The 110,616-nt window shown below is 42.8% G+C and overlaps 4 protein-coding genes across 56 annotated transcripts; 2 read left to right on the top strand and 2 right to left on the bottom strand.

Annotated features, from left to right (window-relative positions):
• The first annotated feature begins 12,922 nt into the window (after positions 1-12,922).
• On the top strand, positions 12,923-34,173 carry nr1h3 (nuclear receptor subfamily 1, group H, member 3). 3 transcript variants are annotated; one of them, XM_027004793.2, is made up of 12 exons: positions 12,923-13,005; positions 19,677-19,729; positions 19,860-19,999; positions 22,374-22,456; positions 24,272-24,451; positions 25,949-26,215; positions 26,603-26,808; positions 27,476-27,655; positions 27,914-28,016; positions 28,634-28,747; positions 29,335-29,429; positions 30,660-34,173. In XM_027004793.2, the coding sequence occupies exons 4-12, from the start codon at positions 22,414-22,416 to the stop codon at positions 30,804-30,806; spliced, it is 1,335 nt and encodes a 444-aa protein (XP_026860594.1). In that variant the 5' UTR covers positions 12,923-13,005; positions 19,677-19,729; positions 19,860-19,999; positions 22,374-22,413; the 3' UTR covers positions 30,807-34,173. The 3 variants fall into 3 exon arrangements, with proteins under 3 accessions (XP_026860594.1, XP_026860596.1, XP_026860595.1); XM_027004794.2 differs by lacking the exon at positions 12,923-13,005 and adding an exon at positions 19,085-19,233; XM_027004795.2 differs by lacking the exon at positions 19,677-19,729 and having other exon boundaries at positions 12,938-13,005.
• Positions 34,174-34,604: 431 nt separating this feature from the next.
• madd (MAP-kinase activating death domain) lies at positions 34,605-77,152 on the top strand. 50 transcript variants are annotated; one of them, XM_035521018.1, is made up of 40 exons: positions 34,605-34,722; positions 42,823-43,035; positions 44,075-44,352; positions 44,518-44,824; positions 49,059-49,368; positions 50,595-50,726; positions 50,886-50,999; positions 51,168-51,248; positions 51,576-51,584; positions 52,592-52,648; positions 53,572-53,744; positions 53,894-54,129; positions 54,262-54,421; positions 54,602-54,693; positions 55,124-55,323; positions 55,856-56,109; positions 56,427-56,566; positions 56,713-56,814; positions 59,012-59,071; positions 61,790-61,898; positions 62,366-62,552; positions 62,687-62,837; positions 63,119-63,322; positions 64,600-64,656; positions 66,404-66,504; positions 66,686-66,769; positions 67,332-67,490; positions 67,693-67,813; positions 68,406-68,468; positions 69,537-69,657; positions 69,942-70,047; positions 70,149-70,259; positions 70,342-70,449; positions 70,561-70,725; positions 70,886-70,958; positions 71,184-71,290; positions 73,112-73,120; positions 73,765-73,834; positions 75,106-75,152; positions 75,268-77,152. In XM_035521018.1, exons 2-40 carry the CDS (start codon positions 42,977-42,979, stop codon positions 75,379-75,381), a joined length of 5,031 nt encoding a protein of 1,676 aa, XP_035376911.1. In that variant the 5' UTR covers positions 34,605-34,722; positions 42,823-42,976; the 3' UTR covers positions 75,382-77,152. The 50 variants fall into 50 exon arrangements, with proteins under 50 accessions (XP_035376911.1, XP_035376907.1, XP_035376903.1 ...); XM_035521014.1 differs by having other exon boundaries at positions 54,602-54,705; positions 66,686-66,766; XM_035521010.1 differs by having other exon boundaries at positions 54,602-54,705.
• A 148-nt stretch (positions 77,153-77,300) lies between these two features.
• bbox1 (butyrobetaine (gamma), 2-oxoglutarate dioxygenase (gamma-butyrobetaine hydroxylase) 1) lies at positions 77,301-92,364 on the bottom strand. Of its 2 annotated transcripts, none has more exons than XM_027004775.2 (8): positions 92,284-92,364; positions 90,648-91,059; positions 90,382-90,496; positions 83,026-83,224; positions 81,385-81,490; positions 80,523-80,719; positions 79,783-79,949; positions 77,301-79,499 (listed from the first exon to the last, which is right to left on the bottom strand). In XM_027004775.2, the coding sequence occupies exons 2-8, from the start codon at positions 91,005-91,007 to the stop codon at positions 79,339-79,341; spliced, it is 1,305 nt and encodes a 434-aa protein (XP_026860576.1). In that variant the 5' UTR covers positions 91,008-91,059; positions 92,284-92,364; the 3' UTR covers positions 77,301-79,338. The 2 variants fall into 2 exon arrangements, with proteins under 2 accessions (XP_026860576.1, XP_026860577.1); XM_027004776.2 differs by lacking the exon at positions 92,284-92,364 and adding an exon at positions 91,824-91,896.
• A 1,487-nt stretch (positions 92,365-93,851) lies between these two features.
• Positions 93,852-96,247, bottom strand: fibinb (fin bud initiation factor b). Its single transcript, XM_027004777.2, has one exon. The coding sequence runs from the start codon at positions 95,884-95,886 to the stop codon at positions 95,260-95,262; it is 627 nt and encodes a 208-aa protein (XP_026860578.1). The 5' UTR covers positions 95,887-96,247; the 3' UTR covers positions 93,852-95,259.
• Between the last annotated feature and the right edge of the window lie 14,369 nt (positions 96,248-110,616).

Below are 110,616 nucleotides of genomic sequence, written 5' to 3'. Positions count from 1 at the left end.
GACCCTCCCTCTCCTGGACTCCCATGCCGAGCTGTCCTCCGATTCCTCTGCTAGTTTTTGCTTCCATTTTCTCAACCGATTTGCATGAATTCAAGCCTTTAGCAGTACGTCAGCTATATTCTCTGCTCCCACAGGTCTGTCGTCATGGAACACACATATGCTAATGATAACAGGACGGCCCGACAACTTGAAATAGTATCTTCTGCGCCATTATGTTAGTGGTGGGCCTCGACCACCTTTTCTTTGAAACCAATTTTCTTGCAAGAATCTCCTTTAGTCCTTATAGGCCAGTCCAAATCACCTTTAAGCTTCCCTTCAAACAGTCAAAATTAAATGTTATCATCCAAAGGTCACATATTAATTCCTGTTTCTTAGTACATTTTTATTCATGACACCATGGGCCTGCCAGATCGCAGTCTCCTTGTAATCAGATATGGACCTCTCATTAAAAATAAAAAGGCTCTGAGACTGCCACCAAATGCTAAGGCCACATCTTGTTTCCTTCTAAAGGACATTCCTCCAAATCGCAGCTCGCCGTCGGCACGCAGAGCGCGGCGATGCAAGCCGGCACACAGGTGTTTTAAATGAACCAACACACAGCAGGCGTGCCTGTTGACCCTATTTTCCGTTCCTATATTGACTAGTCATGAACACTCACTCTATATATACTCCCTCCAGGGAGAACTGTCAACAGTGGGCGGGACACGAACCGGAATAGGCGGGGCCAACACTGGATTACGAGTTTTGAGACTCTAAAAGCCAGAAGGCTCCCCTCATGACAGCACAGTCCCACTCCTGGCCCACGGCTGGGAAACAACCTTCGGAGTGGACAGGTACCGTCCCACCCTTGCGGTGAGAACAATAAGAGTGGTGGAGGCAGGCGGACGAGGGGTGCTGGGGGTGGGGGGGGGTTAATTAATACAAAGCATTTTTAAAAAGAGAGCCCAACGCCTCCCCGCTCAGCAGCAGCAGCGCCTCATCAAACACGCGAGGAGAGGGGCTTCTCATCTGCTCGCCTCTCAGATTAATAGCGCCTCAGGTCGGCGAGGCCTCCCGCTGTGGCGTGCCGCTCCGCAGGCCGATCATTCGCCGACACGGTGTCACGGCGGATAATTGGGGCGCGTCGCCGAGCCGCGCTCACCTGTCGGCGCACAGGTGCACGGGTGTCAGAGCCGCAGGGTGGAGGGAGGGAGGGAGAGAGGGAGGGGGGAGAGAGAGAGAGAGAGACTTCAATAGTCTGCTCTCTATCTCTCACTCGCACATAAATACCTTGGTGTGAGGCTGGTGTCAGGAGGAGGGCAGGAGAGGTGGAAGATCCTGCAGCAGCGATGGGAGAGGAGGCCCCGGCGGGATTCCCTGCACATCCTGTTATCTGAGTCCAGCGCAAGTGCTCCTACCACCACGCTGAGATCTGGGACAACTTACGCAGCTTGTCATGGAAACATGAGAGATGCTGGAGCCTGCATGCGAAAGTTGCCAACAGTAAAGGCTAAGACATAAGACAATCATATCCAGAATCTCCGTTGTTCTAAGTTCTGTGGCATAGCATGTCTGATGGTAGATAACTCAGATGCTTACGCGATGTACTACTTGAATATTTGGATATAAATCAAATCAGCACAACCCCATAGAGGACCTATTCTAAACATATCCCAGCAGATTCCTATGGTGATATAGTCACTACAGTAACGTTCTCTACTCTGCACTTTCACAGACCAAGATCCACTGATGTTTCAGTGAAACACAGAAGCCCATGTCAAATTATTATTGATTACAAAACATTTTATATTGTGTGTACAATGTGTGTGTGTGTGTGTGTGTGTGTGTATGAATATGAGAGAGAGAAAGAGAGAGAGAGCAGAGATATTCAAAATTGTAGTGAAGTACGAAAAGATTCCACAGAAACAGGACATTTCAGACAGAGTTCCTTAATCAGCAAGCATATATACGTCCTGTTTCTCTGGAATCATTGTGTACTTCACTACAATTTTGAAGATCTCTTCATCTCTCTTGCTCTGCTCTCAGTCTTTCTCTCGCTCTCATATATATATATATATAGACACATACACACACTCAGAGATATCAGAGATAAAACCCTATGGCCAATAAAGCGGCATAAATGGTATAAAGATGGAATAAGGTGGAATTTCACTTTAAGGAGTAGTTAGCAGCGTGCAACATCAAGGGGGACATGAAGGGAATCGGAGAGGAGAAGAGTGACCACGACAAAAGCAAATAGAGCTTTGTTTTAATTGTCCAGGAGCCGGAATAGTTCTGGGATGACTGAAGGCTGATGAGGGTGGAGGATGTCACTTGTTGTCTGGGTGGAGGTCAGGAGCAGGTCGGTTCTAATGGTGTCGCCCCGGCGTGCACACGATCCTCCGCTCATTACACTGTTCACAATTACGGCCACCTATTTTCCCGAGAGGGCCGGGCCACCCATTATCACGGTGACTCAAATGAAGTGGGTAATTGTGTCTCTCTGCGGCACATCAGCAAACGAGAGAGAGGGGGAGTCGACGTGCACGCGTGAGCACGAGACGGACAAGCAGACGGACAGGGAGACAGGGAGACAGACAGGGAGATGGCCCAAGAGGCACGGGAAAAGAGCTCCGGAGCCGCACCATTCGGAACATGGAGAACAGGCTTCGGGTCAGAATGACTGAGAATACGCTTTCACTTAACAGTGCTTCAAACAGTGGCAAACCATGCTGTAGCCTTGCAGAACTGAACACAGACCCTAGATGAACCATGACCTCCTTCTAGCCTTCGGAGTGAATTCCTCCAAAGCCAAACTGAATATATATATAAGGGCAGAAAATACACTGTGCTGCTAACGCTTAAGTCGTTGGAGAGAGGAAGTGTTCAGGGGAGATGGCCAAAAATAGAGGCGTGTGTTGTCATGTCTTATTTATGACAAATAGAGGATACTGATCTGCAGCCCCGACTGTCTGACTGTGATTCTACACAGGCTTGTCAAACTATGTACTATTACTATCCTTTGTCTTAGCGTGCTTGTCATGTAAGGCTTGTACCCGAATGAAATATTAATCCTGCATAATAACTTTCAAAGGGGAATAAAGTATGGAATTAATTATTAATCATATGTATATTCAAATCTTTTCTGCTTTTCTTTTTTGGGAGTGCGAGATATTCCCAGACAGTTTCATTCCGATGAGAGAAACCTCGATTCATTCCCTCAGGGAACAGAGATGTATAAGCACAGTCACAGGTCCTGGTCCTTCAAAGCCAACTAGTGCACAGGTGTCAGAAGTAGTGTTATTTGTAACATAGATTACACGCTTCATTTAGTGGTTACTACTTTCTAGTTCGGTGGAACAAAGCAACATTTGTTGGTGGGGGGGGGGGGGGTACAAGAGTCAAGGTCGTGTCATTAACAGACGTCATAAACTCCCATCAACTGGGAGTGAGGAAATAAAGCTCACTGATGAGAGGAAATGCGATCCAAGACAATAGATATCTCATTTACTGCATTCTGTCCCATTTCGACACAATTTGCCGTGAGCCAGTTAATATGCAAGTTATCCGTTGGAGAGGGCGCGAGACGGACCATTTCAGTGTCAATTTACAGCAAAAAGAGAGGACTGGAGCACTCTTTGTTCTTTAGAGCTCTTTAGCCTAATTCAATTGTACCTTTCAATACCTTATGATATGCAGGAAGTGGTTGGCTCCCTCGATCACATTAGGAGATGGGATAAAATAGTAAAACTCTTTTTTAAATGCTGGAAGTATGCACTGGGAGAAAAGCAGATAAAAAGGGAAGCTTACTTTTGCCATGTCTGAGGGCTGAGGAGTGGATGTAAGTGCTTTAGACTGAGCACTAAATGCGAGATATCCATCATCGAGCTAGTACAAACAGTAATGGAAGATGCTCCTATATTGACCATTTTTCAGGTCTTTCGCACTATCCCTGCCTTTCAAAGCATGAAAGCCCAGAATGGCAAAGTCTGGAATGGTCAGAAAGTCAACCAAAACGTCCTTGTTTCATTCTCAAATACCTGAATAAAAGCCTTTAAAATATGTAAAAAAAATTAAATTAAATTTAAAAATTAAAGATTCTAAAATGGAAGTCATTATAGGGAGGTAGTCATTGTAAAAAAAAATCTTGACTGTTTTGGTGATAAATATAAGATCATAAATCGCATAATACGATACATAATAAAGCACCATACCGAGCTAGTGCATGGACAGCAGCATTGAAGGGGAGGCAAAGTGTTACATGAGGCACATAAAACAATGAATCAGAAAGGAAGGGGGAATGAGAGATTTCTTTCCTGATACTTTCAAATTAAGCCCTTTGTGCCTTTACAAAGGTCCAGGGTGTCCAATTCAAGAAAGGAATGCATTCACACTTAAGAGAGAAGCTTCTTAATGGAAACTTGAAATGATTCTTACCCTAAGCTGCTGGCAGGCATATTTCAGAGCATTAATATTTACAGCACATCATGCTGTAGTTGAAAGAATACAATTTGAAGATGCATGCTTGGATACATTTAAAATGCATGCATAAAGAAAGACAGCAGTTATGAAATCAAGTGGCCTGATCTGCTGAATTGCATCAAGGTGCCCAAAAATATCCACGAACCAGCCAGCCAGCCCACCAACCAACCCACCCACCCACCCACCAACCAACCAACAACCAATACATTTAGGCTCTAGATGATCACATTTAACATAAATGCAGTAAATTAAGCTGTGATGCCAGGTTGCTTTGAAATCTTCATCTCTGGACATTGCTTGCCTGTTTTTGGCTGTTAGTTTGCTCATACACATTAGGCCTTCATTAACTTAAAAATGTTATGGACATGTTTCCAGTACTCTAAACATCAGCAATGTTGGGATATAACCATCCATCGAGACAGAACAATATATTGACTGTATTAGATTGTAAGTAAACATTTTAAAAGCAGTTCGGCTTTTCCCAACATATTACGTTGCGTCCAATTTACCCTCTCTGAAGCTTTGAATAAAGTATAGCAGAAGTGTTCCTCTTGAGGTACGGGTCATTGAACATGATGAGCCTTTCAAGCAACTGAAAATAGCAACTGCTGAAGCAACCCAATTATGATCCGATCCTTTCCATTTTATTTGTTTTCTCCTTTTACCTTGCGAACAATAGGTCAGACGTGATCGACCGGACCCCGGCGCTTCAAAACGGACAGCTCGGCCTCTATTTGAGGATCAATAGCAGCGGCTAACCGCCTCCGTCCATATTCAAATAGAACGTGCCGGGGCTGCGGCGCGCATCATCTCCTCAAAGTCATGTACGATTAGGCACACCCGCTTCAGCGAGCCAGGAAAGCAGCCGGAGTGGGAAATATATTAAACTAATGAACAGGGGCCTTGCCAGGGCTCTGTGTCACGATATTAAACACTTTAGCCGCATACATCCAAATGAGACAGGTACGTATATTGCAATAAAAAGACTACGGAGGCGGTCCTCCTAAAGAAAGCAAAAAGTGAATAAGACCACATGAAACACCGTGTAGTTGAAGACGTCTTGCTCTGTGCGCGGCAACGTAGCCCGAGGCGTTACCTTTGTCTCCATCGTGGCACTGACTTGCACCGTGTATTGTGGCTCGACAGCCCTGATTTCATGCAATATGGAGGATTACGGAATTGAATCGAACGCTAGGCATTTTTGTTCAGATTTCTAAATTAGGATTTTCTGTCTGCATAATGACAGAAGTCTCTTTTTTCGCCAAATCAATAGCAGCTATTTATATGAGCGGTAATCCCTCTCACAACACTGAACTGCCAGTAAAAGTGACGGTTTAGAGTCTAATGGCTAAATAAAATAAAAAAAAATTTAAAACTTACTAAATTAATGCAAATCGCTTTCATTCCATTTAAGCTAAGACTGCGTTTCATCGTAAGAGACCTCTCCACTACTAGGAGAAAAAAATGAGACTACGCAAAGCTTTATGCATGTAATGAAGGGGAAAGGCTGCGCCTCCTCGGCTCGAAAGAGAGCGCGCACAGACCGGCGGAAACGCGACAGCTCGCGGGTCCCGGACTCTCGTCAGCGCGAGCAAGGCCGACAAGTAGGCTATCAGCCAAGAGATCATTAAGCTGGGGCTGGAGAGCCATCGCCGGTGTGCGGGGGATGTCATGGCAACAAGGGTTCGCCCTGCTTGAGAGACGAGATAAAAACACAATGAGAGGCAGGGTGCAGGGGCCGCGCAACGATCGCCCCTGATCGATGCGTCTCGCTCGCCCTCTTTTTCTCTGTACACTTCTCTTCAGAGATGGAGGAATAAAGCAAGTATCGTTTAGCTTTTGTGGCTAGTGGTGCTTGCTAGTAGTGACGCGAAAGGTGGGGGGGGTCTTTAAATATACTGAACAAAGAAGGAAACCGCTGGGGGGGAAAAAAAAACACAATCAAAACAGTTGCCAGGGCTACTGTGAAAGAGTGAGATATTTACTCTCATATAATTGTTGACCCCCTGAAAAGTTTTGGAAAAGAATCTTTTTTTTTCCACGTTTCATGCAGGGCGGTTTACTAACTAGAAACGCCCTGCTGACATAATGAGTGTCTGAATGGGATCCGCAGGGGAAAGTCAGTCCGCTAATACCTGCGCACTCGGGTGTCACGGTAGCTTTTATCGTGCAAGCAGAACCAGGGCTGACGGACGAAGTGCAAACAGACTGCAGGTGAACTTCCAGCTGGACTAATTTGTGCCTCTCTCTCCATTACGCTCCCGCGGACGCTCCACGCGCTCTCGCTCGCTGAATGCTCTGCAAAACCACTCGGGGTTTTTTTGGGGGTGGGGGGTTGTTTTGGGGTTAGTTTTTTTGGGGGTTGGTGCCTGCGCGCGCGCACACGGCAGAAAGTTCGCCAACATGTGCTAATCAATGCAGTGAAAGCAATCTGTCAGGAAATCTTTAGCATTAAGACTCTCTCCCTCAATGGGGATCAGGCCCGTTCACAGGGGTGGGGTACGGCTCGATTTTAGGAATCTGTCTTTACGCATCCCTCTATGTCAATACAGATTACGAGCGCATCTTTTATCTTTTCAGCCACACAGACCAGTTACCAGTTACTCATTTGAATGGATTGAATAGATGAGGGTGTTTTTACCTTTTTTAATAAATAAAAAAAATACTCCTATGAATACATTCAAATCCTTCCCTAATTCAAATTCTGATGCCATATGCAAACTATGAAATCTAATCATTCTTTTTAATCCAAGCAATTCACTGAAGGCATTTTTTTTTTTTTTACCTTACTTCTTTTAATACATGAGAGGATAAACACAGCCTACCTATTGTGGACGGCAAAGCACTTTTCTTTGAAACTTAAGACCAAGAATTTGCTTCAGGATTGACTGTTTGGCAGCCGTCGGCACATGCATGCAAAGTAACTGGGTTATATTTACGCGGCGTGTTTTATTTCATTTTTAGTGAAATATCTGATTTGCGACCTCGCAAAGTGCAGCTCAATTACAAAGAACTGTATTTACTGGTATTACAATGGCGGCAAAAATAGGCCTTTTCATATCAATGCCATCGAATATAAAAGGAGCTCATAAAACGTGTGAAGAAGAGGAGCGATGATGAGCAAATAAAAGCAAATTTTGACATTTCACATTCAGAGCTTCTCTTTATAGGTCAGAGGCAACCCTGGCCGACCCCTGTATTGTTTCTAAATGCCATTTTGTTAAAGAGGATCGCAGGAATTAATTAATGCACGGGTAGCTGCCGCCGTCAAGAGGCGCACATTAAAATCAATGATTAATAAATTCAAAACACACAACAAACTCAGAGGGGAGATGAAACTAGTATTGTGCTTCCCAGGAAGCAGCCCCAGTGCGGTCCTCCCACCAGCGAGGCGGCCACTTGGACGCCTAATGGAAAGTCGCTGGTGCCAGCTGTGTGCCTGTGAATAAAATCACTTTAATTAAAGGCATTACAATGGGAAGGGAATGGAGCAGAATTGACGGGAAACGGCCTCTCTACTTGACATACACACATTGACAAGGCAAAGGAACAGAGGTCTCCAATGATCCTATCGCGAATGATCCAAATCCCCCTCCTTCTTAAGTAATATTTAGCACCTTACATCAATCGCGGCATAAAACATGCAAACACATCATGTGCCTGTCTTAATGTTCTTTGCGGGCAAGATAATGCCATCTTCTGCCATCTGTAAAAGCATTAGCACAATGCATTGAAAAAAATCTTATCCGTGACTAGACATCGTGTTACTAATTATCACGCAAGGTTTCGTCAGATTTTAAAATATAAACTAATCAGTTTTTTTTCCTTAAACATAAAACAAGGCACCCGGCAAAATTTAGGATGAATTTATTATGAAACGTATTTCTTAGCTAAAACGTGTGAACCAGTAGATATGCGATTGTCTAGGCTTCTAAATATTGTGCTGTTTCGCTGGCAAACAAACCAGTAAAAGAACCGTCCACCCACATAGAAGGGAGGAAGGGGCCCTCATAATCTGATACAAAACAAAGATGAGCCCTGATTACATTCACCCCCTCCTCCTGTTTTAAATAGACTGGGATCAGTGCCCAGAGCCAGCTGGGGTAAGCACAGCATGATGGATACGACAAGATCAGTGTATCTTATTATCAATCACAAGGGGGCGACAAACACACTTCTAAGTCTAAGTCTACATATACTCTAGGGGGTAGACATTTTTATTTACAAAGGTGGCTTGGCTGCATTTTTTTTTCGCAACTAAGTATGGGTACAACCAATGAAAGCAATCAGCTATTGTAATACTGAAACCAACTGAGTTCCTTAAAAGCAGATACAGACCTTTAAAATGTTTTTCGAGTTTTTAGACGATTCTCAATATGCCTCTATCAGTAAAGAACTGATTTTAAAGCCCACTACAGTTTAGTCTTCATCTTCATCTTACTACAATACTTTGTTCAAAGAGATTGTTTTAGACCGTTCTATTTTGCAGTCTTATTGTGATTTATTGTCTGTGTTAGATGTGGCATTTAATAATATTATTATTATTATTATTATTATTATTATTATTATTATTATTATTATTACAGATACATTTTAGTTGTATTTTGAACTACAGTTTTTGAACTAGCTACACCATAATTTATCTAGTGCCTACTAAACTCATGTTGCTTGCACTTTTGAGCTCAATCAGTATATGGTTCAGTATAAATTGAACCCCCCCCCCCCCCCCCCCCCCCCAGCAGCCTCCATCAGGTGGCATTGGCGTCCACGTGGGTGTTTGTTTGCGCTTTGTGCTTTCGTTACACGTGCTTGTGTGTTTCAGCTCGCTGCCACGCCCCACTCAGGTGGTGTGCACCTTGCCTCATTCTGAACGCCACCTACTTTGTTATGTTATTATTTTGTGACCCTTTTTCAGTCCTTGAATGTTGCATCAGCTTCTTTTGTTACCATTAGTGCATTTTCTTGCTAATTTTTATTCATTTCTTTAAATGCTTCAGTTGGGGACTGGCTCTTGCTTGCTCCTTTTTTCCCTATACATTCTTTGCCCGTGACAAGTGTCTTCTAACTGCTTCAAATGTAAACGTGTTTGGCAACCAGCTTGTCTCATTTGGAGCCATTTTCATTAACATCTCTTTTCGTTCAGCACATATAAAACAAGCACCAATGAGGTAACTTGTCTACTTGTGCACTGAATCAGCATATAACATATATAACATATGAATCAACATATAACATATGTTTAAAAATAATAATAACAACAGTGTACCCAAAGGTATGACTGAGTCCAGTCACCCTATGAGCTTTGAGCCTCTGACTCTCCACTAGAACATGAGGACTACCAAATCCACCTCCAGACTTTTGTTAACCTGCCGGACACTTTTATAAACAGTAACTTCATACATGTTTTTGATTTAATTACTATAGTTTTTCTTAGCAACATAAAATGTTGCATGTGTGTGTTAGTATGTGGGTTTCATTTGAAGGTGCAAATTGTTCTTTCGTTGTTGAGGTTTTTAGTTTTGTGTTTGGATTTGTGCTTTCTTTCTCTCTCTTTGTTGTTGTCCGTTGCTTTGTCCATGCAGAGATCCAGTGCAACTTTTGCTGGATTCAAGACTCTGTGGAGATTAAGTATTTCACTTTCTTAACTAAATCAGTGGATATCTGACTTCTTAGTCTGACGATGCCGTTAGAGACATTAAGATACACACCACCAAACCTGGACAGGGCAGTACACTAAGACGACTCATCAAATGGATGTGTGTGAAATGAGCTACCCTGTACCACAGACGACAAAGGGGAAAATATTGATGGTGTTCAGCCCTTCGCATCACTCCCAGATGAGCTTAACATTGCTTATGTTCAGTCTGATGCAGACAACGCAGCACCATGCAGCCACATGTGGGCAGGGGGGCTACTGCATTGACCCTAGAAACAGCCAACATAAGGCAAAAGGGTCGACCTCCACAAAGTCACCACCTCAAGTTATCCGTCATTGTCCCTGTGCCAAATGAATAAGTAGTCTACTGTCTAAATGACTATCACCCTGTCACACCGACCTCAGTCATTATGAAGTGCTTTGAGTGATTAAGCAAATCCCACACCTGATCCTCCCTTTCTGATACCTTAGACCCTTTTCAGTTTGCATATATACCAAACAGGTCTACGGACGGTGTCATCGCCATGGTAACATATACTGCACTTACCCACGTGGACAGAGGGAGTACATATTTCTGAATCTCCTTCATCGATTACAGCTTGGCATTCAATACTATCATTCTTTCAAAAGTCTTCTCTAAGCTCACTGATCTCAGACCGGATATCTCTATCTGCGGCTGGATATCTGACTTATTTGACTGCAGCTGGATATTTGGCCCAAGGTGGTGAGAACTGGCAGAGATACATTTTCCATGTTGATCCTCACTAGGGGCACGCATCAGGGCTGTGTGCTCTGATCTATATGCCTTGTTCGCTTACAACTGTCCTGCCAAACATAGCTTTAATATCATCATTAAGTTGGCTGCTGATATGACTGTCCTGGGCCTCATGATGACATGATGACAACAATGATAAAAAAAAGAGACACCCTACAGAGAGGAGGTGAAGGAACTAACCAGCTGTTGCCAGGACAGCCATCTAGCTCTCAATGTCAGTAAACCTAAATAGATTATTCTGGGCTACAGGAGGCAGCAGGTGGGTTGACACTGCCCTGTCTATATTTGCGATGATGATGCTGAAAGAGTTAGCAGCTTCAAGTTTCTTGGTGTGTACATCACTGAAGACCATACTGGACACTACAACCAGACACCATTGTCAAGAAAGCTTTTCAGAAGCTTTATTTCCTGAGGAGACTGAGCACATTTGGCATGATCACCAGCATTCTCAAGAAACTCTACAGGTGTGCTATTGAACTTGAGAGCTTGCTGATGGGTTGTGCCATGGTCTGGTCACAGTTACAGATCACTACAGAAAGTGCTGGAGGTAGCACAGCACATTACTGGCAACAGACTCCCGGCCATTCAGGCTATCTTCCACACAGCGTCATCATGGCCCACAGTCATCCAGCAGGCAGGCTGTTCTCCTCGTTACCATCTGGCACACGATACAGGAGCATGGCTGCATGTACCATCAGGCTTAAGAACAGTTACCAGAACCAGGCTTTTCAACTCATAATCCAATGCTTATGTGCACTGACTTTTTGCTCCGGGCACTGTCACTGCACTGTTTCCATAAATGTATCAATCCATTGAACTGTCGACAAGAATTGCTGCAACTCACCAGAACTGCTACTTACAATATGCAGTACAGCTGCTCTATCCTTTTTATTGCCTCATTAGGCTACGATTCATGCAGGGTTTTGAGGAATAAGTTGTCTATAAACCACAAACATTCATTACATATATCTTACATGTCCACTATCAATAAAAGTGTATAACTGTAGATCAGGGCGTGGGTGTGATTGAGGGTTATACAGTTTGTCCTCCAAAATTCTAGCTGACCAAGAGACATTTAAGGTGTATAACTGTGCTTTCTTTAAGCCCACCCATCCATAAACATCAAAGGATGTATTCCAGAAGCAAAATATGCAGCAAAATAAAGAAACAAACAAATAAATAAACAAAACAGACAGGCAAAATCATAGCAAAAGGAGAATCATCTGATTACGGTGATTAAATGTTACTTTGTACATTTAATAATTTGCAATTTTGTATAATATGTTTGAAGCAAATTTAACTTCCTAGGCTTTTATAATTAGTGAGCTGTTAAGCTGTAGGCTACAACTGATAATAAAGAGAATATTTTAAGCAGTTGCCAGCAGGATTGCATATATTTAATTTATTCTATCATATTTTATTATATATTGAATTTTATTTATGTTTCAGTAAAACTGTGTCGTGGTCAAGGCATAAAAGAATATGAATGTAATAATGGAACATTGCATGACTCGCCTACTCGAATAACCTAGTAACATGACTAGAAAACATGGCCTCCAAGGACCCAGACTGACTGATAGGTGTGTTTCCAGCGTTGACCATTTGGAGGTAGTAGAGCGTTCTACAAAAGTTTAGGCACGTAATTTTTCTTTTTTAATTTAACTTTTTAGCTAAAACGATTGTGAAGTCCCACAAGAATCCTTGATTGTGTTACCTCGTAAAATGTTAAATTAACGTCTACAAAATAGAGTTTTATCAATGTAAAAACTCGAAAAACAGCGACAGTCAAAAGGCTGTGTTAAATCAGATCGTGAGCAAGAGCCATTAGAAATAAGCCTAGGAGACCCAATTACATACATGTCGATTTACCTCGAATAATTACCAACATATATACGTTATTTAAAATACACCATTTTCAAACTGGTTTTTATCAACATATTTTAGTGACCAACTCGTTTAAGCGTTTTAAGCTTTTATTTTGGAAACAAAAACGTCTTTTTAGGTGGGCATCTTGGACATTACGCCGCCGTCCGACACTGGTTTCTGCTTCACACATTGCGCTGTTTGGAAAGTTCGCTGTTCTGAGAGATCTTGTTAGCTTCTTCAGCGTGAGGTAACTATTACTTACACTGTGTAACCAGTGATACCATTTTATTTGCATACAGCTGTCCCAGCTTCAATTTACAGCTTTCAAAGTACGGCGGAATGAACACGGTGAAAGCTGTCTGGATACACTGTCTGTTAGGTTTGTTTAGCTAGCTAAGATGGCTAACTAGCCATCTTAGCTAGCACGTATATGCGGATAACTAGCGTTATCTTAGCAACAGCTCTGACAGTCCCGGCAGGTGAACTTGGCCGTAGCCAGCTGGTCTTTGCTTCCTTGACTGAAATCATTCGCGCAGTTGGTCTGCTCGCCAGCTATGTTTTAGCCGCTCGGTTTGGAGTGTTTGTTTCTGAACATGTTAAGTTAGCTAATATGTTTTTCTAGTTGTGTTTGGTACTCTTAACCCAGCTAACCCCACACAGCTTGATAACGTAGCGGGGTAGCGTACAGGGTAGCGAGATAAGTTAGCCAACGAAGTCGTTTTGTGACTTGTCCTTTTAAGACTGTTGGCTATGACATGATGTACCCCACGTTGTAAACATCTGATTGTTCAAATGGCTAGCCATAATAAAGACAGACGATTAAAATTGCTTAGCTAACGCTACGTTGCTCTAGCCGTTCTATCTTAAACAAGCTAGTTGATTAGGTTAGCTAGCTTGTTTACTAAGATCTTGTTTACTAAGGCCATCTCGGTGGTATTTTATACATTTCTTGGACGACAATAACGTTAAAAACCTCTGCGAGGTTTATATTTGCTAGTCTGAAGATCAACTTTAGTAGCGTTTGTTGACCGACTAAAGTCAATCCAGATGGGTGAAACCTGCCCTCAGGTGTCCTCGTGGTTTGAGGATGAGGTGTAGGATACTCGTCTGTTAGCTTAGATCTGTTTGTTAAGCTTTTACGATGTGATGGGAAAGTTGTAGGAAACAGTTTATCGCGATAGTTTAATTCACTGCTAATAGATTCATGTCAATATGCTGGTTGAAGCCATGAAAATATACCTCATCAAAACCATAATACAAGTAATGTGTGTTTAAAAATTGTTATATTAAATACGTTAGCTTGCATAATAAGCTGAACATAATTTTACCAAAGAATCTATTTGGTTTGCTGAATGTAGTGTAGTAGTAGTAGTAGTAGTAGTAGTACATTGATGATAGGGACTCAGTAATACGTCTTGAGATTATTGCTTACCGAGTGTGGATGCTTCAACAAGGAGTTTCATTACAATTTGCAGTTCCCTGTTTGCCTGTTTTGTTTTTGCTAAAGTGATAAGAAAGCAAACAGGAACACGCACACCCATTCAAACTTATTCACATAAGTGAACAATGTTAATAGGTTAATTTGCATCCACTACATTATGAAGCATTACAACCAACAGTGCTGTGACAAGTTTGCTATCTAGCAAGATTACTAACAACGCCCTAGCATTGCTGGTATGTTGGCCGCATGTGCATTGTTTCCACCTTCAGCTCAACCCCCTCCCAAAGCACTTTTTTTCCACTCTCTTTTGAGGAAACACTGGACACCATTAACATTGTCATCATGAAGTCATGAAATTGATTTATGTTGCTCGCAATATTATGCTGTAGGTGTGTAGTATGTAGTCCTTCCGCTTAACTCTCATGACAGACCGTCAGGATGTGAGGAACAAATAAAAATAGTCCACTTCCTAAAACACTCGGTGGTGGAGTTTATACCATGTTTTGTCATTCTTGTACTTTTTGTGGCAAATTAATTCCTTGTACATTTTGGAATGATGTGAAAGGAAAAAAGAATATGTACTATTATTTATGCTTCATCTTCAAATAGCAGAGCCGAATATTAGAGGGATAATGCGGACAATATAGGGGGTTGGGGGACTTTTGTTTTGATTGCACCACTGTTGGAGGGAGTTAGCTTGTCGTTTGCTGGAGTTTTGTGGAGTTGTTGTGGCTGTCTTGCATTGTTTGGGCTGGCCAGCTGACTGTGTGGATGACTACTATAGTTGGGGTGTGTGTGTGTGTGTGTGTGTAGATATGTTTGTTATGGTGGGGTGGTGGGAGTTTGGGTTCGGGGCGTGTGCCTATTTGTTTTGTTTGTCGGGTTGGGGGTTGGGGGAGTTGTAGTTTTGGTTCATGTTGTTGGAGCATGTGGTTTTCTGGGTAGAGGGGGGAGTATAAGGTTGTGGTTGATGGCTCTGTGTTTGGGTATGGCTGTGGTTGTTTTGGTTGGGATGGTGGGAGGATGTTTTGATTGGTGGCCTTTGTTTGGAATTGTAGGGGAGGGATATTGTGGGTTTGATGGATTGGGCGTCTGGAGTGGTTTGGTCTGGGGGGCGAGGATTGAGTGTGGGGAGTGGCATTGGGGTGCGGGCGGGGGGGCGCGTTGATTGAATGCCATAATTGGGAGGACGTTAAGTTGCCTTATTTTGGGTTAATTTTTGTTGGTGTGGATGACTGGATTTATTTATTTCTCTTTGGGTTTTTTTGGAATTAATTTTTTTTGTTGTTGGTTTATGGCATCATGCTCCTGTCACTGGACTTTTGAGGAAAATAAATCTCCCTTATTGGCATAATTACTATGGGAATCACCCTCTGTTTGCTCTCCCCCCGCTATCCTGGTACAGTGATGAAGTCACAGGTATGCTAACCAACAAGTGCAATGCAGCAGAAGTAGTTGTCATGCACAAATGAGGGTGACGGACATAAATGTTAAATGTACAGTACAAATGAACTTTATATGGAGGTCAATGAAAAGGGAGTTACAGTAATCAACGAGACATGACATAAAGAAATGAACCAGAGTTTGTGCATCGTTGTCAGTCAAGAAGGGGTGAAGACAAGCCATGTTACATAAGTGAAAGGAGGAATCTAGCAAGGGACTTGATTATGTAGATCAAAATTCCTAACGACAGGAGCAGGCTTGACAAGTATTCTGTCATTACAAAAAGGGTAACGGGACAGATCGAGAAGATTTAGGGCCAACCAATAAAACTTAACTTTCTCATGCTAAATACTGATAAACGTTATCATGCATCCAAAGCTTTAAATCAGCAATGCAACCAGTTAGTTTATTGGGAAGTCTAAGGGGAGTATGTCTTGAGGTATAACTGGATATCTGCATAAAGTTTAATTTAGCTATATCATTTCAAGAATAGCAAGCAGCTCTCTTTAAACTCACAAGAAGCTCTAACTTTGAACAAGATCCAAACATAACCTCCTTATAGTTCAGTCAAGTAACGTAAAGGAAAAAGCATTGTCTGCTCTTTTTATAGCTAATTGACTACAAACATCCCGAGATGAGTATATTTAATGCAACAGAGAGTCCACTGAAATCTGTCTTAAAGGTTTCACAGCTAAAGTTGGCTAGCCAACCATGCCTTGAGCTCCAGAGCTTTAAATGTTAGCTGTTTTTAGTGGGAACTTTGCTGTCAAAGGGCCGCTAACATTAGTGTTTTCATTCCATTGTTTCACACATTTAAGTGTTTGCGTCACAAGTGCTGGAACAATATTGTTGTGCTGCTGCTTTTGGTTGAAACTGATCTTTGATGCAACTGCTGACTTCAAATCTGTACCAAAGATCATATAAGTGAAGTATTGTTTCCGCCTTCCTTTGCTGCAAGCTCATTACTCTGAGAAGTGCTGCCTGTCTACATCTTGTGTTTTTTAGTGTAAATGTGTGACTGCGTTAAGCTAGTATATGGATATGTGGAGAGACTGCATTTAAGTTAAGATGGCTATATTTTTTGGTTGTAATGCTTGACAAATGAAATTTAACAATAAAATGTGTATGTAAACATGTACAATCTCATTTACCACATTTGAAAATTGTTAAATCAGTAATTCGAATTAACTAAATTTAATCATGAAAATCATCCAGCAATAGAACAACATTACAAAAAAAATCAAGTGTTTTATATATGGGTAGGGCCTATATATTACTCCTACTACTACAGCCATCAGTAGTACTAGTAAATGGTGATATTTGGTAAATGGTTATGTTTCTTTTTTTTTATGGTAGTTATGCTATGAAACATTTTTTCTATTGTTAAACTGTAATTGACTTAGGTAGAACATTTGAACATTCTCTGCAAGTAAAAATACTCTTTAATAGCCTACAAAGACTATACAACTAGTAAGTCTCTCTGAGAGCCCCGTACACCTTTCTGATAGCTCAGCACAGCATTTTCCACACCACCTGTTGTACAGAAAAGTCCCAGCTGTTAATATTTGTAAAACAATAGCCTGCCTTGTTATACCTTTTTTAATAAACAAATGTATAGAGATTTGCCAGGAGGTCTTGGAGATCTTGCAATAAACATACTGCAGACTATCTTAGTACTATTGTCACATCTATTTCAATGTGTTGCTTCCAAAGGAATGGAGCAGCCATGGCTACGATAGACGTCTTGTACACTGAACACTTCTGAATCAGTGTTCTAATCTTGTGCTGAACAGGCCAGCTCCTGAACATGCTGGAGGTTACTGACCTGGTGTCTTGGCAATATGCATGACAACACCTTAGGAGAACTGACAAATGCGGGATCATGTCAAATTGTCTCCATACTCCATGTATGCAGAACAGTACTTTGAACTTGCAAATAGGTTACTTAAGGGAAATATGGAACATTTTAATTTCAGCTGAACAATGTGGCATCGGGGAACAACGTAAATGCCGTTTTACATGTTAAGGTACAAGTTAATGGCAATTTGTTTACCACATGTTGCTGGAATAGCAATCTTAGTTGGGCTTCCAGTGTTAAAGCAGATTTTCTGGACACAAACCAAAATGATTTTCAGTACGAACAGCGATTGAGTAAACTATTTGAAGGCTAGGGTTACCTGTGTTTAAAGGCTGACTACAACCTCCTTAGAGTCTGCATGCTGCAGTGAAAAATGTGCTCTAGCAAATCATAAGCCCTGTTCATAAACTAGCCTAATAAAATCAAAGATTTGGCTTCATATGAAGGCTTTTTGATATGTAATATACAGTGAAAAGAATGAGAATTCATGAGTTACTCATCTGCTGTATATTTGCTGACTAATCTGGTAAGTGTAGTGTTTCTTGAGAACAAAGGCCTTGCTATTGTTTAACCAAGGCAGAACTAGAAAATCTGATCGTTGTAAAATGAGAGGCTAAATTTACGTTTCCAATTTTATATTTTTTTTATTGAAAATATATTTTAATGTTCTCTTAATTTGGTTTTTGAAGTAGGTGAACTACTTTAACACTTTGTAGGTGAAGTAGCTTTAAAATGAGAATTTAGAACCCTCTAATGTCTTGACATGTGGATAAACCTAAAGCTGTTGTGTTCAGTGGTTCTGCTCCTTTGCTCTGCAGTGCTCTCAGGTATTACAGGACTAGATGACATATTTCTGGATCATTTACAGCCAAAATGCACTTCATGTGATGCTTCTCCTCCTGGCTATGAATTACTCATCTAAGTTAATAGATTGGGTTTGGTTTTTCACTCTGACATCCAGAATCATACGTTTTCATTCAGTCACTTAAATGTTGATTCCAGCCTCAATATGTGTGGCAATGTATGACCCGTGTTTGGATGGGCCAGATGTAGTTTATTGGGCAAAGGTAACTATTCACTGATAAGTTTTTTAGGACATTGGACTTGGAGGTGTAGTGGGGTTATTTTAGGTCAGTTTCCGCATGTGTGGATGCATAGGTCTAATCGATTCAGATTATCAGCTTTGTGTCTTTGTTGGAGGAAGTGTGTGATTTTAAAGATTGTGTTTTATGCTGTTGTCCTACTGTCCTTGTACAGTAGCTTGCTATTGATTTTATTACTCATTATGATGATTATTCTTGAACATTTATAGTGTCTCAACACTTAGATTCAAATTGCTTTAAAACTGTCCAAGTGTCAAAAATGTATTTTCAGTGTGTGGCCCTGCAAAAATTCAGGTGTCTCAAATTAGGTAAAATAGTCATGTGTCTTTAATGTCTTTTGAGTTCATTAAAAACTTCTAATGCAAAGTGTTCCAGTTTAAATTGTAATGATGTGTCATCTGCTATGCATGATGCCTTCAGACAAGGGCATGATCTGGACTTTGACCACTTCGTGGCTTGTTGTGGAGACATTTGGCGTGTGAAGCGAGACCTGTCACAGCTGGGAAGTGGAGTAAATGGCAGAAGAGATCAGAACAGACAGATTGGGAGAGCAGCCTTAGAATAAGCATTTACTTTCTCTCTTCTCCCTGCATTCCCTGTTAGACATGGTGTCATGAGACTTCCTGAAAGGTGAGGGGGGATCCTAAGTTTGCAGTTATTTTTTTCCTTAGTTATTTTGAAATGTAATGCTGCTACACTTGTAGTTGGCTTGTGCCTCTTCATTATATTATATACTCTTCATATATAAAACCTTTTAATAAGCCTATAGGTGCAAAAGTTGATCTCCAAACTTACTGAAATCCTGTACACGTTTAGTGAAGTACTGAAAGTTATTCATAACTTAGTTCTTTTTTTTTCTTTTTTTGGAAAAAGGCTGATTTGTGTTTTTAACTGGTTTTGTCATCTGGGAGATGTGTGTGAGAGGTGGTTGTAGTCACTCTTTCAGGAAGAGATGGTTCAGGCTGAGGGCTCTACAGGGACTTCACTGCCATGCAAACGACCGATAATAACCTCCCTCTCCCCCTCGCTGTCTCCCACTTTTTTTTTGCCCTTTCTCTCTTTCTCTCTTCTAGTATCCTTCTGAAGCTCTGCTCTGGTGCATGACCCACACAAACAAACAGAAAAGGTGATATTTTTCTCCTCTTTACCTGCCTTGTCACTCCTTCCTCATTTGTATTTTTTTGTGTGTGTGGTTTTTTTTTTCTGGGTATTCCTGTCTTGGACTGTCTCTCTCTGTCTCTCTCTGTCCACACTAGGCAGAACAGGGGAAAAAAAAAAGCTTCAAGAGTGCAGTTTCCTCTGACGGTGTCCAGAGTGGTGGAGAGGATAAACATCATGGCCTGCTAGCAACACGCAGAGCAAGATGGACAGGCAATAGCAGAGAGTTTCTCCAGGGGTATGTCTCTGTCTTGCTCATAATGCTATTGAGTATCAAGTCACACAGAGAGACCTGCACTCCAGTTTAACTGAACTGTAGCACTTAATCTACCTCATTCTTGTTCATACATATACAGATGAGTTTAAACCACAAGGTTAACACGCTAATTTCTTTAATTACCCACTTTTCCATTCAGACCCTATCGCTTGTACAGATGTAGGCCGAATAGAAAAAGAACCTAAAATGTGCAATGCTGCCTCTAGAATCAGGCTTTCAAGTTGCTGTTCAGGATTTTTCCTGATGCTGCAAAAAGCCGAACTTTTTATTCTAGAGCAATACCCCTTATGCTGCAGGTCTTTGTGGTGCTGGTTTGTGTTGGTACACTCTGTTGCACCTGTTCAGTGTTAACTTTGTACCTTACTGTGCAGGCGTACTTTGTTCTATGCACTTGCATATGTATAACAGTATAATTAAAATAGCTTAAATTGAATCAAAACAAAATTAAACATGTATGTAAAAATGGCCCAGGATTCACAGGCCCAATTAGAACTGTTGAGTATTGTCATCTTTACATCCCAACTCTGGAGCAGCAAAAAACATGATTGTCCAGAACTGGTTTTGTGAAATCAGACTTCACCAACCCTGGTGTAATCTTTCATATCATATTCAAAACTAATTTAGTTTTTCTATGTAGCTCTGCATTCTACCTTGTTCCTTGTATTTAGCAAGATTGCCAGAGTTTTGGTGTTTAACATTACACCAGCTATGCCGTCCATCCTGTTAAACCGAAAAACGGCAGATAAACAGGGCTCAGGCCTTAAGATTTTTACATCAAGTTAGAAAAGTTGCAAACCCGATGAATGCACAATAGCAACTGATATGTTAAAGGTTTTGTTAAAGAGATGAGCTAATTAGATCCCAGATGGTCATGTCTTTAGGTGGAATCTTCATGCTTATGTTCACAGAAATGGTGCTGTGTACATTTATCCACCTTGTATCAGACTGGTGAACATCGCCAACCTGCATTTCTTACCTTACAGAGGCTCCATTGTTGTCACCGGATATCCTCTTTGCATCAGTACTAAGGGTCACTCACTTACAACGATTCCTGTGTGAGGCTTTAAACAGACAAAAAACAAACTAGCAATAGGGATTAATGCAAGTTCCGTGTTTGAATCATTTAGCTATTGGTTTGTTAGGCATGTAACAGTATTTGAACTGCAGTATGATACATGTCTGTGCATGTTGAGCTGTCATAGTACTCCAAGTGAAAAGAAAAGAGGCAAAGACACTTACCAGGCACAGTGATTTATTAAAAACAAATAACAAATCAGTTTAAGGATTGCATAAATCTAATTTACCACTTAGACAAATGATTTGTGCTGTATGTATCATTGGTTTCATTAAACACAAGCTGCAGGATGGATTTTTAAGTATCCAGGCTCTGCCACGGCACCATCTAGTTCTATGTAACTGTCCTTGGAAGCAAATTTACTGTCTTACATTATTAAGCACATCTCTTCAAAAGAACTTTTGTAGAACATTGCTTAAGGATTTACTGTCCATATTTCTTTATTTTTCTCTCATCAGTTTTTCTCCCTCATGTTCTGAATCATCAAATTCTAGATTTCTTCGTTGGTGTACTTTCCCTGATCAATTTGCTATCGTATTTAAAGGAATAGCAATTCTGTAGTCAGCAAAAAAAATATTAACATGTTAATATTTTAGCTTTCATTTCCCATTTACCCACAGGGCGTTAGTATGGCAGGCTGACTTAGTTGAAAATGTGCTGTCTCATTGACATCTTTAAATATGTAGGGAGGGTTTTGCTTGCTACCATGTAGTTGTTTATAGATTCCCACGGTAAAGAAAGGGTGACTGTGTAGCAAGGGTCCTTTTTTCAATTAAAAGTTACTCGTGTTTATTGAACCATAGTCTCACTGGTCATTAGTTTTGCTTTCTCGTGGTGGCTCTCTTGGTCTTCAGTCAGTGGCATAGCTGGGTTGTAGAATCTTTTGCTACAGAATGTGGTTGCATTTCTGGGCCATGTTGACAATTTTGAGTTTGTAGGTTTGCTTCAGCAAATCGATGATGTTCCATTATTGCTACATTTCGATATTTTAGCCTTTGGAGTTGCAGAATTGGTTGGCTTTTTGTGCTGAGTTTGTGCTAAAATGAAAGGTTTATCCATTATATCTGAGATTTTAGATTGCTATAAAGATTTGTCACAACAAACAATGCTCCTTTTTGGACTTAACCATTACTTTAATACTTGTATGTAGGTTTAAATTTTACTATTAAGGTAAACATAAATCCCCCAGACATGCATAATGTTCTAGTCCCAGTTTTGTGAAGTGATCTGTAGATAAGTGGCCCTCTCTGTATTTACCAGGCACAGTGTTGGTCCGTTATGACAAGCTGCCGTGCAGAAGATGACCACATTTTCTGCGACTGATATCAGTGATGTTGGTCATGGTAAGAGTTTCGATTGCTTTAACTGGAGCAACAGTTTGGTGTAAATGAAGAGTGTGTCTGGGTGTGAGTATGTGCAGTGCCTCCCAGTAGTGTTCAACCTCCTGCTGAATTTGCAAATTCAAATTCAAGTTGCAAATAATTTAGAGCCTTTAAACTTTGAGCAAGAGTAGCATTTATTAACAGATGCCTAAATATTACAAACAAAAAGTACAAGTTGCTCAATTAAATTATAATAAAAATTAGGGGCAATTATTATTCAACTCCTAGGTTTAATATTTTGTGGAATAACCCTTGTTTGCAATTACAGCTATTAATAATTTTTTATAAGACCTGATCAGGCCGGCACAGGTCTCTGGAGTAATCTTGGCCCACTCCTCTATGCAGATCTCCAAGTTGTCTAGGTTCTTTGGGCATCTCTTGTGGAAGGAGCTCAAGATCAAAGTCCACAAGTTTTCAATTGTGTTAAGGTCAGGAGAATGACTAGGCCACTGCAACACTTTGATCTTTTCCCTCTTGAACTAGGCCTTGGTTTTCTTGGCCATGTGCTTGGGGTCATTGATCTGTTGGAAGATGAAATTATGACCCATCTTAAGATCCATGGTGAAGGAGCACAGGTTTTTGGCCAAAATCTCCAGGTAGGCTGTGCTATCCATCTTCCTGTGGATGCCGACCAGATGGCCAGGCTCTTGGCTGAAAAGCAGCCCCACAGCATGATGTTGCCACCACCATGCTTGACTGTAGGGATGGTATTCTTGGGGTCATATGCAGTTCCATCCTCTGGCCAAACGCCCAGGGTGTGGTCGCCACCAAAGACCTCAATCTTGGTCTCATCAGACCAGAGAACCTTGAACCAGTCTGCCTCAGAGTCAACCAAGTGATCAAGAGCAAACTTGAGACAAGCCTTGACATGACGCTTTGAAGTAAAGCTGCCTTACGGGCTCGCCTGGAACAGAGACCAGTGCGGTGGAGTACGTTACTTATGGTATTTATTGAAACCAATGTCCCCACCGCCATGAGATCTTCCTGGAGCTCCCTCCTTGTTGTCCTTGGGTCAGCTTTGACCATTTGGACAAGCCTGGCCTCAGCATGGGAGGAAACTTTGAAAGGCTGCCCAGGCCATGGAATGTTAACAGTAGTTCCATAAGCCTTCCACTTCCGGATGATGCTCCCAACAGTGAAGACAGGTAGGCCCAAGTCCTTGGAAAGGGTTTTGTACCCCTTGCCAGCCTTGTGACCCTCCACAATTTTGTCTCTGATGGCCTTGGAATGCTCCTTAGTCTTTCCCATGTCGACCATGTATGAGTGCTGTTCACTTGATAGGAGAGGGGCTTTTATAGTCAGAAAAGGCAAGAAAAAACAGATCATTAATCCAAACATGTGAAGCTCATTGTTCTTAATACCTCAATTACTTCTTTATACTTGAGAGAACCAAACAGAATTCTGGTGGTTTGAGGGGTTGAATAATAATTGACCCTCTGGTAAACTTTGTAAAATTAAAATAAATAAATAAACAAACAGAGAAATAAGATTCTTTTTTGCTGCAGTGCTTTTCACATGTCCAGGCCCATCTACAGTCCAAATTTCACAAAGCTAGAGTAACTCTAAATGTGTAAACCTGCAAAATCTGCAGGGTGTTGAATACTACTTTGAGGTACTGTATTTCTTGGTTGTGACCATGACTCTGTCAGGGTGTGTGAATTTGTTGTTGTTGTTGTTTTTTGTTTGTTTATTTTTTCATTTTCTGGGTTGAGGCTAACATGTATGCAAGTACAGGGTGTTGCATTTGTGTGTGTGTGTGTGTGTGTGTGTGTGTAGGGGAGAGTCTGGGCTGTGTCAGTGAGGAGGGCTCTTCTGCAGCAGAAGTGAAACATGAGGTTCATGCTTCTCCCAGTCAGCCAGCTTCATTCTCCAGTTCTCCTAATGAACTGAGTGACTCGCTGCCCATGGAACCCAACGACATCAAGCTGGATCCTTCCACCCACACACCTGCTCCAGGTATGCTGGGCTGTGGGTTTTTGGCTGAAGCTCCTGGGTGCTTGTTGCTATTTTGGGAATATACAAGATGTAACAATGTTCTTGGTGCCACATGGGGGAAATGGTGTTTGTGGTTGTGGCTGGTTAAAGGATATGTGGGTCATAAACTGAGGAATGATCTCTTAAAATGAGAGAACTGGCTTTTTTAGTTCTGCGTTTAGCATGTGTCTATATTAGGTGTGTGTGCGTGTGTTTTAAACTATACTTACTGGCTCATAACTGGGTACGCCCATCCCATAAATGCATATTAAAGTGTATCGGTGGGCATACAAAATTTATTACCCAACCATCTTGTTTGTCATTGATCAGTTTCTGATCACAGCACCAATCCTGTTTGGATATTATTTTGGCAGGGGGACCATTGCGTGCATCATATTGGCTCTAGCAGGATTGTGCTGCGATTGCCATGGCCCCTTATGTTCTGGGGCTTTGTGGCTATTTTGGCTTTGCAAAGAATGAATCTTGACAAGGCAAAGCCATTCTCTGTATCTTTACACTATGTAAGATTGTACATGTACAAGTTCCAGCGAGGCTTTCCATGCTATCCAGACCATAAAGAACGTATAACACTGCTGATTTTTAACACTGCTTACCATTTTGAACTTCAAATTTATCGAGCAGTATAGTGTCCTTAACTTATTACCTTAAAGCCAAACCAGCCACTGTTCAAAGCACAAAAGTTACTCGACAGTTGAAATGTCGACTCTGAGAACTAAAGTGCGGTCAACAGCAGCACATTTTGCATTTAGGTGGAAGATGCCATATATATATATATATATATATATATATATATATATATATATATATATCACACACACACACAAATAAAAACTAAGACAGAACTTCTGCCACACATGCAGTCATTTCCTGTGTTCTTGTTACCAGCAGTGAGAACTTTGCACTGACTGGATCCATCTGGCCAGTATTGTTTTTCTCCGTTTTATATCGTATTGACCCCTGTAAATGACTGAATATGCTGATGAAGTAGTTTATTTCCTTTTTTTTTTTTTTTTTTTACCTAAGGTATTTATCATGATTTAAAAATGAACCATTTAATACGTCTCATGTTTCTTTTTTTGCTTATTGCTTTCTTTTCAAATTTGTATAGGTCCTCTTTAGAGTTATAAATAAGACATAGAAACAGAAAGTCAGTATCTCTTATTCAATACTGTAGTAATATTGACTGACTCAAGCACACGAACACCAGCTCTGGTCAATACATTTTCTGTGGTTGCACCACAAACACTACTTTCACAGATCTGCTCTTCAGCATCAACAAACAGCCAGAGAGAACCAAGCGGTACTTTCCAGAGAAATGCTGCTAACACATGAGCTTTTAACATCTCGTGGACGAAAAAATTTTCTTAGATGCTGCACAAGAATCATTAACCTGAAGGAAAGGGGATAATCCGATTGGCTCTTGACCATGTGTGTGCATTTTGTGTGTCTGCCCTACAGAAGGCCAGCCAGTGAAGAGGAAGAAAGGCCCCGCCCCCAAGATGCTGGGGAACGAGGTGTGCAGCGTGTGTGGAGACAAGGCCTCCGGCTTCCACTACAACGTGCTGAGCTGCGAAGGCTGCAAGGGCTTCTTCCGCCGCAGCGTGATCAAGGGCGCGCAGTACATGTGCAAGAGCTCGGGTCGCTGCGAGATGGACATGTACATGCGCCGCAAGTGCCAGCAGTGCCGCCTGCGCAAGTGCCGCGAGGCGGGCATGCTGGAGCAGTGTGAGTGGAGCCTCTCCCCCTACCTGCCCCTGAGTCAGGCACCTCGGGGTGCGGGGGGGGGGTCAGACTGCCTTTACCATAGGACGAATCAAATTTGAAGAGAGCAGCAGTTGGCTGTGAAAGTGTTTAGTGTGTTCTTAATTAGCAGATTTTTAATATGGTTAGTACAGTGTAATTTGGCCTTTTGACCAAAATACATTTGTAATGTCCACTATGCACAGATGTGCCCATTTCAAAATGCTCACGCGCGCTCTCTCTCTCTCTCTCTCTCGCTCTCGCTCTCGCTCTCGCTCTCGCTCTCGCTCTCGCTCTCGCTCTCTCTCGCTCTCTCTCTCTCTCACTCACTCACTCACACACACACACACACACACACACACACACACACAGGTGTCCTCTCGGAGGAGCAGATCCGGCTAAAGAAGATGAAGAAGCAGCACGAGGAAGAGGTGGCTCGTAGCTCATCGGTGGCCACCCCCAGCCCAGTGCCTGAAGCCGCCCCACTGGCCCCTGAGCAGCAGGAGATGATCGAGAAGCTTGTGGCCATGCAGAAGCAGTGCAACAAACGCTCCTTCATTGACCGCCTTAAAGTCACTGTGAGTGGCCTGACTATTCCGCTGGGTCGTGTTGTTTACATTATTCATGCCATAGTACATAAAGATGTTACTTGGAGCTAGAGCTCTCAGTTCCTCAAGGACCTCTGGCCTGTCCAAGTGTCGCTTTTGTTCTCATGTTCTCTTCTGTCTCAGCATACACGTGAACCTGGTAATCAAGGGCTTCGTTACCAGGCTGTCAAGAGCTTAACCAGAGCAAAATCCTGGACTGGCTGGGGATCCCTAATGATTAGACTGAGAACCTCTGATTTAACACAGAGCTGATGTTTTATGCATGAGAGGCCTCTAAAACATGCTCTATAACATTTTAATTATTAAAACTAAACCATGCTATAAATTATCTGTCAGATAAACTTTGCATTCTCCATTTGCTCAGTCAACTCTGACTGCTATGAGCTGGCTAATTTTCAGCTTGTTAGCTGGAACCCCCTTCACTACAGCAACACTGATTCAATGCATCACTGTTTGACTCTGTGTTATCACAGAGAAAGGAAAAGATAACAACACACAATTCTTTGCTCCTTTACTAGCTAAAGTTTCTCATTTATGTTCAGTGTTGTTTACGAGATACAAAGCAATGACCTGTTGGGAAGTGTTGTGTTGTAGAAACTGAAACCCTAGTTTATTACATAATCTATATGGCCCTCAGCCGTGGCCCCAGAGCCAGGACCCGATGAACCGCGAGGTGCGGCAGCAACGCTTTGCCCACTTCACCGAGCTGGCCATCATGTCGGTGCAGGAGATTGTCGACTTTGCCAAGCAGCTGCCTGGGTTCTTAGAGCTGACCCGTGAGGACCAGATTGCCCTGCTGAAGACCTCCACCATAGAGGTGGGTTCCCCCAGTGCTACAACCCCACCCCCACTTCAGATCATAAGCAGGGTCATGTAAAAATGGGCTAGTGTGGTTTGCTGCACTTCTCTATGCTGTGTCTGTTTGTAACCACTCTGAAATATATCCATTATATTAGTTGGGCATGTTCTGCCTCCTAGTTCTGCCTCCTAGTGGTGTTAAAGGGTCAGTGTGATATCGACCTCCCTTTTGTACTGTGCTGCATAGTTACATTTTTGTTTTCTTTTACTTTGGTAGATCATGCTGCTAGAAACGTCTCGGCGGTACAACCCATCGATAGAGAGCATCACTTTCCTCACTCCTGACTTCAGCTACAATAAGGATGACTTTGCCAAAGCAGGTGCAAATGAATGTGCTGTAGTCCGATCCTTATGAATATGCGATAGTCCAATCCTTATGAATATGCGGTAATCTGATCCTGCCTTTGATTGACTCCTCAAGCTTGCCTCGACTCAGTATCGGGCCCACCACTCCTGTGGTTAACACAATTTTAGTGCACGTTTGAGTGTGGTATTGTTAAGAAATCTGTATTACAAAGCACAAAAATGTTCTGAATACGTCTGCCTTAGGCCATAATTGTATTTTTGACCACATATTTTAGACGGATGTCTCCACTGTTTTCCCCAATTTTGCGGTGTGTTTGGTATTGCCTTTGCAATGACTCTTGTGCTTCATCTGACTTAACTCAGTACACATAATAATTAAAAAAAACAACAAAAAAAAACGACTTTATTTCTTTCTTATTTTAATGTAATTTGATTTTTATTTATATTTTTTAACTTGTAAACATTCAAAATCGCTGCTGTGACCTTACGAGTAGGCTATGGAATCCTGGAGTGTTTAAGTGAGAATTCGACATCAGAATCTTTGAAAGCATGCAGGGCAGTCACTTGGTCGCACTTCCGCGGCCACATCTGTCCTGCAGGTACGCTGACCCGACCTCTGTCCTCCCCACAGGCCTGCAGTTTGAGTTCATCAATCCCATCTTTGAGTTCTCCAAGGGCATGAACGACCTGCACCTGGACGAGGCCGAGTATGCCCTGCTTATCGCCATCAACATCTTCTCTGCAGGTCAGTCTGCCATGTTGAGCAGTGCACGTGCCTGCAGCGTCAGCTCAGTGGGTCAAGGGGGCCGTGCAAATGCTTAACAACAAAACGATTCTTCCGTTTGAGCTGAGCTATTCTTGGACAGGCTCTTGTCGTTTTTACGTGCAGTAGCAGGCTTAAGGGTGCTGCTTACTCAGACTGTGGTTCATTAAAATAAACTCTTCTTGGGGGCACATTCGGCAGTAAAGTACGAGAACACATTTCAACTGCAGAATGCAAGCTACAAGGTGGTAAATACTTTTTGATCACCGTAATGCATTGGTGGTTTGTCTAACGCATTTTTATTCATGTCCAGTGCTCAGCACAGTGCTGTGTTTTATAAACAAAACGGGCTTTAAATAGACCAAAACCATTTTTAGTGTTGGCCTGAGGTTTAACCTGCATTTAATGAAATACTGCTGGACATTCTTTTAGAGCCCAGCTGATCTTCCCTTCAAAGTACTGCTGCACTCTCTAAATGGAACATGGCATTGTACATTAGTCTCAGTCTTTCCTGATCTCTCTTGTTTGTTTGATACTGTGTGTGTGTGTGTGTGTGTGTGTGTGTGTAGACCGACCCAATGTGCAGGATCATGATTTAGTGGAGAAGCTACAACAGCCATATGTAGATGCTCTGCACTCGTACATCAGGATAAAGAGACCCAATGTAAGTCCCTGCCCTAAAGTCCTGCTTTACTACTACAAGCAAAGCAGTTTCTGTGCCAATGATTGTGATCCTCTTGCTTCTATATCCATTTCTTTTCTTTCACTGGTATGGTTTCACTACTGTGTGTGTGAGGCTGCGTTTCATTGCATCAGGAAGGCAGATACAGCATGGGGTGAAGAGATGTCTAACGTTCATATCGTCATAAATGATACCTTGCGTCCTTGTGGTACAAGACCACAAGGTCTTTACATTTATGACATTTAGCTGATGCGTTTATCCAAAGCAACTTACAATTATGTCTCAGTACAACTTGAGCAATTGAGGGCTAAAAGTCTTGCTCAGGGGCCCGGCAGTGGTGGGGCTTGAACCAGCAACCTTCCAATTAGAAGTCAACCTTAACCACTGAACTACCACTGGCCTTCCCCATGGCTTGTGGAAAGTGGGAAACTAAATTAAGAATGCAGGTTATGGATCAGACATACTATTAGAAATTTAATAGAATTATAATAATTATACAGTGTCTTGTGGAATATTCAGAACAAATGTCTTGCTGGCATTAGGAAATGATGGAGAGTCAGACACTCTGAATATTTCCTCACATTCTGAATATTACTGAGAAGGGAACATGTAACCTAACGGTGTGACATGGCTGTGTCGTTGCCAACATCTCTATATGCTCCATGGCATATAATCTTATCATTTGATCAAAAATCTGCAATCTTCAGTTATTTTCCACTTTCCATATCTCATAAGGAGTTCTAATGCCATAAAATCTACAATGAATGGCTTGATTCAGTTTGCATCTCGCAAGATGTGACAGACCTCCCAGCAATTAACACTGAAATGTTTAAACTACCTAAAGTTCTTGCTGGTATTAGAAGTGTATTCTAAAATTTCTAAAAATCACACTTTCATTTGAAAAGGTCTGTTGTGGTGGTGGTGGGACACCAATATGTTGTCTGTCGACCAATCCGTAGATCAGTTCCAAAAAGTGATGTAATTTGCCAATTAAATCCCAGATGTAAACATTAGTTTTGATCTCTGGTCAAATGTCTCATATTTGTGTAGGTAGTGTGCATGCACAAGGGTTTCAGTATATTTTGGCCATAATGTCGCCTTACAAGCAATCTCATAGTCTCGCACTCGGTTTCGTGTGCGTGTGTGCATGCGCGCGTATGCGCAAGGCAACATATGACTGACTGACTGTGCCCTGTCCTGCCCATGCTGCAGGATCACCTGATGTTCCCACGCATGCTGATGAAGCTGGTGAGTCTGCGCACGCTCAGCAGCGTACACTCGGAGCAAGTCTTCGCCCTCCGTCTGCAGGACAAGAAACTCCCTCCTCTGCTCTCCGAAATCTGGGATGTCCACGAGTGAGCCCCTATTTCCACCCCCCCGGGGCAGAGTCATACAGGATCAGGACAGTATGGCTGAAGGGAGTGAGGGAGGGGCACAGGTTCATGATGGCCAAGCGCATAACCTCTTTAACTGTTTCTTGAGGAGCCTGGTTTCATCTTCCTCTTTTGCTTATGTTTTGTACTCTCCTGTGAAAGATACAGTGGTCAGTGGTCTGCTTTTTCAGACTGAGCTCTCTATAGACTGCATGGCCAGAAGGCTAAGGGACAGCTTATGGCCAGATCTGGGTAAATTGCATTGGCAGTACTGGTGTCTCTGGTGTTGGACCTCTGAGATATAGATATTCTGGGCCCAGTATCTTGCTCACTGGAATAATTACTACAAATGTCTTGTTCAAGATGGTTCTGGGTTTTTTGTTTGTTTGTTTTTGTTTGTTTGTTTTTTCCCCTCTTTTTTTTTTTTTGTGTTCAGTGTACTAAAAGCTCTGAGCAGGTCTTGGTGATATTTCCTAGTCTTCACTGAAACGTTTCATTGTGGTTTTCTGATGAGGAATGGATTTGTTTTTGCATTTTGCTTTTTTCAGTGGCCACATTTCAACTGTCAAAACCCGGAGCTAATTGACTCCAGAACCAAAGGGTTGTGATCCAGACACCCAAGTTTACTGTGCATTGTCCCTTATTGGCTCTATGCTGACTCAGATCTGGGATGGTTGTTATGCCCACACCACCTTAACAAGGTGGAGAGTCACAGCATAGAGTTTTTCTCCGCGCTCCGGGAATCCTTCATCCCTGCACTTTGGGACCAAACACCTGTCATTTCAAACATGGCCAGGGAGTGGCGCTCTTACGCCCATTTTAATTTTAGCACTGGCTGTTAAGCCTATTTTCACTCTGCACTGTTTTTGATCTGACCTAAATGTTGACATGAGCCCCTGGCATTTTGAGGAACTTGGGTGATTGTTCAGAAGCACAGTGGAAGTTTTTTTTTAAATTATTATTGAATTTCAAAGCAAGGTATCATCCAAAGGTTTTTCATGTTGTGTGGTGCGGAAGCTGTTGTGAGTTTATAGGTTGTATAATTGTAAAAGGGGCAATCAGGGAAATTCTTTTCCAAACATTCTAATCTGGGCCAGTTGGTTTCCAGTTATGGTAAAAATGTGACAGAAGTGTGAGGATTCTGAACTGGCTGATTGGTTGGGTATGCAAGAGAGCGTCTTCCGATTTGTGTTCCTGCTTAATGAAGTCCTGTGTGTAGAACTTTCATAGCTCCTCCTCTATTTCATGACCGAACAGAAGAAGCAAGCATAGATATGTTGACTATTGCTACATACAATCGCATGTTTGCAGTCTGTGAGTGAAGGAGATGGTGAACAAAAGGCAATCCGCTTCATACAAAAATCCAGTGAGTGACTTACAGGGATTGGCAGGAATCACTGGACCTGTCAACATAAACCAGTATGCTGCTCATCTTAGAAAAACTACTGTAGGGCTGCCATGAAAATAGGTGTCAGTTCAATGGATCACTAAAATAAGTCTGACTTTGTCCCTTTTTAGTTTACATCAGCTGTATCCATTTACTTTAAAAATAGATTAACTTAATCATTTCTTCCATCATAAAACCTCAGTGTCCTGTCTCTGGTGGTAGTTGGATGCAACAGTACACACACAAACAAAAATGTACAGTATAGTGGGTCTTCCAATCCAGGGGTTAGACATAAAATTGTTGTTAAATGAGTTTTTCAGTGCCGTCATGTGGTGGTTTTTTTTATCCCCCCCCCCCCATTCTTCTTCTAATTTTTTTCTATGTGTCATAGTGTCTGTTGAAGCCTATGCTGACAGTTTTATTTATACCCTCCGCGTTCCCCTGTCAACTATTGTTCTGTACACCTGCCTTACAACTTCAGCAGGGTGGGTAGGTTTTTGTCATCCACTTTGTCATTCTAATGTCCCCGGTTCAGTTCTGCTCTTGTGATATTTCAAGAATGGAATTGATGGACTTTAATCAACACGGTGTTTTTACATTACGGCCCTGTAATGATTCCTGAAGGCCCCTTTGAATTGGGTGAGGAGGCTTTGCCAGTCCCCCAAAGCACCAATAAAATATAGGCTAGAGACTAATGTCGAGTGTCTACTGTACAGTGGTAGTATTAGAGTAATAGAAAGCACTTTAAAGTGTGGAGAACTTGATCTTGGGGCTGATGCAGATCTGTCCTACGTGACCATGTAATTCAAGACTATTTTGGCTGCTATAATATGCTGTAATATAATTGGATACTTCAACTAATAAATATTATTTTGCCTCTGTGAAAACAAGTCATATTGTACAATTTGATGTCCCAATCTGGAGTCACTGTAGCTGTCATTTTCACCTAGTTCGGACTAAATGGAACACACAATTGTCGCTAAGGTTGTACTGTTTGATCATTTGATCTCTTATAGCACTACATTTAGCTTGACAGTTGCATTGTTTCTGGCTGGGGTGAAAAATGTAATCAAATATGAATAAAATGATGTGTATACACCATTATGGTAAATTGCCCAGTTGAGCCCTTGCAATGAAAAAACCCTACATATCCATATACTGTTGTTCTTCATTCTACAAAATAAAAACAATAATATAAAACATTATTGCAAGTTTTATTTTTAAATTGCCCATATGAGTGATGTAAGTTAGGTCTAAATGAAGTATATTTAGCATTTTAATTGTATAGGTTGTACAAAATCAAAAATTGATTACACATAAAGGGGAAATGGCTGATATATGGTTTTCATTGCAAGGGTTCAGTTGTATACTGTACAAGTGAATTTGTATGACCTGTTGATCTAACACCTGCCACGTTCAGCCCATGTACGTTGGTTATTATAGCATGTTCTGGCCCCACAGATGGGACATGTGATTTAGTGAGTGGTAGAAATTTACACCATACATCAAATCAGCATGCAATTGCAGTGTCAATTTGCATTTTTTCTTCATTAATAAATGGGCTGGCTTTTAACAATGTTAACATACCAGGTGATCATTTTAATACAGAGTTGACTGTAATTATAATTTATTTTTTATTTCCTGTTGGGTGAACATTTAATCTTAATTAATCTGACCTCCTGTGATGTGGTATCAAGCAGTGGTGACAGAAATGCAACGTAAGTTTTGACGCCTTAAGTCCTTGGATAAACTGCTTTATATGTATAAATTAAAATCTGACAAATTTTATTGTTCTGGCAGAGTTTATATATTTGTTTGTTGAAAAATATGTAGATGACTAAGCACCTCAGCTATTCTTTATACAGAAATATATTGACCTGAAACATTGAACTTCTCATTCTGTCTTTTTATTCTTCTGCAGTTTAATAGGTTGAGTTTACCTTGTAAATAAACTTACTGAAAATCATAACTGCCCTTTTTTTTTCTCATTTGTCATTTACTTAAAAATGCTTTTTGTTTATTGTCTCAGGTTGTCTGTTATGTTATGGTGTTTGGCAATCCGACTACCTTTTTATGCGATTAACAAAGAAGGGCATTATTCAAGATGTCACTGTCATAAACTATTTAAAACCCACCTGCTCATACCTGATGCATAGACTGGAAAGACCTGTAGGTAATGAGGTTTACGACACGCACAGCTTCCAGCAGCAGGGGAGCGTAAAGGCTTGCTCATCACATTAATATCGTTCGCGACCTTGTCGATTCATGTCATCCCGTGTTCGGCTGTACACGCAAAATGTGAAGGTGTGCCACCTTGCACCCCCGTTTGATCGATGGTCCAGTCCACCCTCGCGTCCCCGTTTGATCGATGGTACAGTCCACCCCCTTTGGCTGTAATGCGGAACTCCTCGTCGGCTTACAGTGCTTATAATGAGGCGTTATAATGGGTAGGCTCCGTCTCCTGTAGCAAGGCGTCCATCACTCACCCAGCAGGGAGCGGCACGTCGATTCACAGGTTTGGTCTGTGCACTTAGTGTACTGTCATATAATAGTCCACGTTTCGTTTGTGAAAGGGACACCAGAATATTCGGCTCTCTGGTATTTTGCACCAGGGCCAACATCGTTAGCGAGCTCGTTAGCTCGTTGATGGAGGTCAGCAGCTGTATTTGGTTCATTCCACACATTTTCGAGATTGTATCTTATTATTTATGTGATGTCGCTAATGTGGCAACTGACTCCGGATGAGGGCGACCTTCATAAATAAACAGAAAGGCTACTGGCGTGGATGTGGAAAGATGCTAATTCGTCCTGGGATTCTGCCATCTGATCTGCTGCTAACGTTAGCCACGTTAATGCTATTAACCACCACTTCTCAGATTGCTTTTTATGGCAGCGTCTAATATGTCCACGGCGTTTACTAAACTGTATCACATAGTCGTAAAAGACTTCAATGTCATCAGTCCACGAGTCATTTGCGCTCGGAGGGCAAATGTTTCTCTCCAGGTAGGCAAACATACGCTTGTTTTCCCTTTCTAAGACAGAGTCACGCCATAAGAGATGTAAACACCGTAAATATGTGCGAGCTAGCAGAGGTGAGCTCATCGCCTACCGGGACGTGTTCTGGCGAAGCAAGGGCAGTGCTTCTAGCTCAGAAAAGGTGATCATGATGGAAGAGAGCAATGTGCGTAACGGTCTAACCTAATACCAATATCGAGCTCTTGTAATAAGATCATCTAAATCCTGGGCATTGCATTCATATAGAAATGTCTTAAATATTACACTGATATGCTGAGAGTTTTAAAATATTACACCTTTAATTTTTTCCAGTTATCTTTTTATGATCAAAATAACCGTCATGAACTGTTTGTGGCTGGGCATGCGTAGGCTAGCTGTGAATGAACTGTTGAGTCAAGAATAGTCCCACTCATCAGGCAAATGCATTACGTATCTTTTTTCCTTTTTTCTCTTCAGTGCTTCTGAAACAAGACACTTGTCTTGATGGTGTTTCCCTGACATGGCATAAACAAATTGCAAGGTTTTGCTGTTTACCTTGAGTTAAACAAGAAGGACTGTGCTTCTGAATACTGTACTAATTCCTGTATCAGAACACAAGCGCCAGTGCAGTACTAGTCAAAAGTATGAGGAGTGCATTTGTAGTACTATTGAGCCTTTTTTGTTTTCTTACATGAGTCCAACCAGAGATTTGAGCATAATGCTAAATAAAGTAAAGTAGTTGAAGGTCTTGAACAAGCGGTGTCATACGTTTTAGTAAGGAGCTCTGTGTGCTGTTGTTTTTTCACTTAAGGGGTCTGCAGGAAACCCATTCGTCCAAGTGAGCTGTGAAATGAGTGCTTATCTTGGGCTCGAGTACTGTAATTGTGGCCATACAAAAAAATATTATTGGAAGATGACACGGGGCCATTTTCTATTGTCGAAAATGAAAGGAAGTTGCTTCCAGCTTATCTTGCTGTGTATCATTATACCAGATCTTGAGCAATATGCCAGTTTGAAAAAGGCATAGGAGGTTGGGTAGCTAACTCCACACCAATGACTGTATTGCATGGCAAAAGATGGGCTGTACACCTATAAGAGACTTCAACACTTACAAGTTCAGTGTACAACGTTGGCTGGTATGACATGGTTGGAGAATGTACATATTTCAAGCGCAGCTGCCTTCAGTTTCAAGTATTTTTACAAGCTTGAGAAGGAAGGAGGTGTGCCATATGCCTATTGTAATGATGCTTTGGGGAAAAAACAGCAGTATGAATGTTAAGTGACTTGTGTAATGATCCCACTTGACTGATTGCAACTTTGTGTTTTCTTTGCCATATATATAAGTCTAACCACACAAACATTTAACGATTCATTAAGTTAAAGCACAGAATGTTTGTTTTTTTTTTTTCCTTCAGTGCTGTGCCATTATACAGACAAATAACCCATATGATGGATGAGGTCTGTGTGGCCTGCAAGTCTTCATGCCCTAACAGGATAGTTACGTGCTTGCCATGTCTTTCCTTGAGCTTCCATCTCTTTCCACATCTCCACCACCATGTTGGTGATCGCCGGCCCACCACTAAGCAAGCGGGGTTTATGATATGTGCGAATGAGTGATTGGCTGTAGCCAGCACTGCTTTGATCTCTCGTCGCTATGGGGAACCCTTCACCTCCAGGGAATCCGTGCACATGAATAAATTTAAGAGGAGCACTGTTTCTTCTCTCATCTATTGGTGTATTCATGGCTCAACTTGCCCTCCCATCTCTGCTTTGGTCTCTCTTGCTGCTGGACAACCCCCCCCCCCCCCCCCCGGAACCAAGGCCTGGCGGGGGGAGAATATATGGTTTGGTTGTGCTAAAAGGTGTTCTTTGTATTTAATGTACAGTTTGATTATGGCAGCCTAGTACGGCATTGCTTGGGATCTGTATCGAGATACTGTACTCTGTGGTGGAGACTGAAGCACAATAATAATGGTTTCTATTGAATCCCATTTGCCCCTCAAATGGAGGTCATTACAATTTCTGAGAATTCCTGTGGCTTTACTAAAAAATAAATACAAGTGGTGCTTGCATGCTATGGCACTAGGGACACAGACTTGTGCTGCACTGCTAAATCACAATTAGATTTTCCACAGGCACCTTATTGATTTGCACAGCATGCTGAGGGAGCCTCTGTTTGGCTCTAGTATTGTGAGGTGAGAGATGGTCAGGGATCTGCCATTGAGAGTGTTTGGACTGGTTCTCACTAACCGCTTCAGGCAATGGCCAGTAATCGTGATCTCTTCATCCGTTGTCATTGCGCTTTGTCCTCTACAGAGGATTCTATCCTCCAGCGCCTTGAAAGCATGGCCGAGTCCACAGAGGTTTCCAATGAGCATATGTGCTGCTAGTGGGTGGGTCGACGGTTGGCAACCATGCATTTACTCTCCACAAAAATTACCCTGCACAATGAATCATTTAAAACCCTCAGAGAAACAAGTCCATTGTGGTGGGGGTGAAGAGCAGAAGGCTTAGGCTGTTGGTTTGGCTATGTGTAAAAATGGTAAGCCAAATTACTGACCTGGTTTTAAAAGTGACTGGCAACCTAAAAAAAACCTATTCCAATACAGTTTTATCTTAACAAATGTCACATTTAGGTATCAAATGTATTTAATAATAAGCAATGCTTAAAAATGCAAAATCACTCCTAGTACAAACTTTTCAAATGCTTGTAGCTACTGTGTGCTGCCTGAATATTCCAAACCCTTGTGGAATGTGGTGTAAAACATATCCTGAGGATGTATTTTGTTTAAGGTTGTTTCAGGGCAGGAAATGGGGAAACAACATAAAGCAATATATATTCTCTGTCAGTAGCAGAATATTCACTACCTATCCTATGTTTATATGTGGAGGATAAGGATTGGGAGAGTGGTCCCCTTTAACGATATAACTCAGTATAAAACCCAATGACAGTCTTAGTGTTTCAGTATTCTGATGTATGGTTGGGAACATTTGTATAATTACCCTTACTTTATAAGTCCTAAGTCATATTTGGGCTATTCTGTTGCTGAATTTAAAGTGAGTGACAATTTCATATTTATTTAAATGTTTGGGGGGGCTTTTTTTTGTTTGTTTTGCTGTATTAACTGATGTGTTCACCAAGATCTCTTATGATGAGTAGCATTAAAGCATCTTCTCCTCATTGGCATTCTTTTACGATTTTGTATTTTACCTTTTAGGTTTTGTATGTGATGTCCTTGTCCATCGTGAAAGCCACTTCTAAATGAATTATTCCAGTAAATAATAAGGAGCAATGTCTACACATTATCAAGCTACATTCATTCATACTGATTAGCCATACAGCTCACACTGCATCCAGTCAAAGGTGTGTGTGTGTGTTTAAGAAACCTATGAGAAAGAGAGAAGCTGTTTGGGTTTCTGGGTGGAGCAACAAATGTTTCTTAGTATTATTTGCTCTCTGTGGCTATAATTTGAGGTGCAATGCATACTTTTGGCAGTGTAGCAGGTACATAGAGATTGCGAGGACTGGTAGAAACTAAACAGGTTTAGTATGTGTGGAAGTGTGAAGCTTTTAAGGCAAACGGAGCTTTTTTGTATATAAAGGAAATGTTCTTCTTTCTCCAGAAGCCCCCACCCACTGGGAAAGAATGGATAGAAAGCAGTGTTGTCAAAACACAAACTCTCGAGCCTTGTGTAAGAGCTGAATTTGTACCTGTACTGAACTGAACACAACTCTCAGTAGTTTTACCCTCATAAAACCTGAGAGGACTTGGGATGTGTAATCTGATAATAGTTGAGGCAAAATCACTCATTTAACATCTGCTCGGTCCTAATAGTAATAACACATCTCCAGTACAAAGCAACACTAAAGGCTTGACCTGCTGCAAGCTGTTGTGAATGTGTTGTGACCGATTACCCTGGGCTCCAATGCCTAATAAGACACAGTTCCTGTGCTATTTACATGCATACCGCTATTGGGGGGAGGGGTGTTGTTCAAAATGTCCTGTGTTTTGTAAAATGCTTCATCAGATATGGGTGAAGGTACTGAAGCCTGAATCCTGACAGTTGCCACTCTATCCCCAGCAGTGATTTTAAAGCTTTATTTTCTTAATTTTCAATCTAAATGCTGGAGACCAAAAAAGGCTTAGTCTGATTACTTTTAAAGATGACATGTAAACACTTCTATCATTTCTAATTAATTAGTTATTTGTGTGTGGCTGAATTTGCAGGCTACAAGTTGGCTTATGATTGAAACTTGCTCTTTTCTCAGCTCGTGATTGGCCAGGAGCCATTCATTGTCCTCCTTTCTGGATAGCGATTGGATCCTTGTATTGTCTGTTCAAAAATAGCAGTCGCATCTACCCTGGTGGAGAGGAGCAAGTTGGGTTTCCACAGTGACAAAATGGAATCTCATTATCCTGTGGCTGATTGTAGTGCTTGAGGACTGGGCACATAGTGATCGTCATGTAAGATGTGACGTGATTTGCTCCCATCACACACAAACACGCACGCGCGCGCGCACACACTCACAAAGCATGTAGAACAGGTCCTGGAACATGAGCTGAGTCAAATGGGAGACAGTCACAGAGCCCAGTGTACCATAACTATAAACATTACTCTATTTGCCCAATGTTTATCTGCGCTCTCATAGAAAAACAGTTCAGGAAAGAATGAATTAAAACTGGTGGTCATAAGCATTTTTGAAGCATTATCTGTGAAGATTAACATTTTAAACACTTATGCTTTTCAGAAAGACCCCTTTTTCACTTTTTTTTCCACTTTGTCACTTATCTTCAGTGTTCACAAAAGAAAAAGACATTTGAGGTATTTGGAGACATCTCATTGACCACTGTTTAACTGCCCCAGTTTCCTTTATTGGTGTCAAGCCCTCAAAAAGCTTTCATTTTGCATGCTTGCCAAAGATAGCACAGGGGTGTTTGAGCCTTGAAACCATACCCAGCAAGTGTCCTCTCTAAAGCGCTTTGCTTACTTCTGCAAGCACCCCAAACTGCAGTGGTCTGCAAATCCACTGGAAAGCACTACCTGACTCTAAAGAGGGTTTAAACAAGTGCTTGCTGATGTTTGGGCTTTCGAGAACTGTTCCACAACCTCGTATCCTGGGCCTGGAGTGATTCACAGTGTGTTTGCTCTTGCCTGGGCCCTGACTCGGGCCCCAAACAGTTGAGGTCCTGGTGTCAGAACAAAAAGAACAGAGGTGTTATTGATGTATTGCTACGGAACAGGGCCCCAGGGGGCACCCTGCCCCCGCCTCCCTCCATTTCACCACCTCCTCCTCTTGCGTAACGTTCTGGACAGCAGGCAGAGAGGAGAACATGCCAGGGAAGCGGAAGAGCTCGCCTACTAATCACTGAGTCAAAGCATTGGACAGCGGGCACGACACCCAACACCGATTAATGAGGCCCGCAGGACGAGGCCTAAGAAAGACCCGCTGCCCACACCTGCCGCACCGTGACTGGCAGACTCCTGGCAGCTCCTTTCTGCTGCATGTTCTAGGTTTCAGGTGTCTTGGCACGCTTGGGAGGTATAATTGCTATGGACTCGCTTTCGCAATGGTCATCAGCACCAGCCATCCTGCCTGCTTTGCATAGCGGCGCAAAATTCCTCCTCCTGGTGTAGGCGGCCGAACGAGTTCAGCCGAACACACACTTGAATTAGGTGTGAAGAAGCAGCATGTTTCCTAATCTGGACCTCAGAACAGCAGGGGTGTTTGCTGTTTTTTGACTGGCTGTCCCTTTTGACAGTTGCAGAAACGTTGTTGAGTGAGTAGTAACTGCGCGGTCATATGGTTAGACACGGTAGGTATTGCTAAAACTCAAGTGAACTCATCATGAACCATACTTTGAACAGGGATAGATATTTAACAAGGATAACTATTGATACCAAGAAAAAAAACAATAACATTAAATTGGTGTAAGACTGAACTCTACTATGGAACAGTGAGCACAAATTCTAAATCAAATCTTATAATTAGAAAAAATTACTTACCAACTTTGAGGAAAAACGTATTTACTAATAAATGTGGACAATATACGGCCCTACAGAAATGAAGACGAATCAGATTGAATACCAAGATACTACAAACATTTCTGACCACAAACCTCAGTGGTTTTTATTTGTTTGCTTTTTGTTTTATGTGTGTGTTGTTTTGTTATTTTTCCCCTCAATGTCCTGGCAATATTTCTTTCTTATTGTGTATATCCCAGCATATTTTGAAAACTCCCAATAAGTATTTAAGAAAATATCATCTTTGTTCATTCTGAATAGTTTGTTTTATTACAGCATTTAGTAAATAAAATACTATTACACAGTGTTAAATGATTATTTGTCATTATTTGTTTTACTGTACACATGTGAACGCCTGCTAATGTTCCTGCAGTTTGTAACTGACTTAGTTACCACAGCATCTCTCTCTCTCTCTCTCTCTCTCGTTCTACCTCTCTTAGTGTTTTCTTGCTCCCTCTGCACTCTGTCCATCTGAGCGACTATGCTGGTTTATTAATGCTTCCTTACCCCCTCAGAATTCTCCTGCCGCACACCGTCAAACATGCATGCTGGAACATCATATTAACATGCCCCTGAAAACTCCAACAAATCCCACACTTGTCGAAAGTTGAGATGGTAAATTTGTATAAATGCTGAATGTAAAACAGCCAGGTACCATTTTTAATTTCTTTATGTAAAATAGCTTGTGTAAAACATAGTTCGTTCAGTGTCTTCTCTGTGCTGCTGCGGCACTGAAAGTTGTCAGATGTCACCTTGGGCCTTGCTAACATGGTTTGAGCGAAAATTATGTAATACTGAGAGATGCCTGGGAGAGTTATCTGAGACTCAACACAGGGCTGGACCTAATCCCATCAGGCACTGAGCACAAGGCCTGTTCTCTTCAGCCGTGTGTGTGTGTGTGTGCGTGCATGCTGCAGGCTATCTGCAATGTGGGATGTGCATGCAGAACCTGAGAGAAACACTCACCCAGTTTAATAGCGAACCCTAAATGGGCAGAAAAGCGCACCATATCATTTACATTTAAACCTCCTAAACTCTAGCCATATTACTTGCTCATTAATATTAAGGTATATTGTTCAGAAACTACTGTGAATTATTCAGTAATTACATTGAAACTAATTTGAAAGGGATGAGGTTACTCGAATGAGGTATGAGGGCTGGAGCCACTAGCAGGTCCTTGGAGTGTAAGGGTCTAACGTTTTGCATGATTATTCCACATAATAAATGATGTAGGCTCCGCCTGAATGACTGGTGCGATGAGAATGTAGGCAGCCTGCGCTTGCTGCTTTATGTAAATTAAGCCTCAGCATTATGTTCGTTTGTTATTTTTCTGATCTTAGGCCCTGATAAAAGCCTGGGCTAAAAATGGCTAATCGCACAGTAAACAATTTGCTCCTAACCAGCGTGTGTGTTTCGTTTCATCATCGTGTTTGTGTATTAACGCCTGTGTCACAGGAAATGTGGACAGTAATTTACATGTTCAGCAGTGCTTTGTCATAGCATTTACAATCATTCCGGGAGACTCCTCTCTGCTGCAGGGATCAGAGTGTGAGGAATCACCTCCGTAACTTTTCTTGCTTCTGTTCTTCACTTTCAGGAGGACCCTTTCCTGTATGGCTCGGAGCACAATGGTTGGCTGCCATCTGCCTGGACCTACCCAATCCTAGCCCTGTCACTTTCTGAGTGGACAGCTTTTGTGAAGAGCGTTTCATTGCCACGGTTGCCATGACTTAAACACTGCTCATTCAGACATGGAGAAAAAGAAAACATGTTCCCGCCTTCTGGACTACCTGGTGGTAGTTGGAGCCAGGTGTGTATGTGTGTGTGTGTGTGTGTGTGTGTGTGTGTGTGTGAGACCATGCACGCAACGTGTGCGCGCGTGTGTGTGTGTATGTGTGTTTGCGCGTGTGCATGCGCCTTTGTGTTTGCACATGTGTGCATGTGCCTGCAAATTCTTTGTTGATAGTGTCTGCAGGGTGTCGACACCAACCGGGTGTTGGCGCATGAGTTTACACTGGTGTGTTAGCGAGTACGTGTGAATCAGTAATAATGTATGTGAGCTGTGTACCGGAGGTGTGCACCAGCTCATGGTGGACTGGATGGGAGTGGAGGCCCTGGTCTTCACACTGTCCGTGAGGTTAATCTATTTGTACTGGGCCCTATGTTCTGCAAATTTTTTTATTTTTTTTTTCCCCTGACAGCGGGTAAGCTGGACAAGGTCACCAGGTTAAAGAATGACAGACATAGTGAGGGTGGAACCTGATCAGTGCGTTCTGTATGCAGTTGTATAATCGCAAAGAATGTTTTTCATGTCCATATTTGTGAGTGTTAGGGAGTTTTTTTATTGGGGCTTTTGGCCCTGGTGGAATAAAATGAATGTGTTCATTGGTACATTTCTGTGTAGTTTCTTGTTTGTCCCTTTATCTACTGCGGCTATACGATTTGGGGAAAATATTTAATACCAATTTTAAAAAATCTATTTATTTATTTATTTTACTAATATTTTATGTAATAATATTCCATAAATTAAGCTCCAGGCTACATGTTCATGGACCACATAGCAACAAATGCCTACTAAGCATGAGCGAATAGAATGAGACAAAATAATGTAGTGACTGCTACTGTGTATTTATAGATAAAGAACTATTACTATTGGCATAATAGGGTAATTAAAAAAAAAAAATCATGTAAGAAATGTGTTAAGAACCTTTGTATTAACATTCTTGATATATAATTGAATTTGTAACTATTGGCAGTTTGTAAATTGCATTCTTTCTAAACCGCAATTTCAACGGAAAGCCAATTAATCGCTCCACCCCTGCACCCTCCTCTTTCCAACGGGACGGCAGGCAGCCCAGTAGCGACAGCGTGGCCCAGACACCCCAGCTGCTGAGGCGCTATCCGCTGGAGGACCACGCTGACTTTCCCCTGCCGCCCGATGTGGTGTTCTTCTGCCAGCCCGAGGGCTGCTTGAGCGTGCGCCAGCGGCGCGTCAGCCTCCGCGACGACTCCTCCTTCGTCTTCACACTCACCGACAAGGACTCTGGCGTCACGCGCTACGGGATCTGCGTCAACTTCTACCGCTCCTTCCAGAGGGGCCACCACCGCCCGCGGGCAGAGGGCAAAGGTCAGGGGCCTTAGGGCGTCCTCTTCATCAAACGTTCAGCACCTGGAGCAGGCTTGCAGGCTCGTTCTGTTTTTCGAACGCAGCCTTTCGGCACAGGAGGTCGGCGAGCGACCGCCACTTGCGCGTTTCTCTCACGCAGTCCCACTTGCTGTCCTCTCCCCGCAGAAAAGCCCCTGCCAGCCGACGCCACAGTGGAGGCCCCGGAGAAGACCGACCCCTCGTCGCTGTACCTCTCGGACGACTCCACGGCGGCAGGGGCGGGTGATGCAGGAGGCGGCGGCCGCTCGCCCCGGCCCAGGCGCACCCGGGCAGCGGCGCGGAACCGCAACAGCACACTGACGTCGCTGTGCATGCTCAGCCACCACCCGTTCTTCTCCACCTTTCGCGAGTGCCTCTACCTCCTCAAGCGCATGGTGGACTGCTGCAGCCATCGCCTCAACCAGAGGGCCGGAGCGGCCAAGGCCATGCAGCGGTGAGTGAGCCCTGCCCCGCCCCCCAGCACTATCCACTCATTTTCAACCTGACACTGAAGACACGCCTCCTCTGTGTGAATGTTGACGTGTGTTTGCTTTTACTTGTGCTTTGTCCTGTCAGATTGTGCCCAGTAGTATAATGTTGTTCTTTTTATGCTATTTTATGCTTTTTATGTCTAATATGATTCTTCACTGCCATGGAAGAACAGTGCTCTTCTTCATTTCCCTTGTTAAATAATCTTAGTATACCATTCTGCCTCACATGCGGCTAAAATGAAACGTATCCTTTTTTTTTTTTTTATTGTAACTGCGAGGTACCAGTGGTAGGGTGATTGGTGTTTTGATTTCTTTCTCTCGCTGTCTCTTTGTCCTTCCCTCATATTTGATTTTCCTCATATCCGGTGGTTCTTGGCTGTTTTTATGGATCCTAGCAAATAAATAGTCATGAACTGCTAGCCAAATGGTAGCTTCTTAGAGAATTGTAATTGCTGTAATGGATCACAAAATGTATTAAAAAAAAAAAAAAATCAGGAGGCGGATGTGTCATTCAAGGCCGTTTTGACCGCTTTTGTTATTTAAGGTGGGAGGAGTGTGAGAGTGGGGAGAAATGGAGCGTGGGAGTGTTGGAGATTGAGAAAAGAGTAGGGAGACAGCTCTGATGATTTCCTCTTCTCCCCACGGATGCTTATGCAAGTGGCTTGCTGAGTGTTCACGTGCGACACACCCCGAACCCCCCCCCGGGCTATTTAGCTGTGTTCCAGTGGCGGCCCTCGAGTATGTATCATTAAACAATCTCCACAAGTGCTTTGGTGCTCCCGTTCAGATCAATAGGCATTGTGAACCATGTTCGTTTTCTCAAGCCTTTTCAGCTGTAGCCTAGCAACTGCCACCGTGATGAGCAGCAGATGAGTTTTCAGGCTTCAGTTTGTTTGCCGGTGAATTGGCATCCTTTTGATTTCCTCAGAAGGAGGAGAATAATTGAAGCAATAAGCTACTGGGGCTCTGTGTGTGTGTGTGTCTCTCTCTCTGTTTGTGTGTTTGACATGGCGATCTGCTGCTGACTAAACGCTGTTGAAATGTCTGCCGTTCATTTAGTGCTAGATGGTGCAGGCTTACTGAGGGGTTTAGTGTAACCTTGTTACTTCATCAGACCTGTTTACTCTCGATTCACTTACAGAACAGGCCCAGCAGGCCTGAGAACACTGTTACAATGTTGTTTTGCACTTTTTTTCTGATTTAAATTCAGTTAGGGTTTATTTGTTTGTTTGTTTTTTGCCACATTTTGTTTTATAAACTGTATTTCCAGTGGACAAAATAACTGAAAGCTACATGCCAGGAGCCCCAGCTCCCCTCATTTGACTGCTCCCCAGCAGAAATGTGCAGTCATCTATTTGTGATTTGACCCAGAAGGTTATGTGGAAGCAGTGTAAATCTCTACAGCACATGCTACAGTTGCTAATAGTACTATTCAGTGCAGTCATTTTTCCTTTTCTTTTTCTTTTTTTTAAAATCTAAACTTTCTCAGGCTGTTTTCAAATGTGGAAATGCACAAAATGCAGATGCTGAGTTTAGTGGCATTGTGAGTGCAGTCGCTGCCAAAGCAGTGCAGAGGGCAGACGTCAGCAGAGCAGGGCTGTAGGAGTTGGGGTGGGAAGGGTTTTAGGGTAAGTCGGCTAGCAGTTGCAAATTCTATAACTATTCTGAATTGTGCCAAAATAAGAGAATCGAAATAATTGTTAATATTTATATTAAAACAAATATTACATAATATTATATTATGTATTAATATTATCATATTTCCTCATATTGGGGTGAAATTTGAGATTTTATTATGCATTCAGTTACTCTCTAAAGAACCTTAATCAAATATGTTGTGAAGTTAGAGCTTTACACAAATAAATGTAGATTGGCTAATACATGATTGAATGTGCTTGTATTTGCCTCCAACTCTCAGCAAGCAGAACTCAGGATCTCTGCTCAGTGTCCATCTGCTAGTGCTGCAGTTTTCATTTGTCTGACAGGTGCAGTGCATTCGTGGGAGTTCTGTGAGTGCGGCGTGGTGACTGTGGAATCGTTGGGTCTCCAAGGGGCACTTCTGACTCAGTGCTCTCTCTCTCTCTCTCTCTCTCTCTCTCTCTCTCTCTCTCTCTCTCTCAGCGCAATAGCATCCAGTGACCTTGACATTGCTCTATTACTGGCATTTCAGTGTGCAAACACACACCTCTACTCTCTTTGAGGTGCAATTGAGTGACTCCGGTATCTTTCAGGTTAAGAGCCTGTCATTAATTCCATCAGGAAGGTTAATTGGTGTAACGCAGGAAACTGCTGGAGGTGTTAATTCACAGCTTTAATTCCACATGGAGGTTATTGAAGTATTGAGTTTTCTTTGTGGCTTTCATTGTGGTCATGTGTGTTGTCACTGCGGTCTGCTGGCGTTGCTTGAGGCTTCTGCAGCGGTTGGGTCTAAGGTTCAACAGCTGTACGCAAGCAGACTGGAATAAGCGTTTCAAATTATGTAGACAGAAGCTAAATGTGGGGATTCAGAGCACATGAGCAGAGAGAGAGAGAGAGAGAGAGAGCGAAAGAGAGGGAGAGAATAAAAAAAATTATGTGCTTATGTAAGGCTGAAGCAGTCTTTCAGACAGATTGAGGTTTCTGACTCTCCATGGCGACAGGTTGCAGGAGGTGGGAGGTTCTCGTGCCACCAAATGATGTCTGTCATCTGCCTGGCATTGGAGCCACATTCTCTAGCCCCCCCAACCGCAGCCCACGCCAGCTGGATTGCCGAGGGAAGGGATCTCTCTGTGCCACCAGCTTTCAGCCCCCCAACACCAGCTGGCTGCCACGTTCCAGTATCCAGCCCATGCTGTGCCTGGGTCGCCAGGCCAGGATTCTGGGACCAGACTCGCTCCACCTGCCAGAAAATAAAATGATTTCAAAATGGGAACAGTGGTGTATATATTCACTGAAAGGTTATGCTTAGGATGGGGTGTTGGGCAGAGAAAAGCAGGCCATTTAGACCTAGAATGTTCCTGAGAGTATTGAGAATATTCCTGCAGTGGACTTGAAAGTTGGCTCTGAGTTTCTTGGTTTGAGATTCATGTAGCGTATACATGTAGAGTGTCAGTGAGCTTGGTCAGCTCCACGCAGTCTGCCCACTGCTTTACTCTCATAGCTTTAAACTGATTAGCAGCCTAATCTCCACCCGTTAGCTACCAGATGCCACTGTTTTGTGCTATTTCTGGCTCTCAGTCACTTGATTACTAAAAAGGCTTAGAGGATCTCGAGATAATGGCCCAATTGCCCATCTCACAGTTTTATAGGCATGCACAAATGGCCAAGCACCCTATCTTTTGCACAGGTTAAGTGTCTTGACGTACGTAGAAAGCCCATGTACGTAGGGCTTTCTTCCCTGGAAAGCGATAGTGACGGTGTATGGAACAGTCAGCGTAGCCCAGCTGAAGTGGTTAGGGAGAGCACTGCCCTGCACAGGGCACAAAAAGACGCACGAAGGTGAGGACATGTGGGGTAGTTTACGGGCTGTCATAAGCGGTTGTGATAAATAATATAATAACATAATCATAATGGGTCCGCATGCTGCAGCATCACCACCTTCCCAGCCTGCTGGGTGCTGGCACATGTGAATTGTGGGTAGTGTAGGCAGAGTAGCGATGATGAAATGTCCTTCAGTCATCGCGTTCAATGCACATAGATATTGTTCTTAAGAAGGTGCGGCAGTGTCTGTTAGAATGAACGAGGCTGTTTTTGCCCAAGGACATGCGATTGGACAGAGCTTGCTCCACTGCGTCAGTATATCCTGCTAAGTGATGCAATGTCAAAATGTGCAAGTGGAAAACTGCAGAGAGCAGGGGGCTAAAAATAGCTAAGCCGGTTCTGGCCAGAATATCTGTTTTAGTCATCCAAATGTGTCGGGGGGATGAGACCGTGTCTTTTTGTAGCTGATGACTGTTTTGAAATGTATCAGCTGTAGAGGTGTGCACATGCTATGCTGTACTGTAGTCAGTCACACACACTTTTTTTGATTAAGTAGTATTTCTAAAATGTCTACAAGTGTGAATTCCCGCACTGAACTAAGAGAGGTGTGTGTGTGTGTGTGTGTGTGTGTGTGTGTGTGTGTGTGTGTGTGTGTGTGTGTGTGTGTGTGTGTGTGTGTGTGTGTGTGTGTGTGTGTGTGTGTGTGCGTGCGTGCGTGCGTGCTTACCTATCCTCCAGGGATGCCATGTGGCGTGTGTTCATCGGCGCCCTCTCTGTGGAGGAGAAGGAGAAGGGCAGTCAGCTCCTGCACGATCTGCGGGAGATTGAGTCGTGGGTGTACCGCCTGCTGCGCTCACCCGTGCCGCTGGCGGGGGCTCGGCGCGTCGACGTGGAGGTGCTGCCCCCCGAGCTGCAGCCGGCGCTCACCTTCGCCCTGCCCGACTCCTCGCGCTTTGGCCTGGTGGACTTCCCTCTGCACCTGCCTCTGGAGCTGCTGGGCGTCGACGCCTGCCTGCAGGTGCTCGGCTGCATCCTGCTGGAGCATAAGGTATGGCGCCCAGGAGGGGACACTTCTAATCAGCACCGTCAAGACTAGCAGTCAAATTGCAGGTGGTCAACAGGTGTTCTCATTAGAACTATGACCGAAGCAACAAAACAACACAACAAAACAACCACAAAACAACAATTGATTATTATCAGAAGATCCCCTCTGAAAGAAACATTTCAGCTTCTTCCATCTTCATCTCACTACAGGCTTCCAAAGATTTAAAGATAATTACGGCAAAAATGGACCGCGTAGACCACTTTGGTTTGTCACTGGTTCTTGCTAACAGAGCATTGTTTCTGTTTCATTATGACCCCTAGCCTTTAAAAAAATAAAAATAAAAATTCTATTTAATTAGGCATTATGTATTGGAGTCATCCACATGTACAGCCATGTCCTAGAGGGAGTGATTAGGGGAGGAGACGTCTAGTGCTCAGGGCACCATGGCCAGGACTGTTTAACCCCCCCGCTTATGCACATGTATTTGTTCTTTTGTTCATTCACTAATTTGGCATCACATGGATTCAGTTTAGGTCACATTTTAATACGAGCAATTGCGAACGGCAAAACTGATCGGCTTTGAGAAAGTAAGCTTGAGGAATGAATTTGAGATTTTAAGCTTGAGGAATTGAGTTTTCTGCATGCTGTCACAATATAGGCATAGGGGTACCTCACTCCCTAGAAAACACATCATTTTGATTAGCAAATAACAATTGCGCGGGGGAAATTTTAACAGTAAGTTTTTGATGGTGGTGCTCTATTGGCATGTCTAAAAGTGGCATATTTATTCACTAGAACTTCCATTGTGAGTGATGTTAAGGTCAGACTGTTGCTTACCAAGAAAGTCTTTATATAATAGTTCAGCAAAGCACTTAACGAAAGTGTTGGGAGCAAATAACCATTTTCACAAACTCCACATAAATCTCCCCATAATAATTGCCACATCTTTGACAATATTTTTAATGTACTTTGCATTCTAAAATAGCTAATGAAATGGTTCATGTATATCGACATACTGATCAAGTTTACACAGGGCACATATAGTATAATAAATTAAAGAGTGATTGTCACACAGCTTGTCAGACAGATCATCCATCACCTCCATTATGTGTAGTTTTCCAGCTCTGGGGTGCCGCATATTACAGAGCATCCATCAGTTTCTGCTGCCTTCAGCCCTTTATTCTGTGAGGATACGAGATGAACTCTCAAGCGCCCTCTGCTGTTTGTAGGTCGTACTGCAATCTCGGGATTACAACGCGCTCTCTATGAGCGTGATGGCGTTTGTGGCCATGATCTACCCTCTGGAGTACATGTTCCCAGTCATCCCCCTGTTGCCAACCTGCATGGCGTCAGCCGAACAGGTAAACGCCCGATAAGCCATCACTGCAACCGGCTCCAATGATTTGATCGGTGTTCCTAAAAAGCACGACTGCACGCGCGTGACTGCACAACACTGGAGTAATCGCATTACAGGAGCAGGTGAAACAGGCTTTGCCTCTTCATGTTTCCTCTCTTCCCAGCTCCTGCTGGCTCCTACTCCATACATTATCGGCGTGCCCGCCAGTTTCTTCCTCTACAAGGCCGACTTTAAGATGCCGGACGATGTTTGGCTGGTGGATTTGGACTGCAACAAGGTCAGTTACCTCTAGTACTGTAGTCAGTCAATTGGACTGTTTTTAATGATGATGGTGGTGGTGGTGGTTGTTCGTCTTTCTTGTCTTTGGAGCCTCACGCCGTTCAGCAGACATTGTAAGGCGGGGAAAGTTCTTTTCTAATTCTGGATGTGTACGTTTCTTTGACAGGTCATTGCTCCTAGCAACGCTGAAATACTCCCACCTTTACCTGAGCCGGAGGCCTCAGAGCTGAAGAAGCACCTGAAGCAGGTATGCTAAAAATGACTTACTCTGCTCTATTTAGTACTTCCCAGAAATATGATCGTTGGTACAGATTTCACACGGATAAAGTGTGTGCACTGAGATAAGTGTGTGGGTGTGTGTAGGTATTATTATGAATAATAATTTTATTTATTTATTTATTTATTAAATCACCACCTATGATGTTTTTTTTTTTAGTTTTCAGCAATAATGTTGTTCTTCTGATCACATTTCCCATATTCTAATGTAAATGGAAATGTTACATCTGTTCAGTAACTGCAGTGCATGTTAATGAACATCTGTTTTTTGTTTTTTCCTTCCTTCGGTCTGTTCTAGCATTCGGAGGTAATGAGAGTTCTGGGTGCATCTGCTCATAGACACAGCAATAGTTTGAGGTTTCTAAAGTGACTAATCTCAGAAACTGCTATATGGGAACCATTCACACATCTTCTACAGTTCAGGCCTGATTCAGGGCACAACTAATTTCACCTGATTCAATTAACAAAAACTCTACATCCTGCCATTATTCACAGTCATTAATTACATAAATACATTTTTATTTTAGTTCAGTGATGCATTAATATTTGATTAACTCATTGTTATTTTATATTATCAATTATATTTTTTTCATTTTCATACTGGTGAGTTCTGCTGTTCAATTACTATTCAGTTATTTTTGGCAAATAGCTATTTAGTTTTCAGTCTTAATGATTATTATTAACAATGATGACTATAAATCAGAATGTGGTATTCTGATCATCGTGGTTCTGAAACCAGTGACGCAAACTTAATCAGTCAATGAAAGCCTGTTTGCTGTAGCGTTAGATTATGATATCCAAATCATACTGTTGGCAGATTTTCATTTTTGGCAAGCTTGTGTCTGTGTGTTTGTTTTTGTTTCTTTGCCTGAACTTAAAAAAGGACCAGAGAGGTGTGATTTTCATATTCTGTATTAAAAAAAACCCCCAAACACCTGTTTTACAGATTACTGAAGTTCATAGCTTGTTTTGCCTTTACTGTTTGCCAATGTCACCTACTCAAAATCAGGTTTTTAAGAGAAATTCAGCTTCTGTGACCACTCTCATAATTTGTCTAGTGTCCTTGTGTTTCTCACTAACTTGCCCTTTGTCCATTCTGTTGTTTGTGCAAAAGCACACTTTCTTCCTTCCTTTCTTTCGTGTTCTGATGTCCTCCTCACTCTTGCACACTTGGTCGGTCTGTCTGTCTGTCTGTCTGTCTGTCTGTCTGTCGGTCTGTCTCCTCACCATTTTGCCCTCCAGTCTGGTCACATGAACCGCTGATCCTACGGCAGTCATGTGACCCTGGCTCTGTTTTGTTCTTGTGTTTCTCAGTGTCTGGTTAGGTTGACTGTGATCACCCAAAAACAGATCTTCGCTACAGACTCCAAGGTTCCTAAGCCTCTGCTCCGCCATGCTCCCTTGCTGCTCGACCCCCCCCCCCCCCCCCCCATTCCTACTCTTACTTAGATGCACTCTGCACATACACATGCACTTCATCCCAGATGTGCACGGCTGTCTTCTTTTCTCTTACATCACATGCAAAAAAAACCTACTCTAATAACCTCTTACTTAAAGAGGTACACTCTACACGTACACTCGCACACATTTAAAGTCCTGGTCATCCCCTCTCCTTTTCTCCCTGGCCCTGATGGATTGAGATGTAATCCTCTGCTGCTCACCGCACTCTGTCTGGCTTGAGCATGTCTGGATGTCTCCTGTGCTCTAAGCGTGGTTTAGAACCCTGAAGCGGCAGATGGTAAATCCAACCGATGATGCGTTGTCTTGGCAGCGTGGCTGGCCTGGACTGTCCAGAGTGTGTAAAGATCTGCTGGAATCCCAGCTGCGTCGGCGAGGCACTGGCCGAGTGGCAAGGCACTAGCACTATTGCCAGAGTGATTTGAAAATGGCTCGATGTGATGAACCTACCCCGCTCTTTAACAGTTTTGACCTTTCAACCCACTAATTAGGCATCTCATTTCAGGCAATAGCTGTCAGTCACACTCAAGGCTGAGGTAATTTTGTGTGCGTGCAGTACACAAAAGCAATTTGCCTTCGGTTTTGGTAACTGGATGACTCTTCTCGTAGATTCCAATCAAAGGCATGTATGTATAGGGTCCTAAACACTCTTGCGTACCCTTATCATACTGCATATGAAAACGTGCAGTGTTGTACATGAAACACTGATGCCTGAAGTGAGAATGCTTAACCTTACCCCTTTCTGTTGTAGGCTTGTGATTTTTGTAAAATACGGATCATTTCCATTAAGTTCTCTCTCTCTCTCGCTCCCCCACCCTCTCCCTGCCTCTCTGCAGGCTCTGGCTAGTATGAGTTTGAACACTCAGCCCATTCTAAACCTGGAGAAGTTCCAGGAGGGCCAGGACCTGCCCCTTATCCCCCCTGGCCGGGAGAAGTCGTCCCCTTCCTCCACCGAGTTTAATCCCCTCATCTACGGAAATGACGTAGACTCAGTGGATGTGGCCACAAGGTGAGTGCTCCAGCACGGTCAGGGCCCAGCCCGGACCCTGCCGGTCCAGCACATACATGTTTTGCCAGACCTTACCTGACAAACACTGGAAGACCAGTGGCAGCACGCTCAGTGCTCAGCGTTGTGGATTTGCGCTTTGCCGTGCGCAGGGTGGCGATGGTGAGGTTCTTCAACTCCTCCAACATGCTGCAGAGCTTCCAGCTGCACACGCGCACCCTGCGGCTCTTCCCGCGGCCTGTGGTGGCCTTCCAGGCCACGTCCTTCCTGGCCTCTCGCCCGCGCCGCACAGCCTTCACCGAGAAGCTCTCGCACACGCAGGCCGTGGAATACTATGGCGAGTGGGCCCTGAACCCCACTAACTTGGCCTTCCAGAGGATCCAGAACAGTAAGAGCATGTGCGGCCCGCAAACCAGGTCCTCGCAGTCTAGTTCACAGCCCAGCACAAACAACGCCACCTTCTTTATAAACACAAATAATGCAAGGTGTGTGTGTGCGTGCGTGCGTGCGTGCGTGCCAGATGTGTATGACCCTTCCCTAATAGGTGATAAGCCTAAGTGGTATGCTCACCAGTTGCAGCCTGTGTTCTACCGCGTGTATGATGGCAACTCGCAGCTTGCTGAGGCCATTAGTGGCCCACTGGAGGATGAAACGAACGACTCAGACCCTACAGACGACAGGTGGGCAAGACATACACACACATACTGTTAAAGCCAGTGTGCTGGAAATTTGTCAGTTATATCGGTTAGTGAACAGGTGTTTTAGCTTCCGCTAGTAAGCATGTATTGTTTTGTGTTTTGTTTTTTATGAGCTGCATGGTTCATGTTTGTTTGTGTGTTTGTTTGCATTGCCGGTTACAGTGGCAGTGACAGCGAGGCGTACGACGACTCCAGCTCCTCCTACTCCTCACTCGGAGATTTCGTGAATGAGATGATCAAAGGGGACATACAGGGTGACACACCAAGTTAGCCCCCTGCTCCTTTCTTTTCCACTCCTACTCCCTCCTGCTCTCCGCTTGCCTCAAAACAGAAACGGCTCTCAGTTCAGTTTGATTCAAGATACTGAAATGGCTATCATTTTAAAAGTTGCTTTAAAGCTTTTCCTTGCTGTGCTTTGGCAAACATCACCCCCTTTTTATGCATGGATGAGGCTTTAAATAGACAAACATTTTTAGTGTTTTACTAAGACACTGAGGTTTAACCTGCTAATGAAATACTGCTGGACATTCTCTCAGAGCTCAGCTGATGTTCCCTTCAGAGTACTGCTGCTGTCTCTAAATGGAACGTGGCATTGTACATTAGTCTCAATCTTTCCTGATCTCTCTCTCCCATGTCCACCCCTCTCCCCCTCTCTCTCCGTCCTTCCGACACGCTCTTTTGCAGATGTGGACCCCTTGACACACGCGGCACTGGAGGATGCCAACGAGGTGGAGATCCGCGACTTGCAGGAGTTTAAGGGGGAGGCTGGTGAGCGCATGCCCGAATCGGAGGCCCTCCCAGAGGCGGACAGCCAGCCACTGCGCTCCAGCTCCAGTACCACAGCCAGCTCCAGCCCCAGCACAGTCATCCAGGGAGTCAATCACGTCAGTAGCACTCCTCTCAGCAGTGTGCGTCCGGGGCCGGTTAGAATCGCTTTGTTCAGTCGGCGCGAAAGTCGTAATAAGGGCTGTGATTTTATTAGCCTGTGAAATGAGAGGATAAACTAAAAACTATTTCAAATGAGGAACTGAAAAATACCTGTACATTTTAACCAGTTTTGATCTATTTATTAATTACCTATAGTAGGAACTTTACAACTTATGGGGAAAAAGGTAACGCAGTGCGTTCAAATGTTAAAAGGGTTTCATTCAGTAATAAGATGTATTGTGGAATATTGTATTGTGCTTTCAAATGTTAATATGACTAATTAACAGGCAGTGGTAGCTCACGGGTTAAGGTACTTGACTTGTAATTGGAAGGTTGCTGGTTCAAGCCCCACCACTGCCAAGTTGCCACTGTTGGGCCCCTGAGCAAGGCCCTTAACCCTCAATTGCTCAAGTTGTCCTCACTCATAATTGTAAGTTGCTTTGGATAAAAGTGTCAGCTAAATGCCATAAAACAATACTTTTTTTCTAGGAGCAGGCAGAGCCTGTTGAGATGGAGGCATCAGCTAGTGTGGCTCTGCAGAATTCCATTCCTGGATTGGTTCCCCCACCGTTCACAAGACCCGCCCCAGAGGCGGCCCCTGTGGACTCAGCCAATAAGAAGCGGGAGTATGACAACCCGTATTTTGAGCCCCAGTATGGCTTTCCTACAGAAGAGGAGGCTGACAGTGAAGAACAAGAAGAGAGCTACACACCACGCTTCAACCAGAATATCAACGGAAACAAGTATGCCTGCCACACACACACAGAGCTTTAATCTTATTAACAAAGAGATAGTAGTTTAAATCAGAACGTAAGTAGCAGATTAAAATGACCTGCTCAATTCTGTGATTGTATGAAGCTTGTGCCTACCTAAATCAACTCACTCCCAGACTTCAAAACATGCAAGCTGAAAGCCTGTGTGTTTTTGGTTTTATTTAATTCTCTTTTCATGTCTACATACACACACACTCAAACACACTGTCTCACCTCTGTGTGTCTGTGTGTCTGTGTGTGTGTGTGTGTGTGTGTGTGTGTGTGTGTGTGTGTGTGTGTGTGTGTAGGCCATCTCGCCCGCTGAGGCCAAGCAGCCTGAGGCTGCCGGGTGAGTCGGACGGTGAGGGCGATTCCAAAAACAGCTCCCCCAACTCCAGTGTGTCCAACAACAGTAGCGACGGCTTCGGAGGACTCATGTCTTTTGCCAGTGAGTGGCTTTTACACCTTATGTTGATATTCTTTGCTGTTGTATCTCTGTGCACTTCTAGATTATTTTGCTCAGTGTCTCTATGAATAGGTCTGTGTCCCTGTAATACTGGTGCACTGTGTGTGTGCATACTGGCGTCTGTTTAGGTAACCTGTACAAGAACCATGGCACCAGCTTCAGCCTGTCCAGCCTGGCTCTGCCTAACAAAGCAACCAGGGAGAAGAACACCCCCTTCCCCAGCCTTAAAGGTACGGCCCGTGGTTCCGTGCAGCCTCAGGGCCTGCTGCCTTCCTGCCGGACCCGCCCTTTCATCCACCGAGCCAACCACTCATCCTTAACACTTCACCGTCCGTTTGTCCTGCCAGTCCAGTCAAACGCTGTCCCTGTGGCTCGCTCTCTCTCTCTTACTCTCGCTCTCTCTGCACCTTCTAATACACTGTATATATCTAAGCTCCTTTATAGTTGAACTTTGTCACTCCAAGATCAAAAATGTGTTTACAAAAAGTCACCAACAGTGATTAAATGCACAAATAAATTGTCACCATGTCACCAAGGTATTGGAGCCGCAATTGAAGACTGTGCACTTAAATGTCGGTTTATGACACCAGATTGTAGATAATGGTGTAATTAACAGCACACTTGCTCAGAGCTAAGGTCATGGGGTTAGGACTCTGATGAGAACACATCATTACTATTCATCATTTACCGGTGCTATCATTTCTTCTTTTGTCTTTGTTCTTTTTTTTTTTTTTTTAATCTCTTTTTCATCAAATGTTTCTTTAGAAAAAAATAAGAATTAGGTTTTCTTTTAGAGGAATAAACAGATCAAGGTTGGTAGGATTGTTGCCTGATTTATTGCCCGAACCCTGATCTATTAACAGCATTTTGAGGTGCTACACCAGAAGTGAACCAGGAGCTGCATGTGGTGCCCCAGAAAGCTGCCATTCGCAGAAAAAGTGGGCATTTGAAAAGAGCTCGTTCACTTTCTTAGCATGTAGCTGTGGATCTTTTGTTGTTTTTTTACCTTTGTTTTCATTTGCTCATGATTTTGGATACATTGTTTTTGCTGTTCAGATGATGAGGAGAAGAGTCCTGTCCGTCCTGGTATGTTTGTAGCCTGACCCAAACTTGTGCCAGATTGCTGTGTTTTATTACCTTAGACCTTTACCTCTATGAGAATGAGAGCCCTGCATTCACCTCCGTTGAACATACTAGCAATTGTGTGTGTCTGCGTCTGTGTTTCTTTGTGTGTGTGTGTGTGTGTGTGTGTGTGTGTGTGTGTGTGTGTGTGTGTGCCCACGCTAAAGGGTATATCCACACTTTCTTGCTCTTTCTACCTTAACTGTGTGGGGGAGTGTGTATGTATGTATGTGGCACCAGTGTGTGAGCAATACTAGCACACACACATGTCAAAAAAGAAGCCCTTTTTAAGCATTAAATCGAAGAACTTCCCCCTTTTTAAAATGCTGCATCTCCAGGCTTAGGTTTTCTGTTGAGTCCTTGTCTTCGCTGCCCTCGGCCCTCGGCTGTGGCCTCCTGTGTGGACATGGCCCATTCCGTTTAGAGCTTCAATTGAGCTGGGAAAGAAAAAGACTCGTATGTTTAGAAACTTTCAGCCTCGCTCTGCACGGCCTCTGTTGTGCGGTGGAACCTGGAACAGACCCCATGTGGACTCTGGCAAACTGCGCTGGTCCTAGAGCTTATGAGCTCCTGTGGTGTGGGTGGAGGCCGGTGTGTGCTGATCCCAGTTTTCTCCTGTGTGCAGCGGGTGTAGTGGCTGAGCACAGCCAGCAGGAGATCAAGCCCCTTCCCGTTAGCTGCTAGCTCACTGGAGAGGCTTCTTCCTGGAATATATATGTGTAATTTGTATTCAAAATAAGTGTGTGTTTGCTGCCCTGCTCACTTATGTACTGGTGTTTTGCGGTAAAACAGCAGGACTATGTCTAAACTAGAGCCATAAATTACAACCACACAAGCCTTCTTTAAATTTCATACTACTGCTACTTTATATTTCATACTGCTTTTACAGTGTACCACATTCTACATACTTCATTGAACTCCCTGTGCTCTGATATTCTCCCACTCTCCTGTAGTATCTCCTGTCTGTCCCGGCTGTCTCAGTCTCCTTAGAGAAATCCTAATGGAGCAAAATGGCTCCCCTAGTGCCCTGTAGGATATGCCACAGCATTAGTTACAGAGCTCGTTGGTGGACTGTACTGGAATACTCAAGCCACCACAGTATAGCGCTCTCTCTCTCTGTCCCACCCACCCCCACGTCTCACTCTTCTTGTGTTCCTTGTCCTGCTACTGGTTTTCTCTACTGTGCTTTTGTAGTGTCTCGTGGTTGTAGTCGTGGGTTGATGTTTGGACTGGTTCTGTCTGGGCCGGTGTTGCTCTCTGTCCTCTTAACCCTCCCTTTGCACTAATTCTGGCTTCTGTGTCCAGTATTTGGGCTAAATTCTCTAATGGAGATTATAACAGAGGTCGGCCCGGGGAGCGGAGAAGGTGGGTTCCGCCCTTTGCTGCGTGAGCTGCATGCTTCTCCAAAGCCAGTCACCTACATCTCCCAGCATCCTCTTCCTCCTCCATTGCTTCTTGTTGTGCTTCTAAGAGTCACCCGTTCCTACACTTTCATGCTAATGTATGAGGGTTGGGCCCATAACTTTAGAGTAAAATGAGCTGTTGGTGTATATCTCTGAGTTACCCTTGATAGATGGCTATCTATACACATGCATACGCGCACACACACACACACACAGAGATAACATGCTGTCACTCACCCCAGATGCTTAGTGAGTGATTGAAGCTTTAATTTTGTACAATAACTTGCCAGATGGCAATAATGAAGGTGTACAATGCCTGTCTCCTGGGCACTGTAAATGTATTTGTTTAGGACATGACAAGTGATTTAGAAAGAAGTAATTTCAACACCACTGAATGTCATTATTTCAATCAATCAAACTTTAATTAACCCTGGAGGGCAAATCCAATACAGAGAATATACGCAAAATACAAACTAAAAACAAAAGAATAGGCCCGTATCTTCCCAGCTCTCTCATCCGCATAGTCCAGAGTTTAAAACGCCCGATATTCTCTAAAGCCACACGATATGGTTCTAGACGGTTCTGTACAGTTACTTATTTTACTTTTCTGTGCTCACAAAGAAAGGCAAGTAAGGTGCAGTAGGTGCAGTCGCGCACACGAGCACTAGAACTCGTCAGCAGTCAGCCCAAGCTAGCCTTCAGAAATGGTGGCAAATGTGCAGTCCTTTCAAATGTGAAAGCAAGGTGAATAAGTCCGGATGCCAGAAGCATGTAGTGGGAGATGTGCTGAGGGACATTGGAGTTCTTTCACTGCACAAAAAAAGAAATTTATATAATCCTTTCAAAAGGCTTGGCATGTGTTCATTGTGCACTGCAATTCAAAAAATGCTGAATTTTTTTTTTTTACAGCTGCCAACTGTTTTTCACACGAGCCATGCCCGTGTTCCATCATTTTAATCCCTCGAGGAGAGTTTTCGTTCCACAGAATTACTAAATCCAGCCTTAGTCAGAAAATTGAGTGAGTAGCCCCAGACTATAGTGTTACAGCAAGAGAATGTAGAACTTTAAGTTAGGAATACAACTGCTATAAGCATAGCATAGCAAGCATACATAAAAGTGCACCATCTGCTGGTGAGTTATGTAAATAAGATAAAGATGTAGAGATGCAGACACTGGACGTGGAGTACAGAAAACCTCCATATCATATGTGTTTGTTTGATCTTAACCGTAATGAAGACTCTAACTGAACGGCTTTTTTAGCTACAGATACAGTGCTAAGCAAAGGTCCTAGGCCACCATTAGATTTATTGCTTTGGCAATGGTATAATGACCATATGTAATTATTTCTCAGCCTCTTTATTAAAATACAAATAGAAAATACAAGAAATATATACACAGACAATTTTTAAAAACACGATTTTCAGTTCAAAATGACTTCTAGAGGCAAAAGTCAGTATTTAAGTGGGACACACTTGAGCACATCTTAAACTCTTTTGCAGAGACGGTCCTGAAGTTTTCTGAGCTAATCTTCTGGTTCCATTCCTTTCAGGTTTAAGAGAGCCAGATTCCTGCTATTGCTCAATTGTAAGGAGAGGTCACACTTAATACTGGCCACTGTAGTCTATAGAAGCTGTTTCTGATTTTCCTGGTTGTATTCTAAGAGACTGAGAAATAATTATATATGGTCATTACCAAAACAACTGTAATGGTGGCCTAAGGGTTTTTCACAATACTTTACTTCACTTGTACTATTTCACAAAGGAAAATGTCCTTACTGTAACTCCAAATACTACTCTATGAGCATTCATTAGTGTATTTGATAGGACATGGGAGATGAATGAAATAAAGCGCTGTTTATTGATGGCCCAGGGCCCAACCCATCATGTCATCTACCCACACAGCAAGAAGTGTGGAACATGCAGTGCGTGTATACAGTTCTGCTGGCGCCCCAAAGCATGTGTCCATAAGCGTGCTTCGTGCGTGTGGTTAGAAAACTTGCATCCGCATCAGCCGTGCAAACTGAACCACACGGTTTTATCATCTGAACTCATCGTGACTTTGTTGTTCTTCTTTTTGTTGCTTACCCCCCCCCCCTTTTTTTTGTTGTTGTTTGTTTTTGTTTGTTCCCTTTCTCTGCATGAGTCACATGATGTGTCGGTGTCGTGCCGTGCAGGCTGTTCCTCACTCACTTGTTTCGCCACTCCTTCTTCTCACTCTGTCCTCTGCCAGTGTGCGTGTGTGCGAGAGAGTCTGGTCCCCAGTCTGCTGCTCTCCTCCTGTTCATCTGTAGCTTTTATCCAGCATCACTGACCATTTTGCCCCCCCCCCCCCCCCCCCCAGCAGATTTTACCTTCAGGGGGAAGAAGAACTGTGTGTGTTCCTTTCCACTTAGAGTAGTTTTTTTTTTTCTTTCTGTATGACATTTGTTTGAATCAAATTACTATTAAAAAATCTTCTGTAAAATGTCATGTACATTTGGTGTTCTGGTGTGCAGTGAACTGGTTGTTTTTGCGTGTTCAGCTTAGCCAGTGTGTGATGATGAATTTTTAAGTATGTCTGAGTACAGTAAGTATATAGGTTTTGTGTTGTGTGCTGGTGTGTGTTTTTTGTGCCTTTTGTACATGTGTGTGCACATATCCTTGATTGATATCGGGTTCTAAAGAAGTGTGTGTCCTCCCAGGCGGCCGAGCACCTCGTGCGCTGGTGGATCAGAAGTCCTCCGTGATAAAGCACAGCCCCACAGTAAAGAGAGAGCCTCCGTCACCACAAGGCCGCGCTAGCAACACCAGGTAGCCCACTCTCCAAGCCCCTCACAATCTCCTCACAGCCTGGTTCCTCTTCTAAGAGGTCACCCAACGTTTGGTCTGTTTGTAAAAATTAGTTGGACGGTCTGTGAAACTGGAACATTTGTTGCTGGGTTTAGTAAGAACCACAGCACTGTCTGGAATTTAATTGTAAAGAAAGCGGTCCTTTTTTGGGGGGGGGATACAAAAAATGGTTTGTGGATACACTCAGAATTCATAAAGCTACACACTGGATGCGTAGTTCCAGATCTTTTTTTTTCAAAGACAGTGAAGCTGACAGCTAATGTGGTCTCAACTAAGTTTTGGTCCCCTTTAAATTTGGTCGCCATTCCTTCCTTACACATTCCGAACAAGTCCTCTATCCGCTTTACTTGTACCCTGCGTCGCAGCTGAAACATCCCATTGAGCGGGCAAGGGCTAGTATCTAGTGCGCAGCGTGCTTGTTTTTGCAGCGAGAACCAGCAGTTCCTGAAGGAGGTGGTGCAGAGTGTGCTGGATGGCCAGGGTGTCGGCTGGCTCAACATGAAGAAAGTGCGCCGCCTGCTGGAGAATGAGCAGCTGCGCGTCTTCGTGCTCAGCAAGCTCAACCGCGCCGTCCAGTCGGAGGAGGACGCCCGGCACGAGCTCATTCCGGACGTGGTGGGTTGGCAAGGGCAACTGGGTCTGAAGAACATGGTGCTCACAGTCAGTTAACTGGTATGTTTGCACTAAGGTTTTTCTCTTTCATCTGTGTGTGTGTGTGTGTGTGTGTGTGTGTGTGTGTGTGTGTATAGGAGATTAGCAGGAAGGTGTATAAAGGTATGCTGGACCTGTTGAAATGCACAGTCTCCAGTCTAGAGCACTCCTACACTAACGCGGGTCTGGGAGGCATGGCAAGCGTCTTCAGTCTGTTAGAGATAGCGCGGACCCACTACCAAACCAAAGGTAACATGAGACGAATCTTTCCGCTTCCAGACTAAAACAGTTGCTCTAGCATGTCCTTCATCAAAACAGGTGCCTTGTTGGCATTTTTCACCTAAAGACATTGTTACCGACAAATAAAATTTCTTGCACTGACAATTATTTTTAAAAATTATATGTTGCAATTCTAATCCTGCAATTGGATCAGGGTCTCTCTCGCAACAGCCAACAGTATAATAGCATTTCCTCCTTTTTTATTGTCTTGTCGTGTACGTCATTGCGCGTGGCGCCCCTTTGTGGCACAGAGCCTGAGAAGCGAAAGCGGAGTCCCACGGATGGGGCAAGCAGTCCGAGCAGCAAGGAGAGCCCGTCTGTCCGTGTGGAGAGCGCCAGGGCGGCAGGCGTGCTCCTGGTGCCCAGGATTCAGCTGCCACCCCCTTCCTCCGGGAAAGGGGCGCACCAGTTTGACACCCGGAGTCTGAACGAAGAGAATTTTATTGCTTCTATTGGTGTGTACACCTCGGCCCCGTCTGCATGCGCCTCCCTGCTTGTTATACCACCCCAACCACAAGGGGGCGGCGTCTCCCTGAGTTCTCTCTGTGAGCTGATTTCTCTGTTCTGATAACTGTCTACACCAACGTTTTGCCAGGTCTTGCGAGCCAAACAATGCTGCCTGAGAGTTTTGGCTAAATCGTTCCTGATAAAGTCCTCCTTCTTGAAGTCCTCCGTTCTTCAGATCTTAAACCCACAGCCATAGAATGAGCTTGTTGGAAAGGCACTGGCTGGTGTAGGCACGTTACCAGAATACTGTGATGATCATGTGCCCAGTACGTTTCAGTTCCCCATCTCTGGAATGTAAAGTGCGTGTTGGTTTTGGACTGTTTGCCACTCCTGACTCCCCCAGGACCCCCTGGCTGCATGGTAGAGTAAGTTTCCTTTGAGCCCCAAACCTGCTGCTGTGTGTCGTGGAAAGGCGGGACCCTGAAGGTCCTGTGCTGTCCCGTTCAAAAAAAGGCCCCGTCTGTCTCCAGCATGAGCGGTAGATCACTACTCCCCTGTAAACAGCCTCGAGATTGGTGTTGCCTCAGATCGTTACGTTATTCCAAACCTGGTTGGCCCACTACACCTTGACGTCATCTTTAGGCAGCAGCTTCAGGCCAGTGTTTCGCATCTTGGGCTGTGTACAGGGGAAAATCCCCACCCTCATAACCTTGCCTTGTCTGTTCTTTAATAAAGATGCACCTTCAATTCTACAGAATGTCTTTGAGATTGCACTGTCTGCTTCTGCAGCACCCCATTCCACGCAGCAGCTGCAAGGCTGACCTCTCGCCCCACATCCCACGCCTTTCACGCCGCCTGCAGCCTCCACCCTGGCCCCCGAAAGCCACAACCCGGCAGGGGAGACCCGCCGCGGGTGCTTGAATTGGGAGTCGCCCGTAGGACAGCGGCGGTCTGGCGTCTGGCTTTCCAGGATCAGGGTTGCAGTGCTCAGGATGATTTGTAATGTGACGTCACTAGCTGTGGCCTCCCAGTCAGATTTTATGTCTTCTGTAATGGCAGATGCTTTAATAACTTACCACAAGAATATGGCTATGTGTGAACATTACAAACCTTCCTCGTCTTGGAAAATGGGATTTTTTTATTTTTTTTAAATCACTTTTTAAAAAAAAATAATTTTTAGCTTTTTCTTTTTCCAAAAATGCTCATCCTCCATATCTAATGGTTCAACCAGCTCTCTGACACTCTCTCTGTCTTTCTCTCCTTGCTTGCAATGCATCTTGGGTAGAATTGTGGAGCAAGCACCAGGATAACAGAAAGCAAAAAGCTATGGAAAAAGAACAGAGTAAGATCACTTCGCTAAGCACTAATTAGACTTTCCGAACTAGGAGTTTAACCTTCCACCACCCCGGTACCCAGTCCTCTTAATCCTGTTTCACACTGAACAATGTTAGCCTGGCCCCCTGCCGCCACCCTGCAACACCCTGGGGTGTTGCTGTATGTTCTGTTTTGGTGGCATAAAAAATGACCAGATTGCAGTGGTTTTCAGGAAGGACTCTGTTCCTCTGATTAATGGCTGCTCGGCTCTTTTCCTGATGATAAATGATTGATAATGGACCTGTTTTTAGCTTCACAAGTTCAGTTCTACTGGTCTTGTTACCTGTGTCTGTGGCTGACGTCATGCCATGATGCATGTGTTCTAATAGTGTAACAATCCATTTTAAGTAATCTCTTTTCCTTTTGGGGGGAATGGACTTCAACTTGGCTTAGATATTTGAAAAGGCAACTAATGTCAATATAATGTGATGGGTAATGTGATCCACCAGTGCATTTAGGAGCCAGGCCTTCTGCAGCTGATGCCTTGTAAAGCACTAAACTGATACACGTGAGTTTGGTCTCTGCATGTTGTCAGTGGAACACTGACCTCTGACTTCACCAACCCTGGTTAGGAGATGACACTTTAATGTCTTTGGGGATTACTACTGCAATGGAGAGTTGTTTTTCTTCCTCAGTGCCAGCACATTGGGTGACACAGTATAGACAGTGGTTCATTGGAGCGCACACACACACACACACGCACACAAAGTTCTGTTGGTCGTTGGCAGCTCAGCTTCATCTCTTCTCCTGTCTGGTTGGTTGGTTGTGTGTTTACTTGCATGTATGTATGACTGCTTTTGTCAGTGTGAACATGTGACAAAATAGTGCTATTGTGACCTCAACTGGCCCCTTGCAAATATGCGTGTGTGTATGCGTACTTGTGTAAATTTCTGTAATTAAATCCAGATTTCTCTCTCTGCCTGCCCTGTATTGTCTGATGGGTGGTAGTAGGTAGCAGGGTTTAAAAGTGCTAAGCACAGTAGACTTCACGGTCACTTGCTTTCAGGTGTGGAATTGGGTGCTTGGGAATCACTGATCACACCAACCTGTCACAAGGGCGAGGGTTTGATTGGTTTTTGAAGACGTGCGTTTGTAGAAGGAATTCATGATCTATGTCTAGTAACACTGAAGCTCCTTCATCTTTTTTGAAAGCAACCCAGTAACATATTCAGTAAACTGAGGGCTTCCTCAGGCACATTTTATGTAGCATATTTTAGACCTACTTGCTCAGGGTGCAGATTTGGCATGTGTAGACTCAGCAGATTGAAAATGAATCAGTACGATAGAGTTTAACGGGTCCGACTTGCTAACAAACCATGGAAACACTGTAGGGCACTTGGCTTAAATTTGTTTGCTTACTGGCCCAGCCAGGAAAGATGAACTATGGCCCACTTCTCCAGTAGTTCCTAGGCTCATACTGGGTAAGCTAAGCAAACAAGACCATTATCATCTACAAATGACACAACCCTAGGCAGCTCCTCAGTAAGCAGCCGGATCGTTGACTTGACTTTGTGACGTGACCTCCTCGTGGAGCCTGCTGAAGGATTGTGATTAAAAAGCCATCATTCTGGTTGAGACTCATGGAACGTGCATGGTTCCTTCCCAAGCATCCAGTGTAGCCTCAGTCCTCTGGCCTGCTTCCAGTCATGTGACATGTCTCAGGGTGCAGTGCAGGGAGCTGGAGGACAGATGGACTGACTCTGCATTTCCCACAGGTGCTGACGGGGCAAAGCATCGCCCAGAACGGGGCGACACCGAGGAGAAGAAATCCCAGATCAGTGCAGACAGCGGCCTCAGCGTGACCTCGGGCTCTCAGGTCAGAAACCCGTTCCCCTTGTGACAGGTGTGGGGTGGAGATGGGTTTGAGGCCAGGGGAGGGGAGGTAGTGTTAGGGATGCCTGTGATGGGTGGGGACAGAATTTCAGTTTCATCCCGTGCAGCTCTCTAACATGAATATGTTTGGAACTGGCCATTAAGGAACGCTTCTGTCTGTGCAGAAGAGCGACACTGAGTCGGTGGCAAGCTCGGAGCCTCCAGCGCTGACCAGGAGCACCAGTCAGGACTCTGAGGCTAGCACAGTGGTAGGGCACGACCAACCCTAAGTCACTACACACACACACACACACACACACACACACACACACACACACTCACCAGGCCGTACAAATCTCATGTACGCATTCTTATGTCTATAGATTAGTCAGGGTTTGGGGTTTCTTTGTTCTTTTCATATTCATGTCGTTGTTCAGCCAGTCTCTGAGCCATTTATGGTCAATTGCAACAATTTTCAAGCTTGCAGATTTACATTTACATTTATGGAATTTAGCTGATGCTTTTGTCCAAAGCGACTTACAATTACGACTGAATACAACTTGAGCAATGGAGGGTTAAGGGTTTTGCTCAGGGGCCGAACAGTGGCAACCTGGCAGCAGTGGGGCTTGAACTGGCAACCTCCAGTTGCTGGGATATGTACAGTACAGGTGTGTATGCACTTCTGGCTTCTATTGTCCTGTCTGTTTCGATACCGAATATGACTTGGACCCCTTCATTTCGGCTCACTGACTCTCACACTTACACCCGTGCTTCCCATTGAGCTCGCGCTGCAGTCTCGCTGCCCTGAGCCCTTTGCCCTTTGACCTGCAGGTGAGCAACAGCTCAGGCGAAACTCTGGGTGCAGACAGTGACCTGAGCAGCACGGCGGGAGACGGGCTGGCTGGCCGGCCCTCGCCACACCTCGCGCAGTCCCGCGGAACCCTGTCAGACAGCGAGATCGAGACCAATCCTGCCACCAGCTCTGTGTTTGTGGGTATCCATTGTTGAATCCACTGCCTCTCCACTACAGCAGGTCACCTGTCACATATTAATAACCATCAACTTTTAGATATTTGCTGTTAAAATGAAATATGTTTGGGTTATTTTCATCAAATGTGATCAATTTATAAATGAATGTATAAATAGATATAGACTAATGATTGGCTAACACTTTTATCACTCACTCACCCAGGGAAAAACCCATAAGCTGAAGATGGGTGTGAAGGAGCCTGTTGGGGGTGTGGCTAAGGGAGCCCTTGCCCCACCCCTTGAAGATGTTAGCATGAGAATCTACCTGTGTGAGGGGCTGCTGGGTAGGACTTGTCTCCTCCTCTCATGTATTAAATGTCCTTATGTTTCCTATGTTCATTTTAGGCCTTTTCTCCTCTTGCCCCGCCCCCTCCTCTACCCACTTTTCTCCCCTCACTTCCTTTTCTACATTTTCTCGCCTTTTTTGTGTATGCGTGTAGTAGAAGTCCAGTGGTCTTCATGCTCGTCACCGTGTTTCTGTACACAACTTTGTTTTCCAAATTTGTCATGAAAATGTCCTCACTGCATCTGTCCAATACAACCGTGACTCTTCCTGTTATTTATTGCATCAATTTTGAAACGGTGCAGTATGGGATTCTTTAACTGATCAAACAGAGAGGAAATGTAGGCATGTCCAGCCGCCAAGCTAACTCCTTAAGCCTCTTGGATCCGTAAAAGCACTAGATAATCGCCAGCAATTGGCAGTTGCCCTTCTGCATTGTGTTCTGGGAGTTGGCTGCTCATTTGTGTCCGCGTGGCTCGCTTGGCTGTCTGCAGCACTGTTCAGCCCGCTGCTGTTGCACTGACTCACTAACCCTCTCCGTCCCCTGCTACCCTGCGTCTCCTCTCTGCCCTCCTCCTCTTCACGCTGCGTAGGGAGGGATAAGAGCTCAGTGTGGGATCAACTGGAGGACGCTGCCATGGAAACCTTCTCTCTGAGTAGGGTTCGACCTGCATTGGGTGTGGCTGTGCGGTGGGTGGGTGGGGGTGTGTGTTGTTGTGTTGTGTTGTGTTGTGTTGTGTTGTGTTGTTGTGTATATGGCTGTATGGCATGTCTGCGGGAAGGAAGACGGAACAAAAACTGCACAAGTGTGTGTTGGTGCACATGTGCACTAAGGCTGCATTATAAGGTTAAATGGACCATATTGCAGAGTGGCATGCAGTATATTTAAATATGGAGTATGTGTACATGTGCAGTACTGTACAAAACTCTTATGCCACTATTGGTTTAGCAATGCTAAAAATATTTTCCAGTCTCTTTATTAGAATACAACCAAAAAATCAGAAAACAGCTTCTATAGGCTACAGTGGCCAGTATTTAGTGTGACCTCCCCTTACACATGAAACAAGATTAGCTCAACAAGAAAACTTCAGGACCGTCTCTGCAAGAGTCCAAGATGTGCTTAGTGCAATAGGAGGTCCCACTTAAATATGGATGTTTGCCTCTAGAAGCCATTTTGTTCCGAAAAATTGTGTTTTTTAAATAGTCTGCATATATTTCCTGTATTTTCTGTTTGTATCTTAATAAACAGATTGATAAATAATTAGACATGTTCATTACAGCATTGCTAAAACAACAAAACAGTGGCCTAAGACTTCCACAGTACTACATGTATGACTATGATTTTGTAGATTCATACATGCACTTTATATACAATCCAAAAGACACTGTATTGTAAAGCCTACAGTGTGGATGCTTCCTGAAGCCAGTGTTTACAGTTTGATTTTGAAGTGAAGGGTTGATTTTTAAAGGTGGTTGTGCAAGCTTGAATGCTGTGTGAAATGGCACCTCCAGACTTGTGGTAGGATAGTTGGAAAGCTTTGCTGTTGATGACGTGCAGTGCTGTTGGTGGGGAGGACCGCTTTAATTCAACACCTTGCCTGTTGGTGGCTAAAATAGAACAGTGTGAAAGTGGAGGAGGGGGTGCTTGTGGCCATGTGCCAGGTCCAACTACTAGGGATTTATTATTCTGTAGAAGTCTGGTCTCTTACTGTGTGTGTGTGTAGGTAAGGAGCGCTCGACTCTGTGGGACCAACCACAGTTCTGGGAGGATGCATTCTTGGATGCGGTGATGCTTGAGAGAGAGGGAATGGGGATGGACCAGGGCCCACAGGAGATGATTGACAGGTCAGTGTGGGCACGTGTAAGAAAACGGTATGTAGCTAATGTGTTTCCAGATATTATTATTATTATTATTATTATTATTATTATTATTGTTTTTATTTTATTTTATTTTATTTTTTAGATTCTGTGTTGCTGGCCAGAGAAATCAAGAATGTAATGAATAAATATAATTTTTGTTAACTGTTTATGAAGCCATACACCATGATTACTAAAATAAGTAATTAAGTAGTTCATGCATTATTCATGCATTTGAGTGATGAAGGCCCATGCATTCATGCAAAACTCAGGTACTTGTCACTTGGCGAACATGATCGCAAGAGGCTGGAGGATGACGAGGACAGATTGTTAGCCACCCTGCTGCACAACATGATCGCCTACATGCTGATGATGAAGGTAGATCTCACTGCCCCCTCATAGCGGTGCCCCCACACTTTCACTCCAGCTACCGGCTGTCATTGCGCCGTCTGAGCGCTAGTGGTCTGCTTTCTGCACAGGTGAACAAGAGCGACATCAGGAAGAAGGTCCGCCGCCTGATGGGCAAGTCTCACATCGGCCTGACGTACAGCCAGGAGATCAACGAGGTCCTGGACAGGCTCGCCCAGCTGGTGAGTGCCACGGTCTTGTCTCCTAGCACGGTGCTTCCCCAGAGCAAGGCACCACCAGTTATAGCATGCTGTGTCGTTGCAGAGCGGGAGGGAGCTTCCCATAAGGCCGAGCGGCAGCCGGCACATAAAGAAGCAGACCTTTGTGGTGCATGCTGGGACTGACACCACGGGGGACATCTTTTTTATGGAGGTAAGTGTAGAGGCAGGTGTGGGGTGAGTGCGAGACCCAAGATGATGATTGCATCTGCTCCTGGTACCCTTACATGTTTGCATGTGCGTGTGCATGTGCATGTGTGAGCAGGTGTGTGATGACTGCATCGTACTGCGTAGTAACATCGGCACCGTGTATGAGCGCTGGTGGTATGAGAAGCTGATCAATATGACCTACTGCCCCAAGACCAAAGTGTTGTGTCTGTGGAGGAGAAACGGTCAGGAGACCCAACTCAACAAGTTCTACACCAAGAAGGTAAAACACAGGGATTACACATGTGGTACACAGACCCAAACATAGACGCATACACACATGCATCTGACAATTAAATTAAACACTGTTACAAGGCAACTATTTGGACTATGTGGTACTAATAACACACTGTGTGTGGTGGGTGTGTGTGTGCATGCAACAGTGTCGGGAACTGTACTACTGTGTCAAAGACAGCATGGAGCGTGCAGCAGCACGGCAGCAAAGCATAAAACCAGGTATAACAAAGGCACACCTGTGTGTGTGTGTGTGTGTGTGTGTGTGTGTGTGTGTGTGTGTGTGTGTGTGTGTTGTCTTAAACTGTGGTACATGCTGTACACGTGTGTTTTTATGTAGTACCAGAAGAAATAAAATATTTAAAAAAAAAATAGCAGTTTTCCTCTTAGGCCCTCACAGCTACTCATGCTTCTCTTTGTGGCTTATTTTGTGTGGTGTGGGTATAGGTCCAGAATTAGGGGGAGAGTTCCCTGTGCAGGATATGAAGACAGGGGAGGGAGGTCTCCTGCAGGTCACCCTTGAGGGAATCAACCTCAAATTCATGCACAGCCAGGTAGGAGGCCCACACCACTGGCCCCGTTACTATAACAACATGCATGCAGAAACTCGGTGTCCACCCACTGCACATCACTCTCCCTCACTTCATTTCCTGTTATTCACTCTCGATCGTAAACTGTCATTCTCTGATTTTCTTCCATGCCTCCTTGCCTGTTTTTTTTTTTCACGTTGTTTTTATTTGGCTATATTCCTCAAAGAACTTCCTGATGCAGGTTAACAGAAGTAACATTTATGCTACCTCGAAATATTTAAAATTTAAAGCTTAGAATTTGTTACAAATATTGGCATCTGCTACCAGAGTTCTGAGAGGAATAGCTTGTGATTATTTTTTTATTTTTTATTTTTATTTTTTTTTGCTTTATTTGTTGCATGTTTGCTTTTCAGTTGCTTAGTCACTAGCAAATTATTTGATCTTTTAAAATAAAGTGCACATTATACATAAACTGTGTTAGTACTAACTGTTGTTTACTGTGGTACCAAATCCTTGTCTTCACAGTGTGTGGGTGTGTGTTGGTGTGATTTCGGTAATTTGTTTTGGTATGTCTGAGGTAAGATGTAGGATGATGAGTAAGACATGGCAGTAACTGACTTGACTGAATGATTCATAGTACATTTTAGCTTGTAGAGTCATGCTTTTTCTAGAATGTTCCAAAGCCATGATTACATTTCATCAGCACTTTATTAGAAGTATGAACTTGGACACACCCTTATGGAACCTTAAGCTTAATGACAGACAGTTATGTAATGTTTTATTTCTACTTGTCAGTTATGTAGTGTTTAACAAGTGTGAGTTATAAAGAACTTAACCTGTCTGTGAGGTTCTCCAATTAACCAAGTGGTTCATCGCAGCCTGTTTTAATAAACACACAAACCCTTTAATGTAAAAAGTAAATACAAATTTGTGGCCTTTTTAAAATCAGATGTAAACCTTTTGAAGGAACAAGTCCTTTTCTATACACAGGCCAAAGGAAGTATGGTGATGTTTTATTTATGTATTTATTTTTGGTCTTCCTGGATATTTTTATGGAAATGGGCTGGTTTTAATTTTTTTTATTTATTTTTATTTTTTGTGACATCAGTGTATTATTCAGTCTTCATTAATGAAGGCAAACAATACTTGAGGGAAACTTTTACTTGTGCCAAATGGTGTTGCAGCACTGGTAGGTCAATCAAAAGAATGTTTATTAAAGGTGTTCTGGGGACTTTGCTTGTTTGTTTCTCTTGTTTTTGGTTTTTGGTTTGTATTTAGTTAAGGTCTTAGTTGTTGAGCATCTGTAGCAGTGATGGTCTCTCAGCTCTAGTGCTCCATCCCCCTACTCTCAGGTTCGTACCTCCAGCACTTGGCAGATTTGCGTTTCCTCCCCATTAGTGGAGATCCCACCTTCTGGAGGCCAGACCACTGAAGCCAAAGCCCCCAAGCTGTCACTGTACACTTGTTTCTATTTGTGCAGAATGTTCTCATGGTTCTTGCCAGCTGATGTAGGCTAGACCATGGCTCTGGGCTAAGGGCGGAGGTGCGAACCACGCATTCCAGTGCGGGTGGATGTTGCATTGCTGAGGTGGATAAGCATGTAGTTGGGGTGGATGTATGTATGTATAAAGTTTAGTTTAGATTTATATACTGTTAGTTTAGTATGCATTTCTGGAAATGGGCTCACTGAGGATTATTAGTTGCCGATTCTTCCTGAATCTCTTCTGGGTGGGGAGGTGATACAAGTGGGTGACTTGTTTTTGTTTGTTCGGGGGGAGGTTTTGTGCTCTTTTGTGCGATAAATAATCCAAAGCGTTTCTCTCCCATGCTCTCCCCCCCTGCAAGGAGCGGAAGGTACACCACCTCTGCTGTCTCTGCTTGTTAGCGCGTCATTTTTTGTCCTTTTCTCCATTTGTAGCTGTAACAGCAGACTTCAGTTCTTTTGGGCTTCTCTTTTTTTATATTCTGAAGATAAAAGAATTTTTCATGCGTTTTTACATGGGCCTGTAAGCATATGGAGCACTTCTCCTTACAAGGATGTATCTGTGTTCAAATTCAGGAAGTTTGTATTCGACCTCAGACCCCCAATGGTTTTACCATTTGTATAAACAGCATAATGTATGCTAAATTAATAAAAATTACACTTTATTTGCTTTTTGCTGTTGGGTAAATTACCATTACTGTTAAACGAACCTTTTGAGAGTTGAGACGTTACCAAGCTCAGCCGTATTTCACTTGGCCCATGTAAACATCTCCGCATGGAAACTTCCGGCCTGTCTGTAGCCTCCTTCAGTTCTGCTAGCTTCAGCAAAGCTCGCTTATTGTGTGCCGCCTTCCGTTCTCCCTGTTTTACTGTCCACGTGAATGTTCAGGTTGTCCCTTCTTTAAAACGGCCTTTTTTTCTTCTTATTGTTCTTTTGTTTTCCATTGTTTTGTTTCCACGAGTGTGGATGAGTTGCTAATGCTGTGCCCTGTTCTTTTGTTTGTTTTCGTTTTAGGTTTTCATAGAGCTGAATCACATTAAAAAGTGCAATACAGTGAAGGGAGTCTTTGTCCTGGAGGAATTTGGTAATTACCCCCATTTTGATTCTAGGCCTGTACGCGGCACGGCAGTAATCCAATTTACATAGTATAATAGAAGACTTGGAACGTAATGGTAGTAAATAATAGTAAAACTTTAGATTTAGATGTTTCTTTTCTTTATCGTTAGTGTTGGGGGGGGGGGGGGGGGGGGGTTATCCGTTGTTTGTGTGTCTCTTGTTTGTTGTCATATGTATCCACTACTTGCGTTAAAAACCTACTACTGACAGAGTGAGATGCAGTGGAACTTTTTTTGAAAAACCTCACATCAGTACAGTTACATTAGCACAGGTTCTCACCTGATCTGAAAGGTTAACACACACACACACACACCCCCCCCCCCCCCGGTAGCCCTCAGTGCATACAGTATTGTACATCCAGACGTGTGTGTCTCATTGTTTTATCCACCTCAGAAACACCAACATCTTTTAGAGGAATGGCTGGTGTTGCCTGGTGTTTGTAGTGTTGCCCGATGGGAGTTAACTTTATGTAGTCTTAAGGTCAGGGCTAGGCCGGGTTACTGCCGTGTCTCTGTGCTTCCTTTTTGTAATCCGCCCCCTCATCTTTGCTGCTATGAAAACCTTCATTCTCCAGCAGGTAAAGTGCTGTCACCTTAAACTATTCTACCTCTCCTCCTCTAACCCTTCCCCTTTCATTCACCCCATTCCCTCATCCATTCACTGACCGACGGCTGTCTCTCTCTCATCTCCACCGCCTTGACTTTCAAACATGTCCCTGATCTTCATGTGATCATGCTTGTAGCAGTAACCATTCCATAAGCGGCTGCAAGTCTGCTAATGCCCAGAATAGGTTTCTTAATGTGAGGTGGTTTCTCAGGCACTCTCTGCTAACGGTAGAGTTTGCCTGTCTTCTTCTGAAGGACCACTAGAGGTCTCACTTGTTCATAGCTTAGCAGGAAGCGATCACCCAAGACTGATGTACAATAAACAATGTGTTGGACTGATTTGTCCATCTATTTTTAGCAGAACCAGATGCCTCATTGTTAATGATTTTCTTTTAAATATATCACTTGAGTTTTGCAAAACATGCCTACTTTTTTGTAATGATGATTATTGTGTTTAACTATTTGTTAATTCCTCACTTCTGCCATGGGCCATGTGTCTCTTCGTTCTCTCATGCTCGCTCACTTTGGCTCGCTCCGTTTCTCTCACTATGACTCTATATTACTGCTCTCTCCTTTCTTTATTTTTTCCCCACCTTTTCCAAACTTGTTCTGTCTCTTGCACCTGTGATTTCAGTTCCTGAAACTAAAGAAGTGGTGATCCACAAGTACAAGACTCCCATGGTAAGATGAGTGGGCCGGTGATCATATTCCACTAAGAACTTCAGATCACCTTACTGGAGCACCTCCAGGAATAATTTTCATCTTCTCTCTGCCCTGCCTCCCTCTTCACTACCAGGCTCATCAGATCTGTTACTCCGTGCTGTGTCTGTTCTCCTACATGGCTGCGGTGAGGGGGAAGGAGGCCGAGGGCAAGCCCAAGATGCTGTCCCCCCGCCCGCTGCCCAGCTAGTGCACACTCTTCCGGCCACCATATGTTACTCCGTACGGCCCCGTCTTAGCTAAAGCGTAGCCTGGCTTCCGGCTTGCCGACCCAGGGCTCGAGCTGCTAGCTCACTCGCTCCCTGCATCTGGATCACCTGCACCCAGTGCCCATCACTGCCCTTAAAGTGTTTTGTCTGGTACCCAGATGAGTAAACATGCCCTTATCACTTTGCTGCTTTTGAGCTTTGGCCCTTGACCTTGTGAATGATCCACACTCCCCACTGTCCAAACATCCTTACATGTCCGCTTCCTCACCATGGGAACGCTAACCATGTAGGCAGCTATTTGCCAGCCTCCTTGTTTTCCTGCCTCCGGTGTGTGTATACGTGCCGCTGGGGCCCTCGCATGTGCTCAGAGGTGTGTGTGCTTGCAGCCCAGTCGGATCAGCACCAGAATGCCCAGGCGCGTAACCTCTGTCCAGGCAAAGCTCTCTGCCCCGTCCCCTGACCTGCCCTGGTGACCATCATTCCAGAGACTCTAATTAGTTATTCTATGTGCTCAGTGGTACCGTAACCTCCAGTGTGTCCTGTCTCAAGGCTGATGAAACATTTATCACGTGCCGCACTGTGCAGCTCTCTCTCGAGTGTGTGAGTGTGTGTGTGTGTGTGTGTGTGTGTGTGTGTGTGTGTGTGTGTATACACATGTACATGGGTGTGTCACTGCAGCAGGTCACCGGGGGTACTCATTTAAGTATTTCTTCAGCCCACTCCACATGCTCAAAGTGGTCCAAAATGTGCGTAATGCTTTAGCTTTGCTCCCAGCCCACTAGTTCTACTGTAAAACTCTTGTCTGTAAATCGCTGTGATTGACTGCATGTTGCTGTAAGGGGAATAACAAACAAACAAAACAAAAAAAGCAAAAAAACAAAAAAAATAAACAAAAAAAAAAATTTAATAATGTTTAAAAACAATTTTGCTGTAAATTACACTGGAGCAATGTTTGGGGGGAAAAAAAAGTTCTAAAACAAACTGTGGTTTGTTGAGTAGCTGTGCAATACAATAGTGGGTTGTGAAGAACAAGACCTTACAACTGAGGAAGGGCTGAGGGAGTGGATGTGTTCAGAGATATTTCTGAACCATACACAGAGGCATTATTGAGTGTCTGAAAGCTGAAGAAACAGCTGTGTTTGGAGATCTCTTGTGTTCACATCTGTTAAGACTACTGATGTCCTGCTGTCAAATCACTGTTTGAGGGGAAATATGTAATTTGAAAAGGAAAAAAAAAAAAAAACAGCCAGTTTAACCTATCCCTTTTTTGCGTGTGTGTGTGTGTGTGTGTGTGTGTGTGTGTGTGAGAACTCATGGATAAGTTTGTGTTATGGCATCTATGTCATAGATTTTAATGTCCTGTTGTGTTCCTCTGCTTTTAAACAGATACCCATTTGAGTGTGTATGTAAGAAATTGCTAGTGTGCTTCTCCATGAAAAGTAATCGTTTTTAGATGGTTGTCGAGGCCTCGCTGTGTGTAGTTGTAAATAGAACAAGACTGATTGGCCAGGTCAGTGTCTCCAAAGACAGATGTTTTGAATTGGTGTGTGCTGAGTGAAAATCAGACGCCATAGCGTTTGGGCTTGCCTGCTCTTTTCATTCTGTTCCAACTACTTACTGCTGAGAACAAGAGGGAAAGAAAGATGAAGGAGAGGAAAAGAGCTAATGGATGTAAATATTTCAGTGTTTAAAAAGTATTTATAGAACCTGTACAGCTTTGGCAATATGATAATAAAAGATGTCCAACCCAAATGCTTGAACTGTCTGAACTGGTTTTCAGAAGATCCTCCCATGTTGTTTTTTCAGATAAGATGCTGGTGGAGCTGAAGGCTGTTGTAAGAAAGTGTGCCACTCCTGCCTGAGCTTTAATTACTCTCTACTGCAATTGTCTGCAACCACCTTAAACCACCTACATGATCAAACACACCACTGAGTTTTGAGATGATTTATTTTAAAAAGGTACAGCATGTTAAAGGGCTCCCATCATGGGAAAAAAAAAACCACTTTACTGAAATAAAAAAGTTTGAAGTAATATGTAAATAATGTTAAACTTTCAAAACATACCTTTCACTCCCAAGTCTATACATTTCAAACTGTATATAGAATCTAGGCTACAAAAAGTTTTGAAATTGGTTCTCTCTGAAGTCATGAGAAGAAACGCATTTCCATACATCATCTATTCATAGTTTAGCCCCGCCCACATCCATCACAGTTAAAAGGTTCAGATCTGACTGCTTTTTGAATGAGGCACAATACAAAGCAGCCAATCAGAACAGCTCGTTTATCTTGTATACCCTTTACTGGCTAAGTAACAAACAGCATGTTTATTACTAAGGGGTAGAGAGAGGCTGGAAAAGTTATGCAAAATTAAATTGTGTTATTAGAACATTATGCCATACAAATGGAAAGTGTACAATCAGTGTAATGGGGCATGTGATTAAGTTCATTTCAAAGGCCTTCTCTCCTGTGTTGTAAGATTCCCTTCATATCCTGATTACTTTTAAATAACACGTTTAAGACACAGATTTGAAACTGAAAAAGGTGATTGTGCATTGATTGTGCTCAAAGAAATCTTCACTAGCTACATACAGTACTTAAGGCACTAAGGAAAGTACCTTTTAAAACCACACTGAAAGCAAAGAGCCAATCTTCAGCATTTTGTACCATTCGAAGGAGTTATTGCTGACAACGTTAGAGCACCCAGAAATGTACTTTACATTTCATGTAAAGAAATTAAACATTTAAAAATTGCATTTCTTACAACAGCAATTTTCTGTTGGTATTTGCATTGAAGTTGCAGTTATGTTAATAATAAAAGGCACTGCAAGCGTTGCAAGTTTCATTCAGATGCTGGGTTTTTTCTATTTTTTAATTTTTCTAAATTTAAATAAAAATACTTTGATTTCCTTAAATAATTGCCAACAAACATGTAAAGCACAGATACTTGTCACATAATTACACAACGTTTTGACTACTTCTAAATAATTATTACGTGGGACCTCCAGTCATGAAATTAAGAAATAGAATGCATGAGTGTTTCTAAGACTAATTCAGATATCTGAGTTCTAAGACTAGCTCAGATATCTGAGTTCTAAGACTAACTCAGATATCTGAGTTCAGGGGCTGCCATCTTCCCACTGTGTTTTCATAAGTATCGAAGTGCAGTTATTGCATTCACAGTTAAGATCAAGGGAAATGGAATAGAAATATAATAACAGATTTTAAAAATCTGTAATCTAGTCCAAGACAAATTCCAAATTTTGCTCTGGAATAAATAAAAATTAAGCAAATTCCCTTACATAATCTTGATAATTACTGATTATCATTTCTACTGAATATAGTGAAAATGGGAAAATAGCTTAGGAGTTTTTGGAGTGTATATACTAAACTATACATACACCAGCATCCGTTAAATGTGTTGCACCGTCATGTAAGTACAGTCTACTTGGGCTGTTTCAAATGTGCAATTAGTGCTACGGAGAAAAATTCATAAGTGCTGATAGCCATTCTCCTACATCGGATGTCCCATCTCCTCTATATTTTAAAGTATATTGCTGTCTACTAATGCTTGTGTCATCACTCTAAGATATGATTTTAAAAAAAGAAAAAACTTTTTTGTTTTTTTTTTCCCCTCATGGACCTTTTTCTAATTATGCCAGAAATTATTTTATTGGCCAAGGCTACAGACCCAAAGAGAAACCAAAATAGAGAGAAAACTTGAGTTGAGTGGACATGAATGCTAGCCAGTGATGATCCAGCAATGTAAACATCTATCTCCTGTACAACTCCTTACCCATCTCCTGTAAGAGCTACATCTGGTGGCAGACTTAAGTGCTAAATGATTTACCTCTAGCTGCTCTTAGAAATGGCAAAAAGACAATTCTGGCTGGTCTATAGCCCTGTGCAGCACAGTGGATTGGCACTGAGCCGAGGGAGGTCTAGCTGTCTCCGTAGACCTGCTTGCGGAGGATCCGCAGGCGGGACATCACCTCGTCCCAGTCCAGGTACGCCCCCTCCAGGTGTCTCAAGCACTCAGAGTTAGAGACGTAGCTCTTGCGTCCATGCAGTAGACGCCAGTTATCAAAGGTCACCAGGTCTCCTGCACAGAGTAGAGACAATGAGCTCAGCAAACGTTTGGTGAGCAATTAGATTATCTTGGCGAGATGAAAGGGATGTTTCACTTATTCCATCCTTCTTGTTTTGTCTGCTACTACAGCTCATGCTGCTGGTTCTCATTAAGTGCTGGGCTTTCCACTGGTCTGAGAGCAAGAACCCACTGTGACGCACTTTCATACCAAAGTCGTCAGCGCTAAAACTCAGGCGTGCTCCAAAGCAGACCTGCCTGGTTAGCCGCGCTCCAGTGTGGCCTCCGGGTGACCAACCTGGCTCCATCCTGTAGGCGAACACGTTCTCCGGCCGGTTCATCACTTCCACAAAGGTCTTCAGGGAGGAATAGAATGGCTGGACCTGGTCCAGAGGGACGTCCAGGGTGGAGTCACGTGTGGCGTTATTGTAGTTGATCCGCGTCACCCGGCCCTCACCGTCCACGCTGCATGCCATTATCAGACAAACATTTCATACTCATTAACGCGATAGATGAGAGCGTTCAGTGCTCCAGACGAACAAAAGGTGGAGCTGTTTTTAGATGCTAGCTGTGGTAGTACACAAAACAAAAGTTGCTTGACTTAGGTATTCATCTCCTTCCTAGGTTCTTTTGCAGGTCCTTAATATAAACATTTTTTATCTCATGAATGATGATGCAAGATTGAAGTGCCGTTTTAAAGACTTACTTTTGTAAGTCGCTTTGGATAAGAGCATCTGCCAAATGCCATAAATGTAAATCTAAATGTAATGTAAGGCCATTCTCAAACACAACAAGCACTGGTACATCAGTGAGATCCTGTATAAATGAAATGGTACTTTTATTTTTCTTTTGAATTGCGAAGTACAATTAATATATCTACTTGGCTGATTTATCTACTTGGCCAGACTATATGGCTTCAATAGAACAAAAAATGTGCTTACATATACATATCTATCAGACAATGCACACAATGGATGTATGTGTGCTGGGTGCAGTATACATAGTGTGTGTGTGTGTTCCCATTTGTGTTGATCTCACTCTATGATGCGGTTCTTGGACTGCACAAAGAAGTCGCAGTAGTCAGAGCCCGTGTCGGTGAAGTCCACCCAGAGGGACGAGAGTATGCCGAAGGCCTCTGGAGCCTCTCTCCTCAGCAGCTCAGCCATGTGGAAGCCATCCACCACCTCACTCTCGCCGCCCTGCTGGGACTGCTGAAGGCAGTGCAGGAACTGCACCTGAGCCATCACACATACGCACACACGCACACACACTTGAGGTTAGGCCTGGACTCATAGATTGGGTTGTGCTTGGACCGCTACATACACAGACAAGGTTCCACCTGGACACATATACACACACACACACAAACCGGGTTATGTCTGTTCAGATGCACGCACACACACATAGGCCAGGTGTCTGGACACATACACACACAAACAGACAAGGTTATGTCTGGAGAGGTACACACAGACCAGGTTATGTTTGCACACATATACACATGCACAGACCTGGTGTCTGGACGCACACATGCAGACCGAGTTATGTCGTTAGCATTGGAATATCTGTTTAGATTTCACTCACATGACCTGAACCCCAGTCTCTTGAATGACCAGGTGATTATTGTTTGTATGCTAGCAAGCTGAAGAAATGCATGCTTATGTGACAAAGGCACACTAAAAGGTGGGCACTCTGCCATGTCACCCAGAAACCTTCACAGAACAGTTCACACAGTGAAGTGGTGCAAGGCATCTTGGCACATTTCACCACTGAGGAGCACTGCAATGCAAAGTCCTTTTTACGCAACCACAGGACCTGCATACGTGCTTCTGTATGCGTGCGTTTCTGTGTGTGAGTGTGTGTGTGTGTGTATATGTGTGGCAAGGGACATTTGCATACCCACCCCTGGAGGATGGTGCAGAGCGGGGTAGTCCGTGTGCAGGCTCAGTCTGCCGGAGGTGTACGCTACGTTGTTTGCCGAGGGTTTATCCTGTACTTGCCATGTGTGCCTGGAGAGATGGAGCAGGGCAAACAGTTCAGATCCTTGGATATGCTCTCTGTTTCTCTGTGAATCTGTTGCAGGAAACCACAGCTGTAAAACGCCAACAGCAGTTCCATAATCACATCAAAGAGTTTAAAAACCATACAAAATTTCTGAAATGTACAAAAGCACTTGGTTATGTTATTCCAGAAATTATAGCACACTGGATTTACGTCTTCTAAATACTACCGTATAATCTAACCCTCACCATGACCGACACAATCAAGACTAAATTAGGAGCAGTTTGCCAAGAGGAATGGTGTCCATAGACATGTTAAATAAAAAGGAAAACATGTAAACACAGATTAGATAGGCCTGGATCGCTTTAGTAACCTCCTGCTACCATCTGTCATTTCAGATGTCATTACATATTAGCTGCTGTCCCGCCTTCATTACAAACAGCTGTGTCCAATTTTGCATGTAGCCACCTTCGTCTCTGGAGATGTAATCCTCTCCCTTTTCAAGATACAAACTACTGCATACGATGTAGGCATATACTCGACTCATTTGTGTTTTCTGTCAAAACTGATGTGGACAGGCAAGCTTCTTGATCTCGAGGACACACTTCGGACGAAAGAAATCCCCTACGAGGCAGCTGCAGCAGAGCAGCGCACACTTTCCTCAGAAGAAGGGCAGAAGTGAAGGAAGATCCACAGAAGCTGGGTGGATCTGGATGGGCGGGGTTGAGTCGGCTCCAGGCTGCTGTCATATCAGTGTGGAGAAAGTCCAGACGTTTCCTGGACTCTGGTCCAGCAAGCCCATGGTTGTCATCTCCAGTAGCTTCCTACGCAGTGTGCGAATGATCTGGCCTGGATTCCCACCTCCCACTGTGTGTCAGGTAAAGCTGGGTAAAGCTCTTGGCCTGAAGGTACTGTGCCCACTGGCCTCAGAGCGACTCGCTGAACCGGCTCTGGAGTACACAAAGCAGGCCACCACTCTCTCACTCTCTGCTTAACTATTGACTGACTATTTCTCCTGTTACTCTGTTTATTCTCTGCTTCTCATTCTTGTCCGATGCTTTCTTCCCTTCTTTTCTCTTTTTTGCCATTTGAAGAGCTCCTGGAGTGTAGAAAACACTCAACACTGCGCAGAAGAGTGCTCTCTTCATCTTTAACCCCACGATTCTCACAAGGTCACACATATTTTGCAACAAAGCGGGTTCATTAACCTTCAGATTAAGTAGGATTCAGCCGCAGCCGAACTCATTTCAAACATTTGCTTGATTTGGCCTACATTTAGCTAATACTTTCATGCTTTCGTCTTTCAAGTTAATTGTGTTTGGAGTCATGTTTAGCTTTTTAGCTTTTTTCACTGGAGCAAATCCTTCCCTGTCCAGCCACCAAAAGGAAAAAACTTTTTTTATACTAAACAGACTCATCCGCACGTCCTACATTGACTCAGAAGAAATAACCAAGCAAGAACCATTTTTCAAAAGCGTATATACTTATCTAAACCTTTTTAAATAAATCTTGTAAAATTTGTCTTTGTGTGCGCAATAGTTACCCATAGAAGGTCAATCTGAGGAAGCCAATTCTCTGACTGAGCCTGGCCACTTGGCCCTGCTCCAGTGATGCCCCCTTGAGGTAGACAATGCCAACTCGCCTCAGAGCCATCAGCCAGGCCAGAGCAGCCTTATCGTCATGGAGGACCTCCTCGTAGTCAGCCATAGGAATCTGCAGGCCTGAGTCCCAGAACTCCCGTTCTGAAACAACACAGAGGTATTTTCACATGTAAAAATCATAGTGCTGCATCTACACCTAACACACATTACAAAGTTCCCCCAAAAAGACCTAATACTGATCCTAACCACATATATTACAAATAGAAAAAAAATGTTTTTATGGAATGACAAAAAAATATGTTGTTAAGGGTCAAAAACAAGGGGAAAATGTTTTTAAGAATGTGGCAAAAATGTATTAAAAACAAAAATTGTATTATTTATTTTGAGTTTTACATGCTTAATAGACTATGAACAACACAGTTCCAGCACACTGCACAGACAAATATGCCTGTATTAGGAAATCAGTTTGACTTCATGCCCCAACTATTAAAAGGATACTTCACTAAAAGACCAACATATGTGAGGAGGACGTGAGCTCCTGTTTGCAGGGCTGTGAGAAGTGTTTCTCACATTTTCACTCCTGTATTTTCAGGTTTTACAGTATGACAATCTGCTGTCATATCTCTGGAAATGCAATTTGGGATAACAAAATGCTTTAGCGTGGAGAAGCAGTGTTTCCTTAATTTCATGCCATGTCAGCAGCTGAAGTCAGAACCAGCCCAATACAGAGATGAGAGGTGTTTCCCAACGGTCAAACCCAGCTACAACAAATAAGGCTTTTGGCTACTGTGCTTGATGTTGAACAGTGTGTTGGGTATGAACACACCTCAAAGCAAGAATAAGCAGCATGTATAGGGTGTTCATCAAGGAAATAACTACAATAACATGTTTTCTTTTGCTCTCTTAACTCACTCACGTTTTGCTTGCTGACCATTGTTCACAAGGGGGCGCTATTAGCCCTTAACTAGAGGTACAATGTAACAACAGTGGTCTACATCAAGGACACTGAGTCTGTGTTATTATGGTAATTGTTATACTATTGTATCATTTACTGAAATGTGACACTGTATAGTTGAATTTCTCCTTTATGGCCTGCCAGACCAAAATGTCACACCAAAATATCAATGACATAATAAGACTTTAAGTTATGGGCGCTGGACTGTAAAGACTGTTTGTGTCTGTCTTTTTCACTTTCTTGTATCCAGCAGGGTGGAAGAGTGTGACAGCTCCACATGGTCGACTTCAGCTAAAAATAATACACACATCACGGAAATCTGGACACATTGCAGTTAGCAAGAGATTTTTCACTTAATTGGGATTGTGTGTGTGTGTGTGTGTGTGTGTGTGTGTGTGTGTGTGTGTGTGTGTGTGTGTGTGTGTGTGTGTGTGTGTGTGTGTGTGTGTGAGAGAGAGAGAGAGCCAAATCATGGTGGTCAAACTGTGTGAGAGATATAAGAATGCATGCTTCAGGATGAACGCCTGTGGAAACACAAACAGATATTTCACTTGGCTCTTCAAACTATTTCCATCACGGTGTGTGGTTGGGTGTGTGTGTGTGTGAGTGTGTGTGTGTGTACAAAATATCGTTTGTTAAACCACTACCTAACACATATAACACATAAGGTAATAACTGTCCAAATGAGCCTTCTAACAAATTACAGTGTAATAAATTCCTGGTGGTGGTGCATTATGCATTCCAGTAGTTATCTTTCAATAACAAGCCATACAGTCCTTTACGCTCAGTAATGCATCAGCAACACATTAGATGTATCAGTGCCAATTGTAAATCTTTAAAATTAAAATCTCAACAACTTTATGAGACAGTATAAGACCTGACTCTCTACATGCATAAAACCAACTGGAGTCTTATTTACATTATGTTGTAGTAATAACAGATTCACATGATGTGTATTCACATGCATATTGCATGAGGGAGTTGTCTGCTAGCGCAACAAGCAGGTTTAGTCTACTTTTATAGGCTATAATGTCAAATTTATAAGTGAAACCTATACATTCCCTTAAAGTATAGAGGGGCTACTGTTGTTCTTCACTAAAAGAAATATTTTCCAAATTGCAAGATTTTAAACAAGATGCTCATGTACACAAGTTCATTTGTGTTTTTAATATAGTGTAAGGCAAGAAATTGCAATATATAGCAATTGTCAATGTTGTGTTGCTCTAGTGTGTATGTGCAAGACAGAAGGGAGAAGTTAGACAATGAGCACACTGAATTAAGAATACACCTTTGCTTTGATCTGTTAGTGCTGGAAGACTGAGGGTCACTATCTTGCCCTTCCAAAAACCTTCCAACAACCTGAAACAGGTTCTTCATTAACATATCATTAGCAGCTCATAGATAACGATGAACACCGTATTTCATCTGACTTTGTGTTCACAATCTCCAGACAGCTGTGCCGGATGTGCAGTCCTGTGGACGACCTGGGCCCAGCAACAACCATACTGTACAAGAACTGTGGCAACATTCCAGCCTGTGCAAACATAAAGACTCAGACTTTCCTACTGTGTGCACTGCCACAGGCAGACAGGCAGACAGGCACACCTTAGTGGGATGGGGAAGTGAGCTTAAATTCCAGCAGAGAGAAGCCAGAGTGCTCGCTCAGGAGTCCCCATGTGCAGGGGAGAGCACGGCACTATAATGTAATCCACCCCAGCTGAAACACACACACACACACACACACACACACACACACACACACACATTCAGGAAGTGTGTACACACATACACACTGCATCAGTGGGTTCCACTCCACACATTTGTGTGCTTCCCCCACCTCAGCGCATCTGTTCAAGCTAATTATGAGCTAGCTCAATATGAAGGGGTATTAGAGCAGGGAACCGTACCAGAGTGTACAGTGCAGGCGCCTGCTTGGACTAGGACTGTACCAAATATAGGACATGGGCAAAAAACCCATAAGCAATGTAATGGCTAACTGCAGCTAAAGATAACCGCGAGAGAGAGAGAGAGAGAGAGAGAGAGAGAGAGAGAGAGAGAGAGAGAGAGAGAGAGAGAGAGAGCGACGGGGAGTAAGGTGGGGGTGGGGGTGTGGGGAGTGGCAGTGGGCCCAGGGTGAGGAGGTTCAGATGGTGTTGCTGTAATGCTCTGCTCTAAGTGCTGTGTAATACTGCTGAGCACTATGTCTCACGCATTTGCTGCTGGGGTTTCCTGGCAGGGCTTATGTCGGCCCCACAGCCAATCAGAGATTAGTCTCACTTTCACATACTTTCCAGATGGGCTTTAGAGAAAACGTCATTGTGTCTGAAGGGGTCTCCATCACTCTTTCAGACACACTAACACACGCACACGAGCACACACACACACACACACACACACACACACACACACACACACACACACACACACACACAGTGAAAGAGGGAGAAGAAAGCATGTGTACTTCGACCTCTTCTGTAGAAATAATTTATACTGTCTTTCCCAGATGCTCTCTGGTCCTTGTGCTGGTCTTATCAGAAGCAGTAATGTGGCCCAGCAGCTCTGGTAGCTGGCAGTCAGCTACCCACCTACCAGCCTCGAGCTCCTCCAACCTCAGCTGCCCACATACCAGCCTCGAGCTCCTCCAACCTCAGCTGCCCCCATACCAGCCTCGAGCTCCTCTGACCTCAGCTGCCCCCATACCAGCCTCGAGCTCCTCCGACCTCAGCTACCCACCTACCAGCCTCGGGCTCCTCCAACCTCAGCTGCCCACATACCAGCCTCAAGCTCCTCCGACCTCAGCTGCCCACCTACCAGCCTCGAGCTCCTCCTCCTGGCAGCCCAGTGTGGCCTCAAAAAGGCAATGCACAACTTAATTCTCAAACTTGGGCACAATGGAAAAACGCATTTCTCGGCTCGTTTGCCTGACTTAATTTCATAATACACCACACAGAGGTATTTGTGTGTGAATTGATTTAACAAATTCAGATGAGTGAAGGCAACCATGCTCAGTAAACGTGAGTAACCTCAAGTGGTTTTATAGTGTAGCAGTGCAGCTTGGCAGGCACAGAGCGGTACCTCAGCCTTTCACAGTGCCTTTGAAGAGCTCAAGACTTCATACGTGTATGGCTCTAGACTTCATTCATGGTCTTTTCAGAGCAGTGGTGCTTCAACACAGTCTTTACCAATATCAGTGTATCCAGAGTCTTTAGTGTAGATTCACTTGCAGGTAACATACATGAGTCAGTGAAGACCAGGCTCATTTTATCCTGGCTAACCAATAGTAGTTCTCATATTTACACTGAATGTTATATTTTAATTTAAAAGTATTTTTTTGTGGGATGGGGTTAAATGAGCAGATGCTGGACAGGTGTCAGGTGGCATATCACAGGCCTTGGGTCAGCTCCACATTTATTATAGGTAGCACCACAAATGAGTTTGCTTGTTGAAAGACCTGATTGTCTATTCTGCCAGAATGGATCTGGAATCAAAGCTCCATTTTAAAACACTCACGCACATGTGTACTTCTGCATGCATGTATATGTGTGTATATGTGTGTGTGTATGTGTGTGTGTGTGTGTGTGAGTGTGTGTGTGTGTGTGTGTGTGTGTGTGTGTGTGTGTGTGTGTGTCTGAGTCTAACAAAGCCCTCTGTATGTTTTATAGACCCTCAAGAAAGCCTGCATTTACTCTAAAAACAGAGCAGAGCAAAGTTACAGCCAATACAATGTTCTCCTCCTGAGGACTACAAACCTGAATTGAAGACATTCAGAAACTTCTGGAGCCAGCTAATTATTCAAGTTATTAGTATAATGAGCTCCTTCTTGGCCAATTAAAACTCTGTAGGCAAGAAGCCCAATCACTGAGCAGCTGGCTACTAACTTATTGGCAACAACAGAATGCTTCCATATTCTAGCAGTGTATTATATTAACAATCTGAAATAATAATAAAAAAATAATAATAATTAAAAAAAAACAATTTAAAAAAAAAACACATTTGCCCTCCATACCATCAATGAGACACAAGGGAGGATCTTCTTAGTCACATACAGTGAAAAAGTATGCCTCCCCCTACCACAATGAGTGGGTTTCCCTGAGATAGTGGAATGTAGGATAGCCTGAGCATGTAGACAGTAAGTGGCACCATTACGTACAGACAGCTTCCTGTTGCTTTATTAGCTCAAACACAAACATCTACTCCTCATTTAGTAACTATGCATGGAGGATGGGTAAAAGGAGCCAGGGGTCAGAGAAGAGCAGCACCTCACTGTCAGCCCCAGAAGCATTATGGGAAGCGTTACTGACCCAGGGACTCTTTAACTAGCCCCTGCAGATAGTTTTACAGCATTTATGAGGGAGATGTGTTAACAAGAGACAGAGGCTGACCTTGTGGATTACATGGTTGTTTAGAAACCCTGCTGGAAACAGGTAGGGCATCTGGATAAGAGCATCTGCTAAATGTCATAAATTTAAATGTAGTTGTGGGTAACTGATGGAGGAGGACATGTTTTCACTATACACTGGAGCAGGCTGTGGGGCAAATACAATGGAAATTTGTTGTATTTGTATAATGGTTATAAATAATTGTTATTGGTTGGTTTGTTTGAATCCAGAGACTCTGCAACACTACCTGAGTTGACTCGAACACCACATGCACAGTGCCCCAGAAGGACAGCACAGTTCTAACTGGGCCTGATCAGTTCAGGTCTTGCCATGCCATGCTGTGAACTCTCTCTGTTCGACATGTTGTTCGGAGTTCCCCACGGCACGGCCAGCCGCCCTTCATCCAGACACACGTCGGTTTGTTTGGAACACATTGCACACGCTGTTCTCGAGTTGCTGTCAATCGCTATAACACATGGCAGGAAAGGGAGTCACTTTCCAGTCAGGGGCAAACCCACTGGATCTGTCTGCTAGACAGTTTTAATACAGCAAACATGCCTGGGACCCCCAGAAATCTTTCATAGGGGGGGCCAGATGGAGCCACTGACAATCTTACGGTGGCATACCAAAACCAAAAGCCATAACAATTCAGGAACTCCACGTTGATGGTGCCCCTGCATGGAGTGTGATACTGAGATGGCGGCTGGTTGCCTGCATTTGTTATTTTCTTTTGCTATTGTAAAAATATACATAAATGATTGAAATTGACAGCACATAATGTAATAGTGTAATACATAATATAGAAGCATATTATGCATATGCAAGTCAATTCTCCAAGGGGGGCCACTGCGTGGGGGGCGATTGTATAAGGGCGACCGTGGCTCCATGCCCCCACCCCCGCCCCCCGCCCACTGCCACCCCCACCCCCATTCACACTGTCCTTGAATGGGATTAAACCCAGTTATCTTGAAAACGTGACCTATTTCAATCCATTCGTACATCAAAATAACTTTTTAACTATTTAAACACCACTATTTTTCCAGCCAACTCATCAATTCTAAATTTGAACCAGAGGAAAACACTATATCAATGTTTTCATCTGTTTCCCTATAAAGAAGATTTGTGTAGCTCCAAGTCTTACTGGATTAGTTGCCAGAAATACAAAAACATTGTTGGTACAGGATGTCATGAAAAACAAGAGGATTCACAGTAATCAGTACCAAGTACTGCTAAGACAAGTCATCAGCATTTCAAGTTGAACGAGAACACTCCCGCAAAATTCCAATCATCAACGTATTCCTATGTGGACAGAATCGCGGGGTGACCTGCACCAGCTCCAAAATGCACAATTTCTTCCTCTTTCTGCAGGGTTAGGATTTTTTCAGCCTGACACTAAGGAAGATCTAATTAAATCCAGAGCGGGGATGGCGGAGAGTATTCTATCTCTGGCCAAAGTGTTCCCACTGTTCCTGAGATGGCAACACAGCTGGAGGTGGAAACCAGGAGCTCTCTGGTATCTCCAAAACCCCAAGCCAATCTGGGACAGGAGGTGCTCCGGACAAGAACCATGCCTGCAAGGTAGGACTATATGGCTGAATTTAGCATGAAGCATGGAGGCACAGATGCTCAGCTGCATCCTTGTACTAAATATACCCACTAAATGCCCAAATGGGTCTCTGCAATTTTAATGCATCTATGACCACAAAAATAGTCCAGACTATCACTGAGGGAATAAAAAAAATTTGAAATAACAGTTCTGAAATTAATACGACAACTAAATAAGTACATTTTCATTTATATTCTTGAAAGGCAAAAACTTTGCATTAATGATGGAACTCAATTGAATCCTTAATCTGCCGGTATGATGATACAATACTGTTAAGACACCTCACCTGACCCGATATATGAACAAACCACAACAAATTTGTCCAATATCAGAATCACAAATGACTAACATTACTCACCGTTAAGGAAGAGCTTCTCCTGCCGAGCCTGCCGCGCCTCCGGCGAGAAACACCTTTTCCTCAACCATTCAGGTTCAAACTCACTTCTGTGATGATCTGGCCATGTGATACAGACCTATGGAAGAAGCCAAATGCTTAAATTTTCCAATGAGATATGCACCGAGACTACACAAGCTCACTACAACAGCATCAATTGGGACATGATGAGACCAAGATGGAGAATGCTGTCACAGTGCTTTTTCAAACAGATATGTATGGTGCCCTACCTTGCTGTTGTCAGAGAGCTGCACTTGGTCCATGCCAGTGTGCACATCAAGATCGGTAAGCAGCAGGCTCCGTGCCTGCGCTGACTGCAGGGTGCACAGAGGACACTGACAGTTGTCCCTGAGCCAAGCAAATGGATACAAACTACAACTCCCATCATCCCATTCCACCTGCAGCATCCTCTTGTGATCCAGTACCTGTGCTTGCCTAACCCCTGGACTCCCCTGGACAGCAGGGAGAGGGGCTGCCGCTAGCGTCTGATGCCCAGAACGAGGCACCATGGCTGGACTAGAAAGAAAACCGCAGCCTCTCACTACCTGGATGGCCCCTGTGAGAGCACGTCGAGCTACAGCTGATAACATCCTGAGTACAAGGCACCTGTGTGGTGGTCGGTGGTGTGGCGTGGCAGGCTGTCTGCAGTCACATAAGAAAAGGTGAAGAGATTACAGAAACATTTCATAGCCCTGATTGTCTTAACCAGAAAAGCCTGTGACCCTAGGTGATAATCTGTTTATTCTCTTTATTACATCTGAGGATGTAAATACACAGGAACATGATCCACTTATTGAAAAAGGTTCAACAAGATTAGAAAACTGTTATCGTTTTTTATTATACTTCTATCCCCATTAAAGCCTGTAATAAAAAAAAAAAAAAAAGGTTTGTTCCATATCAAACAGCCTACCTCGATTTCAAAGTAAACATAATACCGTCCAAATGTTACATCTTTGCTATTAAAGTAGGTTTCCTACTTTAAAACCTTCCACATTCTACCCTTCCATTGACCTCTGAACTTATCAAATAGTACATGACCCTCTGGTCAACATTTGACCTACATGTACACAGCAGGTCACACTTTTAGGTCGGTGTTTTAGGGCACCTAAAACCTTTTCAAATGCACGTTGCACAACACCCAAAAAGACTTTTACGTTGTTTCGTTTACGTAATTACTTATGGCTTCCAAAGTATGATATGAAACACTGTTTATTAATAAACAACAGCACAACACCTGTTATATGAGCTGTGTTTTCTTTACCCGTATCCTACATACTTATAAATATGCACATTTATTACATCAAGTCTAAATTCAATTTAGGATTCTGGGAGTATTTTACTTAATACAAAACAAAGTCACATTCCATTCAAGGCATAACGTCAATAACGTTAAGTGTCTATATTACCTGAAAGCTGCTGGAACAACTACGCAACTCTACCGTAAGACAGCACCTCAGCGCACGACTTACAACGCCCGACAGCTCACGGCTCATATAAGTAGGTAAAAGGGCACAGACTACTCCTGCAGTGTTATCAGTCGCTCAGCCCTATCACTGGTGTGGGATATTGCTCGGTTAGCCGCAGCTAACAGATACCAGTGCTATTTTTTTATTTCAATACATCAGAATATGATTACATTCAGTCTCAATAAATGATGTGAAAAGTAAACCGGAGTACCTTATTGGTTCACAATAACCATCTACTGTAGTGCCTTAACGCGAAAATAGTTTTTGCTAAATAGCTCGTTAGACAACAAGGAAGCATAATATTACACTCTAAAATCAATTTATATCCTGTGTATATGCTGTAGGCTACTAGTGATAAGAGGGAAAATATGTATTCTACCCGCTGTCATGCTATACGTACCGTGAGTGCAATAATGCAGTAGGGTCCCGGTGTTTTGAATCGGGAAAAGAACGATTACTCGAATTGGACGGCGGAATTGGGTGAAAGGTCACTGTGCTTCTGCTACGTTAAGGTCATGCGTTACGCTCTGGTGTAAAATAAACACATGCTGCGTTTGGACATCGCGATTTCCGACATGCGTAGAAGTAGCTGCGCATGGTTATCGTTATCATGGATAGCGTTAGCTGGCTAGAAAAGAAACATTTTTTAAGATAGGCTTTAAAAGGATAAACATTTTAAAAGCCGCAGTTGTTATGAGTATGGCGTGATATAAATAGCCTGCTTGTGAACAGTGGAATAAGCAGTAAACCTGTTTTATTGATTTTATGTCTGGTATCACATGACAATTTCAGTGTTTATTATTTAATATATTTTGTAAGTGTAGGCACTGCAGGATGGTGTACTCTCACACACAGAGAGACACACGTTCCCACAGTGTGTGCCCTGTGGCACAGAAATATGAGACCTCACTCGAACAATTTCCACTTACGATTTCCCTAAAGCAAACCGTACTAGCGGGGGAAAAACCCATTCTGTCTGTGGAAACACAACTGCGCCTCAGCAGCTGTTTCCATGACTCCATTCCCGTGAGTCGAAATGATAACCTAGCACCTGTATGGGCTTGCGGAGAATCGCAGCTGCAGCTGCAGTCTCTATGGTTCTGTGTTAATGCATAGGCTACATATCATCAGGTGTGTAAGTGTGTAAGAAAAAAAAGTGATATATGTAAGGCGTCCTTGAGTTTGAGAAAGGCGCTATATAAATGCAAATAATAATAATAATAATAATAATAATAATAATAATAATTTACCGGATTCTGGAAGCACTGCTGTTCAAATCCGCTGCTACCTCTCCTGCAGTTTAAACCTTGTTCCCGGACGGGCCTGTAATCACTCTGTTTGGAAGCGCCTTGTTTTTAGAGGCTACCTTAGCACGTTTTCTTTGACTTGACTTCAAATGGGATGTAGCGTTGTGTGTGTGTGTGTGTGCGTGCGTGTGTGTGGGTGGGGGGGCGACATTAAAACCCTTTACAATAAAAGCTTAATAGATGTAATAATAAGTTTTGGATCGTTCAGAGTTTTTACATAAGAACTAGGTGTTGGGGTTTTTTTTATACTATAATCTCTAATTATGTTTCTCTCTCTCCCTCTCTTCTTCTTCTTCTTCTTCTTCTTCTTCTTCCTTTCATTCTTCATAAGGAAAGACATGGTACTTTAGTAAGAGCTTTCCTGTGAAGAGCAGAGAGCAGTGCATGAAGCTGTCAGTAGTGTTTGTTTATGAGTCTGAGTCTGTGGGACACTTGTAGTCTGCACTAGCAGTCCATGCATCTCAGGATGTGTACTGAGAGAGGCCTTTAGTCCAAAATCCCCACCTCCCCATCCAGCGTAACCTCTGAGCTGCCTTCTTCACTTCTAAGTCAGAAATGTTCCTGCCTGTGCTTTGTGACCTTGCAATCCACCCATATTTCTCTATCTGTGCATTATCTGTAAAAACAATGTATCTGACCAAAACCATAACACACACATGCCCTATTTTAAGGAGTTTTATTACAAAATGGAACAAACACAACCACTCAAGAATGCAGTTACAAATGGTAGAAGGTTTGAAGTCCCATATTTCTGCCCGCAGTTACTTTGGTTGGTCTAAGGAAACATCATTCTAGTCTGTTTTCTAACCTTCTTAGAGAATAATTACAAGAATATATTCTTACTGCAAAATCTCATTACATGAATAACATGCAATGAAGCTCTTTTCCGCTATAAAATATTGACACTCACAGTATAACATTTTAATATTTACAAATTCCCCATTGAACACAAAATAAGCCCTTACAAAGACATGTTTTCCAGCTTTTAAAAATTATAACATTGATTTTAATGCTGTTTAACACAATATTTTTAAGCAATATATAGGCTATTTTCAAAGGATAGACAAATTGCATATTTAACTGATGCAAATATGTATAGAACTAACTATTTTTAAAAATTGCATTATAAAAAATTATATTCTGTCTTTTTTATGGTTTTGCAGAACATAAACATTCAAGTAATGTCTGAAAATTCGCAGAAAAGTGCTAGTAAAAACCAAGGTCATAATAGTTTTTCTTTGTTTTTTTATTTTGCTGTTTATTTCTATAAGAATTTCCATTTCCTAGTAAAATTCAATGTAATTTTTCTTGTAATGAAAGCATTTTCAGTTTTTGTCAATTTTATTTTATGTGTGTGTGTGTGTGTGTGTATTTGTCTGATTTTTAAATATTTTATGTTACATTTTTTTCAGTTATAGTAACGTACCCAGTGATATAACAGTATACAACATCTACTAGAATTTCTATGGGTCTTAAGAGTATTTTGTAAAATTCCAAATCTGCATTAACTCTATTAACTCCGATATTCTTTAACTACACAGTGACTAAAATATATTTAACCATTTTTAAACTAGGCCTATTTTGGCTTTAAATGTCATTGCTATTTTTGTTTAACTTCCATTGTAAGACAATGTATACTTGTACCTTTGTTTCGGGTTACAAATATCTCTCTATCAGTTTTACTTTTCATTTTAGTTTACTGCTATGACCCTGGTAAAAACAAAACAATAATAACAACAACAACAACAACAAAAACCAAACAAAAACAGCACTCTTTAAAAATGTATTCATGCCTGGACATCCCATTAACAAGGGTATTCAAACCCTTGCTATATTTCATTTAGTCGTAATGCCTGAGTATCATAAACTAAAGGTCCATTAAATAGACAAGAAATTATAACACTCCTGATGCTTGTCCATACTGTCCATCATTTATCTAAATGAATACTACCTTCCTGTTATTGCACAAGATAGCTAGGCAACATTATTTTCGCCAAGTACCCGGGAAATGCACAAAAAAGCATTTCTTCATATTTTGTACTGTTGTCTTGAAGAGATCAAGCACATTTTTACACCTTCAAATATTCATTTTTCAGGCGGCTTAATCGCGTCCCGTGACTCCGAATGATGAGCGACAGTAGTTCGTGCTTATCTTTGAGCCCCAGGGAAATGTCCAATGTCTCCTTCACCACGTCCCGCGTTTGGACGATCATACTGAGAAAGTCGTCATTAATCCGATGCTCCTCTCTGAGTTCGTGTTCTTGACTCTGTTTGAACTTAACTTCCAGCTCCAATAAGGACTTTTCTGAGTTGGTGAAAGCCTCATTGATCTGTGTCGTCTCCCGTCTCAGATATTTCCCGTAGCTGTCGTCGCCGTCCAGATCAAACGAGATGCTTTTGCCGATGCCCTCGAGCACTCTCGCTGCATCTTCAATGTGTCGTTTAATGATGGTGAAATCATCCCGGATGACCGAATCCTGATCCTCATCCAGACTACACTTTCGCTCGTCGGTCATTTTGAAGAGCATCTGACATTTCTCAGGGTCGTCGTTGTCCTCATAGAACCCGTCCGGGACGAAGTAATGATGAAAGGTGCCATTGGACATCTCCGGTTGCAGAGGTCCCAAAAATACAGCTTCTCCAACGCGCAACGAAACCAAGCAAGACGCCAGTATAACGTGAAGAGAAAACATCATATCCACTTTTGTTTTCTAAGTTCGCTTACCAAACACTATAGCCTATTGTCGATCAAGCTCTGCTTTAAACTTTGACGACAGACAGTTTTTTTTCGATAACAAACATTTTGAAAACCATTATATGTTGAAGCAATCCAAACAGACAACTCTCTAAAAGGCGCCCCTCCAAATATCCGTTCTTCTTGCTTGATTGTCGTCTATCCCGTTGGATGTGAGATTGCTTTTTGCTAGGTGTCCACGCTGAACTACCCACAGTACCAAGGAAAACCGTGAATTCATCAGACGGCATCTAAAATGATCCGAAAACAGACGCTGCGTTTCTGCTGCCTGGTTTGCTTAGTGTGTCTATTCAACATCTGGATAACTGAGACAGCGCGCAGGTTTAGACTAATGACACCCCGGCTCCCACTCTCAAATTACAAGCCCGTCATTCCTTCACTTAAAGGGCAGCACGTTACTGGCAGACTATTTGAGTCAGGACTTTGTTATTAAAGTAGCAGTACTAGTGTCTTAAATACAGAGCTAAAGCACAAGTCGTTTATTTAAGTCTAACCGGACAGCTGAGAGTTTCTTTTTTCTTTTACTGCAGTTATGCTCAACCGGGTAAAGAAAAAAGGTCAACATTTAAATTGGCGAACACACACACACAAATTAAATTCTATTATTCAATGAACATTATTCTGAAGATCTGAAGATAAAGAAGGCACTGCTGTCTGTAGGCTGAAGGCCTGTCACTCACCTGTATCTAGAGGGCCAGGTGAGAAGCAGACCTATGACAAGCAGGAGCCTTAAGTGCTCGCGTAGTCTACATTTCTACCAACAGCTGTTCTCCGAGTCTCCTCTTGATGTCTACCCCAAAGAGAGGCACCGAGTGATGACGACAAGGCCCCAACCTCTGCAGACCATGAGACTATGCAGGAGCTCTTCGGCCTTGAAGTGGGGAATCCCTCTTTCTCTTGCACCAAGAGGCCCCATGTGTATTCACGGGGTGTGAATACATGCACACATATCTGCTAGAAAATCTTAGTGTGAATTTTTGACCTGTGTCGACTTTGATATGAGCCAGACATTGTGGAAGCAAAGTCGAAAAAAAGAGGATAGACTGTAAATACTGTGCAGCATTAAGGGTAAAGCATGTCACTTCCAAGGGGAATAAGATTTTCTAAGCATTCCAGAAACTAGCCAGAATCAAATCAGATTGCTGGTCATAAAAATGCATTTGGTCATGATTTGTTGATACACTTCAGTGCTTCAATCATTTTTAAAGAAACTGTCAGTGAGCCATCACTTAGCCATATGGACAAATATATGGACACACCCTTCCATATCATCATGTTTTCTAACAACATCATTTTTATACTTCATGAACTGCTATTCAGTTTGGAATGTGTTACAGACTATGAAGTAATGAGGAATGTTTAAGAAATATACTGCTAAGCATGAAAACTCCCACAACCTCCTGCCAAGTGCTCTTCCAAGACATAAAGCCTACCACAATCATATAGGCACAGCATATAGAGTGAAAGAATAAGGGCAGACAGCTTGAGAAAGCAAGTGTGTGTGTGTGTGTGTATGTGTGTGTGTGTGTGTGTGTGTGTGTGTGTGTATATCTGAATGTGTGTGCGCATGCGCATGTGTACTTAAAAGAGTTTCAGTTTTCACTACGTCAAGATCAGTTGTTCCCTACCTTGCATTCTCCAGTGACCCTTTTAACTTTTACTACTCTTCTGTGCAACATTTCAAGTACGCTTTCTCTAGACACCCTAAAGCCCTTTGTACCTGGTTCCCCCGAGGTTCCTCCTATAAATGTCCACTGTAAGATGGCTCCATCATCTAAAGCTTCAAACCCACATTTAGCCCCGCCTTAATGTAACCAGGTCTTCAAGAACTGTTATCTTTGTTGTATGTTCTAACAACTCATTTGCAATTTAAACATATTAGGTTTCCCCTGAGGGTAATGAATATTTTTATTAGCCATCCATAGTCAATGTAGTAGTCATGCAACCTTAAACAAAGTCTCCATTTTCCATTGGCTAGATGTTTGGCTGTAGCTGAAATGATGTGCCATTGTAATCAGTAGACAGGGAGCGCATAATTGATGGGAGAGCTGGATCGTATAAACAAACGGATTCCCTGGCTGCAGCCTAAGGATATGGTTTCTATCTGAGCTCTCTATCCAGATACCTCACCAAGATGATGTAGTATAAATATATGTGAAGTCACCGTGTCATATGTGGCTAGACCCTAAAGTAAATCACAGCCCTTTGCAGCTCCATTGTGGCTGAGCTGAATCTGGGCCATAAGCTTGGAAGTAAAAAAAAATTACATGCTGGCATAAATGCCATGAACCCTAAGTGAACTAAGCCAGTGGGCCAATTTAGATTAGAAAAGTGCAGGATTTATGGGAGACTGGTTGATTCATCATTAATCCTCACAGAAACCTGATAAATCACCACCTCACTGCTCCAGCAGTACTTTCCATGAAGTAAAAGGTCTCAATTATTGAAGCTTTTGAGTGAGAAGGCAATAAAAATGCAGAAGTAGGGGACAGTCATGAGGAATAAAAGGAAAAAAACACAGCAGTGTTGCGTTTTCCAACTTCTGTTTATTGTGCTTCAGAGACAATGTGATGTCAGGCTGGACATACACTTTCCTACTCAACTACCAATCCATGTCCATAGTGACTGTGGATACGCTAGGTTTTGTACATAGGATTATGAAGACCCGCGCATGCTGTGTACCCCACACACTTGTGGGTTTATTGTCTTATGTACAGACATTCAAGAAGAGCATGTGTGCAAAACAAGTGCTTTATGTACATCAGTATAATGTTGGAATATATTGGAACAAAGTCCTAATTAACACAAAGTAGAAAGCCTGAATCACACCATTAGAAGTTATAGTAGACTAAAGACCCATCGTTTCCATTGTTTACTTCAACTGAACATCATGCAGTTACACATTCCCGTACACAGACATCACAAGTCTGTTTGTTTGAGCAATAAAAGAGGACCTACGGGTCTTTTGAAGTGTGTATTGTGGCAATACAGCAAGAAGCTAATGAATGCTTCAGTCCCACAACAGCTATTTTCACTCCATTACCACACGTTCCCAGTGCTTGAGCCAGAGAGCAGCTCGCCTGTACGCCAGTATAAAGCCGGATTTATTGCTCCTGCAGTTAAAAGTCCTCTATTACAAAACAACACTGGGAGCCATGGGAATACACGCAGACACATATGTTTATGTACCTCGATATTTGAAGTCAGTGATTTCAGCTGGAAAGAAGATAACAGCTGTAGGACTCGTAGAAATGTAAGAAACCAAAATCTTGTGCCAAAACCATAATTACGAGGACTTATATTATGACACTCTTATAGAGGGCATGATAAAAGAGGAACTCACAGAGCTATTTATACTGTTACGAGCACTGTTATACCATGTGATGCAGTGGGGTTTGTGCACTTCAACAGTCTAACACTGATTTTTGAGCATCAGTAATCACCATATGGTGGACTAGCACACTGTGTATGCTCAGCATTTCAGTTCACATACGTGCTCACATCTCAGTGGTCAAAGAGCACCCAGCATGATAATAAGGCAGGACACAGTGGGGTGTCCTGCACAGGGTGGGCCCAGACGGCTTCGGCCTCTTTATGCTAAAGCATTTAGGAGATTTTCCGGGTTTTTTTTTTTCACATGGAAAGATACCAAAGTCGGACACCACCACCACAATACACACACACACACACACACAAATTCCAAAAGGCATGGAACTTGCCTAAAGTTTGAGGGGGAAAAGAAAACATCCAATCTAATTTTTATGCTTGTGGGCTGCAAAATTCATGCTGCTACCAGTTTATTTGTTGTTTCTCAAAAGAAAATAACTTGACATAGATTAAAAATCAAAAGCATGCTCTTATGTAAACTGTTAAATCTAATTTTTCAGCTTTAGATATGTATCTGATCTTAAGTAAACACATGAAAAATCTGTTTAAAATTATAATCTGATGAACATTTATAAACCAAGGCAACTGGGATGGTTCAAGTAAACAATTTCATATTGATAGCATCATCTGTTTTGGATTTGGGCTTCTGTGCAGAAGCAAATAAGTGCATCAAGAGAAGCCCTGATGAAAGCCTGCATGCCAAAACATGGTTATAATAAAATTCCGAGTTCTACAAACAACAAGCATTGCTGGTTTTATTCCTTCTCCATAGAATTAGACAGTTCAAATCCTCCACCCAGCCCAAAAGCCAGACTTCAATCAGGTGACTTCTGAAAGCCTGTCCAGAGAGCGTTCAGCACAATGGAAGGTCCTTCGTGACTAAATGAATGGGTCTGTGTTTAAGAGTGTGGATTTATTTTCAGCTTTTTAGAGGAGCACAGAGGTAATCACGCTGTCTCCTCCACACTAACATGGCACATTTTAGAAGCCACAGTACTGAGCATGGCCTAGGGTATCAGCTTGTGTATGTCCTCCCTGAAAAGAGCCACAGATTTACATGTGATATGGACACATGGCTTGTACACAAAAAGGAAGGAAGAAAGAAATGCTAAAAGCAAAAAGGAAAGCTGCAGTAGGTCTCTGAAACAACTGAACACCATTACACCTTTCTCCCCGGAGAGGTGTTTGTCTTGCATTGCTGATACCGTATTGATGAGATCAGAGGCTGCAAGCTTTTAGAATGCCACAACCGTTAAACCATAATGGCCTCCACATGTGGCTATAGGGGCCTGGCAGCTCTGTGGTGCTCTTCTTTATGACAGTCATTATCCCATGATGGCTTAATTGCAAATATAGTACAGGAAGAAGAAAGGAAACAATCAACAATCAACAATCAGTATGATCTATGGAGACAGAGTGTGCATGTTCTTCATGAAAAAAAAAAATGTTGCTTGCACATGACATTTGCAGTTCAGACGCCACCCAGTTTGCCATTCATAGACTTTGTTTTAGCTTGGGGGCCCAAACTTATTTGAAGAATTCAAAGTTAGGACACAATATTATATTTTGTACTATTTTTTTCATTATTGTGCTCTTTGAGACAATAGGATTGTTAGTGTCTGGAAGATGAACAAAGCTAAGTAAACTATGTAAACTATATAAATAAACTAAGAGGAAGAAGAAAAAAAACAATGAAGAAGACAAAACAAGTCACAAATAACAATCTGTACAAGAAAACCAAATACTGCATCTCCGGGCTTAGTGTTGACCTCAGGCACAATTAAATAATAAGTTCCTAGTGATCTGAGAGCCGTGGTTAAAGGTGGGGGCTGTAGATGGATGTATTGGTCCTAAACCATTTAGTGATTTATAGTCAAGTAACAGCACCTTGAAGTCAATTCTGTAACATGCTGGGATCCACAGGGTGACGTGTTACATTCTTGAGGTTCTAGCGAAAACTATTAGCTGCATTTTAAATCAGCTGATCTTGTTTTAATGTCTATTTAGGAACACCCATAGGAGACAATTACAGTAATCAACCCTGTTAGAAATAAATACTTGGATGAGTTTTTCATGGTCTTGTTTTGACAAAAGGTCTCTAAATTTGTTGATATTTTTGAGATGACAGTATGCTGATAGTAATTGCTTTACCATGACTGCTAAAACTGAGATCAGAGCATAGCAGGAGACCAAGTTTATGAAGCAGTTCTTTTAATTTGAGGGCCCTAGAGTCTAGATACAAAGCAAGTGTACCATTTACTTCTTTATTCTCAAACAAAGCTATCTCTGTTTGATCTTTACTCTGCTGCAGACCTTATAGGCTTCGTATTAACACTGAGTCAGTGGCCTTGGCAGTACCCTACCTCTCCCCAGGTGTTTCCACTTGTGAACTCTGTTCTTTTAATGTTAAATAAACTTTGTTACTTAAAAGTGGTTATTCAGGTTTTCATTTCAATTGAAAATTTCCCAGCAAATGACTGTTTTATGATATTTAACTAAGTGGAGCAAGTTTTATAAGCTATAAGGCCAAGCAGCTCTCTGCCAAGATTGCTGCCAGAGGGCCCTCACAAGAGCTGCCCATCTGTAGGTCCCATCCTGTTCAAGAATGAAGGAGGGCTCTCGATCTCCACCACTGAGCTGTATGGAAAGAATGGCACTTCAAGGATGTTTTGAGAAAAGAGACAGAGAGAGAGAGAGAGAGAGAGAGAGAGAGAGAGAGAGAGAGAGAGAGAGAGATTCAGAGGAATGTTCTAGAGAATGAAATTGACTCATGGGCAGTGAAGAGTGAAATGACATTGGTATATGAATCTAGCTATTGTGTTGGGTCTACATATGGGGATACAGCACTCATTTAATAATGCTCATAAGCACATTTAAGATGAGAGAAATACTGTTTCTTTGAAACCAGTCAAGGAGAAACTGCACGGCTAACTGTATTTGAGATACCTGGAATTCAGTTTAGACTGAAATACACAGAGATGAAAAAGAATCAGAAACCAGAAGAAGGACCTTAGCTATAAGCAAATGATACTTTAAAAAGGCTCTACAGGTCCTGCTACCTGCAATCTAATAAGAGGGCTATACCGAGCCTGGATAATCAAGTTATTTTTATGTTCCATCTGGGCCACGGCCTTAATTAACTAAATGTTTCAGGATCATCAAATCTCGCGTGATTTCATTCAGCATATCATTTTACCTACGATAGCTAGCTACTCAACTTCTTCATTGGTGAAGAAACAAGGTAAAATAAACTTAAACATTTTCTTAAGATAAACCCCGTATTACAGATTGCGTTAGGCAGATAACCAAGTCTGTCTTACTGCTGCGTTGCATTTGTAAGACTGAGAGGAAAAAAAAAAGTTTTCTAATCCAGACCAGGGACGGCTAGCTAGTTAAATAAATGTTAAGATTTTATATAGTTTTACATTTTTTTAAATATTGTTATTATAATGTATACTATTTTTCAAATGAAAATAAAATCAAACAGACTGTGACTATATTAGCTAACTAGCTAAGCATGTCCTGTCCCAGGATAATCTAGATCAACTAGTGACCATTGCGCTTAGACAAAAACTCAGTTTTGCCAACAGTTTTGCTTATAGGGCTAACTATGATTTTTGATTGGCTAACGAATCACCAGAGACGGCAGAGAGGAGCCTCCTATCCCACCAATGAGAGGAGCTGAGTCTTCCTTTCCATCCAATGAGAGGATCTTAGTCTTCTTTTCAATCTAATGAGAGAAGACTAGTCTTCCTTTCCATCCATTCAGAGGAGCTTAGTCTTCCTTTCTATCCAATGAAAGAATCTGGAGTTTTCCTTTGCATTCAAAGAGAACAGGCAGTGTGATACTCCTTAACCATTCTGAACAAATGCATATGAAATTTAGATTTGTTAAAATCGTTTGTTAAAATCTTTTGAAGTAATTATATTAAAATGTTTAAATGTTTGATGAAATATCTTAATGGCACATCACACAGAGGAAATAAATACCAAAAACATCTTATCAAGAAATAACCATATTTTTTGAGAGACACCTATGTGGCTTTTACATGTGAGCTTATTTTGTTAAACGTCTTTTGGGAAATCCAGCAGTTAAAGTGGAAAAGAATCCCAGAGGTTATAAGGCAAATGAAAGACAGATTTTCTGCACCCAGAAATGGCAACTACGTAATGCATAGCTCAGAAACAACATAGGACAAAAATCAATTGGGTCCTTCTGATCAGAATCAATAGTTTATCATTTTTGTTCATGCATTTCAACCCTAACATCCTAAACAGGTTCAATCAAAATGAAAGAATGGTTAATTGTGTTCCTTCGACTGACACCGACAAACTAACAACAGCAACTGTGTAAGACATGGCCCTATAGATATGAACTTACTATTCACATATAGATATGAACTTACCTTGGCCAACTGTTCACATATAGATATGAACTTACCTTAGCCAACTATTCACATATAGATATGAACTTACCTTAGCCAACTATTCACATATAGATATGAACTTACCTTAGCCAACTATTCACATATAGATATGAACTTACCTTAGCCAACTATTCACATATAGATATGAACTTACCTTAGCCAACTGTTCACATATAGATATGAACTTACCTTAGCCAACTATTCACATATAGATATGAACTTACCTTAGCCAACTGTTCACATATAGATATGAACTTACCTTAGCCAACTGTTCACATATAGATATGAACTTACCTTAGCCAACTGTTCACATATAGATATGAACTTACCTTAGCCAACTATTCACATATAGATATGAACTTACCTTAGCCAACTGTTCACATATAGATATGAACTTACCTTAGCCAACTGTTCACATATAGATATGAACTTACCTTAGCCAACTGTTCACATATAGATATGAACTTACCTTAGCCAACTGTTCACATATAGATATGAACTTACCTTAGCCAACTGTTCACATATAGATATGAACTTACCTTAGCTATATGGCCTTGGCAGTACCCTACCTCTCCCCAGGTGTTTCCACTTGTGAACTCTGTTCTTTTAATGTTAAATAAACTTTGTTACTTAAAAGTGGTTATTCAGGTTTTCATTTCAATTGAAAATTTCCCAGCAAATGACTGTTTTATGATATTTAACTAAGTGGAGCAAGTTTTATAAGCTATAAGGCCAAGCAGCTCTCTGCCAAGATTGCTGCCAGAGGGCCCTCACAAGAGCTGCCCATCTGTAGGTCCCATCCTGTTCAAGAATGAAGGAGGGCTCTCGATCTCCACCACTGAGCTGTATGGAAAGAATGGCACTTCAAGGATGTTTTGAGAAAAGAGACAGAGAGACAGAGAGACAGAGAGAGAGAGAGAGAGAGAGAGAGAGAGAGAGAGAGAGAGAGAGAGACAGAGAGACAGAGAGAGAGAGAGAGAGAGAGAGAGAGAGAGAAAGAGAGACAGAGAGAGAGAGAGCAAGAGACCACCAGAGAGATGGAGACTGAGACAGACTTACTGCCAGCACATGTTCATAAGCTACTGTTTCTTATTAAGAGAGTCTCAGGCCAGAAGCAGCAGTGGACAGGAATATGGAAGAGAGGCTGAACCACGGCTTGACAGGCCAGGCTTCATTTTTCCATCCATGGGAACATACGAGGCCTCTTCATTCCCCATTCATCATTCTAAGCTGTGAGAGAGAGAGAGAGAGAGAGAGAGAGAGAGAGAGAGAGAGAGAGGGAGAGGGAGGGGATGAGAGAGAGGGAGAGAGAGAGAGAGAGAGAGAGAGAGAGAGAGAGAGAGAGAAGGGAAAAAATTAATGGAGGAATAATTTGTTTTACAAGTACAGGCTGTTCTACACACCTGTCAATGTGTTTCCTGTTTGCCGCCAGGAAGCCCAAATTTGACACGAGACATTCTGCAGTTCCAATAAGCTTTAGCCCTCCCATTTTACGATGAAGCAGTAAACCACTGCCACTTTGTATGCAAACAGCATATACTTTCAAATTTGACGCTTTGTGAAGGGGATGCTTTAGTAGAAAGATAAACCAACTGTCAAAGGCAAAGGCATCCGAAGAAGCTGAACCAATACAAATGCAACTTTTTGAGTTTCTGCTGTTAGACTTAAAGTGCTGAACAATGAGCCACGGCCGGGGTGCTTCCACCACTGCTAGCAGCTTAATACTATTGCTTTGTTGCAACAGTATGTCCAGGGAATGGCTTTGTTGAAACGTGTGGCAATTACAACTATGAAACCTTTCACACTGAACATAAATACTGTTGCTACAGCAATGATCTCATCATAACAACAACCAGAAGCAACTGCTGTCAGCAAGATTTATGGTACACGCTGGTTTGATAGTATCCATTTCCAGTACTGCGATGCACTCGAAACATGTGCTGAATATATTATATATGTTGTTCAGGAGAAGCATTTCAGCTCCAAAATGTCCCAGACAAATGGAAGCTTTTGGGGCCAAATCTGCAAAACGATGACCATTAATGAACTTTCCAAATGTCGACTAGACTGCAGTAACTCCCAATGGCCACAAATCCGGGTGGTTAGTCCTTTGCATGGTCTATTTGGATCCAACTGAGCTGGAATTGTATGAACATTTTGAGCAATTTAGAATATTTTTTTAAATAAACTTTTGAAGTCTTTTCACCAGAATGTGTGTGTGGGTGTGGGTGTATGTGTGTGTGAATGTGTGGGCTTGAGAGCTTATATGGTTTTGTCATAATCCTAAACAAATAAGAAATTAAACATGAATAACAAATGAGCATGTCAGATATGGATGGGTACATGGTTTCCATGATTGATAAAGAGTTAAAATGTTTGTGATCTAACTACCTAAACTATCTCTCTTTTTTGTGGTTATGTTTAAGCATTACGTTAAGTTCAGATGCACGCTTGGTATTTTTTAATTACAGTTAGTACATAGGTCAATGGAAATATCCCACAAAGATGGTAAAACAAATGTGTGAGTGTTGTATTTGTGTGTGTGTGTGTGTGTGTGTGTGTGTGTGTGTGCACGCATTCCACCTGAGTTACTGGATTTGGAGCAAAAACAGTTCCCTCATTCTCTATTTAATTAGGAAACCTGTAGTGTCTGAGACAATCAGACAGTTTAGCTGAACAGGGAGAGGATCAGCCTGGAGAATTAATAACCTATGACAACCTCAGCCAAGCTCTCCAAGTGATGGATTCTGGGCAAAGAACACAGCTGGTGGAGTTCTGCAATTAAGTAGAATGCTAGTGAAACAGCTATGCTTAAAAATTAGGTGTTAAAGCGATGCTTTCATTTATAAAAGATAAATTTCTTGGTTTGCATAAACTCACAGATGTATTCTGTCATTGTCGAACAATCTAAAACCAAATGTTAAACAAAAAATGTGTGAAGGAGGAGGAGAGAGTGAGTAAGACTAAGTCAGCACAAATGAATCCTGTGAGAAACTGAGACTGTCATAGATGACAGTGGGAATAGGTTGCTCATGTATGCGAACACAGCTTTAATAATGCAGTTGTGATACAGCCCTCAGTAATACAAACTGAGCAAGAAGTAAAGATGACATAAAGTAAGACAAGGCAAAACAAGTTAATTTCTATAGCAACGTTCATGCTCTGAGGTCATTCAAAGTGTTTTACAGATTAGGAAATACCAATATAATAAAATGAATTTAAATTAGCTTCAAAAGGATGCAAAGAGGAGGAAATTAAAAACAATGGATTTAAAGAGAAGAAATGAAAAATTAAATTAAATTAAATTAGGATAATTAGGTGCCATTACACAATAAAGGTACAGTAGACCTAAGAGAATAGTGTTTTACACTGAGTTGAAAGACTGGTCAAATAAGAAAACATTTAATTCAGATTTAAAAGTGTTGGGGGTCTTCTAATATTCTCTGTCAGCTGGATCTATATGCAGCATAACAGCTAAACACTGCTTGTCTGTGCCTGGTCTTTCCTTGGGCAGGACTACCTGAGAGTTCTGCTTGACTCATATCACTGAAGCATATCAGTGGTCCTACACCATTACAGAATTTATAGACCAATAACAGGACCTTAAAGTCAATTCCATAAGATACTGGTACCTGTGGAAGGATTTAAGAAAGGACCACAGGAACACAGTACTGACACCCTTTGAGGAGGCCAGGTGTGCTAAGCTAAGGTGAGATTTCGCAAAGGGTACAGGGAACCATGGGAAACATAGGAATGTGATTACAAGGGGCAGGTGCAAAAACAGTGTTCAGAAACTGGGCAGGGGATATGGTTGTGTGACAGTGGTAAACCAAATAGCACCAACCAACCAACCATCATGTCTTGAGAATAATATTACTGCCATTGCCTGATGTCAGTGGAAGCATATAAACTCCACAGAAGGGCTTACTGAAATTTTTGTTAAGTCACAATAGAACCATTGGAGGCAGAGAATCCTACTGATCTATGATTTTTATCTTCCAAGTTCAAAGGTCAATCAATTCACGAATAGAGATGCTTAAGGTTGCTTTACTTAAGTTGGACCATTATTTAAATGGTCCTTTTTCCAGACAGGAGCAGTCAAAGTTGGGCAGCAGGTGGCCAAGTGCTATTTTAACGTCGTGTGCTCTAGAGAGGTCTGCACAAAGCATGTGTGTTCAACCGTGCATCGAGCTGCTCTGGTTTTAATCAGTGATCTCTGGCTGGAATGGCTAAGGAGCCAGAGGATGGTGGGGGTGACTGGGAAGAGGCCCTGGCTGCTTTTGTTTACTGCAGTGACACACAAAACCTGTGGCACAGCAGTGACGTCCCAGTCCTTTACTCCCTGCAGCAGGGCATAATCCGTTATGGCTTAAGTATGCAACAGCTGTTTTATATTATTATTCTGAGAACATCGTTTATTTTTCAAACTGGGACATCCTGTGAGAGTGCATACACATACATGGCTGTGTGCATTTATTGTGGCATTCGAAACATCTCAAAACTGTCCACAGCTATCACTGAGAACCATGGGTGTGGAACGAATGCTCCTACATAGTCCTGCATAGCCTGGGAGAAAAAAATCTAAATAATTTTCCCTGAAGTGGTCTAAGCCATGGGTCTGCATACGTGGGCAAATGCATGTTGTGTGCTAGCACGTGCACCCATGTGTTTGCCCGCCCGTGTGTATCTTAAACACTCCCAGCAGCCCTCAGGTGTAAGACACATCCACACAAAGGAGCCGTTGAGAGCACCTTGGTCCAGGGCCACACGGGCTTTTTCTTATTTTAGGCCAAAGAGGAGGATCACAGATGCCTTCCACATGCGGTAAGCGCTGGGAGCTCTGCGGTGCTTGGCTGGGGCCCACCCTGGGCCTGCACTGCCGTGCTAATAGTTGGAGTGTGCTCTGCAGGAATAGCTGCGGTGATGCTCTGACCGCCGGCTACCAGCCAGCGGAGCTGACACCCGCCCAGGCCCCCCCACAGATGTCTACTGCCCATCAATGGCCTCATTGTGCCCTGCACAGTGCCAGCTTTACAGACCCGCTGTAGTCACTGCAGGAAAGTGGGGAGGCTTCTCATGGTGAAAGACCGAAGAGTGGCATGATGGCAGTACAGTACAGAGGCTAGCGGCAATGACGAAGGTGTCAATGTGGTGGGAGAGGCTGACCCAGACTGTTGCTACTATACGTCATGGAAGGAGTGAGAGCCATCTGCTTGTTTCAGATATGTGTGAATGACGTTGCTGAGCCGAGTTCTTGTTTTTCCTTTGAACTTGCTAGGTACGTAGGCCTTGGCAAGATAATGACTTATAATAAGACTCTTCTTATTCTTTATTTGTAGCAGAGAGGGTTGGATGTGTGAGACATTACAAGACATTAATTATGTAATTAGCCTGCATATCCTTTCATTTGAGCAACAATACATCACACTATGCAGTGATACATCTGAAAATGTATTTGAGTGAAACTCTGTGCCACATCCGTTACTCGCTGAATGATTAGTCAATGTCCATTTTCTGTGCTGTGGACCAAAATTCACATCAATCCTTATACGTTCCTTCTGTGAGTCAGAGCCAACACCAGGTGTATAAGTTTTTCACTTGGAGTCTGTGGATGACAGCACTATCCTCTCAACTGAAAGCTGGAATCCCAGCAGTCAGTCCTGTCTTTGAACTATGAGGTCATGGGTTCAAGCTTGGTTGTCAGTATGCTTCTGGGGAAGGCACTTGACCCCAATTTGCAACTCGCACCTGTGACTGGTATCTGTGAGCCCCTTCAGGTCAACATGACATAATAATCTGGGCTTTTCTTGCCAGTGGGTTTGTGTTATGCTCTTAAAATAAGATGTAATTTCTGTTCCTGTAGTAGAGCTGGTCTTCATTTTGGCAAGTTTTCACTCTCTGTGTGTTATTAAGGAAGTGCTTACATGATTTTCCACCAAGGGAAATGGACTGAGACATTTGCTGGATTTAGTCAGAAAATTAAAACCTTTAAGGCATTTTGCTCTTTTTGAGCCCACTGAGAAAGGACATAAGAAATAAGAAAATAAATGCTTTTGTAACATGCATACAAAAGATGAAAGGACTAAGACACCATGAGACCAAATCATGAATTAAATTAAATTTATGACTAGTGAACTATGCTCAGGAGGTTTGTATATGTCATCAGTCAAATTAAGTTGCACTCTTGCACATAATTATCAAAAAGTTAATTCCCAAACCAAACCTCCAAATAAACCAACAGGATAGAAAACGGTAGATCATGGCCATTTTGTTCTGGCATGCCATTCCTTCTCAGTGCATCATTAAAGCTCTGTGAGGTAGTTGTGGTGTTCAGCATTTATAGTGACACACAGGTTATTCATTGTGATAAATGGGTTGTGAATGAAGTAAAGCTGGAAAATATTTCCCTCTAAAATCATTGCAGATTTAGAAAACGAGCAAAATCGTCTGCCATGAGACATTTTTCCACCCACATGTTTTTGTCTGCTTGTGACTAATGAAGTTTGTATGTGTATATGCGTGTTTGATTTTGGAACATCAGTCTTAATTTATGACTGCAGATTGTATTTTGGATCATTTTTCATGCCCCTGAAGACTGATCAAATGATGTTGCTGGTGCGTTTGTGTGTGAGAGAGAGAGGAGAGAGAGAGAGAGAGAGTGTTAGAGAGTGCATCTGTGTCTGAGGATGTGCGCGAGTGTATTCTATATGTGATGTCTCTCAGGAACCTTCCAACTCCCTCAGTGGGGAATTCAGCTCAGAACACAATCTGCTAGAAGCAGTGACTGAAGAGCTGAGCCAAATGACCCAGTTTATACATCTGAGTGTACAGCAGTTTGCATGGATGGTAGATTCGAT

Source organism: Electrophorus electricus, chromosome 21 (genome assembly GCF_013358815.1).
Source record: "Electrophorus electricus isolate fEleEle1 chromosome 21, fEleEle1.pri, whole genome shotgun sequence".
NCBI lineage: Eukaryota > Metazoa > Chordata > Actinopteri > Gymnotiformes > Gymnotidae > Electrophorus > Electrophorus electricus.
The sequence above is the reverse complement of the archived record's forward strand: the minus strand, read 5'-3'. Positions and strand labels throughout refer to the sequence as shown.

Coding starts and splice junctions, on each gene's coding strand:
- nr1h3 (XM_027004793.2), top strand. CDS start 22,414: ATGACCACATTTTCTGCGACTGATATCAGTGATGTTGGTCATG. Junction 26,216..26,602: donor GGCGGGCATGCTGGAGCAGT/GTGAGTGGAGCC, acceptor ACACACACACAG/GTGTCCTCTCGGAGGAGCAG. Junction 26,809..27,475: donor TTGACCGCCTTAAAGTCACT/GTGAGTGGCCTG, acceptor TATGGCCCTCAG/CCGTGGCCCCAGAGCCAGGA.
- madd (XM_035521010.1), top strand. CDS start 42,977: ATGGAGAAAAAGAAAACATGTTCCCGCCTTCTGGACTACCTGGTGGTA. Junction 68,469..69,536: donor CATGGAAACCTTCTCTCTGA/GTAGGGTTCGAC, acceptor GTGTGTGTGTAG/GTAAGGAGCGCTCGACTCTG. Junction 70,450..70,560: donor GGGACATCTTTTTTATGGAG/GTAAGTGTAGAG, acceptor ATGTGTGAGCAG/GTGTGTGATGACTGCATCGT.
- bbox1 (XM_027004775.2), bottom strand. CDS start 91,007: ATGTTATCAGCTGTAGCTCGACGTGCTCTCACAGGGGCCATCCAGGTA. Junction 79,950..80,522: donor TCCAAGAACCGCATCATAGA/GTGAGATCAACA, acceptor AATGGCATGCAG/CGTGGACGGTGAGGGCCGGG. Junction 79,500..79,782: donor CGCCTACAGGATGGAGCCAG/GTTGGTCACCCG, acceptor TACTCTGTGCAG/GAGACCTGGTGACCTTTGAT.
- fibinb (XM_027004777.2), bottom strand. CDS start 95,886: ATGATGTTTTCTCTTCACGTTATACTGGCGTCTTGCTTGGTTTCGTTG.